The sequence below is a fragment of the Cannabis sativa genome, chromosome 9 (assembly GCF_029168945.1).
Source record: "Cannabis sativa cultivar Pink pepper isolate KNU-18-1 chromosome 9, ASM2916894v1, whole genome shotgun sequence".
NCBI classification, from domain to species: Eukaryota; Viridiplantae; Streptophyta; class Magnoliopsida; order Rosales; family Cannabaceae; genus Cannabis; species Cannabis sativa.
The window spans coordinates 15,482,445-15,626,623 of record NC_083609.1 but is presented as its reverse complement, the minus strand read 5'-3'; the positions used below and the strand labels follow the sequence as shown (position 1 = coordinate 15,626,623).

At 33.0% G+C, this 144,179-nt stretch overlaps 7 protein-coding genes, 1 non-coding gene and 1 pseudogene across 10 annotated transcripts; 4 read left to right on the top strand and 5 right to left on the bottom strand.

The window, feature by feature from the left end:
- Nucleotides 1–20,144: 20,144 nt before the first annotated feature.
- On the top strand, nt 20,145–22,934 carry LOC115721971 (uncharacterized). Its single transcript, XM_030651092.2, has 7 exons — nt 20,145–20,608; nt 20,708–20,969; nt 21,316–21,477; nt 21,567–22,224; nt 22,344–22,447; nt 22,542–22,601; nt 22,693–22,934. Exons 1-7 carry the CDS (start codon nt 20,429–20,431, stop codon nt 22,740–22,742), a joined length of 1,476 nt encoding a protein of 491 aa, XP_030506952.2. The 5' UTR covers nt 20,145–20,428; the 3' UTR covers nt 22,743–22,934.
- Nucleotides 22,935–23,515: 581 nt separating this feature from the next.
- LOC115723330 (fructose-1,6-bisphosphatase, chloroplastic) lies at nt 23,516–26,402 on the bottom strand. The gene is made up of 4 exons (XM_030652762.2): nt 25,837–26,402; nt 24,946–25,170; nt 23,858–24,364; nt 23,516–23,697 (listed from the first exon to the last, which is right to left on the bottom strand). The coding sequence occupies exons 1-4, from the start codon at nt 26,302–26,304 to the stop codon at nt 23,626–23,628; spliced, it is 1,272 nt and encodes a 423-aa protein (XP_030508622.2). The 5' UTR covers nt 26,305–26,402; the 3' UTR covers nt 23,516–23,625.
- Nucleotides 26,403–28,889: 2,487 nt separating this feature from the next.
- On the top strand, nt 28,890–29,534 carry LOC133031264 (PKS-NRPS hybrid synthetase cheA-like). The gene has a single exon (XM_061104728.1). The coding sequence runs from the start codon at nt 28,890–28,892 to the stop codon at nt 29,532–29,534; it is 645 nt and encodes a 214-aa protein (XP_060960711.1).
- A 25,589-nt stretch (nt 29,535–55,123) lies between these two features.
- On the bottom strand, nt 55,124–58,948 carry LOC115722043 (serine/threonine-protein kinase BLUS1). Its single transcript, XM_030651165.2, has 2 exons — nt 58,078–58,948; nt 55,124–56,562 (listed from the first exon to the last, which is right to left on the bottom strand). The coding sequence occupies exons 1-2, from the start codon at nt 58,565–58,567 to the stop codon at nt 55,271–55,273; spliced, it is 1,782 nt and encodes a 593-aa protein (XP_030507025.2). The 5' UTR covers nt 58,568–58,948; the 3' UTR covers nt 55,124–55,270.
- Nucleotides 58,949–62,899: 3,951 nt separating this feature from the next.
- Nucleotides 62,900–64,375, top strand: LOC133030866 (uncharacterized). Its single transcript, XM_061103814.1, has 5 exons — nt 62,900–63,106; nt 63,187–63,375; nt 63,477–63,578; nt 63,658–63,832; nt 63,932–64,375. The coding sequence occupies exons 1-5, from the start codon at nt 62,910–62,912 to the stop codon at nt 64,028–64,030; spliced, it is 762 nt and encodes a 253-aa protein (XP_060959797.1). The 5' UTR covers nt 62,900–62,909; the 3' UTR covers nt 64,031–64,375.
- A 23,364-nt stretch (nt 64,376–87,739) lies between these two features.
- Nucleotides 87,740–92,989, bottom strand: LOC115722548 (cellulose synthase-like protein G2; annotated as a pseudogene).
- On the bottom strand, nt 92,599–111,006 carry LOC115722549 (FHA domain-containing protein At4g14490). Of its 3 annotated transcripts, none has more exons than XM_061104572.1 (2): nt 110,638–111,006; nt 92,599–94,086 (listed from the first exon to the last, which is right to left on the bottom strand). In XM_061104572.1, the coding sequence occupies exon 2, from the start codon at nt 93,876–93,878 to the stop codon at nt 92,859–92,861; it is 1,020 nt and encodes a 339-aa protein (XP_060960555.1). In that variant the 5' UTR covers nt 93,879–94,086; nt 110,638–111,006; the 3' UTR covers nt 92,599–92,858. The 3 variants fall into 3 exon arrangements, with proteins under 3 accessions (XP_060960555.1, XP_060960554.1, XP_060960556.1); XM_061104571.1 differs by having other exon boundaries at nt 92,599–94,070; nt 110,638–111,004; XM_061104573.1 differs by lacking the exon at nt 110,638–111,006 and adding an exon at nt 95,196–95,244 and having other exon boundaries at nt 92,599–94,056.
- LOC133031603 (small nucleolar RNA R71) lies at nt 100,430–100,536 on the bottom strand. Its single transcript, XR_009684706.1, has one exon. It is a non-coding gene; the product is annotated as a small nucleolar RNA R71 (small nucleolar RNA).
- LOC133031263 (uncharacterized) lies at nt 101,455–106,237 on the top strand. Its single transcript, XM_061104727.1, has 3 exons — nt 101,455–101,890; nt 104,802–105,235; nt 105,352–106,237. Exons 1-3 carry the CDS (start codon nt 101,455–101,457, stop codon nt 105,877–105,879), a joined length of 1,398 nt encoding a protein of 465 aa, XP_060960710.1. The 3' UTR covers nt 105,880–106,237.
- Nucleotides 111,007–144,179: the final 33,173 nt, after the last annotated feature.

Below are 144,179 nucleotides of genomic sequence, written 5' to 3'. Positions count from 1 at the left end.
AAGTTTAGTCTCAGCCTCCTTAGCCCTCTTAATAGCTTCTGCCTCAGCTACCTTCTCCTTCTGTTGTCCAAATGGTGCTTCACCTTTCTCTCTAGAGTAGTTTCATTGATGTATTTATCCTGGATAATTTGAGCCTTTCTGTCGTACTCCACAGATAAGGTGGTGATATTTTTGTCTTTCTCCTGAACATCCAGCTTGGCCTGCTTCAAGTTAGCTTCCAAGTCTTTGATTTTGGTAAGAGCGGTGGAGTGCAAGTCCTTGTACATGTCTCCATGATCCCTCTCTATCTTGGTCGCCTTCCTTTCACGGGTCAGGGCCTTGTCCAAAGAGTCAAACACTCTTTGCTTTATAGTAGCTTCCATCTTAGCATATCTAAAGCATTGGCTACTTCCTTTCACCTCAGCTCAGCATTGGCATGCTCCGCCCTCAGCACCTCCAAATCATAGGCCAGTTGAATGACCAAGGAGCAATTCCTTTCTGCCATCAAGCCAACTTGTGAAAGAGGAAACATAAGTGAATTAAAACAATGGAAAAATACGAAGTTTTTATTAAGTTAAACTTATCGTGTTAACTTGGGTCCTCATAGCGTCGAATACGTACATTGGATCCCTACTTTCCATTATGGCAAACCTATCAGCACTAAGCCTACAACTTGTAGTGGCACTTTGTTCCAATAGGTCAACCAAGAATGGCAACAAATTAGCCCAACTCGAGGACAGTGCTTCTCTGTCATCTCAACTCTGTTCACAAGAGGAAGGCATGCTTCTTTCCATTTGTCATAATTAATAAACTCAACATTACATACGGAGGAGATATTGTTGGTCAACTTCTTCATCTCTTCATACTCACTGCCACGCCTCTTCTAATAGAATTGTTCGATGACTTCTAGGCGTGCATTATCTCCTTCCGTCAACAACAAAGGCTTGACAAGAAGAGTGAAAGGTGGCGGAGGCAATGGAGGTAGTTTAATCCTTTCTCTAGAGAGTTGGGTGAAGGTGGATGGAATAACCTTAGGCGCTAGGGGTGGTAGAGGAGGATCTTGATTGTCCTTGGATGTTCTGGTGCTTTGCTTAGGCGGCCTTCTGCCATCAGATGTATCAGATCCCCTTTGGGACTGAGTTTTTGAGCCCTACCTCCTTAAGGCTACCACCTGCAAGACCTTCTCCTTGGCCTCCACCCTCGCCTTCTTGTTGGTGCCACCATTAGATGAACTAGTGCGCTTTTTGTTGATCACGGCTAGCCCATTGTAATTAGAACTATCCCCTCCAGTGTTCTCCATAGGACCTTGCCTCAATGGTTTCACGACTAGGACAGGTTCTGTTAGGTCGATGATGGAAGTGGGCATGGCCTCCATGCATGGAGCCTTAAAAGCAACTTCTAGATTTGAAGCCAGTGGTGCTGGCTGTTGAGATCCGCTTTTGGAAGCCTGGTCCTTCTTTCTTTCATCTCTGCCCCTGGGCGATTTCTCAAACCTCATCAGATCGAGATTTGATGTTGCCCAGGAATCTGTTTAGCAACCCCATTTGTAGAGTGGCTGGTTGATCTACACAAAACAAACAAAATATCCATTAAACAAGACCACAACAAAAGATATGATTTTTACAACACATCATCATGCAAGACATTAAGAGGATCAAAACTATTAATTTTAGTATAATCGACTTTCCCCCTAGTAAAAAGAGCGATGTCTTCTCGACCTAAGTTAGTCTCGTATTAGAAGAAGCATGGGAAGTAAATTTTGCTAAATGCATCCACTCTGACATGATGGTGCACAAGTGGAATGAAGTAGTTGGGACTCTTGATGAGACAATCTACTTTATCTATATACCTACTGCATGAATATCTACGATGGTCTAATCACTACTACAAACCAAGCCTTTAGAGGCACTTTTTTCAGCATATATTAAAGAATCGATGGTATAGGGTTGGGAAGTTTTGGAAGGGATTTTGACGCCACTTATGGCGTCGATTATTTGGAAATAACCGACGCCATAGGGTGTGCACCCTATGGCTTCGGTTATTTCCAAAAAATTGACACCAAAAGGGTTTATAATCCTAGCCCAGCCCATCGTCTTCCTCATTCGACTAGCCAACCCAGAAACCCCCAAACTAGAGAAACCCCAAACCCTCTCCGCAAACCACCACGGAAAATCACCCCCATTTCACCCTTTTTTCACCATTTTAGATCATTTTTGTTTCTAAATCTTCTATTTTTCATACCTAAAACTATGTACCTGAAAAGCTCACATTTTTCTCATTTTTTAGGGTAAACCGAAGGTAGAGGTAGTGGTTGTGGTGGTTATACCTCCGGCCACCGCTTTTAGTGGAGAAAATATTGTATCTCAACATCTATTGAGGTATAAATCTAATTTCTACTAATTTTGTAATGTACATTGCTTTATTTTTTATTTTATAAATTTTTTTAGGATTTTTTTATATTATGAAATATGTATTGTGTTGTATTGAATATGTATTGTGTGTATATATTGTGAATGAGAAATGTATTGTGTGTATATATATTGTGAATGAAAAATGTGATATAGGAGAGTATATATGTATGTATTTTGTGTTGTATTGACTTTGTATTGTGTTTGTATATATATTGTGAATGAGAGATGTGATATGTAGGAGAGTATTTTATATATTGTATATGTATATATTGAGTATTTTAAACTAATAATTTTGTTAAATATTGTGAATGAGAATGAGATAAGAGAGTATTAAATAAAAGTTTAGAAATTATTTTCTAAAAAATTAGTTTAGAAACAAAAGTTTAGAAATTAACTCTATTTTGTATCAATTTTTTTTACTTTCAATTTTATTCATGTGTTTTTATTTTTTAGTAGCTAATAGATAGTTAATTACAACTACTTAGCAAGTTACTAATTTTCATTCTATTCATGTATTTTTATTACTGACTAGCTACTCATTAGTAACTAGTTAGTAATAAATTAACTAGTTAACTAGTTACTCATAAATTATATAACTAGTAAGTAGCTAAATAAAAAAAAAATTGTAATTTTGTAGTATTTCTTTATGTTGTAGGTTGTGAGGACAATTTGCAAGGATCTGACTTATTTGGTATTGATCGGTTTCTAGCTAGCTCAAGGTATACATTCACTAAATTTTATTATAAATTAATTATGAATGCTTAGTAGAGTTTGAATATCTTAGATATTCATCCGTAGTGAAGTAGGTTCTGTAATATATTGTATTGTAACGGATCAATGGGTGGAATAATATGCATGTTAAATGAGTTTGAATATCTTAAATATTCATCCGTAGTGAAGTAGGTTCTGTGAATACATGTACTGCAGTCGAATGGGTAGTAAATTTTTATATTGCTAAATGTTGTTGTGATTATTTTATATTGGTTTGAATTGTGTTTTGTTGTTATTAATAGGTTTGAATTTTTTGGAAACATTCAATTATAGTCGTTATGCTGCCGAAATTTTGGTAGAATGAAGATAATATTTCATTTTTTATTTCTCTTAAACTTGGTTGTTAGAATTTTATCGGAAGTGACTTTATCGGAAGGTAAATACATAATTTTTAGTATAAGGTATGTTTTCTTTAACCTACTTTTATAAGAATATTTTTTATATATATATTAAGATAATCCTTAAATACTTAGAGTAATTTTAGAATAATATTGATGTAATACATAGGATAGATATTGTTGAGTGCTAAGGATAGATTTAGTAAGCTATAAAAAAAATATAAAAAATGGTCTATTGGGATTTGAACTTGTGACCAAAAGGATAAATTAATAAGTCTTTACCAATATACCAAAACACAATGTTTGTATAAATTTGCTACTATAAGTTTTATTTAAATATTAGAAGAGATATAAAAAAGAAATTAGTATTGCAATTTTCATTGTGGTAGAATTAACAAATACATTATAAATATTGATTCTAATACTTAAAATAAGAATTCTAGTTTATTTTAAGTGAAATAGCAAAATAAAACACAAAAAATTAGGTGAAAGGGGTGGATAACATGAATTTAGTATACAAAAAAACATTTTTTTTTTGAAAAATTGGTTGGTTTGGATTGCGTAGAACGCAAAAAAAATACCAAAGTTCAAAAAAAAAAATCGCCTCAAACGGACAACCGGATCAAAAATTATTAATGTTCAAAGTTTTCAAAAAATTTCATGCAAAGTTTAGCCATTTCCTTACAAAAATACAATATACTACAAAAATGATACTAGTATACTAAAAAAAATTATAAAAATGATACTAATACACTACAAAAATACAAACACATAATATAAAATATAAAATATTACTAAAGAGATAGCTAATATACAAACACTTAGAGTAATGTAGATGTGTATTTATTCAACTTTTCAATTTAATTTTTATTTATGGTTATTATATATAATTTATACATAATTTAATTATATTAATAATAAAAATAATATATATAAATTATGCTAAAATACAAAATTGTAAAGCTGAAAAAAACCATAGGAAGACCCTATGGCGTCGGTTATTTCATAATAACCGACTCCATATGTGTCCTATGGTGTCGGTTATATGAAACAACTGACGCCATAGGGGTCCTATGGCGTCGGTTGTTCTTACCCCTACAACGTCACCCGAAACAACATCGGTAGCGAATTTCGCCAAAACCGACACTGAAAGCCCTTAAAAACCGCCTCTAAAGCCCAATTTTGTAGTAGTGAATTTTAGGAAATATGGATCAAATCTACATTGACTGACAGTGTTGAAATCAATTATAGTGGGAGTCCTAATTATAGGGAAGGGTGTCTCACCACTACTGGAGGTCCTTGCTCCTGGAGCACCCTCATTATGCACTACCTCCTTGAATTAGATATTGAGTCCTTTAGCCTCGGGGAATTGTCTCCTCCAATCTACCAGCCATTGCTCATCAGCCTTCACTGTCTTTAGAGCTTCTTTAGCAATAATAACTATGATGGTCCCCTTAACCTTGTTTAGGTCATCTCATAGAGCATCCTGGACCGTATCCTTCAAGGAAAGATGAGTCACGTCCTATAAGACCTACTTTTTGGAGGTTCTCAGTGGTCACAATCTTCTCTACTTCCAACTATTTGGATGAAAAGGATTTGTAGAAAATTATCCTCTCTTCTAACTCCACAGTCAAAGGCAATTGGGGAAGACATTCTAGCAAATATGAAAAATAAGAAATTAGTATATATCAAACAAAATAGCTCCTTATAGGCAAGAAATAAGTATATATAAAACATGAAAATATAGTTGAAACGACGAATTAAAGAAATACAACTCATAGACAAAGAAACAACATACCTGATATTGATAATGGATAAGTTATGTTAATCGTCGCTGGATCAACCTGGGGGAGTTGATCGCACCTTTTGCAAAGATGAGATACTAGAGCAATCAACGAATCAATTTCTACGTCAAAATCTAGGCTCACGATTTCTTCTACTGTAAACGTCCGGATCACTGGAGATGGAAGGTGTGGGAACTCTTGTGCCTTAATCTTCACCAGCAAATGAAGGCAAAAATTTACGGCGTTTTCTAGATTGAAGAAGAAAGCTTTGTTTCGAATTCAATTTGTAGTTCAGGGGATTCCAGAGATATTCGTATGCTTTAAAGGGTTGAAAAAGAAAGAAAATTGGTAAACAAAAGTTACAAGGGGTATTTATACGCAAAAAGGCAATCCACATGAAGAAGAGATAGAAGACCACGATCTTCTCTCCATAAATGTTCCATCCTAAGATCGGGGAGTCCAACAATCTATGTGCATCCTCGCAATTAATACCCTCCAAAACCGAGGTGTAAATCAATGATGAAGACGCTCCTTTATTATTTTTTGGGCCAAAATATGATTGCACCTTGTCACTCACGCGCGACTAACACGTGGACATATCATTATCACAGATGAATCAGCTTCCGCGGTCGAGTGGCATTTAAAATGTCAAAATTTTATTCCTTAATTTCCACATGTCCAAATTAAGAGAGTGATGTAAGCTTTCACCATGCGCATCAATCTAGAAGCTTGAAGGGTAAATATTATCCACATTTTCGGTATTGGACACGTGGACTCTGTTGGGTTTTGTGCCCTAAATAAAACCCATTTCAATATAATCAGATTTACTAATTAATAAAGATCAGAAATAACATTTTTGTTGCATGGTTCACATGATTTATTTCATGATTATATTTAATGTATAAATTCTATTAAGTCCAGAACATATATATATTTGCTCATGATTATAGTGTTGTCAGCACAGTGGAATATAATCATGTTTATATGTTCGAAAGTTTTAATTCCCTGATTTGTCAGTTCACTGGATTTAGACTGGCATGACAATCAACGATAGGTATTCTTACACATTGGATAAGTGTTATGTTCTTTCCAGGGCATTGGCAAAGTTTATCAGTATCGAATGTATCGAGTATACATTGGATGGGACCGATATTGAACTTTGATTAGATATGTTAAATTTACCGTAATGTCTATTCAATTCAATATCACCTAGTTGATCCTAGATCAAATGATCTTAATCCTGACATGATTAGGTTCGATCTCAAGAGTATTATACATGTTCTTTGATTTGTTAGTAAAGCCTACTTTTGGGTCAGGGTGATACGTACATTTTGGGAACATGATAGTATAATTGAGTGGGAGTGCTAATCATAGATATGGAATCTATAGCTTCTATAGGTATTTAGAAGTGAAACGATGATTTCCTTCAAGCTTGCTAAATAGAGATAAATGATTGAGATCTCATTTTAGTGATTATATTATTTCACTAAAATATCATTTATAGGTGGCAAGTGTTTTAAGGATAAAATACATTGAAAGGGTGTAACGGTAATTTTATCCCTATGCAATGTAAATCATCTATAGAGGATCATTGATTATTAGGATTATAACAATGGATAATTTATAGCGTATCTATATCGTGGAGCATATAGAGCGTTCTATATGACTGAGAGTGCAATTCTAGGTTCTATGCGTGGATGCAACAAGGAATTAATAAGTCAGTGGATTTACTTTGTAAATTCTTGATCTGCTTATTGGAAGCTCGGTTATATAGGCCCATGGTCCCCATACTAGTTGAGACCATACTGCTTGTAAGGCTCAGTTAATTGATTTTGATTAATCAATTATAATTCTAAAATTAGACTATATCTAGTTTATGAATTTTCACTAAGCAAGGGCAAAATTGTAAGAAAAGAGCTTCTAGGTTTTATTTATTAATTGAAAGACTTTATTAAGTCTAATTAATAAATTTATTAAATGACAATATTATTTAATAATTAATTTTAGTTATTAAATAATTGGAATTGGCATTTAAGTGGTTAAATTGGAAAATTGACGTTTTTGAGAAAATGGGATAGAAAAATGACAAAATGGTAAAATTGCAAAGTGGGCCCATTATCCACTATCTAGGGCCGGCCACACTTAAAGCAATTTACCATTTATTTTTCCTATTATTTTAATGCCAAATAAATCTAACCTAAACCTAGGTTGTTGTTGGAAATTATTTTACCAGGATCTTAGATCTACTCACAAGTATGTTGATTAACACCGTAAATATGAACTTTCTAAAACGATGAAATAAACACATATAAAGTTTAGTAAACCTTACATTGGGTGCAGCAGAATATAATGACTCCTTCCGTTCAGATATCTAGCCCTTGATTCCTTTCTGTAGCAGAGCATTATCAATATCTGAACCTGGATCTCTTTCTCTCATTCTTTAGTGCTGAAAATCCTTCTTGCTGAAAGTCTTTCTTCACGATCTTCCTCACTATGATTGAGGTATCACTTGCTCTGTGTGAGCACTACTCTAATCACTAAGTGTTTCGAAATCTTAAGGAAGAAGAGAGAGAGAGAGAGAGTGGGCGGCCAAGGTAGAGAGAGAAGGCTCAAGTTTTTCTGAATGAAAAGTGTAGAAATTTTAGTGTAAATTTCCTGAAGCCTTCACTATCTATTTATAGCATTCCACTAGGGTTAGGTTTGAATTATTTGGCATTAAAATAATGAAAATATTAGTTTGAAAATTCATTCCAAGTGGCCAGCCATGTAGTGTAATGGGCCTTAGTTGGATTTTGAAGTTTTCTCTTTTCTGCATCTGATTTTCTCAAAAACGCCAATTTTCTAATTCAACCATTTAAATACCAATTCTAACTATTTAATAACTATAAATAATTATTAAATAATATTGTCATTTATCATATTTATTAATTGAACCATACAAAGTATCATAATTAACAAATATGCCCCTAAAACTCTTTCTTTACAATTTCACCCTTACTTAGTGAAAAAATTCACAAAAAGACATAGTCTAATTTGAGAATTATAATTGATTAATCATAACCAATTATATGAGTCTTACAAGCAATATTATCTCAACTAGTGGGGGGACCATGGGTCTATATAACCGAGCTTCCAATAAGCAGATCAAGAATTTATAACCTAAATTCACTGACTTATTAATTCTTCGTTGAATCCACGCATAGAACTTAGAATTGCACTCTCAGTATATAGAATGCTCTATATGTTCCACCATATAGACACATCATTAGTTATCCATTGTTATAATCCTAATGTGATCAATGATCCTCTATATGAATGATCTACACTGTAAAGGGATTAGATTACCGTAACACCCTACAATGTATTTAATCCTTAAAACACTTAACCCCGTATAAATGATATTTCAGCTTATGTGAAATGAGATCTCCACCATTTATTTTCGTTTGGTCAAGCTCGAAGGAGATCATCCTTTACTTACTATTTGCCAGATAAAAGCTATAGATTCCATGTTTATGTTAGCGCTCCCACTCAATTGCACTACCGTGTTCCCAAAATGTACGTATCACCCTGACCCAAAAGTAGGCTTAACTAACAAATCAAAGAACACGAATAGCCTCTTGAGATTGAGCCTAATCATAACAGGATTAAGATCATTTGATCTAGGATCAACTAGGCGATATTGACTTGAATAGATATTACGGTAAGTTTAATAAATCTAAGTCAAAGTTCAATATCGGTCCCTTCCGATGCATACTCCATGCATCCAACCTGAGCTTTACTTTAACCAATTCTCTGAAAAGAACATAGCATTTCTCCAAATGCAAGTAAACTCTGTTGTAGATTATCATATCAGTAAAACCCTGTGTCTGATAAATCTAGGAAACTTTATTCACATAGTCATGTTTACTTTCCAATGTGTTGACAGCACAATAAACAGGATCAAGTATGTGAAAAGGGTTTCAGATGAATTTATACATTATGTACATATAATCATCAAATAAATTATGTGAACCATGCAACATTAAATGTTATTTCTGATCTATATTAATAAGTAAATTTGATTATATTGAAATGAGTTTTATTTAGGGCATAAAACCCAACAAACTCCCACTTGCACTAATATAAAACAAAAAAGTGCATTTCAAATAATCTCAACACCTTGATATACAAATCATGTGTAGTAGTAGTAAACTCCTCGTAATAGGATCTGAAAGGTTGAATTAAACACAACCTTTTCTCCACCATTACTCTTCCTTAATCACAAAATCATTGATAATGTGAAATTCCTCTCTATATGTCTACTCTTTTGGGATACTGGATTCTATACCTTTGGCAACTACTTTTGGTTAATCAGGAAATTAACATTAGTAGTTAAGGCAATTTGGAATGGTGCCAAAGTTGTATAGAACTTTCCTTAGACTGAATAAGTACCTTTCCTGAAACTTTAACATTCAGTCCCTTTCTGGTAGACCTAGAGACTTCAGATAGGTTTTTACACTTCTTCAAAATCACTATTCCACCCCCAGAGTAATCACCATCTTATCAAAAAGATTTTCTAGCACAAAGGCAAATTTCGAAATCTGATGTGGTGTAGTCTAAGAGTTTTAAACACACCCTTATAGACTAACATATAGTTCCTCTTCTTTATCTTAAGATTTACTTGATTGTCTTCCAATGTTCTTCTCCTGGATTAATCTGATAGCTACTCATTACTCCCACTCAACAGCAGGTGTCTGGTCTAAGGTATACAAAAGCATATCTAAGACCTCTCACTGTTGATTTAAGAAATTCTTTCATGGCTTTATCTTTTCTAGAATAGTTGAGACTTTTCCTTAGATAAATAAAATCTATGCCTAAGAAGTTGTGAAGCTTCTATAGATTGCCATTAGAAAGAAAATGCTTCAGCATCTTACTAAAGTAAGTTGCTTGCATTAGAGTAAGTAATTACTAGGTATACCACAAGCCATAGGTTTAGATAAACTCAAACCTATAATACTAGGAACAAGAAGTTTTGTTAAGTCCATTGAATAGACTTATAAACGAAAATTTCCTTTTATGTCCTTGTAATAGAAAACTTTAGGTTACTCCATGTGAATGGATTAAACCATAGTTCTATTGGCTTTTCTTCTTAGTTTCTTATCTTGACAATCCATTACTTGTTTAAACTCACAATGGATTTTAATCACTATTGTCTTCCAAGTCATAAGAAGGTGAGTTCCTAGAAACTCTCCCACTACGACAAGGTACCGTGAATTATGTCTAAGAAAACTAAATGGTATTAACCTCTTTGGTTGTGACAAGACAACAGAGGCAGTGGGATCATCATATGTCAAATAAGATGATAGAACACTTTTGGAATCAAGAAATAAATATCTCCTTTATTTGCTACTTTATTTTTCAGACTTAGTCATTATCTTAGAAAAGTAGTATTTGTTTGAACAAACACATTCTTATCTATTGACTATGAGATGGTCCACCCCTAATCACTTAGAATAGCTAACAAACCATGGTTAGAATACCTAATTCGAAATGAATAAGCTAAGAGGAATTAGGATAATTTCGTTGTTTAAATAAGAATCCAACGATGCTTCGATTAGCGAAAGTCAAAGTAATCTTATTTATACAATCTTCTTGTTTCATATTGTAAAAATACTAGTCTAAGGTGTCATCAATTGATGAACAACTAGATGTTGCATATACAATATTTATCTTTCGAGATCTAACACTATTATGTATGTCTAATGGTGAAAATCCACTAGGGATTTATCTCATTAGATAAACGAACCAAGTTAGACCAACAATGAAGATTCAAAATTAAACTACAACTTAATAACAGAAAATAACATGGTTCAATATAAATTCATACACAATTCAGAAATTATTAAACATATAGCAAGTAGGAATGACAAGTGAAAATACGAAAAACATACAATCCTAAATAATTTTCAAGGTTTTGAACAAACTGATATCAGTGTCCCGTTTAGGCGAGAGTCAAAGCTACCATCCATTGAATAGAGTTGTCAGCTCATCTAAAATGTTAAACATTCTAGCAACCTTTTATTCGATCAAGATTGGAATTCAGCGTTATCCCGTTTAGGCGAGAGTCAAGGCAATTTTATCTTATGAGCTTCCACCATTGTTTCATAATTTGCAAGTCAAATATGGTCGCCACCATTAGGGTGATCCATACCATATAAAACACTTACAAACTACTTATCTTTCGAGATTAAACGGTGCGAAATTGCTAATGAACGTTCCTCCATTAGGGAGGATTACTCACTAAAACAAACGCGATGTAAAACCAACAATGGAGATCGAATATCTTAATAATAATAAAGCTCATTATTTAAAGAGAGTTGTATTTTCTTTGATTCTCATTATTTAATCTATTTATTTAAAATATATATTTATTTAATTAAAATTTCCAATTTAGAATGAAAAATTCTAAATATAAATTTTAATTTAATATTTATAAATTTTACTTAGATGGATATGAAAATAACATGAATTATTTCCATCTTAGTAATAATTTCCAATAAATATTTAGAAAAATATTCAATTTAAGTTGTTACAAAATTAATTTAAATTAATTTACAACTCAAATTTAATTTTCTATAAATATATATTGTATTTCGAAAAATTAAAGTATTTAAGAATACAATTTTCGAAAATGCATGTTAAAATAAAAAATAAATCCTGGAAAAATTATTCTAATTTAATGTTGGCCCAAAATTAATTAATAAAATTAATTTACAACAAAAAATATAATTTTCCTATTTAATTAAATATATAAGAAAAATTTCAAATATTTAAGTATGATGATGAAAATCAACTTAAATATTAATTTTCTATTTGATTAAATACACTAGAAAAATACTTCAAGCAAAAACAGATAATATCTATCTAGATTTTCATGGACTAATTAATTCAATTTCTAATAATATACTTTAATTCATTTATTTTAAATTAATCAATAAATGAAAAAATCACTGATTTAAGTTGGTCCAAGAATTAATTAAAATAAATAATTAATTTACAACTTAATCTATTTTTCAAGATAAATTCAAAATCATCTTGCATTATGAAATGCAATTTCGAAAATTGATTAATAAAATAAAGAAAAAATATATTTTGAAAATTATTTAAATTTAGTTGAAAAAATAAATTTCAACTAAAAATAATTTTCTATTTAATTAAGTGTCATGAAAAAGAAATATTTAAGTATCATGATGAAAATCAACTTAGATATTTAATTTTCAATTTAATTAAATGTATTAAATTCAAGAAATAAATAATTAAGTGTAGAGAAGGCTTTAATTATTAATCTCTAGTTTAATACTAGGAAAAAATATACTTAAAATAAATTGTACCAAAATTAATTATTTAAATAATTAATTTCACAATGTATAATATTTTCCTATTTAATATTAGAAATAATAAGTAGTCTAGAAATAACTATCTAGAAAATATCTTATTTGACTAAGTATCTTTTCCACAAAATTTGAAAAAATATCTAATTTAAGTTGTATTAGAAAAAAAAATCTAGAACTTCAATATTTTCAAATTTAAATTTAATTAAATATCAAAAATTAAGTTGTAACCACTTAATTTGAAAATATTCCATTTTAAGTTGATATTCGAAAAGATATCAACTTAAAAAAATATCTAAAGAATCTTAATAACTAATTCTTAAAATTCCTCAACTTAATTTTGAAATTTTAAATCCAAAAGATATTCAGATTTAAGTTGATTAGTTATAGATAACTAAATATCAACTTAAATAGGAATATTTAATGAAAAATTTAAATTAAGCTATAAAAAGAATCTAGATGGTTATACTTCTATATTTAATTAAATACAAGAAAATACATATAGTTTAGCTTAGAATAAAAAAAATCTTTAAACTATGGTTTTCTTAAATTAATTTCAAAATAAATGAAATTAATTATGTTGCTAATCAATTTTATTAGGTTAAACTAATTTAATTAACCTAGTACAGTTATTCAAATCAGGCAAATGGGCCTTTACAATTGGGGTGGTTCGTGTGAGGGGGTGCTGGGTTCAGTATGTCGTACCCACTACTATGGCTTCCAACTCTCACACAAGGACCAAAAGAGAGGAATTTAACCTTAAAATGAACAACCGTTATTAATTGAATAGGCCCAAAAACTAAATGGGCCTAAATAAAATCTATCAAGAACTATGATATTTTATTTAGCAACAACAACCTATATGCATCTATAATAAAATTAAACACATAGGCTCACACATGCACACAATTTGGATGGATCCTATCATGTTGCTAGGTCATACACAGATGAAAGAAGATTGTAAATATACCTGTTACAAATTATTTACTTGACCAAGGGAGCCATGAGTTAAAATCAGATCATTGGATCTGTCAACAAGTTAACCATGGCTATTTGCAATCAAGCAATAATAGGTTTTAAAAACTTATAAACAAGCTAAAACACATACTCCTGCAACAAGGTTAGCTGGATAGTTGGATGTAGGATTTATTTAATTTTAAATAATTAAATTTCGAAAAAAATAATTAAATAAAAAAAAATATTTAATTTTTCGAAAATATTTAAAAAATATATATATTTCGAAATTAATTAATAAATAATATTTAAAATTAAACCAACAATTTTGAAAAATTAGGTTTCAACTAACCTAAATATCATTTCAAAATTTGCTAACTACTTTTGAAAATTTAATGTTATTTTATAAATAAAAATTAAATAAAAATTTAAAAAGATAAATAAATATCTTTTTCAGATTTTATGATTTAATTTAAATAAATAAAATAACAAAATTTAAAAGTTAGTAAAATATCTTACATCTATTTAAAATTACATGATTATAGTTATCTTATTTTAAATTTAAATAATGTCAAATTATTTTAAAAAAAATTTAATTTAAAAAATTTAAAATCTGACCTTAAATTTAAAAATAAGATAAGATATAATCAAATTTAAAAATAAGATAGATAATTAAGCAAAAAAGATAGATATTTACTATTTTCAAATTCAAAATACACTAATATCATGAATTAAATATAAAAAATATATTAATTAATTTAATTATGATAATTAGAATTGAATTAGGAATAGTAAATGTATAAATACAGAACTACACAAAAAATTGGAAGTTAAATCCGTGAAAAAGCATGAAAAATCGAAGAAAAACGAAAAAAAAAATGCGAGTTGTACGGACGGTATGCTGTGCATACTCGTCCGCGCGCGCATGAGGGGTGCTGGGCCGAGAAATCACGGCGCAGGAGAAAATCTGCATGATTTCCGCACGCGTAAGGGGCTTTAGACACGGTTTCCGCGCGTGCAGGGCGTGATTCAGACAACAAGCTCGGTCGTTGCTTGTCTGAATTCGTGATGTCCGCGCGCGTGGGTGAGTGCAGCATCCCTGATTTTTTTCGAATCTTCAAAAAATCATAACTAATTCAAATTAAATCGAAATTGAGTTCTGTAAAAAAAGGTAATTTGCTTAATTTTTTCCATACTATCCAATAAAAATAATTCCAGAAACAGATATTCAATTATTTTTTACGAAAATTCACAAACATCAATCAATCATCATATAACACTCAATACAACATGATACCATCCAAAACATCAAACAATCGTTTTAAAGTCCAAATTTCTTGCAAGCAAATCAATTACCATGGCTCTGACGCCCGTTGTTGGAAATTATTTTACCAGGATCTTAGATCTACTCACAAGTATGTTGATTAACACCCTAAATATGAACTTTCTAAAACGATGAAATAAACACATATAAAGTTTAGTAAACCTTACATTGGGTGCAGCGGAATATAATGACTCCTTCCGTTCAGATATCTAGCCCTTGATTCCTTTCTGTAGCAGAGCATTATCAATATCTGAACCTGGATCTCTTTCTCTTCTTCTTTAGTGCTGAAAATCCTTCTTGCTGCAAGTCTTTCTTCACGATCTTCCTCACTATGATTGAGGTATCACTTTCTCTGTGTGGGCACTACTCTAATCACTAAGTGTTTCAAAATCTTAAGGAAGAAGAGAGAGAGAGAGAGTGGGCGGCCAAGGTAGAGAGAGAAGGCTCAGGTTTTTCTGAATGAAAAGTGTAGAAATTTTAGTGTAAATTTCCTGAAGCCTTCACTATCTATTTATAGCATTCCACTAGGGTTAGGTTTGAATTATTTGGCATTAAAATAATGAAAATATTAGTTTGAAAAATCATTCCAAGTGGCCAGCCATGTAGTGTAATGGACCTTACTTGGATTTTGCAGTTTTCTCTTTTCTGCATCTAATTTTCTCAAAAACGCCAATTTTCTAATTCAACCATTTAAATGCCAATTCTAACTATTTAATAACTATAAATAATTATTAAATAATATTGTCATTTATCATATTTATTAATTGAACCATCCAAAGTATCATAATTAACAAATATGCCCCTAAAACTCTTTCTTTACAATTTCGCCCTTACTTAGTGAAAAATTCACAAATAGACATAGTCTAATTTGAGAATTATAATTGATTAATAAAAACCAATTATATGAGTCTTACAAGCAATATTATCTCAACTAGTGGGGGGACCATGGGTCTATATAACTGAGCTTCCAATAAGCAGATCAAGAATTTATAACCTAAATTCACTGACTTATTAATTCTTCGTTGAATCCACGCATAGAACTTAGAATTGCACTCTCAGTATATAGAATGCTCTATATGTTCCACCATATAGACACATCATTAGTTATCCATTGTTATAATCCTAATTTGATCAATGATCCTCTATATGAATGATGTTTACCTTTGTAAAGGGATTAGATTACCGTAACACCCTACAATGTATTTAATCCTTAAAACACTTAACCCTGTATAAATGATATTTCAGCTTATGTGAAATGAGATCTCCACCATTTATTTTCGTTTGGTCAAGCTCCAAGGAGATCATCCTTTACTTACTATTTGCCAGATAGAAGCTATAGATTCCATGTTTATGTTAGCGCTCCCACTCAATTGCACTACCGTGTTCCCAAAATGTACGTATCACCCTGACCCAAAAGTAGGCTTAACTAACAAATCAAAGAACACGAATAGCCTCTTGAGATTGAGCCTAATCATAACAGGATTAAGATCATTTGATCTAGGATCAACTAGGCGATATTGACTTGAATAGATATTACGGTAAGTTTAATAAATCTAAGTCAAAGTTCAATATCGGTCCCTTCCGATGCATACTCCATGCATCCAACCTGAGCTTTACTTTAACCAATGCTCTGGAAAGAACATAGCATTTCTCCAAATACAAGTAAACTCTGTTGTAGATTATCATATCAGTAAAACCCCGTGTCTGATAAATCTAGGAAACTTTATTCACATAGTCATGTTTACTTTCCAATGTGTTGACAGCACAATAAATAGGATCCAGTATGTGAAAAGGGTTTCAGATGAATTTATACATTATGTACATATAATCATGAAATAAATCATGTGAATCATGCAACATTAAATGTTATTTCTGATCTATATTAATAAGTAAATCTGATTATATTGAAATGAGTTTTATTTGGGGCATAAAACCCAACAGTTGTTACCTATAAATAGATAGTGATGGCTCACATTCACACTTAACTCTGTCAGATGAAAAATGAGCCTCTTTCTATTCACTATAGCTGAAACCAATTCTCTCTTTTATTCTTCAATAATTTCGAACCTTGAGTGATAGAGTGAGTGCCCACACACATCAAGTGGTACCTCAATCATAGTGTGTAAGACTGTGAAGAATCCAATCAACAAGAAGGAGAATCAGCATCAAGGAAGGAGAGAAAGAGATCCAGGTTCAGATCTTGATAATGCTCTGCTACAGAAAGAAATCAAGGGCTAGAGATCTGAACGGAAGGAGTCATTATATTCCGCTGCACCCAATGTAAGGTTTTCTAACTTTAAATGTGTTTATTTCATTGTTTTAGAAATTCATATTAGGATGTTAATGAAACATACTTGTTAGTAAATCTAGATCCTGGTAAAATATTTCTAGCAGACTCCATATTAGCATTCAAGACCCATCAGTGGGACCTTCAGTATAGGTAAAAGTGTGAGCCAAGCCCATCTGGATGTTACCTTCCAAGAACGTGTTATGGTTCCGCCCTCGAAAAGCCTTTCGCCTTCAGCAAACCATGCCCGAAAGACTTGTTTGGTACCACGAGATCAGAGAGACAAGAGAACACATTCCTAGAAGACCCTTCCGGTTTCCCTTTTTATTCTTGCACACAAATAAAGAAACTCCAGTTGTCAGATCACGACAGAGTATCGTATTAAGATTAAAGGGGAAACTTCTTATAACAAATGTTATACAAATAATTCAGATTAATTGCCCACAATCAATGTACGCAGTGTTGAATAGATCAATCCAAATCCGATCTGCCTAGTCAGCAGATCGTCTTCTCTATGACCTAGACTTCATGAGAAAGCACAAGTGTATTATTTATTGTAAACTCCCCAATAGAGGGAAATGAGTAACCTAATGAAATTTTTAAATTAATATAAATACCTCACTAATTTTATGGATTAAGGATTGGACTCTCTTGTAAACTTTACTCTTGCAAACTTTGCTTATGCAAACTTGAGAACATACAATTTTGTGTATTTCTTAAGACATTTACAAGCAAAAGACTTATTGAATAATATTAATTCGTGGACTAAGACTTAACGCCCCAACTACATTAAAAAATGTTTGTCTCATTTTATACTTTATTTTTTGATTATTTATTCTTCAGTTCTCATTATTTTTATTCAATTTCTAAAAATTTTGGTAAACAAGTACTGATTAGTTACCTTTCTAAAAAAATATTATTTTAGTTATTAGTTGACTCAAATTTATGTTTATGTTATGTATATTAAATAGAATTATACTGTATATGCAAACTATTTATAGTATATGACAATTCATGAATTTTTAATATAAACTTGAAAGTTACTAAAATGTATCTTAAACATAAACTATACAGTGACACTTAATAAAATAAACTATATGAATAACTGAAAAAAATCTATTAATATGTTATATACTTAATAGTAACCTTTTTAACTTTTCATATTTAAATTATTAATTTTTTTTTTTAGAAAAATTATTCCTAAATAATTTATTTTATTATTTTTTTTTTCTAACAAAAATATATATTTTAATATATTAGATTATGTATATATAAGTAATCAATATACATATTTATTTAAAACTAACTTTTTTATATAAAAAAATAATTAATTAGTATATTATTACTATTATTAATAACTAAAAGGTTTACTGTAAAATAATACTTAGAAAAAAAATATTAGAAATTATTTTTTTTTTTTAATTTTTTCTTGTATAATTAAGTATATATGCTTATGTGACACGATATTTTTTAATATTTATTTTTTTTGAAACATTTTTATAATTATTTTAAATTTAATGTATATTTATTTAAAATTCCCTTTTTAAAATACATGTCGTGCCTACCGGATCAAACCGGCCATTACAGCTTAGCTATCTGGAATGAAAAAAAAAATAATAATAAAAAAAGAAAGAATAACCTTATTGTTATAGGCATAAATTTACCCTCCCCGCAAAAAAGACTTGTCTATAGAAAACTCGCTGTATTGAAGGTGGCTCGTAATATTATAATACTCGCAGTACCGAAAGAAATGATCTCACAATATTAACTTAAAGAGACCTCACTATATTAAGAAAGACATACATCGCATATTTGGTGAACTCGCAGTATCAATAGGAAAAGGCTCAAATACATACACCAATCAACGGAAGTCAACAGTCAAACATTCAAGGAGCATTCATGACAAACGTTACACATGTTTATAACCGTTGTAATTAAATTGATTAATAAGCCTCTTATTGTTATTATTTTGTAACGGCCTCATTATGGCCATTATTTGTAACCGATGCCTACTACCTATAAGTAGTGGCTTCCCTCTCCATTCAAAGGGGGTTGGGCTGAATAAAGAAACAGAGCGAGAGTACTCTTTTCAACAGTGGATTAGGCAGGCCGAGCCCGAAGCTCTTGTTGAACCACTATATTTTTCTGTGTCCATTTTATACTATTTACAATACTCGCATATATTATACACTATCTTCTTTGAGTACTCGCTATTCTAACTGAGTACTCGCATATTTATTTTTTGGTATTCAAGCAATCCTTGAATACTCGCACAAATCTGGTGTTGTCTAAATTCCTCCGACAACACTTTTTTAATTTAAAAACAATATGTTACAACAAATCCATCTCAAGCTTCTTCTCCACGGTCATTGATGCAGCATATGGACTGGTTAAGCCTCCTTACAGGATGTCTGAAGTTAAACACATATGCATTTGTGTGCTCATTAACTAACAAGTCTAGTTTTGGAGTTGTCCTTCGTAATAGTTTAAAGAGAAATCGTAGCTGCTATGGTTATATCTTTTCAAGGTTGCTTTAAACCAGAAGTGAAGCAAGTATTGGCCCTTATGCACAGTTTGCAATGGATTAAAGACCTTCAAATACTAGTGCACTATATTGAATTCGATTCGCTGTTGGTAGTCAAAGCATTGCATTCTACTAAATCACATATTTCAGATTTTTATTGCTTGTTAAACAACATTTTTCTTGTAGCATTCAATTTTTTTAAAGTTCAGATCTCTCATATTTAAGCCAAATTTAGTCTTAATTGTTCATGGTGTGAGGAAATTCCTCTTTCTATTTTGCCTATTGTATTTTAATTGCATTTGGTTTTAATATAATAGCATTTTCAAAAAAAAAAAAAAATACACCGGAAAAGTCGAGCCTAAATTGGAGGGAAAGTCCACTCTAGATAACCGCTAAAATAAATAATAAAGAAAGTAGTAAAAGAGAGCTCTTTCCTCAAAAATTTGAAAAGCTCCCGCGTTTTTTAACTCTTCCGACTCATCTCCCTCCCTCCCTTTCACTCTTTTCCCTCTTTTTTTCTCTTCCATTCTCCGCCTATTTCCTTCCTCATTTCAGATCCAAACTCAAACCTATTTTCTTCTTCTTCTTCTTCTTCTTCTTCTTCTTCTTCTTCTTCTTCTTCTCTCTCTCTCCTACTTTTTCCTTCTCAGATCAAACAACCCGTTTCTCCCCCTTCTTCGTCAACAATGAGCAGACAACCCAGAGTCAAGAAGAAGTCATCTACCGACATTGGTACCGGAGACGTAACTCCAAAGCAAATTGCTTTCATCGTCGATCGATATCTATTCGACAATAATTTTTCTCAAACTCGCTCTCTTTTTCGTACTGAAGCCGCCTCCCTCATTGCTCAGTCTCCCAGTCAAGAGGTACCTTTCTTTCTTTCTTTTATTTTTTCTTAGAAACTTATGATTTGGGGTTTCGATTATTTGCGGTTTTATTTAATGGATCTTTGTTGATTTTCTCAGGCGACTAAGGGAATACTGGGTCTTGGTCAGATAATTAACGAATATATAAGTTTGAAAGCACAAAAATTAATGGTAGATCAAGAAAGGGCTCGACTTGAGCAGGACAAGTTCCGGGTTCAGACGCTGTTGCAGAGTATGCAAAACGCAATGACTGTTTATAGTGCTACTGGAAGCTCGTCTACGCCGGCGGCGATTGTTTCTGCAGCTCACAAGCCAGCGGTTATGGCTTCTCGGCTGCAGTCGGTTAGTGGGTCTCAAGCAGGTATATCATATTTACATTCCAATCATTTTTTCTTAATTTATGTACAAATTGTACTGAAAACAAAAGCTCTTGAATCTTTGATTTAAGGGTAGTCATGTTGGTTTATGCATTTATCTTACTAGTGTACTGATGTTAATTCGACTGGCACTAGTTGAAAAGTTGATTTCTTTATTCTTAGATGTGAATTCTGATTCTGGAAATGTTTATGGAATTGGGTTGCTGTCCTTTTCTTTACAAAGTTGTAATCTGAGTCTTTATTATTATGAAGTTTTCTTGATGAATTTCGATGGTTGGTGTCTTTGGTGGTAACCTTTTGTTCTTACTTTTTTTCCCCCTTTCAAATTAGGGTTTCCTTTGCACAATAATCCAACTGTTCAATCAATGTCCATGCCTTCCAACACAAATGCTCAACCTACAAATAATAAGAGAAAAAACGCCAAGGTTGTTTCGAATGTCCCTCCCCCAGCTGGGAAGAGATCTCGCAGCAAATTCTCAGCTCCAGAGAAAGGTAGGATTGTTCGTATTTTTGTTACTTCATGCCAGTTTTTTTACTTCAAAAACTTAATTTCATTTAACTTTCTCCTAATGCAAAAGCAGTTCCACAACATGGTAGTGCTGTTAATAGTCAAGAAAATACTCAGGCTCCCTCTTCAGCAGTTGAAACATCTCCAAATATCTGTGTGGCTAGTGGGTCAAATGTAGTTAAATGTTTGTTTAACCAGCCTTCATTCTCCATTCCGACGAATACTTCTGTTCCCAAGACGCCTCCACGAGCAAATTCCTCTCAAAGTGACAAATCAACATCTCCGCTTGATGTTTCTAAATGTAGCAATGCTAGCACTCCTGCAGATTTGACCCCAACAAGATGCACTGTAATATCATCATCCAAAAGGGTAACACTGAGTCCATGTAAACAAATGGCTTTCTACATGGAGAAAAACCAGTGCATTTCTACTTCCTCGCCCGCCAAGACAAACTCAAAGAGGCAGACCACAAGCAATAATCCAAGAAGACTCGATTTTAGTGATTCTGATCCATTGGTGAATTTGGGATCAGATGAACCAATTGTTGAGCAGGCTTCTACATCTGAGTCTGAAAAGGAAATTGACCTTTTTGACATTGATCTGCCTAATTTTGATGTCATGGGAGATGATTTCTCATTTACTGAAATGTTGGGTGCTTTTGATTTTGATTGTGGAGAAATGGATTACTCTTGCCAACCACCGATAGGAGCTTCTATGGATACCATTTCAGGGTATTGCCCTGCTTCAATTTGCTACTTTTATCATAATAATCTTTTATCTTTCCATTTTATCTATAAGTTTTAATTCTAATCATGCCTGATTTCTTCTTTCCATCCATATCATTGCACAGCTCATCACCTGAATCAATGTGTGGCTATATGGGGTCCAACCAAGTTATATCGGAATTCTCTTCTGTGACAGAAGTATTATCACAACAAGATATGAGTATGCAAGGTGAACAAACTGGCCTTCTTAAAGTTGTATAGTTTTCATTTCATTTCATTTATTCATTCATCAGAAACTAAGTCAACAAGTTTCAATGTTGCAGGGCCGGATTCTACGACAGCTCTAAAATCTGTGACAAGATGCATCAAAATTATAAGTCCTGGTATATAATCATTCAAACTGTCTTAATACATGCTTCAATTTGCTATTGTTAGATCTAAGCTGATTTATTGAAATAATTATTGAATTTGCAGTAAAATCTCGTGGGAGTTCTATGGATCAGAATTGTACGTCAACAAACTGAATGGGAGATTAGGCATCACTTTTTATGATAATGATATAACCCCACTTAACATAGTTGTATAAAACTAAGCTGTTAGTCTGTTAACATATTCTTAGGATGCAAGGACATAACCTATGATAATGATTTGTAACCCTTCTATTGACTTAATATAATGAAAAATACAAAAAAAAAAAAAGCAGAGATTTTCTATAATCTATATCATCAGAGTTGCCAGACCTTGATACGTATGCAGAAAGGTAACACAAAGGAGATACAGACTTACTATTCTCTTCCGCTACTTCTCTGCCTAGTATAATTTTAAATTAGCAATTAACTTTAAATTTTGTATGATTCATGTTTGAAATTCCTTATTGTCTATATAGAATGGAAAGTATATGATGAATTAATAAGTTACCTAATTAGATTTTTAACATGGTAAGAAGAAATGTATAATATATGGAGCTTAGACTGTCTATTTATTCAAAATCAACATATGGTGCTGCTGGTGAATGACGAAGGCTTGTAATTTTGATGCATCACCAGCAAATTCCATAGCCATCAATGATTTGGGAGCATAAATTTGAAACACTGATAAATTATTCATTTAACAATGAACAAATGAGAGCTACAAAGATCACTTAACTTGATTATCCCCATCAAAGTTATTATTGTCATTTCTAATGACTTTGTTGTTGTAACTTGTAAGTCTCAAGAAACATAATTGGTGTACTTTTCTTTGTTTGAGGCATTTTATTAATTGAATAAGGTCTGTCTAATCTCATGCGAGGTTATAATTGAATTTGAAATCATGTCTTAATAATAGGATTAAAAGATGTTATATAAATACTTGCAAAAGAATCAACTACAATCAATCTACAATAATTTGAAAAACACTAAAAAAGTCTCAAGCCAAATACTTTTCTAATTTCTCCACTTCCTCTGCGCTTCCAATGAAAATTGGCGTGCGCTGGTGCACCTGTCCCAAAAAATTAAAGATCGGTCTTTTAATAGCTAGAAATAAAATTAGGCTCGCAAAGTCTTTGTTATGTTACCTAGTCTCATAAGTCTTGTTTTATCTAGTCTCATAAAGTCTTTGTTGTGTTATCTAATCTCATAAAGTAAGATTAAGGCATTACCTCAGATGGTGTGATATCAAGAATTCTTTGGCGACCATCAGTAGCTTTCCCACCTGCTTGTTCTACAAGGTAGCTCATCGGTGCACATTCATACAGTAGCCGTAAGTTTCCATTTTTGCTGTACTTGTTATCGGGGTTCCCGTAGATTCCACCACGAAGCAACATTCTATGAATTTCACCAACCAGGCAACCTATATAACGGCCAGAATATGACTTGCCACTGGGGCCAGGCTGCCTAAGGTGGTCAAGATAGTTCTTTAGCTTTTCATCCCAAAGGTCATAATTTCCTTCATTGAATGAATAAGTTTTCCCAGTTTTGGGAATCTGAATATTTTCATGTGTCAATACAAATTCACCATAAGTAGGATCCAAGGTGAATGCAAATACTCCTTTCCCTATAGAAAGAGTGAAAACAACTGAGCTTGAATACAGGCAATATCCAGCTGCTAACAAGTTGCTACCCGGCTGGCAAACACTGATGATGCACCTCTCTTTGGCTTCATCTAGCTATGTTGAGATGAGAATCAAAATGACTTCATTGTAATGATATACATATTATATAACTATAAATTAAATAGAACAGATTAAGCACGCTGAGAGAGATGTTGCTCGGAGCAATACATCAGCCTCAAAAGGATGAGAAGCTGCTCAGCCTCTGCTCCTGACAGGAACATGAACATTCTCTATCTCTCTTCAGAGATATTCAAACGCTTACAAGATGTTTTTGTCATTGTTTTAAAATATTAGGATTTTGAAACTACACAAGTAACACAACATAAGATCAAGTCAGCATTGGCTCTAAAAGGGTGGTTGTAGCTGTAAGTTTGATATCATTTGTTTTCAGGCTAAGAGATTTATTTTTGGAGCTCTTCAGCAGTTTCGAAACAAATCCTAATTGAGAAGCTGTAGCCTGTGGTCCTGATAGGAACACTTGAAAATGAGGTTTTTCTCTTAGTTTCAAATCAGCAGGCTTTGAAGACTACAAAGCATAAGATCAACTTTGGCTCTACTAAAAGGGTTGCTTTTGTTTTAAGTTTTTTTTTTCTTTTTTATCTTTATATTGAAATTCAAGATAAGATGAAAATTACCGGGGAATCATCATCAAGATCAACAAGGCATTGCTTGTCTGGGCCGTATATGCCAAAGATAGAGCCAGTAGTTAAGGCAGTATCAATATTGGCAGAGCCATCAATGGGGTCAAACACAACAATGTAGTTTCCTGAGTAAGTTTCTTCTACTGCAACAGGCACATCTTCCTCCTCTGAAGCTATTATCCCAGTCCGGCCACTAGACCTTAAACAACTGCAAAATAGCTGCCAAAAATTCAAGAAAATTTTCAATATTGAAATTCAGCAGACACTTGATTTTTGCATACAGTAATTTTTATTCAAATTTAGCTATAAACAAAACCGAGAAATATTCAAATTAGGAATACAATAATGAGTAATCCCTACCCTACATCCAGTTATTGGGTTTTACCTCTAAAATCAACTATGGAAAGAGTTACATGGATACTAGTAGCTTCACACAAAATCCTTCTACATTCAACACAGATTTATCAATGGCAACTCTGGTAAGTTTATCTCACAAGCTCTCTGTATGCGATGACCTCTATCTTCCTTGGATAAGCAATAAAGAAAATATTTTCACTGAGCTCAAATTCACATTTAGTCACTGATTAGAATCATATTATTCCATCACAAAAACTAATTAGCGATAAGAGGACTAACTCATTAATATGTCTATGTCATACTCTAATACAGATTTTTTTGCATATTGTAATATTGTTCATAACACTTTTAGCACCGTAGATTAGGAGAAATTCAAACTATTGAGCTCAAATTCACAGATTGAATTTAAATTTGAATTTCAGCTCAAATTCAAAGATTATTCAATGAGTTGAAATTCAAAGACTATTCACATAAGTTTGCATATACTAAAAAATAAAATTAGGAGTAAAAATAATGACAAGTGCGTACCTCATTAGAGATAACATCGAGCTTCTTCTGATCTTCGCCTTGGATGTTAATGGTTCCCTGAGCACCGGTGAGGTTAGTAATGCTAGACCTCTGAAGCAGCGAAGCGATCTGTTTGCAAGCCAAGGAGATGCTGGATAGAACGATGGTGAGCTCGGCGTCGATGTCACCGCTTTGTTCGTGCTTCAAAAGCCACGTCGTAAGATGTTCGATAGGGTAGAACTCACGTTTTTCGCTCCTTTTGCTTCCAACATCAGTCGTCTCTGTCGTCGGCGGAGTCACCACCGCCGCAGGCCTCGGCGTCGTTCGGTATCGGAAAGAGGCGGCGGAGGTTGGGGCCGTACTGTGGGTTGGGTTCCCCCAGGCAAGAAGAGGATAGTGGCGCCGTTGAGAAATGGAAGAGAAGAGAATATGTGAAGAAGACGAAGCTGGAATCGTTCCAGTTCCAGTGGCAGCCATGAATGATCTCATGTCCGTACAATCACACACACACTCTCTCTCTTCTGTTTGCTTTTGCTAATCTTTCCAGTTCAGTTTTGACAGTTGTATGGTTGTTATTTGTTATGTGGCCAATTATGAGTAACACGTCATGTTGTATGAGATGATGATGATGTGACTTTTTTATTTACAGTTTTTCTTTTTTGTTTTTATTATTAAGGAAAATGGCTTTATAATTCCCCCCAAAACATATGTTTCATGCATATAAGTTTCAAATTTTAAAAATTAGCCATAATAATCTTAAGATTTTGTAAGTATATTAATGTGAAAAAAGAGGAAAATATAAAAAAGGGAAAAAAATTATAAAATTCCTATGGGCCGGCCCATTCAATATTTATAGAGCCTAGAATCAAAAAATTACAAAAATACCACCTAGTCTATACCTTAAGCCGCATGGAATGAACGAAGAAGATGAACATACCTCCATCGTTCAAATCTCCAACACAACCAGAATGAAACTAAAGCGAGGGTAATACAACCATCAATTCCGGCAAGAATTAATTGGAAAAGAAGAACTGCAATGATCTAAACAGAAAATTACGAAAAAAAAATCCAAAAAAATTGGGAAGAAATTGAAATTAAACATTTGATTTCGATTTTAATCGTTCAAAATAACTCCCTCTAAAATTGAAAAATCCAGATTCATGCAATGTAGATCTGTATTAAACAGATTTAGAGCTCCCCCCGAATCCAAAACAAGGTATGATATGAAATTTTTTTAAATACTAAATCTACGTGATATACTGTTGCATTCTGGTTGATTCCTGGTTTACAATGGGCAATTCAGCTTTTTAAAACACAATAACAAGATCTAATTCTAATTAAGGAACGACATGTTACGTTTAAGTCCGTTTTTTATTTTTTGTGGTTACCTTATAGTTGCATTATCGTTTTATAATAGTTTACAAATTATGGAAGAATTTCAGTTGACTGGTACCAACAAATAGCAATTATACAAGGTAAGATTTATGTAAATAGTTACAAATTAGTTTTATAATAGTTGGAAATTGGTCAGATTCAAATAAAACTGATGAAAAGCACAAGGATCACCACTATGTTAATTTGAGTTAAGTAACATGTTTTTTCAAGTTGATTTACAGTTACATCATCATTTCATAATAGTTTAATTTAATTTTTTGCAAGAATTTATTTTGGACAGAAGAAAAAAGAGAAAATACTTGGAGAAATGGTTAGTTTCTGAAATAAATTTAAACGTTTCTTAATAGTTTAATTTTAGTTTTATTATAGTTTAATAACAGCAATAAAACAAAAAAAAATGACAAAAACAGGGTTCAGAACTGAAAATATAAGACTTGAACAAAGGAAAGGAAATAGAAGTAAGTTTCTATTCTATTTCATAAATATAATTTATTTTTATTTTATAAAAATTAGAGTCAAAAATGTTAGTCTACAATACTAACATAATCAATAATAGAATCAAAATAGTTTCAAAATCGTTGCCTTGCGCTAATAACAATTTCAAAATCACAGGAAAAAAAAGACATTCCATTCCTAGTCTTCGGCAAAGGACAATTTGATGATCGAATGAATTATGAAAATTATGAAGCTAGTGGACATTACATTTCAGTCAATTGTAAGTATGAAGAATTACAACTGAAGCTGAAAGAGGTCCTGGAATGCAACCAAGAAAATACTGTTTTGCAACTGAAATATCAAGTCAAAGAAGGATACCAACCATTGAGGATAAAGAATGATCAAAGCCTGCATTTCTACATACAACTAAAACTGAAGGAACCAGACTTCACAACATACCTATTGTGTGTGAATGTCATCAACAACCCACCAACAACCATCAATCCATCGTTCTTGAAAAATAGTAATGCATTAATTGCACATACAAACGCATTTAAAACGATGAAATACAATGCAGCAACAACAGAAGACTCAACAAATCAACAACATACAATTGAAGCTACAATAGTAGAAGATGGGGGGGAAATTTTGACTTCATGGACTATGCAATACTTGTGGCAGAGGAAATGGTTGAGCAACTGGAAAACAACAAAAACAGGGAGCCAGAAGTCATAGATTATGACAAACTACTAATCACAGATCCGCAACATCCTGAAATAGAAGAAGCACAAATATGCAAAGACAAAGAAACATTCCAGAGTGTGCTTGATTTCTATGAAATTAGAAACAACTTCCAATTCAGAGTGAAAAAATCATGTGCAAGAACATACAAAATTTGTTGCTTGGATCCAAAATACAAATGGGCACTAACGACATCCAGAAACGGACCAACGAAGTCATTCATAATTCGAAAGTATGATAGAAAGGTGATACACATTTGTGATCTAAACATAAGATTTGCCGACAAAAGATAAGCTACAACGAAGTTGATTGGAAACTACATCAAGCCACGATTTACCAACATAAAAACAACTCAAACGCCACAAGACATCAGAGGAGAAATGAAACACAAGTATGGGGTGAGAATGGACTACATGAAAGCATGGGGAAGCAAAGAGCACGCGCAAGAAAAATTACAAGGAAAAGCCAACGAATCATACAAGTTGCTGCCAAGTTTTTAACACATGCTGCAGAAAACTAATCCTGGAACTATCGTGCACATGCAAACAGAGGAAGACAACAGGTTCAAGTACTTGTTTGTGGCACTAGATGCTTCAATAAAAGGATGGAAGAAGTGCAAACATATAATAGTTGTTGACGAAACTTTCCTTAAATCAACATATGGAGGTACATTGCTCTCTTCTTGTACACAAGATGGAAATGGGCACATTTTTCCGCTAGCTTTTTCTGTTGTGGATTCAGAAAACAACAACTCATGGCAATGGTTTTTCACAAAACTAAGAGAAACATATGGGATCAGAGAGGAACAGTGCTTGATCTCAGACAGATATGAGAGCATAATTAAGGCAGTTGCTCAAGTATTTCCAGAAATAACGCATGGCTATTGTGTATACCACCTGTTAAGCAACCTGAAAGCAACCTTCAAGAAGAATGCAAGCAAGCTCGATAAACCATTCTTCGCTGCAGCAAGAGCATACATAGAGAGAAAATTTGAATACCATATAAGCGAGCTGGACAGCTTGGAAATTCGTGTCAGACCATATTTACAACAAGTTGGATACCATAAATGGTCAAGATACCACAACAAACACAACATGTATTCAACTATGACTTCAAACATTGCTGAATCTCTAAAACTTAGCAGCTAGAGAACTACCAATCACAACACTGATTGAGTCATTGAGAGCTTTGATACAACAATGGACATACACAAACAGGAAAAAGGCACAGAAAACAACAACATTTTTAACACCTACAGCAGAGAAGAAGCTAGTTAACAACTTTGTGGACTCATTGACAGAAAATGTAAAATCTCTTTAAACTTTAAGTTGCATTATAGTTTTTTTATAGTTTCTTTTCAGTTTCCTGTACAAAATGACAATTGATAAAATTGACCTAATTTGCAGGTAAAGCCAATAAACGAGAGCATGTTCGAAGTGGTAGAACTAACAAGATCATGGATAATCAATCTAAAGGAGAAAACATGTAGTTGCAACCGATTCTAACTTAACGAATTACCGCGTGCTCATGTGCTTGCTGTGATAAAAGAGATGAACTTGAATGTTTACAACTACTGTAAGGTTATTACACGACAAGAACATGGCTTGAAACATATAGCGGCTTAACATATCCGATACACAATCACACAACATGGGATGTACCACAGAACATAAAAGATATCATTGTTCTGCCACCAAACCAGAAAATAAGATCTGGAAGACCAAGGAAAAGAAGATTTATAACTGATTGGGATACAAAAAAATAGAACAGGTGCAGCAAATGTGGTCAACACGGACATAACCGAAAGACATGCAACAATCAAGCAATAAAATAGATACAACTAAATTATTTAAATTGTTTAATTCTCTATGAGAATTCACACAGGATGATATGTTATATTTGATAGACTGATATTATTTGGCAAATTTTAAATAGTTTGCTAATAGTTGCATAATAGTTTCATGACAGTTTTGACACTTGTTAATGTTTAACTACGAAAAGAATTTCATTATTAAAATTTTTAAAAAGTCATATATGAATTTATAAAAGATGATTAATAAGGATAATAAAGAAGTTACAAAATAGCAAAAAATACATTGTTACACAATTAAAATTACAAGTATGCTGAACATTGCAATTTGTTTGTATACAATTGCATAATAGTTTCTATATAGTTGTACGACTTTATAAAAAAACTTAAAAAATTGGAAAAACATAAAACTGATGCTGATACAAAACATAAAAAAAAACATATTATAATGATTAATGTCAAATATCCTAAAAGTTTAAAACCAGATCTAGAATATAAAACAAATATAATACTTAGAAACATAAAATAACTAACAATTGTCTGATAATAAAATCAACAAATAACAATAAATTGTCACTAAACTAAAAGACCATACTTTTTCAATTTAGAAGCCTTGGAAGACTTGCTTTGCTTCTCATCCTCGCTATCAATACTTTCATCAATTTTCCTTTGCCCGTATGAGAAGAAAAGGGCAGCAAGTCGAGTACAATAAACTTCAATGTCAAAATCAGCAGGAACATCTTTTCCACGGATGAAGAACTCGGCAAATGCAGCCACAAATTCTCCTCAATCACTAGTAACCAAAAAAGGAAAAAAATAGTTAAACAACTAAAAACAACATAAAATAAACTTAAATATAGCAACTCACTTTTTCTGCTGAGATGGAAGACCAGCAATCTCCACAACTCTTAGAGGAGCTTTAGGGTCAGAACCTAAATCAGGAACGTGGGACCTATTCTTCCAAAATCCAAGGAGATCAAAAAACAAAGGCAGTAAAACAGAATAAGCCTTCATTGCATTCGTAGCTGCAGAATTTATTTTGGCAGTCCTCAAGGAATTATAAAGAAATAAAATCCCCTCATTCAAGTCAAAACGACCAAAAACCCAATGACTTTCCTTCTTAAGATTTATGATGAATAAGACATGATAGGCTTCATACCAAGGCTTAGAACACGGAATTCGCAAACCTCGTATGTAATTCACTATTGGGTGAGCAGCATGTATGTGCGACATCTTTGTTTTTATTGCCTTGGCTTTGTTGAACTTGTGGTATAACGCTTGAATGGAATCATCGAAAAGGCAATCAGTTGTAGCAAAATTCAGTGTAACAGCAGAAGAATATTTACCTTTTTTCCTAAGGTAATAGAATATAGTGTTCATATGCTGAAATAAAACAATACAGAAACACAAAATAGAAAGTTAAAAACTAATTAAAAAACTTAAATACAACAACTAAACTAAAAAACAATGATAAAACAACTGAAAAACAACTATCATAAATTTTAAAAGAAAACAGAAACTTATCGAGTCATTGATAAACATGTCACAGGTAGCCAAATGATAAAACCAGGTTTTATCTTCAACATAATCAACACCTAATCTAAACCCTGGGGAAAATTTCTTAGCACCATCAACATAACAATTGAAATGCCTAAAACAACAAACAAACAACAAAAAAACAATATTGAAATCAAATATTTGCAAAAATAAAAATAAAATTCAAACAAAAAACAAAAAACAGAATACAAAAATAGAAACAATAAAATAGTCACCTAGGATGTTTTAGTAAACCTTCACCAACCGAAACATCAAACTTTGCCTTAATTTCAGGAGAGACGGGATCAGCAAATGAATCGTTAAGAGCGTAAAGGCCCTTCACATAAGTAACCATCTTAAAATCCCTCTCATCTCCTCCTGATTGAGAACCTGATGACATTACCTCCATTGGAGTGCTCCTCACATCAGCCGACCCAAAATCAACAAAAGGCGATTTTAATGCCGGTGCACGCTTTCTCTTATCCATAAGAGGAGTATCAGAAACAATGTCCTCATCTTCTTCATCAGAAGGAATGCCAACTGTCTTTTCAATAGCAAGACTTGGATTTGGTTCTGGGACCTGAAAAAAACAAATTGAAAAACAAGAAAAGGAACAGTTGCAAAACAAACATAAAACTGTCAAGCAATTAAAATAAAACATATTTTACTTGCAAACAAATTAAGCTACACTTACATTGATTTTACGAATAGCCTCTAAACCAGCCAACACAACTTGGTCATCATCAATTTCAAGTTGGTTTAAACCATCGAAAAAATCATCCCCCTTTAAACTAGACTCTTTGGCCTTAACGTTCTCAACATCCTTAGCCCTCTCATCACTGCCTGCAACAGTCTCAGATTGATTCACATCAGCAGCAAGAATATCACTAACAACCTTATCATCTCCAGTAGCATCACCACTGTAATGACCGCTTTAGTAATTTGGATTAGTAAAGGCAATTAGCACTAATTTTTATTATTTTATTATTATTTGTAAATTTCTTTAATTATGGATCCCAATATTTAGAAATAAATATTAGAGTTATAATTTCTCAATTCCGGAGATTTTATTAAACTCTAGGGGAATTATTTAGCTTATATGTGAAATATGTTATTTTTGTAATTTTTGCTCGGCGACAACGGAAAATGCGATGGATGGCTAGTTTGATCACATGGGTAAGTTTAGAACCTTATTTCTCAGTGGGAAATATGTTAGAGGAAATAAATTATCGGGTTTGAGCGGGGTTATAAAATTTGACTATTTTACCCCTAGCTTTAGAAATACCTAAGTTATAACTTAAAGGGCATTTTAGTCTTTTCCTTGATGAGGATAGGTGGCTGCCCTAGGTGATTGACACCTAGCCAAGTGATTTATTCAGCATGAATTAATTTGGGGAAAAGTCCTTTTTCATTTAAGGAAAGAAAGAAAATTAGAAATTTAGACTTTTCTTGAAACTCTCTCTCTCTTTCTTTCGGCTGGGACAAGCAAGGGCAAGGATCAATCCTCTCTTCCATTTTTCTGAGTTTTCAGCAAGTAATCCAAGGGGGTGATCAACCTAAGGTAAGTTCTAATGAAACCCTTTTTAGTTTTCAAGCTTTTGAGTTAGGTTGAATATGTAATTCTTGGTTTTAGGAGCTGTTTGAGTTTAATATTGGTTTGGTTCGAATTCTAGGGTTAGGTTGAGTTGAATTTAGCCCATAGCAGCTGGTTTTGAGGTTATTGATTGGTTTTATGCAACTTTGAATAGTGAGTTCAAAGCTTTGAGCTTTAATGGCAAATTGATTTTGAATGGTTTGTTCTGTGAAATACTGCCTGGATTTTGTTGCTTATGCCCTAATTAGGTACTCTGGAAGGTTTCATGGCATTTGGTGGAAGATTGAGCATTGAATGAAATGCTTTGGGGAAACTGGTGCAAACCGGCTAGCCGGTTTGCAGGGCCACAAAAACCGGCTAGCCGGTTTTGGCAGGGTTCGCCGGGCCTTTCATTTTCTCAATTTTTGCCATTTCGGTGCCTCGGATGGGTGTTTCCCCATTTCCAGAGTTAGAATAACCCATTAAGAGCATAGCAGAACCTAGGGTTTTGGTTTTGGATTTCCCGGGATTAGGGTTTTGAATCATGTAACTTACCCGGTTTTAAAATGTGATTAGGGCATCCATCTAGCACGAGATTTCCGTTCAGGGCAGCCAGCACGTTTGAATTCGGAAAACAGGTAAGAACTGAATATAACGTGTGATATAAATATCTGGGTGTATGTATATGTATGATATATATATATATGCATGCTGTGTGTATCCTTGTATATGTTTGGGTGATATCATAGTGACACAACCATTGTGTCGGTTCAGCAGTACAGGCATCGTACTGGTTAAGAGTGTTATTCACCCTGAAAAGTATGTTTTGGTACTATCATAGCGACACAACCATTGTGTCGGTTCAGCAGTACAGGCATCGTACTGGTTAAGAGTGATATCATGGCCAATCATACTTTTGGATGCTATTGATGCTATCATAGCGGCACGAACATAGTGCCGGTCCTACAACACGATTATAGTGCTGGTAGGAGTGATATCATGGTCAGTAGCACAAGCAGTTAGAACGTTCTTGCTCATCTGTTAAGCCCTGTAGATAGGTGTATGGGCGCCTATTTACAGGTCGGAATTTATGTGATATGTTATATGCATTTCTTACTGAGTCTGTCGACTCACAGTTTCTACTTTCATGTGTAGGTAAAGGAAAGGCGAAGGCTGAACAGGAGTGAACTTGAGCTCGGGTGAGATTGTACATGTCAAAGCAGCGCGACCTGGAGTGTTCGGTCTCGGGACATCTAGGGATTTGTATTTTGGTAGTCGCTGTGCGACCTGTAATAAATGTATATTTTGAAAAGTTAATTTTACAAAGTTTGAAAACGGGATCCCGATATATGTAAATATTTTATTATATTATAAAGTTTAATAATTAATATAAAAGTTTTAAATTGACACGTTTTTCGAGAAAATTCTTTGATTAGTAAAGATTGCACAATAATTAAAAAAGAACTGTAGCGTGCCTTAGCATTAGGGCGTTACAACCACCATCTTTAACCAACTCATCACCATCATTAGAGTCAGAATCAACATTTTCAGGATTAGGCAATTCCTTGTCATCATCATCATCATCAGAATCTTGTGTTACTAACTCATCAGATGATTTACCCTAAATCAAACAACAGTAATGCAACTAAAAAATCAGGAAAAAAACTAGAAATAAAGAAGCTAAAAATAGAAACAATAAAGTATAATTAAATACCTCATCAGAAGGTCGACGATGAATGACATTAATTTTTTCTTGAATATCCTTAATTACAGTTATTACAGACTTGAAATTAAGGTCAACAAAACACCTCAAGGAAATGAAGTCTTCGGCCAAGGATTCTTGATTCGAAATGACCAGCTCCAACTTAGATTTCAACAAATCAATGTCCTCTGAATCAGACTTCTTAGAAGATGAACCACTCTCAAATGTTTGCTTAGATATACCACGGTCATCAATAGATTCATCTAGAAATAAACCTTCCAATTGAAACTTCTGCCTCTCCTCATCAGTAGGACAAATATTTTTAATCTTTAACTGAAAATCATAATCAAAACAACAAAATATGAAACAAAAATAATCAAATAACCATATATTAATAAAACAACACAAAACAATAAAAAAACAGTAAAGAAACTGAAAATCACCTTGTTCAACGGCAAATCAAAAATCTTGCCCTTCAAGTCTCTAAGAGTTGGATTTATAGTCACAATGGTATTGCTCCAATTCAGAATTCTTGGAATCCTGGATGAACCTCTTTTGCAGAAAGTGTTTACCATGGCAGGACAACATTCATAAAACAAACCAAGAGACTCGTCCAGACCCCACCTACTCCCCAAAAAAGCATCCTCAATAGCTTTATGATCAATGGTTTTTACACCACGGAAACAAACCTCAATCAACTGGTTTGATTCCTAGGAAAACAACAATTTGTTGCAATCACCAAAACAATAAATACCATGTTGGGTTTTATGCCCTAAATAAAACTCATTTCAATATAATCAGATTTACTTATTAATATAGATCAGAAATAACATTTAATGTTGCATGGTTCACATGATTTATTTCATGATTATATGTATATAATGTATGAATTCATCTGAAACCCTTTTCACATACTTGATCCTGTTTATTGTGCTGTCAAAAAATTGGAAAGTAAACATGACTATGTGAATAAAGTTTCCTAGATTTATCAGACATAGGGTTTTACTGATATGATAATCTACAACAGAGTTTACTTGCATTTGGAGAAGTGCTATGTTCTTTCCAGAGCATTGGTTAAGTAAAGCTCAGGTTGGATGCATGGAGTATGCATCGGAAGGGACCGATATTGAACTTTCACTTAGATTTATTAAACTTACCGTAATATCTATTCAAGTCAATATCGCCTAGTTGATCCTAGATCAAATGATCTTAATCCTGATATGATTAGGCTCAATCTCGAGAGGCTATTCGTGTTCTTTGATTTGTTAGTTAAGCCTACTTTTAGGTCAGGGTGATACGTACATTTTGGGAACACGGTAGTGCAATTGAGTGGGAGCGCTATCATAAACATGGAATCTATAGCTTCTATCTGGCGAATAGTAAGCAAAGGATGATCTCCTTCGAGCTTGACCAAACGAACATAAATGGTGGAGTACTCATTTCACATAAGCTGAAATATCATTTATACGGGGTCAAGTGTTTTAAGGAATAAATACATTGTAGGGTGTAACGGTAATTTAATCCCTTTACAGTGTAGATCATTCATATAGAGGATCATTGATCACATTAGGATTATAACAATGGATAACTAATGATGCGTCTATATGGTGGAACATATAGAGCATTCTATATACTGAGAGTGAAATTCTAAGTTCTATGCGTGGATTCAACGAAGAATTAATAAGTTAGTGAATTTTAGTGCTAAATTCTTGATCTACTTATTGGAAGCTCAGTTATATAGACCCATGGTCCCCGCACTAGTTGAGATAATATTTCTTGTAAGACTCATATAATTGGTTTTGATTAATCAATTATAATTCTCAAATTAGACTATGTCTATTTGTGAAATTTTCACTAAGTAAGGGCGAAATTGTAAAGAAAGAGTTTTTAGGGGCATATTTGTTAATTATGATACTTTGTATGGTTCAATTAATAAATATGATAAATGACAATATTATTTAATAATTATTTATAGTTATTAAATAGTTAGAATTGGCATTTAAATGGTTGAATTAGAAAATTGGCGTTTTTGAGAAAATCAGATGTAGAAAAGATAAAACTGCAAAATTGCAAAAAGTGAGTCCCAAATCCACTAAGCATGGCTGGCCACTTTTGTAGGCAATTTAAACTGATATTTTCATTATTTTAATGCCAAATAATTCAAACCTAACCCTAGGTGAATGCTATAAATAGATAGTGAAGGCTTCAGGAAAATTACACTTTTCTTCTGACACTTCTGATTCAGAAAAAACTGAGCCTCTCTCTCTCCCTATCTTTGGCCGAACCCACTCTCTCTTTCTTCTTCCTCAAATTTCGAAATACTTAGTGTATGAGTAGTGCCCACACACAGCAAGTGATACCTCAATCATAGTGAGGAAGATCGTGAAGAAAGACTTTCAGCAAAAGGAGTTTCAGCATCAAAGATTCAGAGAAAGAGATCCAGGTTCAGATATTGATAATGCTCTGCTACAGAAAGGAATCAAGGGCTAGATATCTGAACGGAATGAGTCATATTATTCCGCTGCACCCAATGTAAGGTTTCCTAAACTTTATATGTGTTTATTTCATCGTTTTAGAAAGTTCATATTTAGGGTGTTAATCAACATACTTGTGAGTAGATCTAAGATCCTGGTAAAATAAATTTCCAACAACTGGCCTCAGAGCCATGGTAATTGATTTACTTGCAAGAAATTTGGACTTTAAAACGATTGTTTGTTTGTTTTTGGATGGTATCATGTTGTATTGAGTGTTATTTGATGATTGATTGATGTTTGTAAATTTTCGTGAAAAATAATTGCGATTCTGTTTCTAGAATTATTTTTATTGGATAGTATGGAAAAAATTAAGCAAGTTACTTTTTTACAGAACTCAATTTCGATTTAATTTGAATTAGTTATAATTTTTTGAAGATTCGAAAAAATCGGAGCTGTGCTGAAATTTTCCTGCGATCGCGAAAATTGTCCGTACAGCTCACAATTTTTTCGTTTTTCTTCGTTTTTTCATGCTTTTTCATGTAATTAACTTCCGACTTTTTGTGGAGTTCTGTATTTATACTATTACTATTCCTAATTCAATTCTAATTATCATTTTGAATTAATTTAATATTTTTTAAATTTAATTCAAGATATTAGTGTAATTTGAATTTGAAAATAGTTAGTATCTATCTTTTTTTGCTTAATAATCTATCTTATTTTTAAATTTGATTATATCTTATCTTATTTTTAATTTAAGGTCAGATTTTAAATTTTTTAAATTAAATCTTTTTTTAAATAATTTGACCTTATTTAAATTTAAAATAAGATAACTATAATCATGTAATTTTAAATAGATATAAGATATTTTGCTAACTTTTAAATTTTGTTATTTTATTTATTTAAATTACATTTAAAATCTGAAAAAGATATTCATTTATCTTTTCTAATTTTTTATTTAATTTTTATTTATAAAATAACATTTAAATTTTAAAAGTAGTTAGCAAATTTTGAAATGATATTTAGGTTGGTTGAAACCTAATTTTTCAAAATTCTAGGTTTAATTTTAAATTTAACTTTTAATTTAATTTTGATTTTTTTTTATTTCAATTTTTTTTTAAATTTTTCGAATTTTTTTTTAAATTAATTATTTAATTTCGAAATTAATTATTTAATTTAAAATTAAATAAATCCTACATCCAACTATCCAGCTAACCTTGTTGCAGGAGTATGTGTTTTAGCTTGTTTGTAAGTTTTCAAAACTTATTATTACTTGATTGCAAATAGCTATGGTTACTTTTTGCCAGATCTAATGATCTGATGGCTCCCTTGGTCAAGTTAATAATTTGTAACAGGTATATTTACAATCTTCTTTCATCTGTGTATGACCTAGCAACATGATAGGACCCATTCAAAGTGTGTCTGTGTGAGCCTATGTGTTTAATTTTATTATAGATGCATATAGGTTGCTGTTGCTAAAATAAATTATCATAGTTCTTGATAGAATTTATTTAGGCCCATTTAGTTTTTGGGCCTATTCAATTAATAACAGTTGTTCTTATTAAGGTTAAATTCCTCTCTTTTGGGCCTTGTGTGAGAGTTGGGAGCCATAGTAGTGGGTACGACATACTGAACCCAGCACCCCCTCACATGAACTACCCCAATTGTGAAGGCCCATTTGACTGATTTGAATAACTGTACTAAGTTAATTAAACTAGTTTAACCTAATAAAATTGATTAGCAACATAATTAATTTTATTTATTTTGAAATTAATTTAAGAAAATTATAGTTTAAAGAATTTTTTATTCTAAGCTAAACTATATGTATTTTCTTGTATTTAATTAAATATAGAATTATAACCATCTAGATTCTTTCTGAAACTTAATCTAAATTTTTCATTAAATATTCCTATTTAAGTTGATATTTAGTTATCTACAACTAACCAACTTAAATCTGAATATCTTTTGGATTTAAAATTTTAAAATTAAGTTGAGGAATTTTAGGCATTGGTTATTAAGATTCTTTGGATATTTTTTTTTAAGTTAATATCTTTTCGAATATTAACTTAAAATGGAATATTTTAGATATTTTTTAGGTTAATATCTTTTCGAATATTAACTTAAAATGGAATATTTTTGAATTAAGTGGTTACAACTTAATTTTTGATATTTAATTAAATTTAAATTTGAAAATATTTAAGTTCTAGATTTTTTCTAATACAACTTAAATTAGATATTTTTTTTTCAAATTTTGTAGAAAAGATACTTAGTCAAATAAAATATTTTCTAGATACTTATTTTTAGACTACTTATTATTTCTAATATTAAATAGGAAAATATTATACATTGTGAAATTAATTATTTAAATAATTAATTTTGATACAATTTACTTTTTCCTAGTATTAAACTAGAGATTAATAATTAAGCCTTCTCTACACTTAATTATTTATTTCTTGAATTTAATACATTTAATTAATTTGAAAATTAAATATCTAAGTTGATTTTTATCATGATACTTAAATATTTCTCTTTCATGACACTTAATTAAATAGAAAATTATTTTTAGTTGAAATTTATTTTTTCAACTAAATTTAAATAATTTTCAAAATATATATTTTTTTTTATTTTATTAATCAAATTTCGAAATTGCATTTCTTAAATGCTGGAATTTCAAATTTTATTTGAAAAATAGATTAAAGTTGTAAATTATTTATTTTAATTTTGGACCAACTTAAATCAATGATTTTTTCATTTATTGATTAATTTAAAATAAATTGAATTAAAGTATATTATTAGAAATTGAATTAATTAGTCAAAGAAAAATCTAGATAGATGATATTTTTGCTTGAAGTATTTTTCTAGTGTATTTAATTAAATAGAAAATTAATATTTAAGTTGATTTTCATCATCATACTTAAATATTTGAAATTTTTATTATATATTTAATTAAATAGGAAAATTATATTTTTTGTTGTAAATTAATTTTATTAATTAATTTTGGGCCAACATTAAATTAGAATAATTTTTCCAGGATTAATTTTTTATTTTGACATGCATTTTCGAAAATTGTATCCTTGAATACTTTAATTTTTCGAAATGCAATATATATTTATAGAAAATTAAATTTGAGTTGTAAATTAATTTATATTAATTTTGTAACAACTTAAATTGAATATTTTTCTAAATATTTATTGGAAATTATTACTAAGATGGAAATAATTCATGTTATTTTCTTAACCATCTAAGTAAAATTTATAAATATTAAATTAAAATTTATATTTAGAATTTTTCATTCTAAATTGAAAATTTTAAATAAATATATATTTAAAATAAATAAATTAAATAAAGAGAATCAAAGAAAATACAACTCACTTTAAATAATGAGCTTGATTATTATTAAGATATTCGATCTCCATTGTTGGTCTTACAAAAGTTAAATGTTTTCAATATAACCTCGAGGCAATTTAGACTTCGTCCCCCTATGGATGGTTATTCGTTGAACGCATTTAACACCGTAAGATTTCATTTGATAAGTGTTTTGTGAGTTTTCGTCTCTATTTAGACTCTCCCCTACGGTGACTACTTAGAGATAAACTCATAAAACATGAAACAATGGTGGAAGCTCATAAAATAAGAATAACCTTGACTCTCGCCTACCGGGACAACGTTGGATTCTTATTTTGATCGAATAAAAGGTTGCTAGAATAATTCTATTTTAGATGAGCTGACAACTCTATTCAATAAATGATACATTGACTCTCGCCTACCGGGACACTGTATCAGTTTGTTGAAAACCTTGGAAATTATTTAGGATTGTATGTTTTGGTATTTTCACTAGTCATTCCTACTTGCTATATGTTTATAATTTCTGAATTGTGTATGAATTTATATTGAACCATGTTATTTCTGTTATTAAGTTGTATTTTAATTTCGAATCTTCATTGTTGGTCTAACATATTTGTTTTTCTAATGAGATAAATCCCTAATGGATTTTCACCATTAGACATACATAATAGTGTAAGATCTCGAAAGATAAATATTGTATATGCAACATCTAGCTGTTCATCAATTGATGACACCTTAGACTAGTATTTTTACAATATGAAACAAGAAGATTACATAAATAAGATTACTTTGTCTTTCGCTAATCGAAGCATCGTTGGATTCTTATTTATAAACGAAATTATCCTAATTCCTCTTAGCTTATTCATTTCGAATTAGCTCAATAATATATCATTGGATGAATGGTCTATAAATCATTTCATGTCATTATATTTTTTCTTAAGAAATTAAATGACGCATATGATTATAATCCCGAAATTCTATTCTCAATTGATATAAATCCTCAATCTTAGAAATCTCTTACTTGTATGGGCAAATCTGACTTAGAGTTTGTATTAGTAGTGCTGGTCCAAGATAGAATTACTCATTATATTTGGTATAAATTTAAGTCTTTGACTTTAATTTTAGATTCCAAATAGAAATTTTCTTATATTTCTAATTCCAGAATACAATACAGTTACACTTTCTCAAGTGTTTAATATCCTTCTTCTATTAATGGATTAAAACTGTATGGAATATGAGTTAGGTATTCTGTGACCAGGATCCACTTGCAGTATTCTAAGAACTCTTTGATGTAACTAAACCTATGTCATCAATAGACACTACCACATTTTTTTTAATCTATGGCATTTGTATCTTGTTCATAGTGGATTTGACAAGATCAATCTCTGCAAAGAGTTAATATGCCTATATCCACTGAAAGTAGTTCATCTCATTCGCAGATGGGTGTACATTCAGGGGTGGATATGAGTTTTTCGTTGTATTCTTAAAACGATTACTCTAGATTATACCTTTTAGCAAAGAAATTTGAAATGTTTGAAAAATTTCATTAATTTCTAGCAATGGTTAAACCATTAAGGTAAGTGGTTAAAGATCTTGCGAACTGATAGGGGTGGAGAAATAGTTAGTAGATATGCAGTTGAAAGATCATTAAATTGATTTTTGAATTATATCCAAACTTACCTCCCCAGAAATTTTGAGTTGCATATTGATGATTAGTTACTAGTCGTTGCCTAATTCCTTCTATGGTAATACAATTTTAGAATGATATAATGGTTGTATACTTAATGTAAATCATTACTAGATTCATGGATGACCTAATCAAAATCTTAAGAAAAGCTAGAACTGTTAACCATGGTTTGTTAGCTATTCTAAGTGATTAGGGGTGGACCATCCCATTGTCAATAGATAAGAAAGTGTTTGTTCAAACAAATACTACTTTTCTAAGATAATGACTAAGTCTGAAAACAAGTAGCAAATAAAGGAGATATTTAATTCTTGATTCCAAAAGTGTTCTATCATCTTATTTGATATATGATGATCCCACTGCCTCTGTTGTCTTGTCACAACTGAAGAGATCAATACCATTTAGTTTTCTTCGACATAATTCACGGTACCTTGTCGTAGTGGGAGAGTTTCTAGGAACTCACCTTCTTATGACTTGGGAGACACTAGTGATTAAAATCCATTGTGAGTTTAAACAAGTAATGGATTGTCAAGATAAGAAACTAAGAAGAAAGCCAATAGAACTATGGTTTAATCCATTCACATGGAATAACCTAAAGTTTTCTATTACAAGGAAAAGGAAATTTTCGTTTATAAGTCTATTCAATGGACTTAACAAACTTCCTGTTCCTAGTATTATAGGTTTGAGTTTATCTAAACCTATGGCTTGTGGTATACCTGGTAATTACTTACTCTAATGCAAGCGACTTACTTTAGTAAGATGCTGAAGCATTTTCTTTCTAATGGCAATCTATAGAAGCTTCACAACTTTTTAGACATAAATTTTATTTATCTAAGGAAAAGTCTCAACTATTCCAGAAAAGATAAAGTCATGAAAGAATTTCTTAAATCAACAGTGAGAAGTCTTAGATATGCTTTTGTATGCCTTAGACCAGACACCTGCTGTTGAGTGGGAGTAATGAGTAGGTATCAGATTAATCCAGGAGAAGAACATTGGAAGACAATCAAGTAAATCCTAAGATTAAGAAGAGGAACTATATGTTAGTCTATAAGGGTGTGTTTAAAACTCTTAGACTACACCATATTAGATTTCAAAATTTGCCTTTGTGCTAGAAAATCTTTCTGATAAGATGGTGGTTACTCTGGGGGTGGAATAGTGATTTTGGAGAAGTGTAAAAACCTATCTGAAGTCTCTAGGTCTACCAGAGAGGGACTGAATGTTAAGGTTGCAGGAAAGGTACTTATTCAGTCTAAGGAAAGTTCTATACATCTTTGGCACCATTCCAAATTGCCTTAAACTACTAGTGTTAATTTCCTGATTAACCAAAAGTAGTTGCCAAAGGTATAGAATCCAGTATCCCAAGAGAGTAGACATATAGAGAGGAATTTCACATTATCAATGATTTTGTGATTAAGGAAGAGTAATAGTGGAGAAAAGGTTGTGTTTAATTCAACCTTTCAGATCCTATTACGAGGAGTTTACTACCACTACACTTGATTTGTATATCAAGGTGTTGAGATTATTTGAAACGCACTTTTTGTTTTATATTAGCGCAAGTAGGAGTTTGTTGGGTTTTATGCCCTAAATAAAACTCATTTCAATATAATCAGATTTACTTATTAATATATATCAAAAATAACATTTAATGTTGCATGGTTCACATGATTTATTTCATGATTATATGTATATAATGTATGAATTCATATGAAACCCTTTTCACATACTTGATCCTGTTTATTGTACTGTCAACACATTGGAAAGTAAACATGACTATGTGAATAAAGTTTCCTAGATTTATCAGACATAGGGTTTTACTGATATGATAATCTACAACAGAGTTTACTTGCATTTGGAGAAGTGCTATGTTCTTTCCAGAGCATTGGTTAAAGTAAAGCTCAGGTTGGATGCATGGAGTATGCATCGGAAGGGACCGATATTGAACTTTCACTTAGATTTATTAAACTTACCGTAATATCTATTCAAGTCAATATCGCCTAGTTGATCCTAGATCAAATGATCTTAATCCTGATATGATTAGGCTCAATCTCGAGAGGCTATTCGTGTTCTTTGATTTGTTAGTTAAGCCTACTTTTAGGTCAGGGTGATACGTACATTTTGGGAACACGGTAGTGCAATTGAGTGGGAGCGCTATCATAAACATGGAATCTATAGCTTCTATCTGGCGAATAGTAAGCAAAGGATGATCTCCTTCGAGCTTGACCAAACGAACATAAATGGTGGAGTACTCATTTCACATAAGCTGAAATATCATTTATACGGGGTCAAGTGTTTTAAGGAATAAATACATTGTAGGGTGTAACGGTAATTTTATCCCTTTACAGTGTAGATCATTCATATAGAGGATCATGATCACATTAGGATTATAACAATGGATAACTAATGATGCGTCTATATGGTGGAACATATAGAGCATTTTATATACTGAGAGTGCAATGCTAAGTTGTATGCGTGGATTCAACGAAGAATTAATAAGTTAGTGAATTTTAGTGCTAAATTCTTGATCTACTTATTGGAAGCTTGGTTATATAGACCCATGGTCCCCGCACTAGTTGAGATAATATTGCTTGTAAGACTCATATAATTGGTTTTGATTAATCAATTATAATTCTCAAATTAGACTATGTCTATTTGTGAAATTTTCACTAAGTAAGGGCGAAATTGTAAAGAAAGAGTTTTTAGGGGCATATTTGTTAATTATGATACTTTGTATGGTTCAATTAATAAATATGATAAATGACAATATTATTTAATAATTATTTATAGTTATTAAATAGTTAGAATTGGCATTTAAATGGTTGAATTAGAAAATTGGCATTTTTGAGAAAATCAGATGCAGAAAAGATAAAACTGCAAAATTGCAAAAAGTGAGGCCCAAATCCACTAAGCATGGCTGGCCACTTTTGTAGGCAATTTAAACTGATATTTTCATTATTTTAATGCCAAATAATTCAAACCTAACCCTAGTGGAATGCTATAAATAGATAGTGAAGGCTTCAGGAAAATTACACTTTTCTTCTGACACTTCTGATTCAGAAAAAACTGAGCCTCTCTCTCTCCCTATCTTTGGCTGAACCCACTCTCTCTTTCTTCTTCCTCAAATTTCGAAATACTTAGTGTATGAGTAGTGCCCACACACAGCAAGTGATACCTCAATCATAGTGAGGAAGATCGTGAAGAAAGACTTTCAGCAAAAGGAGTTTCAGCATCAAAGTTTCAGAGAAAGAGATCCAGGTTCAGATATTGATAATGCTCTGCTACCGAAAGGAATCAAGGGCTAGATATCTGAACGGAAGGAGTCATATTATTCCGCTGCACCCAATGTAAGGTTTCCTAAACTTTATATGTGTTTATTTCATCGTTTTAGAAAGTTCATATTTAGGGTGTTAATCAACATACTTGTGAGTAGATCTAAGATCCTGGTAAAATAAATTTCCAACATACCAGTGATCAAATAAAACTCCTCGGCACTGAACTGTATACAACGGCGAGCAACCTTAGCCCAAAATTCTTCAGGATTAGGCTGGTACACTTCCCTCAATAGTAGGCTATGGACAATTTAAGGGTGAAAAACAAAATTAGGTATATCAAGAAAATGACCAAATTGAGTGTCACGGAACATAGACAACAAATTCACAGATAAAGTATTCTTTATATTATCAATAACAGAAAAGTTGCTAGTACAAACACATTTGGATCTGTAAAAATCAGAGGGACTAAATTTTTAATCCCAGACCTGCAATTTAACAAACATGGCAAATATAAATAAAATGGCAATAAATAAGTATACAAACTATAATACAACTATAAAAAAACTGAAAAATAAACTGACAAACATAAATAACTCTTCGAACATAAACTACAAAGATCTAAAATCAAATTGTTACCTAAAAATGAACAACAAACAACTATACCTACTAATATTCCCAAAAGACAACATACATAAACGAATTAAACTATTTAAAAACCATTAAAAAAAACTAAAACACACTGAGAAGAGACATTAAAACGAAACTGAAGTTTAAAAATATTTAAAAAATTTGGAAAACACAAACAGAACAAAAAAGACAACAAAATGAAACAAAAGTAAGAATAAACAAATTAAAATGCAAAACCCACAAAAGAACAAATAAAATTGATCAACAAAAAATAAAGCCCTAAAAATCCAAACAAAACCAAACGAAATTTTAAAATGGAAAACCTAGAATATCACAAATCAGAAACACAAAATCGATAAATGAAAAATACAAGAATAACTATAAAAAAGGGGGAAACGAAAAAGAAACTGCAAATAAACCTCAGTTCGAATAACACCACCAACATTATCATTTTTCTAGCAACATCTTCAGTCATTTGCTCTTGGACACCGACCTTTGATTTCTTCTTAGGAGGAGCTCGCCCACGCTTCGTTAATGGAGGGGCAAAATCAGAGTCTTCCTCCTCAATAATAGGTCGTTTTCCCTTGGCTTTATTAGCTAATGATTTCAAACCCATTTTGGAGCTTTTTTTTTGAACTGGGGAAGGAGATGATGAAGAACGGGTCACAACCATTTTATATACAGATTGAGAAACAAAAAGAAAGAGGGAAAACGGTTATGGGATTGGGTTAGTGAGAGTTGAAAAAATTTTGAAGAACAAAAATGAGAGGGAAAATGGATGAGGGATCGTGGGGAGGTAAGGTTCAGCAATGGAGGTTACTAATTTTAAATAAAAAAAAACTGAAAAAGAAATGGAAAATAAAAGGAAAAAGAAGAAAAAAAAGAGAGGGAAATGATGATTGGTTGATTGATAGGGGTCATAGGTCACGCACGTGTACTCATGCATGGAATGAGTGTGCATGTTGTAAAATAGTAATAAAATATAAAAGAAGAGTAAAAAAGTTGATATAGCCGTGTAGTGATAATTGTGTAATAAAAATTGTATTTTGTATTTTTTATGTAAAAATTTCTATATTAATCCCATTTCTTTAATCGATCTGTTTACTAAGTTAAAATGTCACGTGTTGATAAATTATTAGTCCAAATAATAATTTTGATTTTTCTTAAATAAACTATGTTATACCCGATTTTTGAAAAATCGAAAAAAGTCAATCTTGTGACTTTGACCAAGACTCATAAATGTCAAATAAATCAACACATCCTTCTTGAGGGTCCCATGACACTTCTAGAAGGCTTGAAAACTTCAACCAACCATTTTGCACCGGGACTCACACACCCAAGTGTGCCCAAAGTATGGTTCATGGGCCCGCGTGAGCATTTTCACCCAAGAGACCTCAATCCGCCAAGAAAACCAATAAGGACTTGACTTGTTTCGGCATGAAAATGACTTGGGTTTATGTATTAAGTCAAAATAGCACTAAAATCACAAGAAAAGAGAAATAAGTGACCGCTGCCACAAGGAAATGACAATGCTCTCCAGTTTTGGAGACCTGTGCCATAAGAGAATGGCACAAGTCACTCCTCGTGAACCATGGAAGGAAATGTGTTCGAACGGGTTCCTTCGACATCAAAGAGCAAGGGACAAGTGAGAAAAGTCAATTTCGACCTAGGAGTCACCTTAGGTGACCTTTGTCATAAGGAAATGGGAGTGCTCTCCAATTTTGGAAACCTCTGCCATGGTAGAATGGCACAGGTCACTCCTTGCGAACCATGGAGGTAAATGTGTTTGAATGGGTTCCCTCGACATCAAGGAGTAAGGAACAATTGAGAAAAGTCATTTCCGGCCTAGGATTCGCCTTAGGTGACCAGTGCCATAAGAGAAGGGCATAGGTCACTCCTCGCAAACTATGGGAGGAAAATTATCCAAACGGGTTCCCTCAACATCAAGGAGTAAGGGAAAATTGAGAAAAGTCACTTTCGGCCTAAGAGTCACCTTAGGTGACCTGTGCCATAAGAGAATGGCAGTGCTTTCCAAAATTGGAGACCACTGCCATAGTGAAGTGGCACAAGTCGGTTACTACACCAAAAAGAGGAATTTATTGACCAAATTATATTTTCAACATCCATGTACCAAATACAAGTAAGAGACACCACCCATGGTTTCCCACAAGCCATGGGTGACATGTGCCATTATCCGGGCCCAACTAGTGGCAGTAGTCACCTTTTAGGGTTTCGGACATTGAAATGAGGTTTTTGGGTCCCGAGACCTCCAAAATATGACTCACCATAAAAAAAAGTAAGTCAAAACACACCCCGAGGGGTCCGAGAACATGCATAGCCGACCTCTGCCATTTGGCCATGGCAATGCTCACAACTAGTACAAGACAACATAAAGTGCCTTCAGTAAAATTGGCATAACTCTCTCAATTTTTATCCAAATGACCTGGTTCAACTTGCATTGGAAAGATAATTTTGAAACGATTAAAGTGTGTGTCAGAGCCATGACTCAATTCTGAAGCTATCGGGTCCAAAATTAGCTTACAAGGAAAGTTGGTGCATTTTACTCGAGAATTGAGAAATGCGGCTAAGCGAGGGTTGGTGGAGCACACCGCCACAACCTATGTAGCATTGTGCGCGAGCATCGGCAGTCTGAAATGAATGTGTCCAGCGCTCTATTTCAAATTTGTGCATCCTCAACCAAAAATAACTAATTTTCCAATATTGGTGGGATATTTGCCTAGATACAAGGCGATTGTTATTGATATTTATTTATTTGTAATATTTTATTCATAAAAAAGAGAAGTATACAGGATTTGTTAATGAGATATCTCGATGTATGAGGGATCACTAACAAACCCTCTAGTCTATATATACATCAAGTGGAGGTTGAGAAAGGGATCTCTTCCTTTGGACTTCTTCTTTTTGAGACCTTTTTTTTTGGATCTTTTACTCTGAAACCTTCTCCTAGAAAATTACTAAAAGGAAACTAAGAACACCACATTGATTCCTTCATCTTGAAAATTGAGTCCACCATACTCAGGCGACGCCAGACTTCAAAACACCATTGATATACACCTTTTTTCAAAAATTATTGGTTTATTGTTCCCAAGAACTTTACAACCTTTAATTTAGATCAAATTTATGAATATCAAGCCTCCCACGAGCCTCATATTCATAAATCTTGATTAAGATTTCACCTAGAAATCCTTTGTTGTAATTTTATCCACACACTCTTGAGAACATAACTAATGTGTCAGATCTAATCAATAAAACTACAAGTAGACGTAGCCCCATTACCATCGCGACATGAGGGATGAACTACTATAAATCCTTATTGTCTATTTAATTTTTTCGGTTTTATTAGTCAGATTAATTCACTGTGGTCCTCTTTAATTTTACGATCTTCTTAGATCAGTTGACGAAAAATCGCATCAACAGTTTGGTACTTTCATTGAGAGCGTCGTGGTGAAAATCTAAATGGTTTTCCCCTTGGAGAACTCATCAATTTACTTTTTCTCTACAACAATGGTGTTTGGTACAAGAAGGACCAATTATGAGGAGGATACTGAAGTCCCAAGAGAAATTAATCAACCTCAAAGTGAAGGAACCTTTGTCCCTCCACAACCACATGGAGAGGGAACTTCTAGGCACCAGGAAAAGCATCCCATGCCACCTATACCAGAAGATGAGGGACAAGTCTAAGATTGTGAGAGTTCCTCATTTCCATCTAGGGAGCGCCCACCGGTCAGGTCCATACCTGTCCATGAAGTGTTCCAAGAAAATGACACTTTGCGTGCCTGATTGGCAGAGAGTCTGCGCCACAACAGAGAGCTCCAAGAGCAAGCCTAAAGGCATGGATACCAACCCCATGTACCAATAAATCCTTCTCCACCCAGGAGAAGAAGGGGGCGCCCAAGGAGAGACGATGTCCCTTTGAATAATCTAACAAGGAGGGGGGACCACCAACCTTTACCAAATATTGAAGCCCATGCAAGACATGCACAAAAAACCCACGTACCATTACATGGAGATGGTTATGAAACTCATGGGACCCAAACTGTTCATCCTAACTATGAGAATAATAACATGGGTGGAGAGGAAAGGAGAGCCAATCCTTCTCCAATTCGAGCACTACTGTCACCTATCAAGTATCCCGATCCATCAATTGGTACCACTTCGCAAGAGCCAAGGCGGTCCACCTCCCGTGGTAATGCGCCACATGCTCAACCACCTAAGAGGCATAGAGGACATGCCACGGCTTGCGAAGATCGCGCTCGTTAGAGGCTGACACATCATGGGCAAAAGCAAAGGACACCCCAAGGTGCCAACCTGCCCAAGAAAATAGCTACGTGTCCAAATCAGACACTACTTTGATGCCATACTCCAAGCAGCCCCCACACTCTCCTAATCATCCACAAAAACAAAGGACAGTGAGCTTTGTTGAGGATAGTGGTTGATCTGACTCTAAAAGTCGCTCCATTAGTGTTCATAATAATGCACCCCGCAATTATGAACGTTGCTACAACAACCATTCCCCAAAGGATGCAAGAAGGCCTGATTTGCGAGAACACCTCAATCAAAGACAACCTGATTTGAGGGAACATTTGAATAAAAGACATAACCAAATTCCACCAGTGGTGAATAATAACCATAATATTAAGGGGGGACATCAAATTAACATCCCCCACGTTGAAGGATAAGTTAATAATCATAGGCTCAATGCTTTGGAACAAATGATACAACAATTAATGGTGACCAACAACTAAAATTCCACTGGGTATGATTCGGATGAGGAGCCCGAGCCTTACTCTCCTAGAATATTGGCCTTACCATATCTGCAAGGGTTTAAGATGCCAACAACAACCAAGTATGATGGGAGTACAGATCCTGGGGTACACATAAGTGACTTCAACACACTTATGCGTGCCCACCAAGTAGTTGACGACTTGAGATGTGTGTTATTTCCTGTGACAGTTACGGGAGTGGCCAAGACTTGGTTCAAAAAATTTAAAAGGCATTCCATTACCTCTTGGGACCAACTCTCACGCGACTTCAAGAAAGAATTTTGTGCCGCCAAGGCCAGAAATTTAGAATGTTCCTCCCTTGCCAATGTGAAGCAACAACCAGGCAAGAGCTTAAGAGCCTATATCAATCATTTTAATCCTGAAGCTGCCAAGGTTAGAGACGTTGATGATAATGGAAGACTTATGGCGCTGGGGGCAGGAATTACTAATGGGTCCCAATTTTGGGATAGTTTGCAATGAAAGGGAGCATGCACCATAGATGAGTTCATGAAAAGAGTTCAAAAATACATTAATAGGGAAGAGGCAAGGTTGACCAATAACCTCCCTCTTTCATTTGGAGCAATAGAAGCTACTCCCACTTCAACAAACAACAACCCCTCCAATGCAAATACTTATTGCAAAAGGAAAAATGACCATGGTGGGGACCACAACAATTCTAAGAAAGGGAGGACTAACCACCCTCTTTACACTGTCTTCACAAAATTGACGAAAAAGCCAGAAACAATCTTCCTCACCAATGAGAAAACTGTGAGTTTCTTGGTGTTGATATTGGTAATATTGAGAGGCTTAACTTGCTTAAGTTTATTCCTGGTGGTCACCTCGGAAGGCTCATGATCAAGATCAAGTAGTTTTTCAAGAAGTCTACTCACCATATACGCATCCTTCGATGAGTTTCTCGAGGAGGGGTCTCTATATGAACCTGCTCGATCATAGAAACCTATGGCCAAGTCAAAGGCAGTTGTTATCTTTTACTTTAAATATGGGCGGTTATGTATACTTCTCGCCTACGAATCAGAGCATGACACAAAAATATTTGGGCTTGAAGGATGTGTCAGGCCTACCATAAATTTTCGGCACGACGTAGCATGATCCCATATTCTTTTATAGTTCGGTTTAGCACGACCCGTATATATTACATTATTTTTAATATATATATTTTTTAACAAACAACAGTACATTAGTGGCTCCATTGAAATGCTCGTTAAAAATAGCTATTTTTTTTTTGAATAAAAGTAAGACTTTTGTTAAAATGAAGCTTCATCCATTAAAATAGCACGTAATGTAGGAGGCAAATCATACTCCTGAAAAACACGACCTGTGAAAAAACAAGAGTTGCATGCCAAACAGTGAGCAGCTTTGTTTGCAGATCGTTTAACAAACTGAATATTGACATTACTCAAAGAAAATAAAATAGCATTGTAATCATCAACTAAGATTCTGAACTCAGAAGGCATATGTAACTTGCTTTGGAGAGCCTGAACACAAACCAAGTTATCAGTCTCCAAAATCACATTTGACCATAAATGTTGTTGGATCCAACTCAGAGCCTCCTTAATTCCTATTATTTCTGCAATTTCTGGGGAGACTACACTCGTTCGACTTGCTAGAAAGGCTTCCGAAACTCGTCCATGATGAGTTCGGGCCAAACAGCCAAATTCAAATCTTTTAGCATCTACAAATAATGCTCCGTCAACATTTACCTTGATCTAATTACAAGTCGTTGTAGTCCAACGCACAAGATGTTTTGAACCAACAGAAATAAAGGACAGAGAGGAACTCGTCTGTGATTGTGTAAATATAAATTGATCAAGGAGAGAACAAGCTGACTAAACGATGAATGTCGATGTACAAGACTTATTTTGCCAAACTGCTTCATTTTGTGCATTCCAGATCGCCCACAAAACCATGACACCATTTTCTAAAACTTGCTGATTAGTCACAACAGACTGTGACATAAACCAGCAGTCGAAATCCATTTCAGACTAGTTGGAAATATTAGCCATGGACTGATTCCAACAAGCTCTTGCAAAAGAACATCCAACCAGGGTGTGAAAGATTGATTCATTGTGACCATTACAAATAAGACAACATGAGGAGACAGGAACATGCCATTTAAGAAGCTGAACACAACTAGGCAAAATACGAGAAATTGCTCGCCAAAGAAAATTACTAACCTTTGGTGGGATATTTAACTTCCAGTTTTTTCTCCAAAAACCAGTATAGTTGTCCTCAGACCAAGCACCTTTAAGGTCTTCTAGAAAATGATAGGCACTTTTAACACTGTAGAATCCATTCTTTTCAAACTTCCAAGACCAATAGTCAAAATTATGTGAAGAGCTTAATTGTATTGAAGTGATGAGGTCACGATCACGAGCTATAAAAAATTATTAAGAATCTCTAAATCCCAAGCTTTAGCATCTAACCGAAGTAGACTATTGACATGTTGGTGTGACAAAGCAGGATGATATGAAGAAACATATGAGTTGTCCTTACAAGGCAACCACGGGTCATGGAGAATTGAGATTGTTGAACCGTCACCAACAGTTTTACGAGCACCAACATGAACTAGGAATTGGGCTTTAAACACACTTTGCCAAACAAAACTCGGATTCCTTCCTAATTCTGCATTTAAAAATGAACCAGATGGAAAGTAGCGTGCCTTAAAAACTTGACCAACCAAAGATGATTCATGTGTGAGAAGGCGCTAACCTTACTTACCCAACAGAGCTAAATTTAGATCCCTCGGGCATCTAAAACCTAAACCCCCAGCATGTTTGTGTTTACACATCCGAGACCAGCTCATCCAATTAGTATGTCTTATAGTTGATGAACCAGTTTTCCACCAGTACTTAGCCATAAGGCTCTCAAGCTCCTTACAGGTTTCCAAGGGAAGCAGGAAAACACTCATTGCATAGCTTGGAATAGCTTGAGCAACAGTCTTCAATAATACCTCATTTCTTGCTTCTCGAGAGTAAACAACCTTCCCACCCTTGAATACACTTCTGTAATTTATCTTTGAGAAAACCCAAGATAGTTGTTTTCTTACGACCCATGATATTAGGGAGCCCAAGGTAAGTGGTATTGTTGTCAGCTTCATAGATGCCCATATGACCACATATCATGTCTCTTGTAGTAGGTTTAGTATTGGAACTAAAGAAAATAGAAGATTTCTCAAAATTAACTCTCTGACCTGAAGCTCTCTCAAACTGGTGAAGCATGTCCATAACATAATCAACTTCCTAGTTAGTAGCACGGCAAAGGATGTAGCTATCATCCTCAAATAGCATATGTGAGACAACTGGAACCCCTCTAGCAACTTTACAACTGTGGATCTTACTATCCGGTTCATACTTCTTCAATAAAGTAGAAAATCCCTCAGCACAAAGGATAAAAAGATAAGGGGATATAGGATCACCTTGGCAAATTCTGCGAGGAGTGATGGGACTCATTGGTCTTCCACCATGGACAAATATAGGTAACAGTCTCAACACAATGCATAATTAAATTAACTCTGCGCCCATCAAATCCCATACAAAGTAAGACCCCTCTGAGATAGTCCCACTCCATTCTATCATACGCCTTACTCATATCAAGTTTTGAAGCCATATGCCCCATTCGACCCTGAGTTTTCCTCTTCAAGGGGTGCATTATTTTGAAAGAAATCATAATGCTATTAGAAATAAGTCTACCCTGAAGAAAAGTACTCTGCGTGTCAAAGATTATAGACGGAAGAACAACCTTGAGCCTATTTGCCAAGACTTTAGTGATAATTTTCAGGATTACATTAAAACTAGCTATTGATTATTATATTTGTTATAAAATAAACTAGTAAATATTATTATTGATAAGTGATAACATAATTAATCACTTTTACAGTCTAATCCATAAGCAATAAGAATGAAGAATTCATATTATGTGATCATCAACTTTTCGTAGTGACGCCCATAATTATATGATATATTATTATAATATATTTTAATATTATCTAATGTATAACTCATTATTAAGTTACATTACTAACTTTTCCCTAATTTTCTAAATATTAATATATATATATATTTATTATGTATAGTCATGATTACGTGAGATAGAAGAAATTTGATGGTTGAGAAACTCGATCTCCATTTCCAAATCCAAGCTCTTCTTCTTCTCCATTTCCAGTTCACATCTCAACTTCTCAATGGTCTGTGCCAAGTACTCCTCTCTGCTAATTACCGTAGTATTATGATGATGATCGCCACTATCATAATTCTCAACTAATCCCAACACCTTCAAAACCTCCATTAATACACGCCTCTCTTCCTCCACACTCCTTTTGATAAGTTGAATACTTTCCAACATTTTTTCCCTATCAACACCACCAACTGTAGAACTAATCTCACTAGGCCTTGACTCGCTCACTAACTCACCAGCACTGCAACTTAATAAACTACTCATTGGTGATGATGACTCGCCCATTAACTCACTAACACAACCACTATCTTGTGACTCACTAAACTCGTCAACAAATAATCTATCAACATTGTTTATGATATTGATATTCTTTTCTTTGTTAGTACTATTACTATCAGCTTTATTCATAACGGTTTCACCACCAAAACTAACCTGTTTTGCAACAGAATTGTCTTCTACTACTTCTTCATTAACCGACTGAGTTGGGAATACCGGGTCAAGTTTGAACCCGTCTTCATTAAAGTTCCACCCACTAATCCTTCTTTGTTTCTCTCTTATAATGCAAGATCCATCGCCATCATCATCGCCATCATCATCATCATCGTGGCGATGTTGAAGAGTAGTAGTAGTAGTAGTAGTAGTAATATTGGTGGTGATCAACTTGTTGAACCTATCTTCAACACTAGATAAGCCATGCAAAATATTTTTGACAAGAAAATCAGGACCTTTGGTACAATTCTTAAAGAAAGGATGCTTGAGAAGCTTCTCAGCAGTAGGCCTCTTGGTGGGGTCTTGGTCCAAACATAAGCCAACCATGTCCTTGAAACTCTTGGAGAATCTCTGCTTGTTTTTGTTGTTTTTGGTGTTTTCATAGTCAGAGAATCGAAACCGCTTCGTTATCTTCATGAGGAGAGACTTGGATAGAGGGAGGTGAGATAATGGAGGACAACCGTGAGCTAATTCCAAAGCTGTAATCCCAAAAGACCAAATGTCAGCTTTGAATCCATAGCCGTTGTGTGAGTGAATCACTTCTGGTGCCATCCAGTACGGAGTTCCAGTCACGTCTGTTAAGGATGACAATGACGTTGACAATCCACGGTTTGAGTTTGACTCATATATAGATGCCGACACACCGAAATCTGCTAGCTTAACACATCCATTTGCATCCATCATAATATTACCTGATCAATGGAACATCCACAATAATTAATTGTAAATCTACTATGTGTTTGAAATGAAAAAAAAAATTGTTATTAAGACAACAAAATTGTTACAAGCCTTGTGCCTTTTTCATATTATTTATTAAGTCAAATATATGAAATCTATATTAAAATACGCCAATTATGAAGTGTCACCCATTTTGTATACTTGGTACCCTTATCATTTTCCTATTTTTTTTATTAAGAGCATGTCCCATACAATACAATGATATAAAGATAATGTATATGTATTTTTTAATCATTTTCATAAAATTAAACTCCAATAATAATAATAATAGATAATAAATGATTATGGTATAATTTTATATCATAATATATATTATTTTTTTTATTTACTCTTTTACCATTCATTGATGCTTTTAATAACTTTTAACGTTTTATTTAGGATTATTAGCAGCAAAATTCGCTTATGTTAATTAGTTCATAAAATTAACTTCAATAATGAAGTATAATGAAAAATTATGGTGTATTTTTAATAAATACTACTTTTTTATTTATTCTTTTGTCATTCATTATACCTTTAATAACTTTTAATATTTTATTTAGGATTATTAGCAATAAAATTGTATTATGTTTTGATTTTATACAATTAACAGTCCTTTTTTTTTTAGCAAAATCCACTTATGTTTACTTTTCTTTGCAAATTTGAAACGTTAGTTAGACATCATCATTATATACTAACTGGATTACCACTATATTGGTTTCGAGGTTTTACCTTCACATATATATAGGTGTATACAGTGATCATTCAATATTAGTTTTTAACAGTAATATTTATCTGGCACTTAAAATTTGTAAAGAAAAATAAATTTATTGGAGTTTCGCCAAAAAAAATTAAAGAAATTAAGTATAGAAAAATTAAAACATAAAGGAGTTTTGTTGCTAATTGACTATTTGTTTATGTATTTAATATAACTTTTATACACTTTCTAATCAAAATTTATTGTATTTATTGATTTTTTTATACATTTCTATTAGAGATAAGTTAATTTACATAAACTCTAATTATAAAATTTGAGTTAAATATAAGATATATATTAACTTATTTTTGAGCCGTACAGATTTCACATTATCTATTAGAAATGTCTAGTAATAATAGGTGAAATTTTATATATGTGAATAGTTTGTCAAAGTGTTAGCAGTACTAACTTTGGGCGAAGCTAAGTAATTATGGTTAGCAATATTTTATTATAATTGTGAGAGCGTTGATATTGGACACTGCTTAGTACCTCTAGATATATTGTTTTATAATTAACTAATGATACTCTCTAAAAATTATTATATTAAATTATATAAAATTTGATATTTATTTGAACCAATACGATATTGATACATAGAAAGGTATAATTACCACTAATGATTTTCAGTATTTCTCTAATTGTTAAATTTAATTAAGTGGGACTCAATATTTAATAACTCTAATTAAAAAGCCACCTCCTCTCATAACTGACCATATATAAATTAATCATTAATTACCTGCCTTAATGTCACGGTGGAGCTGGCCTTGATCATGGAGATAGGACAATGCGTTTAGTATCTCCTTAAGAACGACAGCTATACTGGGCTCCGACAAGCCATTGGGGAAAGAAGAAGCGATAATGGACTGTAGTGAGCCAGCGGACATGAAGGGCATGACCACCCAAAGACGACGGTCCACCATGAAAGAGCAGTGAGCGTTGAGTATGTTGGGATGAGAAAGGAGTGACATCATCTTCGTTTCGCGTCGGACATTATCGAAATCTGTACGAGACTTGATGTCCAGATCTATGGATTTGATGGCCACCACGGCTGAGTTCTTGGGCAAACAAATGGCTTTGTAGACCACTGCACTCACTCCGGCTCCGATCTCGTGGAGGATTTTGTATGAGTTTGAGTCTAATGGGTATTGTGATGATGATCTTATTCCTAGGTTTGTTGTTGATATCTCATCATTGTTATGATTTTCTGGTTCTGAATCTTTAGCCATATGAAGGGCCCCTTAATTAAGTGTATATTATTATTATTGAAGTGAAAGAAGAAGAAAAGTAACGAATTTGTTGGAGAGTATGTATTGATCATTATATATGTTATATGTTTATTTATTTATATAATTATCGTGAGAGAAGAGAAGACAAGAGTAAAGGTAGGGTTGAGCAATATAAATCTTGTGAAGGTTTTTCTTTTTTCTTTTTATTTTTTTATAGCAAAATCTTGTGAAGGTTGATGGGAGTGGGCAATTATTTGGGGGTTCGTTGGTTAAAGCTTTTGGGAGAATGCATGTGACTTGCTATTAACAAGTTACAACCACAACTGTCACTTTTCAATATGAGCAATTACTTAGAATAAGAACACAATCAAAGTATACCGTATAGAGAAAAATTGTTAAAAAGTACCAAGTGTTATATCACTAATAACTATGCTAATAATAGATATCTATATATAAGTTCATTTTGAATAGGAGATTAAAAAATTTTGCTATATTTAATTGACAGTAATTTTATAATGTATTTGTATTAATTTTTAACATTCAACTTCAATCACTACTACAATGTTAGCCTTTAGAGGCAGTTTTTTCAACCCCATTTATAAAAAGGGAAGCTAAAGGGTGTGAAAATACCCGCTATGTTCGAAATTGACATTTAGAGGCGGTTTTTTGATAAAAACCGTAGGTATAAAATTGCATTATACCATTTAGAGGCGGTTGGAAATTAATTTTTTTTTTTTTTTCTGAAATACCCTATGCCGTCGGTTCCTTCATAGGAACCGACGGCATAGGGTACACGAAAACCTGACACGTGTACCCTATGCCGTCGGTTCCTATGAAGGAACCGACGCCATAGGGTCGATCAGAGTATATCCCTTTTGCTCGACCTTCCTTCTTCCTCCCCACTTCACTCAGCAACCCAGAAAAACCAGAGACCCATTTCTCTCAGCCAAAACCCTCGCCTCCACCACCTTCTCCCCACCCTATCTCCCTCATTTCTCAACCATTTCAGCCCATTTTTTTTTTTAAATCCTCCATTTTCGATACTTAATAACATACACCTAAAAAGTTCTGATTTTTTAGCCTCTAAAAGTGTCATCCGAACCCAAATAGTAAATTTTGGGTGTGAAATCCGGCCACCCATTTTTGTTGAGAAATTGTTCAATCTCAACCTCGTTTAAGGTATAAATATTGCTTCTATTCTTATTGTATTATGTATATTGTTTTATTTTTTGTTTTTATAAATTATTATTTGAGTTTTTTTATTTTATTAGTAATATTATTGTGTTTTATGTGTATAGTGTCGGGATTTTTTACGGTGGTCGTCGGATTGCGGTTATTAGGTAATAATTTATACCTAGTATATATATGTATTTGTATATTTTATTGAATATTTGTATATAATGTGTGTATATATTGTGTGTGTGTATATAGGGTGTGTATATTTTTTATGAAAATAAATTTTGTAATTGTATTTTATATATTTTTTGCAATATATATTTATTGTGAATAAAATGACATTGGAGGGATTTCATTAGTTTAGAAATAAAAATTTTAAAATGGAATTAGTGTGTGATATAATTTTATTTTTTTGAGATAATAGTGTGAGATATAATTGATTATATATATGTATGTATAATTTAGTAACTAAGTAACTTGTTACAATTTTTTATAACTAATTATAAGTTATGAAATAATTAATTTTGTAATTTCGTTGTATTTCTTTATATTATAGGGGTTCGGCATAATTTTGTGTGTAGCGTATTTGGGCTTGCAATTATAGGTATATACTTTTACTAACTTTTTCTTAATATATAATTAATTATCAATGCATGTTAGTTGAGTTTGAATATCTTAAATATTCATCCGTAGTGAAGTAGGTTCTGCGAATACATGTACTGCGGTCGGATGGGTGGATTAATTTTGTATTGTTTATCTGTTTTGTTTGTTATTTTAGGCACTTGTAAAATTTTTGGGAACGTCCAATTACAGCTGTTATGCTGCCGAAATTTCGGTAGAATTAGGATAAATCTTACTAAAACCATTCATAATATAGTTAATTATAACATAGTAATAAGAAGTTAGGTCACATAAAAAATAATAATATTCACATTTATGAAAACTTTTAAATTTTACCAACATTATAATCAACTAAACAACCTAATAACATGAACTAATGTAAAACGAAAATTTGAGTAATTTTTAGATTAATATGAATAAATTGTGTGAGAGACTTAGTTAGTTACATTGTGTAATTAGTAACTAGATATAATTAGTTACTAAATAAATTAACAAAATAAACATATAAAATCCTTCTTTTTTTATTTTTTTTTTCTTTCATTTGAGAGGTTCAATGTGGATTTTTATTTTTCAAAGAAAATAAAGAGCAAAAGTTAATTAAAAGGGGAAAATATTAGTTAATACCTTTATTGCTTTACCAAAAAATTTTCCCCTCAATTTTATTTATTAAAAATATTTAACATTTTAATAACATTCTAATCAACAAAACAACCTAATAATATGAACTAATCTAAAACGAGAATTTAAGTAATTTATAAATTAATATGAATAAATTGTGAGAAACTTAGTTAGTTACATTGTGTAATTAGTAACTAGCTATAAGTAGTTACTAAATACTGAATTTTCGGATAGGATTTTTGTTATGGATAAATCATGGATGCGTGAGGAGAGAGACACACTGCGATTTCAAGTAGGGTTCGATGCATTTTTAGAGTTTGCCTTAAAGAATTCTACAAATCACGATCGTATTCATTGTCCGTGTGTAGATTGTTGTAATGTATCTAAAGGGAATATTACAATGATTAAGGACCATGTGTATTTACGAGGTTTCAATAGAAGTTATACTAATTGGTATTACCATGGCGAACATTTACCTAATGATCCATATCCATTAGGAAAGCGGGGGTAGATGATATCGAGGGTAATGATTTCGATGATTATCCATTGGACTTGCTTAACGAAGCACAGGAGGAATTTCTTAATGATCCTGAGAAATTCGATAATTTTCTTAGTGATGCTGATAAACCTCTGTTCGATGGTTGTAAAAAACTAAGATTACCAACAATGGTAAAGTTTTACAACATAAAAGCAGAAAATGGAGTGAGCGATAAATGTTTTACTCAATTTTTAGCTGCTTTTAAAGATATCTTACCATTTGCCAACTGCTTTCCGGAATCTACTTATGAAGTGAAAAAAACGTTAAATTCTATAGGATTGAAGTATGAAAAAATTCATGCATGTCCGAACGATTGCATTTTATATCGTAAGGAATATGCAGACATGAATTATTGCCCGACTTGCGGTTTATCCCGCCATAAAGTAAACAAGAGTAAGGAGAATAGGAAACTTATCCCCCAAAAAGTGATGTGGTACATGCCTTTGATTCCGCGACTGAAACGATTATATCGTAGTGCAGAACATTCTGAAAATTTGATTTGGCATGAGACCAAGAGAGTGAAAGATGGAAAACTTAGACATCCTGCAGATTCCCAAGCTTGGAAAAAAGTGAACTACATAAACCCTGAATTCAAATCTGAACCAAGACACATTCGTCTCGGTCTGTCTGCGGATGGAGTAAATCCACATAGATCTCTAAGTAGTCGTCATAGTTCATGGCCTGTCTTCCTAGTTATGTACAATCTTCCTCCCTGGTTAGTGATGAAGAGGAAATTTAACATGCTTTCTTTAATGATATCAGGCCCGCAACAACCTGGACATAATATCGATGTATATTTGGAACCATTGATTGACGATTTAATAGAATTGTATGAGAACGGGGTTCAGGTCTATGATGGTTTTAAAAAAGAATTTTTTAATCTGAAAGCTGTGTTGTTGTGGACTGTCAGTGATTTCCCTGCTTATAGTAATTTATCAGGCTTAAGCACAAAAGGTTACGAAGGTTGTCCGATTTGTTGCACTAACACATCGGCTCGTCGCTTGGCAAATGGACACAAGATGTGTTATATGGGTCACAGACGGTACTTGCCTGCAAATCATCCTGATAGACGGAAGAAGAAAGCATTCGATGGTACTGAAGAGGGTGATATGGCTCCTTTGCCACTGTCTGGGGAACAAATTCTCCAACAAGTTCAACTTGTAGATTTTAAGTATGGAAAGACGCAAAAAAATAAAAAAACTAATGGTTGTTTTCAAAGAAAGTCAATCTTCTTTCGTCTTCCATATTGGAAAAGTCTACTAGTTCGACATTGTTTGGATGTCATGCATATTGAAAAAAATGTGTGTGAGAGTATTATTGGTACCTTACTTGATATTCCCGGCAAAACTAAGGACGGTCTAAATAGTCGTTTAGATCACGGAAGAGAAGATGGCGTTGATCCCTAATTCGCTAAAATGGATGATTCATGAATTCCTAAGGCTCAAAGATAAACGTGATATAATCACAATTCCTGTCCCCCGAGGATTCATTGCACCGCGTACCCAGATCACGTTATCTGGAGAGGATTTGCAGCAGGTTGCTACGTGTGACTACATCGGCAACCAGGGAATGCTGTTTGGAATGATGTATACTCTTCTTTAATCTAATTAACCTTATCTCAAATTATAGTTAAATTATTATAAGACACTAACACTTTTTTTGGCAGGCACATATGGGAGAGCATCAACGGTCTGAGAAAAATTTTCAAGTTTTACGACCCAGAGCTTCTCACAGTGCATGGGATCAGCGATGAAGAACAGAGTCAGTCTTTTGACGATGCGGCAAGACGATTGGCTAATTGGTTATCATTAATGAACAGCAACCACCAAATGTTCTTTATTCCTTGGAATATCGGGTAAACTTTATTAAATTCTTTAGTGCTAATTGTTCATTTCTATATTATGTCTTCAGATTATTTTTATACTATCTTACTTATATTCCAATATAATTTTCTAGGATGCATTGGACGCTAGTGGTGGTTGCGCCAAGGAAAATTATCCATTTAAACCCTGTAAAAGGCCGCCCAATTCCCGAAGAAATAGAACAAATGATCGGAAGGTAATTATTTAATGACTTCTTATGTAACGAATTTAAATTAACTAACGAATTGAAATGCTAATATAATTTTCCCAAACAGGGCATTCATGTATATAGGGGACGCACATCAGTATCTTGGCCCGTGGCAAGGAATTTCACAAGCAAACTGTCCAAGACAACCTAAAAGCCAAGAATGCGGTTTTTATGTTTTGAAATATATCACTGACATCGTCGCACGTGCCAACCCCAACCGTTACATAGAAGATCAAAAAGCTGTAAGTTTTAATTATTGATCATAGTATATAAATTTTATAATAACAAATATATAATATACATATACATAAACTAATATAAATTTTTAATTTTTTTAACAGTTTGGGGGTAAGAAGCAATACGATCCAAAAACAGAATTGTTACCACTACAGCGAAAGTGGATCGAACAATTGATGGCGGTGATTCACGGTGACGATTGAGGTTCAAAGGTCGAAGAATTTTTCTTCATTATGTAATTTTTATAGATTAACTTGTAATTAGATTTATTAACTTATTAATATTTTTAACTAATTTTACATGTTTGTGTAATATTTAATTATTTTTATGAAATCAAATTATATTTTTACCCAAATTTAATTACTATTTAATTTAAAATGTAATTAATATATAATTAAATTAAATAAATATGTAATTTAAATTAAATATAATAATATATAAATTAATAAATATAAAATTAAAATTATATAATTAAATTAAAAAAAATGAAAAAAACTGAAATCTGCTCACTTTTGGCGTCGGTTCCTACAACCCCTATGGCGTCGGTTATTGGCTAGGAACTGACGCCATATATACCCCTATGGCGTCGGTTCCTAGCTAATAACCGACGCCATAGGGGTATATATGGCGTCGGTTCATATAAACCCTTTAGCGTCGCCCTGATAGGCGTCGGTAGCGAATTTCGCGAAAACCGACGCCTAAAGGGCTAAAAAACCGCCTCTAAAGGGTATTTTTGTAGTAGTGAATGTGCACAACTATTAAACTTAATACAATCTCTAAAATAAAAGACTTAATACATAATTTAATATTTAATTAGTATATTTATTAAAAATATAAATAATAATAATAAATTTATCATTAATTTTATTATATAAAATAAAATAATTGTAAAAGGTTTATAATTTAGCGCAATAACTAAATTTAATAATAAAATATTAAAACTAATACAAAAGTAGTGTATTTATGTGATGCAAATTTTGTATCATGCTATATTGTAATTTAAATTTGGATCAAACTTTTATGATAAATTTCGATCAACTTTTAACCTATCATATTGATCAACTTTTGACACACCATATTGCAGCAAACTTTTTATAAAATGAGATATATTTTAACAATAGATTACCAATATACATCTCCATTAGAAATACTTTAATGTTTAGAAGTTTCATTACTAAGCAGTGACTTTTTATCTCTTTATTATTATTATTATTATTATATTTTGATCAAGAATAGAGATTTTCATTAATCAACCAACAAATACAAACAAAATAAAACAATACAATTAAAGGCTGCTAACCACGCCTCACACCAGAACTCTTTATATCATTAATTTTATTATATAAATTAAAATAATTGTAAAAGGTTTATAATTTAATTCAATAACTAAATTTAATAATAAAATATTAAAAATAATACAAAATAGTATATTTATGTGATATAAATTTTACATCATTCTATATTGTAATTTAAATTTAGCGTTTAGTATAATAAATTTGGATCAACTTTTGAGACACCATATTAGAGCAAACTTTTTATAAAATGAGATACATTTTAACAATAAATACCAACTGTTCATCTCCATTAATGATGCTATAATATTTAGAAGTTTCATTACTAAGCACTGACTTTATCTCTTTATTATTATTATTATTATTATTATTATTTTCATTAATCAACCAACAAATACAAACAAAACAATACAATTAAGGGCTGCTAACCACGCCCCACCAGAACTCCTAATCACTACAAATTTTGTAGGAGAAATCTCTCATATGTATTCTTCCTATAAGAGCCACTACACAATCTACATTTTATTATAATTTTTATATCTCTTACTATGTATAAAACTGAAAAGAAATGACATGTTCCCGTTGTTCTGTAGGCTACTGCTTCAATCGAGAACCATTTATCTAATTTTGTCACTGAAAAAGGTTTAGAGGCCAAGCTTTAAAACCTAGTTAACTAATCATAAAGTTTCACCACTTTGTCAAATGTGCAACATTCAAAAAATAAATGTACATGGCTTTCATTCAACAAGCTACAAACGGGACAGAGAAAACTATCAATAGGAATGCAGAATCGAAAGAGGGTCCTGATTAGAAAATGAGAATTAAGCACCTACCAAAGAATAAATTGGTGCTACGGTAAACTTAACCGATACCACACTATTTTTTGATAATAAACCTACATCTACTGAAGCATACTATTGTCGAGAATGGCAGCTTTAAACTTGTCATTCTTACTAGCAGCCTGGATATTGCTCCTGCCAAAAGTTTGTCTTAAATGACACAACTTTTCTCTAATACCAACTGGTATCATGCCTCAACTCACAATCCCAGAAATTAGTACCTTTAAGATAAATTTCACTAATCCATTTGACCCAAAACAGATCATGTTTCTCAATTAATAGCCAAACATGCTTTACGATATAGATTTATTCCACTTAGGACCTTCTTTAAATTTAAGACCACCATAATTTTTAGGAGGACAAACTTTTTCTCAAGAGGCTATGTGAATTTTACTTCTGTTATTTTTTTGCGCCCACGAAAATTCTCGGCATATTTTTTCCACTTCTTTGATAACACTTTGAGGCAATACAAAGATGCTCATCCAATATTTCCTTAGCCCCAACAATCTATTAAACTCGGTTAGCAAATAATAAGTGCCTTGTTGCCCATGTATGAAGTTTAAGCTTAATCTTTGCAAGTATTACACCGCAATCTTCCATTCTCCACTTAGTAGGTCTTATTGGAACCCCTAAGTATTTAAGAGTATTATCCGTGTTTCTGACAGGGTGACACATGTACTTCTAAGATTCGTCTCATTTTGAGAAGGCACATTCTCGGGCCCAAATGGGTAGATCAGCCCAGAAGGGAGTCAGTTTGTGACAACGTGTTCAGTAATATATTAAACTCATCCATTACAAGACCGGACCGTCCGAGTTCGGGGGCCAAAAGAAAGAAGGCCCAATATGTCATATATGAATACCCTAATGGGGTATTCTCAAAAGGACTGTCTAAAAGACGGGGAGCAAAAGCTTCTATAGAGATACCTCTGATATAGGATCCCACTAAATTAGGGATTCACCTAGCGTCATATCCTCTAACATTTATTGTATAAATTTGGCAGAGTATAACAATTGTCATCATTAAATGGTCCCCGCAAATTTGGATGATCGCTATCTTACAAATTGGGTCTTTCCTAATTGGCCTAAAGTTAATATTAAATGTATTTACCCTATCGGTGGGTCTAGCTTCATAAGAAAACCCTAACAGTCTAAACCCTAGCCTATAAATAGGAGATTATATCTTCATGCAAAGTGTTGGAAAATCATTATTAAGACACTAAGAATGAAATTATGGTTCTTAAGTTCGGACAAGAACATTATCCTTGTGTAATACAACGAAGCTTTTTAAGCTAATGATATTGCCTTGTATACTAAGGCTCATTAATGTCCTAACCACGCGAAAATCTTGATATTCTTCTTCTTTATTTTGTTTATTTCTTAAGCTCTATTTATTTTATAATCGGTTTCTTCAAAAAAATCGGTAAAAATTTTGGTGCTTTCATTGAGATCTTGAAGAAAGATTTTTCACCAAAGTTATCATTTACAATAATGGTGGCTAATAAAAAACCACCAGGAAATCAACTGCTTGCGAGGATGAAGAAGACTCTGGAATGGATGATGTTCAAGTACACACTCATGCGGGTACTATAGGAGACAAAGAAACATCTCAGAAGTCAATGGTCGACACGCTAGAAAAGATCCACAATATGCAAAACATTTTGATGAAGAACCCATCGATGAAGATAATCAAGAAAATCATGATGAAGACCCTCAAGATGACTGCCACAAAAACCTTAACCAGGAGTATGAAGAAGATCGAGTACTACGAGCAAGATCCTAAAGTAATACGACTTTAGCAAAAGCTCACATATACCCAAAGCAAGAAGGTTAATCCTGAAGCCTCCCAACAGATGTAAGAAACTCTAGCACGACTACAAGCTCAGGCTAACCACCTCGATGAAAACCCTCATGTTAAGAATTTAACCATCCTAGAGTTCGACCCTCTACCCCAACAATTATAAAAGGAAGGGTGTAATGGGTACCCTTTTGCAAAAACCCACGAACAATGCTCCACGGAACAACAGAAACACAATTGACCCACCCAGCGAAAAGAATTAAAGGGATGATCGAGCCCTAGGGCTAGGCCAACCAATCAATCTGCATGGTAGAGTCGTGCAGAACAATAGGTTGGGTATTTAGGTACAAAGGCCCAATGTTTAGGGATGGAAAAACTACCCCAACAATTCTGTTAACCAGAGCATACCTGTGGAAGATCTAGACCCAAAAGACAGAATGTTAACGACGGGCCTAAGGGACCGTCTAAATGCGAAATAAGGAAAAAGCAAGAGGTGAAAAGGCTAGACCTCATGGAGAAGATCTCTAGAACAATATCAACGACAGAATCCATGGACGTGAGCTCCCAGATGATCATATTAGGTGGCTAAAAGATCACATAGTTGCATTAACAAAACTCACAGACCATTTGGCCTGGAAGAAATGTGGAGTCGTATCTGACTCAGAAGATGAGGCTCCAGAACTATGTGTGAAGAGAATCATTGAGGCATAACTGCCAAAAAATTTCTGAATATCATAAATGGAGTCGTACGGAGGCAAAATGGACCCCAGGGCCCACCTTTCCAAGTACAATCAGCTGATGCAAGTGGCACAAGTCAGTGAAGATGGGAAATGTCTGTATTTTTCATTGACATTGTCCAAATTTGTCGAGGACTGGTGGAAAAGATTATCGTCTGGCTCTATCCAAAACTGAAATGATATGCAGTACATGTTCCAAAAGCAGTTTGTAGCCGTAAAGGACTTTGATGGTAATGTATACTCAGAATTCAGACTGACCTACTAATGATCATCATTGTGATATGAATAAATCTTTCATGGTAAACAATACGTTAATAAAAGATGTTATTACATATCAGACCAATCATGCATAATCAAATTATACACAACATATTTACTACATGTCTATCCATATATGTGATCTGAATCATAATCATACACACTATAGTATATTGTATAGTAAACTGTACTTAGTAGTTCCATATTAAATATTCTTTTTTATTTTAATACATTACTGACTAGTTTTATTCATATCGTATAATCTTAATTCTCTTGTGCATCCTTACAAGATTATACCTTCTCCATACAAATAAGAAATGTTTAGATATTTATTAATTATACTTTTATAATTAATGTATTCATTTATCTTATAATTGTATTTCATATATAATATATTATCAATTAATTACTTACTTTTAGGGCATAAATCCCAATAAATACATGTATTAATAGAATTTACTTCACTATGGATGAATATTTAAGATATCCAAACTCCTCTAACATGCATATATAATCTACACATCTGACTGCAGTATATTTATTCACAGAACCTACTTCACTACGAATGAGTATTTAAGATATTCAAACTCATCCAACATGCCTATTCATAATTAATTAATAAATTAAAAGTTAGAAAAATTATACCTCTAGCTAGCTAGCAAACCAATCAAAACTTGCAAATAATCGTCTCCTCCTCCAATTAAGATCCTTGATGCTTAACTTTAAAACTTACAAACGAATCCAATTATTAAAAAAGTTAAAGAAATAAAATTGTACTAGTTACTAAATTCATGTAACTAGTAATTAGGAGGAATTTAATAAATAGTTACTAGTTACAAAATTTATGTAGCTAGTTAGTTAATACACAAAATATATATATAGATATATATTTTTTTTTTATCAAAATGCACAAATAAATTTTTGAATAAAGACTTATTTGAATTTTAAATAACTTTTTTACTTTCTTCTTCTTAATACATCTCTAATAGTAAATATGCAATAACTAAGAAATATAATTATAAGTTGTAATTATATAGTCTAATCATTACACTATAACTTTTACATTACAACATATAATCTAGTAATTACACTATAATTTTTACATTACATGGTCTAATAATTACATAGTCAAATATAAACTAATAAAAACTAGAGAGATATAACATTGAAAATCCTCTAAAAGTGCCACACAACTTTTCATTTTTTTTTCTTCAACTAAACTAATCTATCTTGGAATGTGAATAATAATGGATCCCCAGAACATAGTTTTAGTGTCATTATGATATCCATTTTTAGTGTTTTATTTTAGTGAAATTTTTTAATATTATCACATATTTTAATAATTAATTATTTTATTAGTACGAAACTAGTTCATTAAATCACAAATGTGGCGTCCCTATAGAATAGGGTGTTACAACTTGGTATCAAAGCAACCACAGTTTTAAAGGTCTTGAAGACTGGTCGAATATGTACATTTGCTACGAAGATAGGTCGACTCATGGTATAGTAAGTGTTAATATTATTTGCTATTAGATTACTTGCCTAGACTATTATAAAGTATGTTAGGAAAAGTAGCATAGTGATAATTATGATAAGAATACGTTTAAGAGTATAAAATAAGTTTTAGAGTGGTTAACTAAGTATGAAGATAACGATGATTTCAAGGGAGTAATGGTAGCGTATGAATCAGAAAGTAAAACCTTAGTGGTAATGACGGGAAAGGAATGTGAGAGTCTTAGATGTTGATAAATCGACACCATTAATGGGAGACTAACTATAAGTTGGTATGGTAGTTCATACCAAGGGATTGTCAATAGAACAGAGAATATACTTGAGGTATGTATATTTCTGGATGATTTTGAAAAGATTTTTAAGATTTCTACCAAAGACAGAAACGAAACTTTGAGATCAAGGAATGATCTTTGATTAATTGTATCTGTTGAGAATTCAGGAAATGAGTATATCAGTTTAGTTATGGGTACCCGAAAGCAGAAATGTTACCTCTACCGTAAAGGTTGAATTAATTCAATTTATAACGGTGGTTAACCGTAAATTATTGGGAAATTTAAAAGTTGTGTCAGACCAAGAGAAATTGATACAAGTTAAAATAAGTGGAGATGAACAAGATTCAAGTTGACAATGAGATGGAAATTTTGTTGGGTTTTGTGCCCTAAATAAAACTCATTTCAATATAATCAGATTTACTTATTGATAAAGATCAGAAATAACATTTTATGTTGCATGGTTCACATGATTTATTTCATGATTATATATATAATGTATAAATTCTATTTAAGTCTAGAGCATATGAATTTGTTAATGATTATAGTGTTATCAGCACAGTGAAATATAATCTTAATTATATGTTCGAAAGTTTATTCCCTGATTTGTCAGTTCACTGGATTTAGACTAACATGATAATCACCGATAGGCATTCTTACACCTTGGATAAGTGGTATGTCCTTTCCAGCGTATTGTCAAAGTTTACCAGTATCGGATGTATGGAGTATACATCGGAAGGGACCGATATTGAACTTTGATTAGATATATTAAAATTTACCGTAATATTTATTCAATTCAATATCACCCATTGATCCTAGATCAAATGATCTTAATCCTGATATGGTTAGGTTCGATCTCAAGAGTATTATACATGTTCTTTGATTTGTTAGTTAAGCCTACTTTTGGGTCAGGGTGATAAGTACATTTTGGGAACATGATAGTATAATTGAGTGGGAGCGCTAACATTATTTTACCAGGATCTTAGATCTACTTACAAGTATGTTGATTAACACCCTAAATATGAACTTTCTAAAACGATGAAATAAACACATATAAAGTTTAGTAAACCTTACATTGGGTGTAGCGAAATATAATGACTCCTTCCGTTCAGATATCTAGCCCTTGATTCCTTTCTGTAGCAGAGCATTATCAATATCTGAACCTGGATCTCTTTCTCTAATTCTTTAGTGCTGAAACTCCTTCTTGCTGAAAGTCTTTCTTCACGATCTTCCTCACTATGATTGAGGTATCACGTGTTGTGTGTGGGCACTACTCTCACACTAAGAATTTCGAAATTCAAGGAAGAAGAGAGAGAGGGAGTGGTCGGCCAAAGATAGGGAGAGAGAAGGCTCAGTTTTTTTTTTTTGAATCAGAAGTCAGAAGAAAGTGTAATTTTCCTGAAGCCTTCACTGTCTATTTATAGCATTCCACTAGGGTTAGGTTTGAATTATTCGGCATTAAAATAATGAAAATATCAGTTTAAATTCCCTACAAAAGTGGCCGGCCCTATACAAGTGGATTTGGGCCTCACTTTTTGCAATTTTGCAGTTTTATCTTTTCTGCATCTGATTTTCTCAAAAACGCCAATTTTCAAATTCAACCATTTAAATGCCAATTCTAACTATTTAATAACTATAAATAATTATTAAACAATATTGTCATTTATCATATTTATTAATTGAACCATACATAGTATCATAATTAACAAATATGCCCCTAAAACTCTTTCTTTACAATTTCGCCCTTACTTAGTGAAAATTTCACAAATAGACATAGTCTAATTTGAGAATTATAATTGATTAATCAAAACCAATTATATGAGTCTTACAAGAAATATTATCTCAACTAGTGCGGGGACCATGGGTCTATATAACCGAGCTTCCAATAAGCAGATCAAGAATTTATAACCTAAATTCACTGACTTATTAATTCTTCGTTGAATCCACGCATAGAAATTAGAATTGCACTCTCAGTATATAGAATGCTCTATATGTTCCACCATATAGACACATCATTAGTTATCCATTGTTATAATCCTAATATGATCAATGATCCTCCATATGAATGATCTACACTGTAAAGGGATTAGATTACCATTACACCTTACAATGTATTTAATCCTTAAAACACTTGACCCCGTATAAATGATATTTCAGCTTATGTGAAATGAGATCTCCACCATTTATTTTCGTTTGGTCAAGCTCGAAGGAGATCATCCTTTACTTACTATTCGCCAGATAGAAGCTATAGATTCCATGTTTATGTTAGCGCTCCCACTCAATGCACTACCGTGTTCCCAAAATGTACGTATCACCCTGACCTAAAAGTAGGCTTAACTAACAAATCAAAGAACACGAATAGCCTCTCGAGATTGAGCCTAATCATAATAGGATTAAGATCATTTGATCTAGGATCAACTAGGCGATATTGACTTGAATAGATATTACGGTAAGTTTAATAAATCTAAGTCAAAGTTCAATATCGATCCCTTCCGATGCATTCTTCATGCATCCAACCTGAGCTTTACTTTAACCAATGCTCTGGAAAGAACATAGCATTTCTCCAAATGCAAGTAAACTCTGTTGTAGATTATCATATCAGTAAAACCCTATGTCTGATAAATCTAGGAAACTTTATTCACATAGTCATGTTTACTTTCCAATGTGTTGACAGCACAATAAACAGGATCAAGTATGTGAAAAGGGTTTCAGATGAATTCATACATTATGTACATATAATCATGAAATAAATCATGTGAACCATGCAACATTAAATGTTATTTCTGATCTATATTAATAAGTAAATCTGATTATATTGAAATGAGTTTTATTTAGGGCATAAAACCCAACAAACTCCCACTTTCACTAATATAAAACAAAATGTGCATTTCAAATAATCTCAACACCTTGATATACAAATCAAGTGTAGTAGTAGTAAACTCCTCGTAATAGGATCTGAAAGGTTGAATTAAACACAACCTTTTCTCCACTATTACTCTTCCTTAATCATTGATAATGTGAAATTCCTCTCTATATGTCTACTCTCTTGGGATACTGGATTTTATACCTTTTAGCAACTACTTTTTGTTAATCAGGAAATTAACACTAGTAGTTAAGGCAATTTAGAATGGTGCCAAAAAATGTATAGAACTTTCCTTAGACTGAATAAGTACCTTTCCGGCAACTTTAACATTCAGTCTCTCTCTGGTAGACCTAGAGACTTCAGATAGGTTTTTACACTTCTCCAAAATCACTATTCCACCCCCAGAGTAATCACCATCTTATCAGAAAGATTTTCTAGCACAAAGGCAAATTTTGAAATCTTATATGGTGTAGTCTAAGAGTTTTAAACACACCCTTGTAGACTAACATATAGTTCCTCTTCTTAATCTTAAGATTTACTTGATTGTCTTCCAATGTTCTTCTCCTGGATTAATCTGATACCTACTCATTACTCCCACTCAATAGCAGGTGTCTGGTCTAAGACATACAAAAGCATATCTAAGACCTCTCACGGTTAATTTAAGGAATTCTTTCATGGCTTTATCTTTTCTGGAATAGTTGAGACTTTTCCTTAGATAAATAAAATCTATGCCTAAGAAGTTGTGAAGCTTCTATAGATTGCCATTAGAAAGAAAATGCTTCAGCATCTTACTAAAGTAAGTTGCTTGCATTAGAGTAAGTAATTACCAGGTATACCACAAGCCATAAGTTTAGATAAACTCAAACCTATAATACTAGGAACAGGAAGTTTGTTAAGTCCATAGAATAGACTTATTAACTAAAATTTCCTTTTATGTCCTTGTAATAGAAAACTTTAGGTTATTCCATGTGAATGGATTAAACCATAGTTCTATTGGCTTTTCTTCTTAGTTTCTTATCTCGACAATCCATTACTTGTTTAAACTCACAATGGATTTTAATCACTAGTGTCTCCCAAGTCATAAGAAGGTGAGTTCCTAGAAACTCTCTCACTACGACAAGGTACCGTGAATTATGTCTAAGAAAACTAAATGGTATTGACCTCTTCGGTTGTGACAAGACAACAGAGGCAGTGGGATCATCATATGTCAAATAAGATGATAGAACACTTTTGGAATCAAGAAAAAATATCTCCTTTATTTGCTACTTTATTTTCAGACTTAGTCATTTTCTTAGAAAAGTAGTATTTGTTTGAACAAACACTTTCTTATCTATTGACAATGGGATGGTCCACCCCTAATCACTTAGAATAGCTAACAAACCATGGTTAACAGTTCTAGCTTTTCTTAAGATTTTGATTAGGTCATCCATGAATCTAGTAATGATTTACATTAAGTATACAACCATTACATCATTCTGAAATTGTATTACCATAGAAGGATTTAGGCAACGACTAGTAACTAATCATCAATATGCAACTCGAAATTTCTGGGGAGGTAAGTTTGGATATAATTCAAAAATCAAATTAGTGATCTTTGAACTGCATATCTACTAACTATTTCTCCACCCCTATCAGTTCGCAAGATCTTTAACCATTTACCTTAATGGTTTTAACCATTGCTAGAAATTAATGAAATTTTTCAAACATTTCAAATTTCTTTGCATAAGGTATAATCTAGAGTTACGTTTTAAGAATACAACGAAAAACTCATATCCACCCCTGAATGTACATCCATCTACGAATGAGATGAACAACTTTTAGTGGATATAGGCATATTAACTCTTTGCAGAGATTGATCTTGTCAAAACCACTATGAACAAGATACAAATGCCATAGATTAATAAAAATGTGGTTGTGTCTTTTTGATGACTTAGGTTTAGTTACTTCAATGAGTTCATAGAATAGTGCAAGTGGATCCTGGTCACAGAATATTAAACTCATATTCCATACAGTTTGAAACCAATGATAGAAAATGGTATTAAACACTTGTGAAAATGTAACTGTATAGTATCCTGGAATTAGAAATATAAGAAAATTTCTGTTTAGAATCTAAAATTAAAGTCAAAGACTTAAATTTATACCAAATATAATGAGTAATTCTTTCTTGGACCACCACTACTAATTTAAACTCTAAGTCAGATTTGCCCATACAAGTAGGAGATTTTTAAGATTGAGGATTTATATCAATTGGGAATAGAATTTCGGGATAATAATCATATGCGTCATTTAATTTCTTAAGAGAAAATATAATGACATTAAATGATATATAGACCATTCATCCAATGATATGTTATTGAGCTAATTTGAAATGAATAATCTAAGAGGAATTAGGATAATTTCGTTGTTTAAATAAGAATCCAACGATGCTTCGATTAGCGAAAGTCAAAGTAATCTTATTTATATAATCTTCTTGTTTCATATCAAAAAAATACTAGTCTAAGGTGTCATCAATTGATGAACAGCTAGATGTCGCATATACAATATTTATCTTTCGAGATCTAACACTATTATGAATGTCTAATGGTGAAAATCCATTAGGGATTTATCTCATTAGATAAACAAACCAAGTTAGACCAACAATGAAGATTCGAAATTAAACTACAATTTAATAACAGAAAATAACATGGTTCAATATAAATTCATACACAATTCAGAAATTATTAAACATATAGCAAGTAGGAATGATGAGTGAAAATACTAAAACATACAATCCTAAATAATTTCCAAGGTTTCCAACAAACTGAAACAGTGTCCCGGTAGGCGAGAGTCAAAGTATCATTCATTGAATAGAGTTGTCAGCTCATCTAAAATAGAAACCATTCTAGCAACCTTTTATTCGATCAAAATAAGAATCCAACGTTGTCCCGGTAGGCGAGAGTCAAGGTTATTCTCATTTTATGAGCTTCCACCATTGTTTCATGTTTTATAAGTTTATCTCTAAGTACTCACCGTAGGGGAGAGTCTAATAGAGACGAAAACTTACAAAACACTTATCAAATGAGATCTTACGGTGTTAAATGCGTTCAACGAATAACCATCCATAGGGGGACGAAGTCTAGCGTCTCGAGGTTATATTGAAAACATTTAACTATTGTAAGACCAACAATGGAGATCGAATGTCTTAATAATAATAAAGCTCATTATTTAATAAGAGTTGTATTTTCATTGATACTTATTATTTAATCTATTTATTTTAAATATATATTTATTTAATTAAAATTTCTAATTTAGAATGAAAAATTCTAAATATAAATTTTAATTTAATATTTATAAATTTACTTAGATTGATATGAAAATAACATGAATTATTTCCATCTTAGTAATAATTTCCAATAAATATTTAGAAAAATATTCAATTTAAGTTGTTACAAAATTAATTTAAATTAATTTACAACTCAAATTTAATTTTCTATAAATATATATTGCATTTTGAAAAATTAAAGTATTTAAGGATACAATTTTCGAAAATGCATGTTAAAATAAATCCTGGAAAAATTATTCTAATTTAATGTTGGCCCAAAATTAATTAGTAAAATTAATTTACGACAAAAAATATAATTTTCCTATTTAATTAAATATATAAGAAAAATTTCAAATATTTAAGTATGATGATGAAAATCAACTTAAATATTAATTTTCTATTTTATTAAATGCACTAGAAAAATACTTCAAGCAAACATATCACCTATCTAGATTTTCCTTTGACTAATTAATTAAATTTCTAATAATATACTTTAATTCAATTTATTTTATATTAATCAATAAATGAAAAAATCATTTATTTAAGTTGATCGAAGAATTAATTAAAATAAATAATTAATTTACAACTTCATCTATTTTTCAAGTAAAATTCGAAATTCCAGCATTTAAGAAATGCAATTTCGAAATTTGATTAATAAAATAAAAAAAAAATATTTTGAAAATTATTTAAATTTAGTTGAAAAAATAAATTTCAACTAAAAATAATTTTCTATTTAATTAAGTGTCATGAAAAAGAAATATTTAAGTATCATGATGAAAATCAACTTAGATATATAATTTTCAAATTAATTAAATGTATTAAATTCAAGAAATAAATAATTAAGTGTAGAGAAGGCTTAATTATTAATCTCTAGTTTAATACTAGGAAAAAATGTGTTTAAAATAAATTGTACCAAAATTAATTATTTAAATAATTAATTTCACAATGTATAATATTTTCCTTTTAATATTAGAAATAATAAGTAGTCTAGAAATAACTATCTAGAAAATATCTTATTTGACTAAGTATCTTTTCCACAAAATTTGAAAAAAATATCTAATTTAAGTTATATTAGAAAAAATCTAGAACTTAAATATTTTCAAATTTAAATTTAATTAAATATCAAAAATTAAGTTGTAACCACTTAATTTGAAATATTCCATTTTAAGTTAATATTCGAAAAGATATTAACTTAAAAAATATCTAAAATATTCCATTTTAAGTTAATATTCGAAAAGATATTAACTTAAAAAATATCTAAAGAATCTTAATAACCAATTCTTAAAATTTCTCAACTTAATTTTGAAATTTTAAATCCAAAAGATATTCAGATTTAAGTTGATTAGTTAGAGATAACTAAATATCAACTTAAATAGGAATATTTAATGAAAAATTTAAATTAAGCTTCAGAAAGAATCTAGATGGTTATAATTCTATATTTAATTAAATACAAGAAAATACATATAGTTTAGCTTAGAATAAAATTCTTTAAACTATGATTTTCTTAAATTAATTTCAAAATAAATGAAATTAATTATGTTGCTAATCAATTTTATTAGGTTAAACTAGTTTAATTAACCTAGTACAGTTATTCAAATCAGGCAAATGGGCCTTCACAATTGGGGTAGTTCATGTGAGGGGGTGTTGGGTTCAGTATGTCGTACCCACTACTATGGCTCCCAACTCTCACACAAGGCCCAAAAGAGAGGAATTTAACCTTAAAATGAACAACTGTTATTAATTGAATAGGCCCAAAAACTAAATGAGCCTAAATAAAATCTATCAAGAACTATGATATTTTATTTAGCAACAACAACCTATATGCATCTATAATGAAATTAAACACATAGGCACACACATGCACACTTTGGATGGGTCCTATCATGTTGCTAGGTCATACACAGATGAAAGAAGATTGTAAATATACCTGTTACAAATTATTTACTTGACCAAGGGAGCCATGAGTTAAAATCAGATCATTGGATCTGTCAACAAGTTAACCATGGCTATTTGCAATCAAGCAATAATAGGTTTTGAAAACTTACAAACAAGCTAAAACACATACTCATGCAACAAGGTTAGCTGGATAGTTGGATGTAGGATTTATTTAATTTTAAATAAATAATTTCGAAAAATAATTAATTAAAAAAAATTTCGAAAAATTTAAAAAATTTAAAAAAAAAAATTCGAAATTAAAATATATAAAATATTTAAAATTAAACCTACAATTTTGAAAAATTAGGATTCAATCAACCTAAATATCATTTCAAAATTTGCTAACTACTTTTAAAAATTTAATGTTATTTTATAAATAAAAATTAAATAAAAAATTAAAAAAGATAAATGAATATCTTTTTCAGATTTTAAATGTAATTTAAATAAATAAAATAACAAAATTTAAAAGTTAGCAAAATATCTTACATCTATTTAAAATTACATGATTATAGTTATCTTATTTTAAATTTAAATAAGGTCAAATTATTTAAAAAAAAAAGATTTAATTTAAAAATTTAAAATCTGACCATAAATTTAAAAATAAGATAAGATATAATCAAATTTAAAAATAAGATAGATAATTAAGCAAAAAAGATAGATATTGACTATTTCAAATTCAAATTACACTAATATCATGAATTAAATTTAAAAAAATATTAAATAAATTAATTATGATAATTAGAATTGAATTAGGAATAGTAAATGTATTAATACAGAACTACACAAAAAATCAGAAGTTAATTCCATGAAAAAGCATGAAAAAACGAAGAAAAACGAAAAAATTGCAAGATGTACGGACAGTATGCATTGCATACTGTCCGCACGCGCAACAAGGGGTGCATGGGCGAGAGAACTCGGCGCAGGAGCCTGCCAGCAGCCTCTCCGCGCGCGGAGCCCAGGATTTCAGACAAAATTCTTGTCTGCGCGCGTGCTGTCCGAGGGACAAGCCTCGTGCGCGCGCGCGTGTAGTTGCACGACTCCTATATTTTTCGAAACTTCAAAAAATCATAACTAATTCAAATTAAATCGAAATTGAGTTCTGTAAAAAAAAGTAACTTGCTTAATTTTTTCCATACTATCCAATAAAAATAATTCTAGAAACAGATATTCAATTATTTTTCACGAAAATTCACAAACATCAATCAATCATCAAATAACACTCAATACAACATGATACCATCCAAAACATCAAACAATCGTTTTAAAGTCCAAATTTCTTGTAAGCAAATCAATTACCATGGCTCTGAGGCCAGTTGTTGGAAATTATTTTACCAGGATCTTAGATCTACTTACAAGTATGTTGATTAACACCCTAAATATGAACTTTCTAAAACGATGAAATAAACACATATAAAGTTTAGTAAACCTTACATTGGGTGTAGCAGAATATAATGACTCCTTCCGTTCAGATATCTAGTCCTTGATTCCTTTATGTAGCAGAGCATTATCAATATCTGAACCTGAATCTATTTCTCTGATTCTTTAGTGTTGAAACTCCTTCTTGCTGAAAGTCTTTCTTCACGATCTTCCTCACTATGATTGAGGTATCACTTGCTGTGTGTGGGCACTACTCTCACACTAAGAATTTCGAAATTCAAGGAAGAAGAGAGAGAGGGAGTGGTCGGCCAAAGATAGGGAGAGAGAAGGCTCAGTTTTTTTTTTTTGAATTAGAAGTCAGAAGAAAGTGTAATTTTCCTGAAGCCTTCACTGTCTATTTATAGCATTCCACTAGGCTTAGGTTTGAATTATTTGGCATTAAAATAATGAAAATATTAGTTTAAGTTCCCTACAAAAGTGGTCGGCCCTATACAAGTGGATTTGGGCCTCACTTTTTGCAATTTTGCAGTTTTATCTTTTCTACATCTGATTTTCTCAAAAACGCCAATTTTCAAATTCAACCATTTAAATGCCAATTCTAACTATTTAATAACTATAAATAATTATTAAATAATATTGTCATTTATCATATTTATTAATTCAACCATACATAGTATCCTAATTAACAAATACGCCCCTAAAACTCTTTCTTTACAATTTCGCCCTTACTTAGTGAAAATTTCACAAATAGACATAGTCTAATTTGAGAATTATAATTGATTAATCAAAACCAATTATATGAGTCTTACAAGCAATATTATCTCAACTAGTGCGGGGACCATGGGTCTATATAACCGAGCTTCCAATAAGTAGATCAAGAATTTATAACCTAAATTCACTGACTTATTAATTCTTCGTTAAATCCACGCATAGAACTTAGAATTTCACTCTTAGTATATAGAATGTTCTATATGTTCCACCATATAGACACATAATTAGTTATCCATTGTTATAATCCTAATATGATCAATGATCCTCCATATGAATGATCTACACTGTAAAGGGATTAGATTACCCTTACACCCTACAATGTATTTAATCCTTAAAACACTTGACCCCGTATAAATGATATTTCAGCTTATGTGAAATGAGATCTCCACCATTTATTTTCGTTTGGTCAAGCTCGAAGGAGATCATCCTTTACTTACTATTCGCCAGATAGAAGCTATAGATTCCATGTTTATGTTAGCGCTCCCACTCAATTGCACTACCGTGTTCCCAAAATGTACGTATCACCATGACCTAAAAGTAGGCTTAACTAACAAATCAAAGAACACGAATAGCCTCTCGAGATTGAGCCTAATCATAACAGGATTAAGATCATTTGATCTAGGATCAACTAGGCGATGTTGACTTGAATAGATATTACGGTAAGTTTAATAAATCTAAGTCAAAGTTCAATATCGGTCCCTTATGATGCATACTCCATGCATCCAACCTGAGCATTACTTTAACCAATGCTCTGGAAAGAACATAGCATTTCTCCAAATGCAAGTAAACTCTGTTGTAGATTATCATGTCAGTAAAACGCTATGTCTGATAAATCTAGGAAACTTTATTCACATAGTCATGTTTACTTTCCAATGTGTTGACAGCACAATAAACAGGATCAAGTATGTGAAAAGGGTTTCAGATGAATTCATATATTATGTACATATAATTATGAAATAAATCATGTGAAACATGCAACATTAAATGTTATTTCTGATCTATATTAATAAGTAAATCTGATTATATTGAAATGAGTTTTATTTAGGGCATAAAACCCAACAAATATGGAGTCTATAACTTTTATAGGAATTTAGAAGTGAAACGATGATATCCTTCGAGCTTGGCTAAACAGAGATAAATGGTTGAGATCTCATTTCACTTTGCTGAAATATCATTCATACGGAGCTAAGTGTTTTAAGGATAAAATACATTGAAGGTGTAACGGTAATTTAGTTCCTATTCAATGTAGATCATCTATTAGAGGGTCATTGATCAAATTAGGATTATAACAATGGATAATTAATAGCGTACCTATATCGTGGAACATATAGAGCGTTCTATATGACTGAGAGTGCAATTCCAAGTTCTAAGTGTGGATTCAATAAGGAATTAATAAGTTAGGGAATTTACTTGGTAAATTCGATTCGGGTTATTGGAAGCTCTGTTATGTGGGCTCATGGTCCCCATACTAGTTGAGACCATACTACTTGTAAGACTCAGTTAATTAATTTTGATTAATCAATTATAATTCTAAAATTAGACTATGTCTACTTTATGAATTTTCACTAAGCAAGGGCAAAATTGTAAGAAAAGAGATTCTAGGTTCTATTTATTAATTAAGAGACTTTATATGTCTAATTAATAAAAAATATATATTGACAATATTATTTAATAATTAATTTATAGTTATTAAATAATTAGAATTTGCATTTAAATGGTTGAATTGGAAAATTGGCGTTTTTGAGAAAATGAGATGCAGAAATGATAAAACAGCAAAATTGCATAAGTGAGGCCCAATATCCAAAGCGCATGGCCGGCCACACTTAAAGGCTTTTATCATTTATTTTTCTATTATTTTAATGCCAAATAATTCTGACCTAAACCTAGGTGGTTACCTATAAATAGATAGTGATGGCTCACATTCACACTTAACTTTGTCAGATGAAAGTTGAGCCTTCTATTTTATACATAGCCGCCACCCTCTTCTTCTCTTTTCTTCTCTTCAATTTCGAACCTTGAGTGAATGAGTGAGTGCCCACACACATCAAGTGGTATCTCAATCATAGTGTGGACGATTGTGAAGAATCCAATCAGCAAGAAGGAGAACCAGCATCAAAGGAAGGAGAGAGAGAGATCCAGGTTCAAATCTTGGTGATGCTCTGCTACAGAAAGGAATCAAGGGCTAGAGATCTGAACGGAAGGAGTCATTATATTCCGCTGCACCCAATGTAAGGTTTCCTAAACTTTATATGTGTTTATTTCATTGTTTTAGATTTCATATTAGGATGTTAATGAAACATACATGTTTGTAAATCTAGATCCTGGTAAAATATTTCCAACAAATTCCTCAAGTTTAAGTGAACAAAATTGATGAGGAATCGTAAGATGCTAATGAAGGGAGTGATAGAAAATATATTTAATTAACGAAAGAATGAAAGCAAGAAATACAATTAGGAACGACAAAGAAGCATCTACTTTCTGATAACCCACTATGAGCTTACGATGGAGTTAAGCATACTTAACTTGGGGTAATCTCAAGATGGGAAATCTTCCGGGGAGTCATCTCAAAAAGCGTACGAATAAGGACAAAGTACGCTACAAAAATTCATATTAGGATGTAGAATTAGCAATTGTTTCAAAAATTATTAAGAGGAAGGGATGTGTTAATAAGTAGATATTTATAAGGCATTGAGATGAGTATATAATAGTGGGTGGAAATAAGAAATGCTATAATTAAATATCCATCCAAAACAAATATTTATCTTATTAATAAGCTAAATCAATACATCAACTTAAGAGATCCCATAGGAGGAACAGAACACATAATTATGAATTATGTGTTGTGGGATCTTATGATTTTGACCGAGTAGTAACGGTTGGACATACCAAGTTAATATGTTGTCTATTAGTGCAGACGATTTATACAATAAATGAGGGTATGGAGTTCCTACAAAGGAATAGTCTAATCTTGTGAAATCCCAAAGTTGATATCTTTGGCTATGATGTCAAGAGTTAAAGAAGGTTATTGAGCACCATGGAAATTTAAGCAAAAGTAGTATGATGTTTTATTCTTGAAAGATGGGTAACCTGTGAGAATTAATGTAATATTAAAAACATGTTGCAGACATATTTGATAAAGGTTAAAATATCTTGGAATAATCTCTTCCACTAATGGAGTGTTTATCTAAAAGTGATAATTAAATGTACCATTAGTTAAGTACTTTAATAAGTGTGGTACGAGAAAAATGTTGGACACCTATTAACTAGAGTAACACAAGTCATAAAAGAACACGATGGACCAAAAATTTCCAAGAAATTTATAAAACCGTAGAATGAATTCGAGTTGTATGCTTGCTTCATTGAGTACACAGAAAAGTTGCGCTAATTTAAAGCATAGGATTATCGAGTTCCAAATAGGAGATTTTATTTTCCTCTGAGTATTGCCTATAAATGGAATACGTAGATAGAGAAGTTAAATCTTAAATTCATTATACCTTTTGATATTGGAGTAAATAGGACATGTAGCCTATCAGCTAGCCTTGACTCTGGAGTGTATAATGTGTTTCATATCCCCATGAGAAAATATGTATCAGACTCAACCCATATTCTGAGCTTTGATGATTTTGAGCTTCAGACATATTTATTATATGGGAAAAACATCTTGTCCAGAATTTGAACTGGAAAGAGAAAGTAATATGGAATAAGATAATTCTACTAATTAAGAAAGTGTTGTAGAGAAAGAGCAAAGTGGAAGAAGTAACTTAAGAGTTAGAACCGTGGATATGGGAGTAGTATCCCGGATTGTTCAGGTAAATTTTAAGGACAAAATTTCTGTAAGGAGGGGATGGTTGTAATATCCCGAAAATCTAATTATGAATAATTAAGATTTATTGATTAATTTGATAGTAATGAGTAGGATTATGATCCTGCTGCTGACCTAATTTAGCATAAATTATAAATTTTGCTATAAGTGGACAAATAAGTGTAAATTATTAATTACGAAAATTTATTTAAAATCTGTGGATATAATGTAAGTTATTTGTGAAATAAAAATATTTTCAGGTTTGACGACCCTGGAGACCCCATAGGAGGCTAACAATGTCACAACAGTTTTACTTTGAAATATTGATGAGATTATTGAGAGAAGCTGATTTTAAAAATACTGGAGTATTTTAGGGTACTCAGAATTGACCATATACCTTAAAATTAAAAAAAAATTAGTGGTTAAGAAATAATAAAATAACTATTAATAATAAAAATTTTACAAATATTATTAATATTATATTATTATTATAATATCAATAATAATAAACGTATCAGTTTAATATATATTATATTATGTTTTAAGAAACATAAATAGAAGAACGACGGAATCCTCTTCTTCGGTGCGATGAAACCCTCAACCCCACTATTTAATTTTTTTTTATTTTCAATCCAAAATTTAGTAATTCGAGCTCCGGTAGTAGCGGGATAGTAAATCATCAAAGAGGGAGAGCTTAAGGGCCGAGATCATCGGGAAACTTTCTCCCCTTGGGTTGGCCGACATGCATGAATCTGGATCAAAAGTAAGAAAAGTATAATGTATCACATGGCATGACAGGTTTTGTAATTATCGATTTTCTGATTAGGTAGTGATAATGCAAATGCGATATACAATCTCACCTGATTAGGTGATGTGATATATGGATTCCAAATTACGGTATGGGATTGCCTGATTAGGCAACGTGATATAAAAGTGCACCTGATTAGGTGGTGATATATAGATGTCAGATTATGGCATGAGCTTACCTGATTAGGCAATGCAATATATATGAATGCCTGACTATGGCATGAAATTGCTTGAGTAGGCAATGTGATATGTGGATACTGATATTCAGGTTGTGCCTATAAAGTCATGACTATAAATTGAAACCATTGTTATGTTTCTTCCTGTCGGTGATCCTAATTAGGCATGGGGACAGTGACATGTGAGTGCTAGGCTATGGCACAGACCGAAACCATTGTTAGGTTTCTTCCTGTCGACGATCCATATTGGGAACGGGTGTGACATATAGGTGCCCGGATACAGTACGAGCTCGGCCAGTTTGGGGATGTGATATATTGGTGCCAGGTTGTGGCACAGGCTCGTCTAGTTAGACAAAGTGATACATTGGTGCCAGATGTAGCACAGACTCATCTGATTAGTTGATGCGTCGACATCATATATGATGCCAGATTATGATATGGAATTGCCTGATTAGGCAATGCAATATATGATTGTTTTTATTTCCATGTGTATGACTGGTTATATTATCCACTTTTGAATGTTATTATTTAATCATTCTATAATAGTGAAATGAATAATTAGTTACTGTATTATCTTTTATTACTTTTCTTGTTGAGTCCTTGTAACTCACGGGTGCTATGTGGTGCAGGTAAAGGCAAGAAAAAGCTAGAGCAGCCATGAGGTGACAGTCTTCTCCAGCAATGTACATATTGACCATACCGGCCTGTTTGCTGAGTTACCATGAGTTTTTTTTGAGTAGTACATGTTATATATTTTGATATAGTATTTTGACTTGTTATCAAATTTCGCCTTTTTGTAAAACTTTTACCCATAACACAGTTCTAGTGCTGTTATGATGTTTATTTTTAGTATTTTATTTTAGTGAAGTTTTTAATATTATCTCATATTTTAATTATTAATTATTTTATTAGTACTAAACTAGTTCATAAAATTACACACGTGGTGTCCCTATAGGATAGGGCATTACACTTATCATCTTTCATGCAGTCTGCCATTCCATGGCCATAACCATCGCAAGCTTTACATTTTATAGGAAGCCAGTCATAATCCACACCCTGATCAACCAATTGCCCATTCTCATTGAGAAATTGAATGATTCGAGGTGGAGAATCGACAAACTCCATTTCCACTAATACTCTTGGAAATCTCACCATTGATCTCTCTTTTGTAACTTTATCCACCATTATCGGCTTCCTAATTGTGCTAACTACAACACTCTAGTTCTTGTTCTCTCAATATTACAACCATGGATCATGTTGATCCACAAAGGAACTGATCTTACCAATCTAACAGCATCCAGATCAGTTGACCAAGGCCCAACAATCACTTGCTTACGATCAAATTGAATAACTCCTTCCTCAAGTACAAGATCCCTAGTCACATCATCATAGAATTTCACAATCATGAATCTAGTATTCATCCTAACAATTTGAGTTATTCCCACTTTCCCCCAAACTCTTTTAATGAAGCCTGGGGATTCGCCCCAAGCACCATACAAACAACAACAGAACTCCAGTTAGTTGTTTGAATCTTAACTTCCTCAACATCGGCTTTTGGAATTTTCTTCCAATCCTGTAGTTTAGGCTCCATAAATGCTAGTTTAGGTTCATCATACAAGATCTTACCACCAGTAAATTTCTTCCACTGTTGTTGAGAATTGGCCTGAAAATCCTCTTGTTCGACCTCCTCAGCCTAGGTCTTAGAGTTCTTCGCAAAACCGCTTCCCTCATAATCGAGTGTTGTTTCATGTTTCTTGTAGACGATATCCCCTGATTTATCGCTTCAGCTGTAAGATCAAGTTCTTTAGCAAATCGATCTTCATCACAGTCACTACCATGGATTGAAGGGAGTTTTGATCGATTAACTGGCTTTCGAACAGTTTGCTTCTTCACTGTAGAAGAGAGAGAAAAAAGTCATGCACACATTTTTTAGTTCTCTCTTCATTATTTTATTATTGCTAAAATGTATGGTATATATTGTAGTTCTTTCTCTCCTTCATTATCCTATTATCCTACAAGAGCTTGTAGATGTATAGTAAAGTCACTCATTCATATGTGCATTTTTTTTTTTCATTATTTGTTTTTCCTTCATCGCAATTTCTTTTAAATGTCTTTTGTTTGTTTAGTTATTGGTTTAAATGTGTCAAACAGACATGAAAATGACAATGAGCAAAGAACTAACATCAATGGCTTTCCTTTTTAGACAACTAAATACATAAAACAGTGTCAGCCAAAAGTAGCTCTCCTACTGAGCTAGGAAAAGCTTTTATTAAAACCGAAAAATAAAGATACTAATACACGAGAAAACCAAGTCCAATTAGGAAAACTATTATCATAGAATATGCAGCAGATGATATTGTGATCGATGTTGGAATTCGTCCCTTATCCTTCCTTATTACCATCCCTTCTATTATGGGGTAGCTTATAGCCAAGATATAGATAGACAATAAAACTTGTAGAAACATCTTGTCCAAATTTCCAACAAGGATAGCTCTAGTGATTCCCACAATAAGAGAAACTGTGTTTAAGATAACAATAACAACCAACGGAACAAGAAACATAGCTGATGTTCTGAAATCGAATTTTCCATTTCGGTATAGTTCAACTGTTTCATCATCATCAACTTTGTTTGTGGGCAAGAAACTGGCTTCTCTCATACCAATTCTCTTCATGAAAGCATCCAAGCTCCCATAGAGATGAGATGTGATTGATTTTATCATCCATAACCTTAGCTCGTTTATCACTGACCGAAGTGAGCCACCAGTAATGAAGACCTCATAAGAAAGTTGAACGAATGAGGAGGCAAAGATGAAAAGAAATACGATGAAAAATGAGTTTGAAGCCTGTTAGAGAAGAGTGGATTCATTGTTAGGGAAATTCTGTAGTGATTTAGATATTACTATTTCGAAAATGATTGGTGTATTTGATATTACCTCAGGGTACATAGGAATGCCACTTAGCAAGCAGAGTTGAGGAACAGTAGCAAAGCACCACAAAGGTAAGAAGTAGAGTGGGAATAATGAGAGATATCCATAGCTCATTTTCTCAAGAAAGGACATTTTTGAGGGACCATAAACAAAAGGGCAAAACTTTGAGATACCGACTTCGACCAACCCTGAACTCCATCTTATCCCTTGAGTCAACAGATCATTCAAATTTGTTACACCAGAGCCCAAAAACTGTGGTGTTGATGAGCTCAAGTAGACTGAAGTCCAGCCTTTGGATTGTAAAGTGAAGCCGGTCAAGTAATCTTCTGCTACTGAATAATGCAGAAACCCAATCTGTGGATCCCATTGCAAAGAGAAGAAATAAATAAGTTGTAAATTTTTTTGATGGAATAAGTTGTTGTAAATTATTATGAATAAGAAGATTTAAAAATGAAATGAACCAAGGTTAGCTTACATCTTGACCCCATTTTGTTTCACTTCCATAGGTGCAAGAAGCCAAGAATTTGGACTCTTATAGCAATGTATTAGAAGAGTCTCTAATCTTGGCTGTATTAGGCTTCTTTTGATTAAAAAGAGATTTAATGAACTCATTGGACGACCCAAAATACCTTTTCAGTTCCATTGGATCAGCACCTGTTTATTAAAACACACAACAAGTTTACGATACTATTTTTTGGTAAGACATACATATGTTGCTAGATAACAAATGGTAATGTTGTCATATAATAAAGAAGTAATTTATCAACGCCTTACCTTCTTGCACATAATTTCCATATAAGGACACCCTTTTTATGAAAAAACCTGTACCAGACAATACAGGTCCATCCAATCCATCCATACCTTGCCATCGCAACTAAAAAATGCCAAAGGGAATTAGGGCCAATTAACAATAATTGAGCTAGCTAATACGATAACATGTTTTTTCTTTGCTTACCGAATATGTCAATCTTAACTGACTGTCATAGATATCATTCCTAGAAATGTTGTGGAATCTCTGAGGGAACTGAACAAAAGCTAGGGAAGAAGATATTTTTGGATCAAGGTGAAAACACATTGCTTGTCTTGCTGATGTTGGATCATTGCAATACATGTCACAGTCAAGAGCAAGTATGTACGGGGAATTGCTAATCACACCGGAGACTCGAAGCTGTGGAAAAGGATAAAAACACAAATTGTGATACAGAATATGATCATTCATTTAACAGGAAAAGGATAAAAGAAAACGTACAAGAACATTGAACGCTCCAGCCTTAAAATGGTGAGGATGAGAAGGCCTTTTCTCTCTAGAAACATAAGCAAGTTGAGGCAACATAGCTATTTCTTCTTGTTCTGTGTTGTCAATGGGATTTCCTTGGATAACCTGATCATAAAAGATATTAGTAAGAACAAATTTGTCTAATCCCTTCCAAAAGTGATATGACTTATGAAGATAACGTCACATTATTTCGTTAAAAGAAAAAAACCAATATCGTTCATTGTTTTTTTTCTAAAGAAAATATGGTTACTAAGCAAGTTCCAAAACTAGTAGTAAGAGGAAAGTACGTACCTCAATGACAGATTGGTGATCTTTGCCAGTGAAGCTACTAGTATCAACAAAGGTCTCTTTTATTCCTTTAATGCTTTCCTTAAACACTTGGTATCTTTCCTGTAACAAAATGTTGCTTAATACCAGCATAGCCATTTTCTATTTTTCATAGTAAAATTTAATCAAAGAAATAAAAAAGCTTACTTTAAGCTTCTCTTGTTCTCTCGTGAACTCATCAAAACTTCCTGAATGGCTATCATCATCCGCTAATGACGAGAAATAAGCATTTGGACATCTGTTCTGGATTTTAAACCTCCTGCAAAATGGAATCCACCACTTTGCAAACTTCCAAGCCTCTCTCATTCCTTTCAATGTTACCGCGGAACCACCATCATCAGAAAGATACACATGAAGCTTGTCAGGAGGGTAGTCCAGTGCCATGGCAGATATAACAGTGTTCATCACCTGCAAAGTTGGCTCTCTCTCTGGATCAGCTGTGAAAACAAAGACATCTATAGCTGGAAGTTTATCATCTTCTGGCAATCTCTCTGGAAATACAGAACGAGAAACGGGACGCCACCTTAAGGCTTGGTCTAGAAGCCATATAAGGAAGAGAAACAGCTCAGAGAGAAAGAGAAGAAACCATGGAAGAGATGATGTAATTCCTCTGGTCTCAGTGTCATTTTTGAGGAAGAAAGAAGCCCTGTAATAGAACAAGAATAATACTGCTAATATATGAAGGAAAGATTGTAATCTGCTAAAGATGATAGAAGATTTATGGACATGGCAGACGTGAAGAGGTTGATCAGAGTCCTCCATTAATGGGAGTCTAGGTATGTTCTGTGATTATGTACTGATCAATTATGTTTATATAAACACTAGATATTTGTCCTTTTCAAAAAAAAAAAAAAACACTAGATATTTGTGCATGAAGTGATTGACTTGTCTTCCTTATAAGTCAATGAAGAAGGTTTCGTTTTGTCCGTATATGGAAACATTAGTCAAACAAAGTTGGTCCTACAATTCCAAAGCATAGCCTTGCCTCCCAAGTTCTCTTGAAAAAAAGAAAAATTGTTGATATTAATATGTTTAGACATTTATTTCGAGTATAAAATTAAGACAATATTGCAATAATTCTATTGTCACAGAATTAATAATATATAAGACAATTTTTTTATATATATAATATCTTACAGTTTATACACAAGTTATCAACAAAACTATGTTTAACTAATCTACAAACATTTAGAGAGAATATACTATATCATCTACAAAATTAAAATATTATCGGTAAGGATTTTTCACCTCAAAGAAACCCAATTATTCATTATATTATTTTTCTTTTTAATTGGGTTACCGTCATTTCCATTTTGACCCTTGTCAGTCAAGTAAACAAAAAACCTATTTTCTCACGTTTTTCTCCAGCAAAATCTACGCAAAGTCGATTGAATTTGAACAAGAAAAATCAGCTATTTTGAACCACTTTCGAAAACACACACCAAGCTCTTGTTTCATATGAATTGAAATCAACATCAGTGAAAACTTAATTATCTCTGGTTCAAAGATTGTACAGACGTAGACCAACTATGGGTTTCATGTACATCAAGCGTTCAAAAGATTAAACAAAAATCAATTGCCAACAGTAATTGAATTACATTAAGCTAGGATAGGAACATCCTCAAAGCTGGGTCTTGGCAGACTTGGCACACAGAATGTTCTCAATGAGACTGACATTACAGCTACTGTCAGGACTCAGAGCATTTGCTATGAAACTTAATTTAAAGCCCCTAATCTAACTTGATGGAAACAAATTATAAGCCTAAAACTGATAAAATATAATACATTTTATAATCTAATTATTCATTTCTCTACACCACACATAGTTCATTTGCAACAGCATATATATATTTGCCATTTTATATGCATCAATATTCATACAGAATAGGCAATAAAATTTCAAACAGAGCTACAAGTTCACCTTCAGCAGCAAGGTCGCATATGTAACCAACCCGGACGCCCCATATGCTATAAATCATGTCAGTGCCACGCCTACATTGTAAGGCATTTGACAGTTGACACCCACAATGAAGGCCTGATGAAAAAAGAAGCCAGTTGAGGAGAAGCTAATCCTTTTAAACATTTCTTGAAGCTAATTATACTACATATAGCTTCAGTCAAGACAAATTTCAGTAAAACTGCAAAAACAAGCACAATAGATTAAACATATTAAAAATGTACAAGGCTACAATTTCTTGAAAGAAACAACAAATCACAATTTTTTTTTCTTTATAAAAGTAGATTCTGTAATCACAAGGAAACCAAAATGGAAGTATAGCAAGAAAACTTATGATTAAAAGTGAAAATAAATGATAATATCATCTTCATTCTTTCACAAGAGCTTTCATTCTAGTGCAAGTGTATTCCTCATAAATTTCAAATTTCAATCCTTAATATGGCTCATATAAAACAGAATTTTGTTGGGTTGTTATCTCTGAAAAAATAATCAAAAAATCCCCATTGAACAGAACATAATGTAGCCTTAAAACAATTATGGGTCTCTAAGATAAGCTGGTGAAACCAATGAAGTACTGAATGAATACATTTAATCAGCAACAGCCATAAATGAAAAACAAAGACCTTCAATATAAGTCCAACCAGCATTAAATTAGTAACAAGTTCCACTGTAAATATAGTTGATAACAAACTAATAATTTCCTAAGAAAGATGAAAAATGAAAGATACATATAATATCTATATTTACAGCACAAACTAAATGAAGAACTCTAAGCTAAATGTGGAAAAAGCCTAGCATCTTACACAATAGCTACTCCTGACTCTTGCCTACAAGCACTTTGGCCTTTTCATTCTTCTGCTCTACCATGTAATTGTGAACCCTTTCAGCTTTGAGTCTCATACCCTTGATCATCTCCTCACTTGATTCAATTATCTGTTTTGGAAGAGCAATCTCCAAATAATCAAACCACTCTTCAAGAGTCATATTCTCCAAATCTGACTCCTTTCCAGATTCAACCAACTTCTCTATAGAATCAGAACTACTTCCCCTTTTTGACATAAGATCAATCACTTCCGCACATTCTGGCAATTTCTCCGGTGAATTCTTCTTTCTCCTTGTGCCGCCGGCCGCACGTGTAGCCTTCTTATTTACTACCTTGACTTGCCCACCTTCTACTTCAGAATTCTCTGGAATTTTCTCAAGTACTGAACAAGAGACTGCAATATTCTCATTCTTAGAGCTCTGAGTTTGCCTAGTTCTCATTTTCCGCAGCTGCCCCATTTTCTCTTCCTTATCTTGCTCCTCTTTCACCTTCTCCTCCTCAACCACGCTCTTCAAAACCCTAGGTTTCCTCCCCCGCCTTGGTTTCTCAACCACATCCACCGCATCTGCATTCTCCACTCCCGAACCACATTCCTCTTCCTTCTCCTTCGCAACCTTACCTCTCCTACCCTGATTTGCCCCACCAGGCTTCTCCTGAAGGCCACGCCTAGTGTTTCGCCTCAAGCAGCTCCCATCGTCAACTTCAATCTTGACGGAGATGGAAGTAGATTCTCCAATCTTGATGCAGTCTCCGTCGCTGAGATCGACAGGAACGTCGGGGTCGATCAATTCGTCGTTGAGAAAAGAGCCGTTGGAGGAGCCGAGGTCTTGAAGTAGCCATTTTCCAAATTCTGATTGGATGGAGAGGTGCTTGGTGGAGATGCCTGAGTCTTTGATGGTGAGGTTGTTACCCCGAACAACACGACCGACTCGAATGGTTAATCCGGGACGGTATTCTAAGGTTTCTCCGGCTCGAGGACCTTTGGTTATTTCAAGTTTGAGAGCCATAAAGAAGAAGAAGAAGAAGAAAAACTAAAATCAGAGGGAAACCGTTTCCAACCTCCAATTCGAATCGGTTTTTGAATTTTGAGCCAACACAAAGAGAGTTCTCTGTTTATTTTCTTATTTTTTAATTTTTTTTATTAAAAAGAATCACAACTTTATTAATTAAGGGAAATTTGAAATTCTATGCTTAAAATGCTATTTTATTTTTTCCCTAAATGTATAGTTATTAAAATTGTTCCTATATACCAACTTTTCTAATTTTCCTAAACTACCCCTCACATTTCAAACAATCATCCTCTCTCTTCCTCTCTCTTCATCTCTCTCAGCCGAACCCCCTCTCTCAAAAACACAGCCAGCCGAACTATCACTCAACGAACCAACCCTCAACCCCAAGCCCGAGCCCGAGCATTCCTTCGTTGAACTAAACCCCGGCCGAACGCTCAACCCCGACTCCTCTGAAATCTGAAGAAGAAGAAAAAAAAAAACCCACAGCCGATGGTCGGACCTTGGGGTCCGATGGGGTCCGACCAATCGGACCCATCGGACCCCAAGGTCCGACCATCGGGCCTCTATCTTCCTCTCTCTGAAATCCGAAGAAAAAAAAAAAAAAAAAAAAAAAAAACCCACACGGTAGATGGTCGGACCTTTGGGTCCGATGGGGTCCGACCAATCGGACCCATCGGACCCCAAGGTCCGACCATCGGGCCTCTCTCTGAAATCGAAGAAAAAAAAAAAAAAAAAACCCCCACAGCCCATGGTCGGACCTTGGGGTCTGATGGGTCCGATGGTCGGACCCCAAGGTCCGACCATCGGGCCTCTCTCTTCCTCCCTCTGAAATCTGAAGAAAAAAAAAAAAACCCACAGCAGATATTGGTCGGACATTTTTGCAACAAAGTTTCACAAACAAAAAACACATCTAAATCAATCTTTTAACACTTAAAAAAAAAAAAAAAAAACAAAAGAAGAAAACCGAACACACCTTCGACATTTTTGCTTCGGGTTCGCCTGAGATTGGTCGCCGTGCTTGGTCGGGGTTGAGCTTCGACGGCGGTGGGTAGGTCGGGTTGAGCGTCGACGGAGATGGGTGGTTGTGAGAGGGATGGGTTGAACAATTTTTGGCTGTGATAGATGGGTATCGTGGGGGAGGGGGTTCGGCTGAGAGAGATGAAGAGAGAGGCTGATTCAAATGAGGGGGGTAGTTTAGGAAAATGAAAAAAGTTGGCATATAGGAACAATTTTAATAACTATACATTTAGGAAAAAAATAAAATGGCATTTTAAGCATAGAATTTCAAATTTCCCTTAATTAATTATCTTCAACTATAACAATTTTTTTTAGAAAGTAATGAATAAATTCATCAAAAATATAAGGGAAATTTGAATTTATATGCATAAAATACCATATTATTTTTCCCCTAAATCCAAACTTATTAAAATTGGTAATATATGACCAATTTACCAAATTTCCAAATCTAACCCTCTCATTTGAAACCATCAACCTCTCTCTCTTCCTCACTCTTCTCTCAGCCGCACTAAAAAACGGGATCCCCTAAAAAACCCAAAACCCCAACTCAGCCACAGCCGTCGAACCACAACCCCAATCACTCCGGCGTGGAACCTGAACCCGACCAACCGAGCAACTCGCAACCCGACCCCCACTCCGAAAATGTCAAAGGTAAGTGGTTTTTTTTTTTTGTTTTTTTTCTTAGAACTGGTTTATAGATTTATTTAGTTTGAGTTTTGAAATATTATTGGTAAGATTTAAGAAATTTATTGTGAAAATGGGATTCGGATCCGTAAAAATTGGATTTTGACTGTAAAAAATGGTGAATATGCGTTCGGATTTGGGGGGGAAGAAGGTGGCCCGATGGGGAAGAAGGTGGCCCGATGGTCTATTTGGTATGGGCCCGATGGTCCAATAAAGTGGGTCCGATGGTCCTATTTGGTATGGGCCCGATGGTCCAATAAAGTGGGTCCCATGGTCCGATAGGGTGCCAATCGGCCCATCGGTCCAATTGGACCCAATTTTTTTTTTTCGTTTTTTTAAATATTAATGGGGCCGATGCTTAGTAATTATTTTGTATGGGTCCGATGGCTACCAATCGGACCTCACAGTGGGTCCGATTTGTAGCCATCGGACCCGTGGGTTGATTTTTTTTTTTTTGGTTTTATTAATTAGTAATTATTATTTATTGAATATTGTTTTTTTTATTAATTATTGTTTTAGTATTAATTATTGTTTTAGTATTAATAATTGTTTTATTATTAATTATTGATTATTGTTTTTCTATTAATAATAATTTTATATTATTTACTAGGTATTGTTTTATATTAATAGTTGTTTTATATTAATTATTAATTATTTTTTATTATTAATTATTAATAATTATTTTACATTAATTATGAATAATTGTTATATTAATAAATTGTTTATTAATAATTGTTTTATATTAATGATTGATAATTATTTTATTAATAATTTTTTTATTATTAATGATTAATTATTGTTTTGTTATTAATTATGAATTAGTGTTTTTTTTCTATTAATAATTATTCTATTAATAATTTTTTTTATTATTAATGATTAATTATTTTTTGTTAATTATTAATTAATGTTTATTATTAATTATTAACTATTGTATTAATTTGTATTGTTTTATTAATTATTATTTTTTTACTAATTATTAATTATTAATTTGTATTATTTATTAATTATTTTTTTATTATTAATTATTAATTTTTGTATTAATTTTTATTGTCTTATTAATTTTTTATTATTTATTGATTATTGTTTTATTATTAATGATTAATTATTGTATTATTTTTTATTGTTTTATTATTTATTAATTTTTTACTAATTATTAGTTATTAATTATTAATTTTTGTTAATTATTAATTAAGGTTTATTATTAATTATTATTTTTTTACTAATTATTAATTATTAATTTGTATTATTTATTAATTATTGTTTATTATTAATTATTATTTTTTGTATTAATTTTTATTGTCTTATTAATTTTTTATTATTTATTGATTACTGTTTTATTATTAATGATTAATTGTTGTTTATTTATAGGTTTAGGGTGTAATATAATTTTTTTTTTCAGTCTTCCAAAGTTCCACGACTTTTACTGCCAGTGTCTGAACATTACACTGGTCGTGTTACTTGGCGGGGCGGTAGTTACTATTACCCCAAAGTAAAAGCCAAGTTTGTACAAATGCAAGCTTGTTGGAAATGGTGAAGGAGGAATCCCCTTTCAACAATTTTTTTGAGAGAGAGCCATTAGCGTTTTCAGGTGCTCTTATCCATCAGCTCTTCATGCATAAGATAAAATCAGAAAAAGATGATGAGGTGCATTTTTATATTGCAAAGAAGAGATGCCGATTCGGCCGAACTGAGTTTGCCTTGGTGACTGGGCTTAATTTGTTACGTGGACCGACTGAGGCTGAGGTTTCGGAGAGGGCGACGTCAGACCGTTTGATAGTAGAATATTTTAATGGGGATCCATCTATCAGCATTGGTCGTCTGCGCAGCGTCTTTGAGAGTTGCACTGAGAAGGATGATTGTTACAAGTTGGGTTTGGTGCTGTTCGTGATGGGTGTTCTGACTGGGAAAGAAGAGAAGACCCTGGTTCCCCCATTTATCATTAGAATGGTTGAGGACCTCCCTTTTTTCTACAATTACCCGTGGGGGAAAATTTCTTTCAACTTGTTGAAAGATACTTGGAGTAAGGACTTCGTACAAAAGAAAAAGCATATGGATGAGAAGATTGTGAAGGGAACGACTCAGAAGGAGTCAAAGTATTCGGCCTATGGATATGCTGTAGCATTGCAGTATTGGGCTTATGAGTCCATCCTCGAGCTTGCTGAGAAATTTGCAATCAGAAGATCGCATCGCTTTCCCCGAATGGTGAACTGGGAGAGTAAGGATGCCCCACTCGGGAAAGAGGAAGTCATCAAATTATTTGCAAAGAAAGTGAGTTTGTTAATTCATTGCATTTGCTTACGTTTATTTATTTATTTTATTTTAATTTAAGTCTAATAATCAATTTGTTATAATTTGCAGTTGACAGTGTACTCCGTTTTATGTCCGCGGAGTAATGAGGCCGAGTTTTTGAGCCACGTCACTGGAGGTGAGGCGCCTCTATTTGTGGATATGGAAGAATTGGTTATTGGCGATGATGGCCAGCCTACTCAGGATAGTTTGCGCAGCCAAGCTTCAAAGCTTGCACTCACGCTAGAACAGCGAGCGGAGGAAGCTGGAATCTTCAGAGATGATACACCACCACATTCTCCACCATCAGGGGCCCGTTCTGTTCCACCGTCTGCCTCAATGCCCGATTCTGCATCTATGCCGCAGTCAGCATCTATTCCCAGCACCTCACAGCCTCAGGTGCCAATATCTTCTGCCATATTGGCAAGATTGGAGCGTGTTGAAAAGGAACAACTTGCTTTGAAGCAAGGCCAGACTGATATTTTGAAAGGGCAGAATGAGATAATGGGTTACTTGAAGACCCTATTGGCTCTTATGGGAGATCAGAGAAGGCCCAGCGCAGAGGCAGAGCCACAGCCTGTTAGGCTAAAATTAGTCTAAGATTCGGGTCATATTTCGGTTAGTTTTCACTCTTTGTTTCTAGTTTTAGGGCTATATTACGCTTGATTCTTTTGTTTCAGGTCCTCGGGCATTAAAAGAAAGTATGTACAAGAATTGAGGCGAAATGGCGAAAGAATCGAGAAGAAAATCCAATCTTTGTGTTGCTGCCAGTCCCAGTCGCGACTAGGAATTTGCCAGTCGCGACGGGACTTGGCAGAGACATCTCCAAGAATTCGAACTGCACCCCAGTCGCGACTGGAGCTTTGCCAGTCGCGACTGGAACAGGCAGAGAGAATCTCAAGACTAAACTGCCTAAGCGCCGCGATCGGGGCTTTGCTGGGCCGCGACGGGCACCCAAAGGACGGATTTTTGGGCAGTTTCGTAATTTCACGAATTTTAAAGATGAGAATTGGTTTAAATAGCAAGGTTTCGTGAAATTTAGGGAGGATTGAGAATTGGAACCCTAGAAACAAAGAAGGAGGCTAGAAGAGAGGCTTGTGGCGACTCGGATCGATTGCTTCAACTAGTTCTTTCTCTTCTCTTTAATTTTTCTATGTTCTTTTCTATTTCAATGTTAATTATGGATTTGATTATGATGTTTTGAACTAAACTCCTATTTAGGGAGAATGATGAATGTTGTTTAAGTTTTTCCTAGTTAATGAATAATTGCCATTCCTCCATCTTGATTGTGAACACTATTCATATTTGTGTTTAATTTCCATGTGCAAGATTGATCACCTTTTACATGTTTTATGATCTCAATTCAAAATCTGAAAAGTGAGAATTGAGAATGCTAAAATTGGATAGTCTAGGTTTTGATGTGAAACGAAAGTATTTACATAGCCTTTGTGACATTTAGATTATTGCTTAATGCTGATTTCATGTTAGTTTAATTAAGAGATTAATTAGAGAGCATGGGATTTAGAACCTAGAAGATCTGAAAAGAGCTAGGTTAATTCATAATCTGTCATTCACTTCAAGAGAAGGATAGCATTTAAACATTAACATTGGTAACTTAACAACAGGATTCGTCTCCCTATTTTCTTATCTTGATTAATCTTCCTTTGTTATTTTTAATTTTCTGAATTGTCTTATTTAATTCATAATAGTATTCTTTTACCAGATAGAATCAATAGTATAATTTAGTAGTAATTAGTCCAATTCCCTGTGGTTCGACCTCACCTGTGTGAGTTTACTACTTGATTGCGTATACTTGCGTAGTGTTTATAAATTTAGCAACAAGTTTTTGGCGCCGTTGCCGGGGAATTGTATAAAGATTAATATTACACAAAATTATACTAACTTCTACTTTGGTTTATTTTTCTTGCTAATTACTAATCTTTTTCTTGCAATATTTTCTTTATCTACTTCAGGAATCCTAAGTGTATGCGCCGTCAAGGACAAGCAGTCATATTACCAGTTGATCCTGAAATCGAGAAAACTTGCAGGAGGAATCGAAAGAACAAGAGGCAAGAAAGAGTTTCAGCAACTGCTGAAACATCAGAAATCATGGCTGCCAATGTGAACAATAATGCTGGAAACAATGGGGGTAATAACGGTAATAATGGAGGCGCCGTGGAAGACCAAGCTAATGGCCGTAGCTTGAGAGATTACATTCTCCCTACTCTGACGGGAGTGCAGTCATGTATCAGGCCACCGGCAGTGGATGCGAATAACTTTGAGATCAAACCTGCCATACTTCAAATGGTGCGATCTTCGCCCCGCTTGGTGGCCTCCCTTCTGAAGATCCTAATCTGCATCTCTCGAACTTCATGGAACTTTGTGAGACTTTTAAAGTCAATGGAGTTAGTGATGATGCCATTCGTTTAAGACTGTTTCCATTCTCACTTAGAGAAAGAGCCAAGAGTTGGTTAATCTCCTTGCCACCAAATTCCATAGCAACATGGATAGACTTAGCAACTAAATTTTTGTCTAAGTTCTTTCCCCCAGCAAAGTCTGCTAAGCTGCGAGGAGAGATCAACAATTTCTGTCAACAAGAGAATGAGTCTCTCTATGAGTCTTGGGAGAGGTTCAAGGACTTAATCAGAAAGTGTCCTCATCATGGTATTGAGAAGTGGATGCTGGTTCATAATTTCTATAACGGGTTGGTTGGTAACACTAGAACCCTGATAGATGCAGCAGCTGGTGGAGCCTTTATGAGAAAGAGTGCTAATGAGGCTTATGATCTATTGGAGGAGATGGCTCTAAACAATCAGCAGTGGCCAACTGAAAGGAGTCAAACTAAGAAGGTAGCTGGTGTGCTAGAGGTGGATGCCATTACAAAGCTGACAGCTCAGGTTGAGGCCCTAACAAAGATGATCGCAGTGCAAGCCAAACAAGCTCAAGTGGTTTGTGAGATATGTGGAGGTCCCCATCACTTTTCTGAGTGTCAGGCAGATGTGGATGATTTGCCAATGGATCAAGCAAAAGCCATTGGAAACTATTCCCAAAACAATAATTATGGGCACAACCAACAAGGGTTCTACCAGCAGAGAAACCAGCCCCAACAAAACCAACAACAGCTGCAACAACAAAGTTTTAGTGGAGGCTCCACTATCCAAGCTGATTTATTGCTCCAATTCATGATGGAAACTAGAGCCTCTATTAAAACTCTAGAAACTCAAATGGAACAATTGGCTACTCAAGTGGAAAAACAAGCTCAAGGAAATTCGCTTAGCACTAATGATGCAAAAGGAAAAGAGCAATGTAAAGCAATTTCCTTAAGGAGTGGAAAGAAATATGATGGGCCTGAGATGATACAACCAGTGGATGAAGAGATTAAAGATCAAACAACACCAACAACAGAGAAGGCTACTGATAGCCCAGCACAACCACAACAGTCTCCACCAATTAGCATTGATCACCATGTGAAAATACCCTATCCCCAGAGACTTAGAAAGTCAAGTCTAGACAAGCGATTCACCAAATTCTTAGAAGTCTTTAAAAGACTACACATCAACATTCCTTTTGTCAAGCTTTGGAACAAATGCCCCGTTATGTGAAGTTCATGAAGGAGATATTGTCTAAGAAGAGAAAATTGGAGGACTATGAAACAGTGGCATTAACTGAGGAGTGTAGCGCCATTTTGCAAAAGAAACTACCACCCAAGCTTAAAGATCCGGGTAGTTTCAATATTCCATGCTCTATAGGGGGTTCGGTGGAAACTAAAGCTCTATGTGATCTGGGAGCAAGCATTAATCTAATGCCATTGTCTGTCTTCAAAAGGCTAGGATTGGGAAAAGCAAAGCCTACAACAGTGACTTTGCAACTGGCAGATCGTTCTTTGACTCATCCTCGTGGGATAATTGAAGATGTACTGGTGAAGGTTGGTAAGTTTATCTTCCCTGCTGATTTCCTAATTCTTGATATGGAGGAAGATTCAACTATTCCCATTATTTTGGGAAGACCATTCTTAGCCACGGGCCGAGCATTAATAGACGTTCAAAAGGGGGAGTTAAAGTTGAGAGTGCAAGATGAAGAGGTCAATTTTAATGTTTTTTCCCCAACCGACATTCCTACCTGTTGCAAGATTGAGATGGTGAAGGGTTCTTTTGTTAAAGCTGATAAGAAGAAAGCAAAACCTAAAGAGCGACTTCGAACGATTCGGCGGCGTTGGAAAAGATTGATGTGTGGTAATTCTGAAGGTAAACTTCCTCTTGTGCAAAACTCTGAAATTAGCAACATTGGAGGTCAATTTTCTTCATTTGGTACAAGGACCCTATTGGATGCAAGAGGTGGACTTGATCCAATTTGAAGTAGTATTGAGGCCAAACCCCTTCTGATGGGGGTTCAGGTAAGTCCTTCTCACCTTGAGTATAATAACACATTGGGGACAATGTCATATTTAGTTTGGGGGGAGAGACTTAAAATTTTTACTTAAAATTTTTAAATTCTGCACTTTAATTTCTGCATTTTAATTATCTGTTTTAGTTTTTTTGTTTTAGTTAAGGAATGGCAATAAGCTTGACGATAATTGTGTGCTGCTGATTAGTGTGATGTGATCTGAAATTGTAAAATAACTGTGTGCTTGATTCTGTTAACTCTTTGGATTAGTTTGGATGCTTAGAAACCTGTGTTTATCTGCAAATACTCAATCTGTGAAAATTGTTATAATTGTTTTACTATGGTTTGTGGTAAGATTGACAGGATAGCTTAGAACTTGCATGTTTATTCTTTTGAGACGAAATCCTTGATAGTGTTCAATTGGAATATGATTTAGGCATTTGTTGGATAGTTTGAGCCTTTCAAGCCTACCGTAATAAGATGTATCCCTAGTTAACCTTTTGAGCCTAAACCTGTTATGTTTTTCACCCATCGATCGAAAAAATTTGTAACCACACTATTAAATTTTTCTTCACCATGTTATCCATGATATCATAAGTTACATAATTAGTTTGGGGGAGGAGAAACATTTAGTGTGAGGAAATAGTGAGAGTGAGAAAAACTTGTAAGATTGAGAAGAAAAAAATTGTGTAATTCAATGTCACTGAAAAAAAAAATGAAATATGAAAAAAAAAACACAATAAAAAGTAAAAATATGTGTGAAAAAAAAAGGAAGAAAAAAATTTCAGTGATGTTGAAAAATAATAGAGACGTCTTCTATCAATCTTGGTAAATCTGGGAATATTATGGGATCTTAGAAAAAGAAAAGTAAGAAGCTTGTGGGTTCTGTTTGTGTGCTTATGATATCTTGAGCCAAAATTGTCTTTTGCCTATCCCTGAATATCTGAGCCATACTACCTAAAGCCTTGAAAAGACCTAATGATTCCAAAGAATACTGTCAATATTAGTGGAGAAAGGTAAGCATGCAAGCTTATGAGTTATCGGGTTGTGGAACTGTTGGAAAGAGTAAAACTTTTATAACAATGTTTCACATTTGAATAAATTTTTGCAGTTGTACATAGGGTTATAAACTGAGCATTTAAATTAATTGTTAGAGTTGGTAGAATTGAAATTCTAGTTTGCGCAATAGAAGAGAACAACACATGAAGCAATAGTGTTGTGATTATCTGATAGCGTAGTTAGTAGTTAGTAGTTAGTAGCATTTATCTTACTCGAGGGCGAGTAAGAATCTAGTTTGGGGGAATTTGTTAGGCTAAAATTAGTCTAAGATTCGGGTCATATTTCGGTTAGTTTTCACTCTTTGTTTCTAGTTTTAGGGCTATATTACGCTTGATTCTTTTGTTTCAGGTCCTCGGGCATTAAAAGAAAGTATGTACAAGAATTGAGGCGAAATGGCGAAAAAATCGAGAAGAAAATCCAATCTTTGTGTTGCTGCCAGTCCCAGTCGCGACTAGGAATTTGCCAGTCGCGACGGGACTTGGCAGAGACATCTCCAAGAATTCGAACTGCACCCCAGTCGCGACTGGAGCTTTGCCAGTCGCGACTGGAACAGGCAGAGAGAATCTCAAGACTAAACTGCCTAAGCCAGTCGCGACTGGGGCTTTGCCAGTCGCGACGGGCACCCAGTGACGGGATTTTTGGGCAGTTTCGTAATTTCACGAATTTTAAAGATGAGAATTGGTTTAAATAGCAAGGTTTCGTGAAATTTAGGGAGGATTGAGAATTGGAACCCTAGAAACAAAGAAGGAGGCTAGAAGAGAGGCTTGTGGCGACTCGGATCGATTGCTTCAACTAGTTCTTTCTCTTCTCTTTAATTTTTCTATGTTCTTTTCTATTTCAATGTTAATTATGGATTTGATTATGGATGTTTTGAACTAAACTCCTATTTAGGGAGAATGATGAATGTTGTTTAAGTTTTTCCTAGTTAATGAATAATTGCCATTCCTCCATCTTGATTGTGAACACTATTCATATTTGTGTTTAATTTCCATGTGCAAGATTGATCACCTTTTACATGTTTTATGATCTCAATTCAAAATCTGAAAAGTGAGAATTGAGAATGCTAAAATTGGATAGTCTAGGTTTTGATGTGAAACGAAAGTATTTACATAGCCTTTGTGACATTTAGATTATTGCTTAATGCTGATTTCATGTTAGTTTAATTAAGAGATTAATTAGAGAGCATGGGATTTAGAACCTAGAAGATCTGAAAAGAGCTAGGTTAATTCATAATCTGTCATTCACTTCAAGAGAAGGATAGCATTTAAACATTAACATTGGTAACTTAACAACAGGATTCGTCTCCCTATTTTCTTATCTTGATTAATCTTCCTTTGTTATTTTTAATTTTCTGAATTGTCTTATTTAATTCATAATAGTATTCTTTTACCAGATAGAATCAATAGTATAATTTAGTAGTAATTAGTCCAATTCCCTGTGGTTCGACCTCACCTGTGTGAGTTTACTACTTGATTGCGTATACTTGCGTAGTGTTTATAAATTTAGCAACACAGCCAGACGCCGTGTCTCCAGGAGATGAGTTCATTCTTCCGAATGATTACAGACCTAATGATGTGGAAGATGTACTCCAGACACCTCAGAACATGTCGGTCACGTCCATTAGAGATACCCAAGATTCAGAGGTTCAGGTTTTAGAGACCGTTCCAACACCGGTGGAGAAGAGAACGAAGAAAAGGCCAAGGTGGTTTGACGAGTACACCGAAATGAAGAAGAAGATGAAGCCATCAACAACCAATGTGAATGTTGACCCACTTCGGCCCGTTGATGAGAAGCTACTACATAGTTTTCGAAATTGGTTAGTGGGAACCATCGGAAACAAGTATCCGAGGGACGTCTTCACCGGGCTGTGTGGCGTGGCTTGGTTCTCGACCCTAAATACAGACAAACTATGGCTTTCTGATGACGTAAGTTTATTAACTAAGTATTATATGTTGTTATTTACTGCTTTTTACCGTTGTTATTTGTTTTTTTTTTAATGTTGTAATGTGGTTGTGCTGACTTATTTATATGTGCTGTGCAGCATTTGGATGCTGCTTTCCATATGATGAGGAGGAGGCAACACTTCTTCCCGGAGTTGTACCCACGTAAGTGTACTGTGATGCCATCTTGGTTTACCTCATCGTTGAGGGGTCGGTGGGATGCTTGGAAGAGCAATACTGACCATGATGGTTTTGTTTGGGATGAGTCCATCTTGGAACTCCTTCGTGGGGATCCAAACCAATTTTTGCCTTCTTGGAAGGGTATGGAGTGCATATACATGGCCATGTTCTTGAACGGACCGAAACATTGGATCGCTATGGAGGTCAATCTTGAGTTGTGGAAGATATTCCTCTTCGATTCGAGTCTTGGATCTCTAACGAAAGACGAACTGAATTCGCTTATGGATGTGTGGTGCCCTTTACTAGCCAAATTGGTGGACCAGTGTGGTGTATGTGACACTCATTACATGGTGATGGTCCCTCAAATGACAGCCTCCGAAAGTCAGGTCAGACCCTTCGACTGGGAAATGATGGACAATAAAGTTGTACCTCAGACAAAATCGAGGTAATTTAAATGCATTTTTTTTATAGTATGTTTATTAATTAACAAAAAAATTTTATAATATTCTCTATGGTTTATTAAATTTTGCGTTTACCTACTATTGCAGTGGCGATTGTGGAATGTACGTCATAGAGCATATTGAGCATAAGTTATTGGATCTACCATTCGATGGAGTACATGATCAGCATATGTCGCTCTTTCGCCAGAGATGGGCAGTAGATTTATTCTACCAGAACTTGGCATGAACTTTAGATGTTTAATTTTTTATATTTGTTGAACAATGTTTACTTTTACACTTTTCAATTTGAACAAACTACTTTCACTAAAATTATTTTATTTTATCAGTAGAACTTGTTTTTGGCTCAGATTTTTAACAAAGTTTAGAAATAATGCAATGCGAAATACGTAACAGTACAACACATGTTCATGCCACAAATTAAAAATATTTTACACCATAAATATAAATAACATAATAGTCCAGCGCATCACAATACTAATAAACTAAAAATTTATGTTAAACCTCGGTAGGTGCAAGTGCTTCTGTTGTGTCCCGTGGCACCGCACTTGCTACATTTTCGTGATTTGATAATCCTTTCACCATTACAAGCAGTTCGGTTGTTCTTAATTCTTCCAACCTTTTGCTTCTTGGGTCGCCCTACTGGTTGCTTCTCAACAGGCACTCCAACTGTCATGTTCTTTATGTCATCAGGTAATTCCCAATCATCCTCGTCACCAACTGGCATAATTGTTCCTTCGTATGTTCTCCTCCAATATTCGGTTGTGTAATATGGCGAGCATAGTGTGTACACGCTAATACTTCGCTCCTGAGATGCAGCACATGCATGAGGACAAGGAAACTTCATGCACTGGAACAAGCCGCAAGTGCAACTCTTTTCCTGCAAGTCCACTACGCCACCGGTGAGAACTGTTCTTCCAGGGTGAACCTGCAACGTGTAAGGCCCGCATGAGTCAACGTTCAAAAACCGACCTTTTTCAAAATGCAATGCCAAGTCCTCCTCCATTTCTGGTGCTAGGGGTTTCGTCCACTTGTCAGCTTTTTCTTTTCGTGAAGCAAACCACTTCTGGACTTTGGACCTCAGGAATGCTACAGCAGCAGTGATCGGGAAGCCTCTTGCATCCTTAGTTGTGTTGTTGAAGCTCTCAGCCCAGTTGCTCGTCATTACATTGTAACGTACCCCTGGAAAGTACGACCGAACCCATTTTTCAAATCCGATTTCCTCAAGATATTTTGCAACCGCTGGATTCATGGCCCGAATGTTCTCAAATTCTCTGTGAAACTCTGATCTTGAATACGTGTACGCACACGTGTAAATGTGATTCGTGAAGACGTCAGTCTTGAACTTGTGGTTGACGTTCATAATAATGTGGTGGTAGCATGCACCGTGGTGTGCATCAGGGAACACGATATCCAAAGCACGAACAATACTTTGATGCCTATCCGAAACAAAAGCTAAGTTCTCAACATCACCAATCGTTTCTTTCAATTTTCTCATAAAATAGGTCCAGGAATTGTGGTTTTCACTGTCAACTATAGCAAAAGCTATCAGAAAGATATGACTCCCTGCATCCAAAGCCACTGCACACAACATTTGCTCACCATACCTAGTCTTCAAGAAAGACCCATCAACGCATATAACAGGTCGACAAAACTTAAACCCCCGAATAGAAGGACCCAGAGAGAAGAAACAATACTTGAAGCGACCATCTTCTACCACAAAATCCGTGATGGTACCTGGATTCCGCAACTGTAGCATGTGCAAGTAACTAGGTAATAAAGAGTACGAATCTTCAGGTGTACCCCGAGTCAGGTGTATTGCCTTCTCTCTGCACCTCCATGCCTTTTCGTAACTCATTTGGATCCCGTAATCCTTGTGCATACTTTTTCTTATATCAGAGGGCAACTGATCCGAGCCGTCAGTTGTGAACTTATCCTTAATTAGATGGGCAACTATTACAGGTGATGCTTGACGGTTATCTTTTCCTCGAAGATCAAGGGAACATGTATGTACATTATGAAATGTACTCACCTCAAACATGTTAGAAAGTACGTTTTTCTTCGCTCTTAATCTCCACCCACAATCTGTATCCTTACATGTGACGTACCAAATATCAGTACCGGACTTCCTAACGTAGTAGTCAAACCCTTTCTTCATTGCATACAGGCCAACAACCATCTTTAAATGCTCTTTGTCTCTAAAAAACTTTCCCACATGTAACTCCCCGCCTGGTGTGCCACCCGTAGATATATAATGACTATGATCCTCGATGTCTTCTCTTGTATACATTTTCTCCTTGAATTTACCGTAACTTGTCGAAGAAGAAAATGGATCGCTCCATCCAGTCACATTGGTACCTCGAGCATCAGTAGGACCACTAACATCATTGGTCTCTCTACCATTATTAGGACCTGTACTGTCAGTAGTTCCTCTAGCATGACTGGTTTCGCCTGGACGACTACTACTAGTACCAGGTGTTTGGCAATTTTCTCTACGGGGCATTCTTTTATGTGTCGGTGGCCTCGGTGGCCTCGGTGGTATTTGGTACGATAGTGGAGTCAAGTTCAAAGGTACAGCAACAGGGGCCTCTGTACCTTCGTCGTCTCTTACGCCATCATTGCCCTCAACATAATATTCAGGGTCTGGACCATCACAAAAACCATCAATGAAGGGCATTTGTGCTACAATATCAGCACTCGGCATCATAGTGTTTAATTCAGGTAATACATCCGCAACCAACACCTCTGGATTTGTTTCTGGAACAAAACTCCCAACCTCGCTACGATTATCCTTAACAGAACTTGGTGTGGGACTAGGATCAACCCAAACATTCTTCTTTAACAAAGTCACAAACAAAGGAATAAATTCATCTGGCTTCTTCGCAAGTGTAGATAAAAAGTACCTTGCACGCTTATCATTTCGAATAACTTCAGGAGGATACTCATAGCCTTTCCTGTACTTGTAATTTACTTCCAATTTCAAGTCATACTCCGCTTTGTCAACATCCAGTTCTTCGTACAAAACATCAACCAAACTCCGAGTAGCTTAGGTTCGGATCAATGTCAATTGTCAAAGCGCACTCCCTTTATAAATCCAATCCGTACCATCAAGCTCCCAAACACCATTATACATAACACACGCATTAACGATTGAATGTTTGTCACAAACATTTAAAAAAACACAGTTATAATTTACAACAAAAATCTCACCGAAAAAAAATCTTAATTAATCATTAATAACAAAACAATAATAATTAATTGATAATAAAATAATAATTAATAATTAATAAATAATAATAAAATAATTATTAATAAAAAATGAAAAATAAAACTATAATTAATAATTCATAATAAAACAATAATTAATAATAAAAAATTAAAAAAAATTAATAATAAAATATAATTAATAATTATTACTAAAACCATAAAAAATATAACAATAATTAATAAAACAATAATTAATAATAATTCATAATATAAAACAATTATTATTTAAAAAAAATAAAACAATAATTAATAATTCATAACAAAACAATAATTAATAAAAAAATAATAATTAATAATAAAAAATAATTATTAATTGATAATAAAATAATAATTATTAATAAAAGAAAAATTAATAACACAAATATTAATAAATCACTACAAAATAAATTAAGCATACAATAATAAACAATAAATAATCATAATTAATTAAATAAAATAATAAAAAAAAAACTTGCAGTAGGGTCCGATTGGTCCGACTATCGGACCCCATGGAGGTGCATCGGACCATCCTTTAAAAAAATAAAAAAAATTCAAAAAAAATCCAAAAACCACTCGGGTCCGATGGGGTCCGATTGGTCCGACCATCGGACCCATATGGAGAGCATCGCCTGTGGTCCAAAAAAAATTAAAAAATCAAATTTCCCATAAAAAATTAAAAATTAAAAAAATACACAGGGTCCGACCATCGGACCCACATGGTCCGACCATCGGACCCATCGGACCCACATAGCAAGCATCGGACTCAGGTCCAAAAAATAAAAAAATAAAAAAAAAAAATAAAAACAAAACGGGTCGGACCATCGGACCCACATGGTCCGACCATCGGACCCATCGGGCCCACATAGAGAGCATCGGACCCAGGTCCAAAAAATAAAAAAAAATTAAAAAAAATACAGAACGGGTCAGACCATCGGACCCACATGGTCCGACCATCGGACCCATCGGGCCGTCTTCCCTGCCATCAAATTTTTCAGCTCATCGGACCCCCATCGGGCCAGCATCGGGCCCGACGAAAAAAATGCAGAAAACCAGAACAAATCCAGATTTCACAGGCAGCAAACTTTTTATCAGAAAAAACAGCCAAATAACAGCAACAATCTACAGATCAAGCATCAAAATAACATTCTAAACTAAATATAACAACAACAAACAAGATTGTTCAAACAAAAAAAAAATTACCCATAAGTTAGTGTATGATGCTCGTCCAAAAATGAGAGAAATTATGTGGTGAGCCTTGTGGTGAGCCTTGTGCAGTGTGGTGCTAGTGTAGTGAGGATGAGAATAGAGGAGCAAAATTTGACCTTCCCTCTGTGTAGCTTCGGGCAGGTTAGAGAAAAGAAGAGAGAGGGAAAGAGAGAAGAAGTGATAGGGGGTGAAGGAAAAAACAGAGGGTATTTTGGGCATAATAGAAAAATTGTCATATATTTTAAATATAGGGTATTATGAGTTTTGAGGATAAATTTTAATTAAATGCAAGCATACAAATTCAAATTTCCCAAATATAATAACGTTATACAAGCTAGTTATGATCGTGTTCATCAAATAAATACAAAACATGTCATGATTGTCACGATACTTCTATACATCCAACAAAAATCTAAAATATCATATCTAGCCAAACAAGTTATTCATTCATCCAAAGAGCATACACAACTAATCCATAAGCAACACAGATTAGGGACAATCTTGGAAATCTGGATGACAAATTTATAAAAACTTCTAATAATGATCTTAAAATCATTAGAGTAGAAAAACTTCATTGAAAAATAAATCACAGTTGTAAAATCTTGGTAACAGATTGCAATCCAATGTCATTAGTGTCTCGCAATTTGTTTTAAAAACTTGTTACCTTTCTCTAAAAGCTTGAAGAGACATTAGTATTTTAACTGCACATAAACAAACTATACATTAGTGAGATGAAACATAAAATAATAAACAAATAAATATTATTATAAATTTATTCTTTTAAATAACCAAAACATGCATTAATAGATAAAAATTATAAAAATTACAAACAATAGTTACCATAAATAAAACAAAAAAGAAAATGTGAAAAGAACTTATCTTGTGAATTACAATTAGTGTCTGTAGTAGATCCACGAGTATTCAGTCCATCATTTAAATAATTATTATAACTCCAATAACATCAATAATTTTATAAGTCAAATAACTTAATAACTTAAAATTGTAATTAATAATAAAAGTAATAAAATAATAGCTAGCTAACTCATGTAACAAAATACAAAACATACTTTGATTAAGTAATTTAAAATAAATTTCATGTTACATATTAAACAAATAAAGATTAAAATAATACCTTAAAGATTAATTAATTGACACAAATGTAAGCAATAATAATTGTGATGTTGACTGCAAATGACATATACAGTAATCAATATCAATCAATCTATATATATAAAAGAAGGTTTGAAGGAGTTGAGGTGGCAATCTATATGATCTTTTTTTCTAATCTTAGCTCTCTCAATTTTTCATATTATTTCATTAGTTTTTATTATATTTTTCTCCTTTAATGTGCTTTAATTTTTTATTTTGACATAATTATTGTGAAAATTATTTTGACAATTAATCCATAAAACTCTTACACTTCCATAACTTAATCATTATATTTTTTTGACAATTAATCCATAAAACTCTTACACTTCCATAACTTAATCATTATATTTTTTTTAACAATTATAATAACTTAAAGATTTTATATAACAGAGTTTGAATTTGACATTTAATTCTTAAGACTCTTACATTCTATTTAACGTTCTAGCATAGTATATGTGTTAGGATGAGTTTGGTAGTTTTATACCTATAAGATTTGTGACTAAAATATAATTATTTTCACTTTATATTTGTATCTATATTTATTTATTTATATTTATCTATCTATATATTCGTATCTATCTATATATCTATATAATTCTAATTCTAATGTTAAATAAGGTGATATGGCATTATAAAATTTTGTTTTTATCTTTTTTTCTTATTATTCTAAATTTTTATACTTATAAAAATACTTATACTTATAGGGCTCGTTTGGTACGCAGGACTAGATTGGATTAGACAGGCTAATTTGTCCAATCCAGTGTTTGGGCATGTTACAAGTCTGGATAACTAATCCAGTTAACCTCATCTGTCTGGGATTATTTATCCCATCTAGCAGGGTGGGATAAATAATCCCATGCAGGTGAGATTTTTTTTTATCGTTTTTTTAATTTAAATTTTATTAATATATTTTAAATTTAATAAGAATTTAAAGGAAATAATTATCACACATTTATTTATACATTTTTTTATCAAAAACTTATTCATTAAAATTAGTGAAAATGTATAATTTTGAATTATTATACATAAGTTTTTAAAATTTAGAATATTATTAATTAAATAATAGTTACTTAAATTGATTCTAAGAAAAAAATATGACAATAAAATTATATATTATTTTTAAATTACTAAAAAATTTATATAAATATTTTAAAAAATTAATATTTATATTAAATTAGTGTTTAAGATAAACAATTTTATATTATTCAAGTATTTTTATTTTACTATTCTAATTATTTATTAAATAAAAAATATGACAAAATATTTTATTATATATTTATGATATATTCTTAATTATATATGATATATTATTTTTTTGCTACGAATTATTTATATTTATTTATTATTATATATTTTAATTTTAATTTATTATTATATATTTTTATTTAATTTAAGTTTTTTTTCTAAAGGAAAATAAATAAAATAGTCCAGTCCATTCTTAAACCAAACACAGGATTACTTTCAGCATTATCCAATCTTGTCCAGTCCAGTCCAATCCTTTTCAGTCCAATCCAGTCCAATCCTGCGTACCAAACGGGCCCATAGTTTATAATAAGAACAGTCAAACCAAAAGTCATCAAAATTAATTTTCATTTAAGAATAAAAAAAGATTAATTATATATTTATTTTAACTCAAACATAGCTAAATTAATACCAACTTAAAAGAGGAAAAATTTTATAACCTATTGACCTATAAATGTAATCGCCATAGCCACACCATGATACGTTTCATAGTTTACTAAAAGGGCATACATTTATTAATTTTTTTTTTAAATAAAGCTCATAACTAAAGAGATTTATATGTGTTTAAATAGATAATAATGATTTAATAACAATCTTAAAGGCTCATACGTTTGGATTTGCACCCATCCAAAAATCCAATTATATATAGTTCTTTTTGGATATCAAGTTGTCATATGTCCCCTTCTCTACATTCTCAATATAGCAACAATTTTTTTTTTCTTTTGTTATAATTTTCTATTTTCTTTCATTTATGTTTGTATGCATATGAGATTTCTTTTTATTATTATTATTTTCCTTCAAGTTTTATAGAAGTTCATGATTTACTCAGAGAATGGTTGGACAGCAAAGGTTTGTTTATTTATTTATTTTTTTCAATATTTTGTGTTTAGATCGAGATTATTATTCTCTAATAGTTTTATCAGTGTTTTCTATATAAAGGAGATCATACAAGAGATCAAGCTTCATCAGTCCATTCTTTGATTATAGGAAGTTGAGGATTTTAATAATCATACAATATGGTATTTTATGTTTTATATGAAGCAAAGTACAAAGGAAAAAGAAGATGGGTGTTAGTCTATAAATATTTTCCAACTATTTTTATTATTTTATAGTCATATTTTTTTTAAAAAAAAGAATCATTTACATGAATAAGCAAAAATATATATATGTATGTATATATATATATATAAAGAAATGAATATTCATGTTACATAACTAAATTAGGAACATATTTAAAAAACATTTACATCAATTAGGAAGAAATAAGAAATAAAATTAGGATCATATTTACATTTTTTCTGTTAAATAGAAAGTTTAACAATCAATAACTTCTCTCAAAAAGCAAATATATAATAAGTAATTTTGACATGCAAATATATAATAAGCAAATAGAATAGTAATTGATCATATTACATGTGAGATATTTTCATAAGTAATTTTGATTTTATTTTTCTCTTTAAAAAATTAAGAAAAAAGAAGATAAATTAAAGATATATTGATGTGTTGATAATGATCAATTATTACCATATTATAAAATTTAGAAATTTTATACTATCACAATTATATATATTGGTAATAACAGGTTATAAATATAGAATAATAAAATATGTCACTAAATTCATTTTAAAATTCATCATAATTCTTTTTTTAAGTAATTCTTAACATTTACTTAACTTTAAATATGAATATTTTTTATTTAAATATTAAATAGATATAAATTTAAATGAATAATAAAATACAATTAAAAAAATATTACAACCGAATTTTTTGTGAAGAATTATTATTATTATTGTTTTGACTTTTTAAAGGGATTATTATATCATTGTTTGGCTTATGTTTTTTTTATTTACTTTTGGTACAAAAAGTAATTCTAATATCAATCAAAAATGTAACATGCATAAGAATATTAATTATATTTTTATTTGTTCATTTAATACAAATATAAATGTAATAAGTTTTGTACTTTATAATCTTTCTATTAGTACAAACTATTTTGAATGACTTTTGGTTTTCAATATAATACTTATTAATATTAATTGATACTTATAGACACATAATTTCTCCCTCTTACAAACTTGATTAAGTTATTATTGTTATTATTACTAACTTATTGATTATAAATTATTATGATGTAATTGAATGAAAAAGTAATTTAAAAATTAAATAAATATGAAAAATGGAGATAAGTAAGAATCGGAAAGAAACTTCATATAAGATGCCACCTAGAATGCTTTGTGTGCATTCCTTTATATTAATATGTAAATATTTTTGTTAATTATTTATCATGAGAAAATTTTGAAATTTTTGTTAACATTATTTAAAACTTAAGAATTTAAAAGTAATAATATTTTTTAGGTGATCATTTTATTATTAAAATATAAATATAAATATAATATACATTGGGGAAGTTCTATTTGCACCTGATAAAATGATAAGTATACTCTATTATTAAAAAAAATAAACTTAAATAATTTTTAAATATTACTCTTAATATTTTTTTAAAACAAATTTCCTCATATTATTTTATGTTAATTTCAATACTTACTTTGATTTTATTTTTATTTTATTTTTTCTAAATCATATATTTTTTTTTATTTTTTTTCTAAGAAAATTTCATATCATTTTTTATTTATTTTTTTCGTAATATTTAAAATATAATTTATTTTTTTAATAGGTATATTTTTTAAGAATATAAATTGGAAGGAAAAAAAAAACTTAGTACAATTAAAGATATAAATTTTATATAAAATAAAAATTATTAAAATGGGGTGTAATTTAAAAGTGTTTGGGGTGTAAACAAAATTTCTCTATAGGGATGTGATTTTGTCCCGTGATATACTTTCACAGAATGTATTATGTGGTACATTAGATGGGTCTTAGGGTACATTAAATGAATGTCAGGGTACGTTTCTACATTTTAAACCTAATTACCCCTAGATCAATCTCAGCCGTCAGATCAAATAACTTCCTCATCTGACGGTTGCCGTACATCACGGATTACAATCCGTGAAAGTACAATAACGAGACAAAATCATATCCCAATATTTTTATACAGTATAATATATAGATAAACAAATTACAATATATTTATATCATAATATAAATTGTGGTTGTTATATAATAATAATGAACTTAAAAATATTTATATATTATATTTAATATATTTAATTCAATTTTTAAAATTGATATATGGATTATATATTAAAGATAAACTTAGTTGAATTGTATTAGATATCGTTTTTTTAAGTTTTTATTTGTTTATATATTAATTTATAATTCAAATATTTTTTATGATTATTTTATAATATTAGCCAATTAATTTGTAGTATTGCATTTGTTTAGCTGATATAAAACATGCTAGAATATATATATATATATTTTATTATGAAAATAAAATAAAATAGGTTTTCTTATAAATGAATATTACAAAAAAGTGATGATTTAGATCTTTATTTATAATATATAGAATAAAATATTATATTTTAAATTATATTATTTAATTAATAAAAAAATATTACAAAAGTAAGATCAAACCCGCGCGAAGCGCGGCATAATTCCCTAGTTCACTATATAAAAGAAAAAAAGTGTATTTATAATAAAATAATGCATACATTATAATATCTACAGAAAAATTGATAAAATAAATTAAATATTAATTTCTAAAAAATGAATAAAGAATTTCAAGATGTGGAGATTAATTTTTACTAAAAGTGTCAAATAACTGTCATCATAATAACTATTTATTTAGTATTTCAAAATAATAATAATAATAATAATAATAATAATAATAATAATAATAATAGATAAAACAAGGTCTTGCGGCTGCAATAGTCGGTGCCATGGCTAAAACAAGGTCGAAGAACCATGGAAGATCTAAGTCTGCTACTAAGATTCTGAAGAAGAAAGCTGGGAAGAAAGTCGCTGATACGGACCAATTTAAGATGCTGGAACAAGTTACTGAGATTGAGCTGCTGATTGTTTCGGAGGAGGACGATCTTGTGCTCAAAGATGTCTTTCAATCTCCTCTTTCCCCTAAATCCTCTCTTGAGGCGATACAGAGACAAGTTGATGTTCGGACTGATTTTGTGCAATTCCTTAAAGCGAATGATCAATGTAACAGTAACCTTCAACAAGGTATGAACTCGATTCCCCCTATCTTGAGATCTAACTATGTTATTCGAAATCTAGATAATTCCTTTAGAAATTCAGAACAAACTAACAGGAAGGTGAAAATCACTTTGGATGATATTGAGGAGGAGATCATGTTCTGGAAGCCCTCGATTGTGTGCTATGTCTTGGAGTGAATCCTGTTGGAAATTTATTTTACCAGGATCTTAGATCTACTCACAAGTATATTGTTTAAACACCCTAAATATGAACTTTCTAAAACGATAAATTAAACACATATAAAGTTAAGAAAACCTTACATTGATGCAGCGGAATTAATGTCTCCTTCCACTCAGATCTCTAACCCTTGTATCCTTTCTGTAGCAGAGTATAATCAAGATCTGAGCCCGAATGTCCTTCTTCTTCAAGTTTGATCCTTCACAGTCTTCCAATCTATGATTGAGTTACTGCTTGCTGTGTGTGGGCACTTACTCTCTCACTAGGGTTCGAAATTGATGAAGGAGAAAAGAGAATAGGGATTTCGGCCAGGTATAGAAAGTGGGGAAGGCTCAGTTTTTCTGAAGAGAAAAATTTCTGTCAGAAAGCTAATGAAAGCATGTGAAAGCATGTGTTGTGACTGAGCCATCACTTTCTATTTATAGGCAACTACTAGGTTTAGGTTAGGAATTATTTGGCATTAAAATAATGAAAATATTAATTTGAAAAACCCTTAATTAGTGGCCGGCCATGGTGTTGTATTGGGCCCCACTTGATTTTGCAGTTTTATCAAATTTTATCTCTATTTTCTCAAAAATGCCAATTTTCCAATTCTAACCTTTTAAATGCCAAAACTAATTATTTAATAACTAAAATACATTATTAAATAATATTGTCATTTATTTTTATTATTAATTAGACATATAAAGTCCATTAATAAATAAATAAACCTAGAAACTCTTTTCTTTACAATTTCACCCCTGCTTAGTGAAAATTCATAAAATTAGACATAGTCTAACTTTAGAATTATAATTGATCAATCACGAATCAATTAATGAGTCTTACAAGCAGAATGTTCTCAACTAGAATGGGGACCATGGATCTATATGCTGAGCTTCCAATAAGTGAACCAAATTTACCAAGTAAATTCCTACTTATTAATTCTTCGTTGAATCCACTCTTAGAACTTAGAATTGCACTCTCAGACTTATATAGAGCATATTGTATGTTCCACGATATTAATATGCTATCTCATTTAACCATTGTTATAATCTTATTGTGATTTAAAGATCCTCTATATAGATGATCTACATCGAGATGGGATTTCTTTACCGTTCTCACCCCTCAATGTATTTTGCCCCTTAAAACACTTAGCTACCTGTAAATGGTGTTTAGTGATCTAATAATTAGTCAGTTAAACAAGAGCTCATCCATTTACTTCTATTTGCTAAGCTCGAAGGGAATCATCACTTGACTTCTATGCACCAGTAGAAGCTATAGATTCCATATTTATGTTCAGCACTCCCACTCAATCATACTATCATGTTCATAAAATATACGTATCACCCTAACCCAAAAGTAGGCTTAACTAATAAATCTAAGAACATGAATAGCACTCCTGAGTTGAGCCTAAGCATATCAGGATTTAGATTCTTTTTAATCTTAAGATCAACTACTGATATTGACTTGGAAAGATATGTATAACGGTAAGTTTGTAATATCTTAACTTAGTTGCAATATCGGTCCAGTCCAATGTATACTCCATACATTCGAAACTAGTATACTTTACTAATGTCCTGGAAAGAACATAACACTTACTCCAAGTGTAAGTACACATCATCGCTGATTATCACATTAGTGTAAATCCAATAACACTGATGAAACAGGGACCAATACTTTTGATTCATATGATCACAATCACATTCCACTGTGTTGACGATACTGTAATTGTGAATAAACATATGATCTGGATTTAACTGGTTTTGTGTATAATAGTAATAAACATATTAAACCATTAGCATGTAGAATTCATGCAAACATCAATCACTTCAAATTTCTTATATTGATAACTAATCAGATTGTAAAGAGTTTTATTTAGGGCATAAAACCCAACAAACTCCCACTTGCACTAATATAAAACAAACTGTGCAAATAGGTCAATCTGATGTCTTGATCTTCAGATCAAGTGTAGTATATTTGAATCCACCCAAACTCCTGGAAATTAGTTCATAAAAACTCTTTTGAAACATCTTTTACTATATGCTTTACTCATCAAGGGATACTGAAATCTTTACTGTTTTAAAAGTACATTTGAATTAACAGAAGACATATCTCTCATATTTTAAAATATGTAATTGAGATAATACAGTGTAGACTTTTCTTCAGCAATATAACTTTCTTGGATTTCGAATACACAAAGTTATAATTCTTCTCTGGTAGAGCTTGAATTATTATACAATAATTCCTCCACCCCATAAGTAAGCACCATCTCATAAAAATCGAAATGAGTTGGTGAGATACTAGGACAACTGATACACAGTTCCTTAATATCTAACATATAGATCACTTTCATAAATCTTTCTTGAATATCTTCTAATGTTCCCTATTTGATTACATCTCAGATAGCTCCCACTCAACAGCAGATGTCTGATTAAATAATACTTTTAACCTCTGATTATTTGGAGAGTTACCTAGTTGTGACTTTTGTATTAGTCTAAAACTTTAAGTTAAGACTAAGTCATCAACATACCATACTAGTATTTGAAGTGAAAAATACATGCCAGAGACAAAGTAATCAAAAATTAAGATACCATCAAATTTTATGAGGATTTAGAATTCTAGGTTCAAGTCATTCGAATGGACTGAACTAGAGTTCTTTATCTTATTCTCATAATTCTGATAAGCAATTCCTATCCATGTGAATAGTTAGATTTGCTTTTCAGTAGTGTTCTTAAGTACCTATCACAAGTATCAACCTAATGAAGATGGGTATAGAATTTTAAAATTCTCCCACTCAATTAAGGTAGTGTGAAACTTTAACAAAGAACTTTCAAAGGTATCAAACTTTTACTTACAACAGTAAGAAACGAAATGGAACATACAATCAAGATCAAGAATTTATATTGACAATAGCTGACTCATTATATTACTTCCATGTTTAAAAAAAATATGTGTCACATAGGGAATTGTGGAATAGACTCCACCCCTAAGTATATACATATAGGGTACTATGGATAACCTCCTCCCCTAAGTATATAGAGATTATGATCCACCCCTAAAGGTTGTAAGGATCATGATTCTTTTAGTGTGATAGAGTTTATGTGGAGTTGAGTACTATCCAGAGTTCACTAGATATAAAAGATCGTTGAAATGCATAGTTTTCTTAACTTTTCTCCACCCCTATCAGATCATAAGATCCTTTTATTAAACAAATTCTTAATAATTGTATTAGAATTAACAATTATTAATAAACATAGAAATAATTTCTAGTGTTTATTTAATATAACTCGATGAAGAGTTGTAAATATAATAGAATTTGCATCAATAATAAAAACACTTACACATACAAACATAAAATATAATGTGGTAATAATTGATGAAGATAAATTAAATGAAGCTCAATCTCATAATTTGCAATGGTGATTTCGAAAATAAAGAATACTTTATTAATAATAAAATAAAAATGTATTGCAACAATATGAGAGAAACAGGGATAAATATCCCTAACTAAAATTTGAAATCCAAATTGTCTTAAACTAAAACAATTAATTCAAAAATAAATTGAAGAGCTTCATCTTCATCTGGACGATTTCACCCTTGGTCCAGCTTTCTGATCCAACTCAATTGAGTTCAAGTAGCTTGGCCTATAAGAAGAAGAAAAAAAATAAACAAAGTTAGTCCAGAATCATAAATCCAATTGGATAATAATTCACTAAAACTCTTAAAGTTTATAAAGGGAAATACCTTGTTTCTTTGCAAGAAGTTTAGGACATTGGGGTTTCCAATGACCTTTCTCATTGCAGTAGAAACACTTTCCTTTAAGTGTTGCATCACCAGAAGTAGCAGCCTTTTTATTCTTCATGGCTTTTGTTCGCTTCTTGGTGTTGTTCCACTTCTTCTTCGATTTGGGCTTCGAAGCAGAGGCAACATTTGCTTCAGGTTTCATCGTCCCATTACCATTCCCAGGATTATGAGGTTTGTTCCCTTTCTTCTTGGGTCCTCCAATCAAATTTTTATAAGTTTGAAGGTCATTGACTAATTCATGAAAGTCAATTTCCTTCTTATTCATGACATAATTTGAAGTGTATGGTAGAAATGCTGGAGTTAGGCTATTCAAGATAAGACTTACTTGAGTAGCACTATCCATTTCAGCACCATGATCCTTGGCTTCTTGGAAATAACTTGACATGAGGAGAACATGGTCACACACGTTTTGATGAGGTTCCATCCGTGCATTAATGTACTTTTTAGTCGCGTCAAAGCGTGAATGAAGTGATGCCTTACCGAATAGCTCATTTAACTTCGTCATAACTTCAGCAGCCTTCTCAGTTTTAGAAAACCGAGTTTTGAGGGTGTCAACCATGCTAGAAAGCATAAAGTATAGAGCTTTGTCATTTGCTTTCTGCCAACGCTCATACTTTTCTTTCACAGCTTTGGAAGCATTGTCCCCAGGCACTTCAGGTGACGGCTCAGTTAAAACAAACAAGGCACTTTCTCCTATAAGAGCAATATTAATGTTCTCATTCCACTTATTAAAGTTAGATCCATTCAGCTTGTTTTCAGTCAACAGTGATAACATGGGATTCATTTTGATAATACAGGATACTACAAAATAATAGAAATCAACAAATAGAAATAAATAATGGTTTAACACAAAATCAATTCAGAAATTATAAGCACATAGCAAGTAGGAATGATATGAGAAAATACTTAAAAAATTCAATCCTAAATAATTTTCAAGGTTTTTCAACAAACTGATATCAGTGTCCCGTTTAGGCGAGAGTCAAAGCTACCATCCATTGAATAGAGTTGTCAGCTCATCTAAAATGTTAAACATTCTAGCAACATTTTATTCGATCAAGATTGGAATCCAGCGTTGTCCCGTTTAGGCGAGAGTCAAGGCTATTCTATCTCATGAGCTTCTACCATTGTTTCGCAATTTGCAAGTCAAATATGGTCGCCACCATTAGGGTGAACTATACCATATTAAACACTTACAAACCACTTACCATGCGAGATTAAACGGTGCGAAATTGCTAATGAACGTTCCTCCATTAGGGAGGATTACTCACTAAAACAAACACGGTGTAAAACCCACAATGGAGATCGAATATCTTAATAATAATAAAGCTCATTCTTTAAAATGTATTTTTTTTATTATTCTAATAAATAAATTCTCATTAAATTCGAATTTAGAATTGAAATTCTAAAGGAAGAATTTAATATAATATTTATAAAATTACACTTAGATGGTGATTGAAATAAAATTAATTATTTCCATCTTAGTAATAATCTTAAATATAAATATTAAGAAAATTAATTTAAGTTGAATTAACTTAAATAATTAGCAACTTAAAAATTTCCTTTGAGAATATATTTATTGAGTTCGAAAATTTAGTATAAAAACTATACAATTTTCGAAAATAATAATAAAAATTAGAAAAGAAATACTTCAAGCAAAAATATCACCTATCTAGATTTTCTTTTGACTAATCAATTCAATTTCTAATAATATATATATATTTTAAATTTCTTTTATTTTAAATTAATCAATATTTGAAAAAATCATTGATTTAAGTTGGCCCAAGAATTAATTAAAATAAATAATTAATTTACAACTCAATCTATTTTTCAAAATAAAAAATTCAAAAATATTGCATAAATAAAATGCTATTTTTCGAAATTGATTAATAAAATAAAGGAAAAATATATATTGAAAATTATTTAAATTTAAGTTGAAAAATTAAACTTCAACCTAAAAATAATTTTCTATTTAATTAAGTGTCATGAAAAATCAATAAATATTCAAGTATCATGATTAAAATCAACTTAGATATTTAGATTTTTCAAGTTAATTAAATGTATTAAATTCAAGAAATAATAATTAAGTGTAGGGAAGGCTTAATTATTAATTTCTATTTAATACTAGGAAAAATGTACTTAATAATATTGTACCAAAATTAATTATTTAAATAATTAATTTCACAAAGTATATTATTTTCCTATTTGAATATTAGAAATAATAAGTAGTCTAGAAATTACTATCTAGAAAATATCTTATTTGACTAAGTATCTTTTCAAAAAATTTGAAAAATATCTAATTTAAGTTATATAGAAAAAAATCTAAAACTTAAATAATTTCAAATTTAGATTTAATTAAATATCAAAAATTAAGTTATAACCACTTAATTTTAAGATATCTTTTTAAGTTAATATTCGAAAAGATATTAACCTAAAAAATATCTAAAACATTCCATTTGAAGTTAATATTCGAAAAGATATTAACTTAAAAAATATCTTAAGAATCTTTAATAACTAATGCCTAGGATTCCTCAACTTGATTTAAAATTTAAATCAAATATTCAAATTTAAGTTAGATAAGAAAAATCAGTTGATACAACTAATTTATAACTTAAATAGGAATATTTAATTAAATAAGCTCCAGAAAGAATCTAGTTAGTTAAAATTCTATATTTAATTAAATACAAGAAAAATACAAATAGTTTGTCTAGAAATAATATCTAAAACTAAAAGTGTTTTTCTTAAAATTAACTTTAAAATATTAAAATGAAAATAAATTTCATATATTTTAAAAGTTAATTATGTTGCTAATTCAATTTTATTAGGTCAAACTAATATAATTAACCCAGTACAGTTATTCAAATCAGGCAAATGGGCCTTCACAATTGGGGTAGTTCATGTGAGGGGGTGCTGGGTTCAGTATGTCGTACCCACTTCTATGGCTCCCAACTCTCACACAAGGTCCAAAAGAGAGGAATTTAACCTTAAAGTAAATAACTGTTATTAATTGAATAGGTCCAAGAACTAAATGGACCTAAATAAAATCTATCATGGTGTGACATTTTATTTAGCAACAACCTATATGCATCTATATTAAAACAAAATAAATATATAGGCTCACACAGGCACACTTTGGATAGATCCTATCATGTTGCTAGGTCATACACAGATGAAAGAAGATTGTAAAATTTACCTGTTACAAATTATTAACTTGACCAAGGGAGCCATCAGATCATTAGATCTGGCAAAAAGTAACCATGGCTATTTGCAATCAAGTAATAATAGGTTTTGAAAACTTACAAACAAGCTAAAAAAAACATACTCCTGCAACAAGGTTAGCTGGATAGTTGGAAGTAGGATTTATTTAATTTTAAATAAATAATTTCGAAAAATAAATAATTAAATAAATAAATAAAAATAAAATTTAAAAAAATATTTTTTTTTTATAAATTTCGAAAATAAAAAAAAATTATAAATTTAAATTTCAAAATTATTTATACATTTAAAATTAAACCTACTATTTTGAAAAATTAGGTTTCAACCAACCTAAATATCATTCAAAAATTTGCTAACTACTTTTAAAAAATTAAATGTTATTTTAAAAAATAAAAATTAAATAAAAATTAGAAAAGATAAATGAAATATCTTTTCAGATTTTAAATTTAATTTAAATAAATAAAATAACAAAATTTAAAAGTTAGCAAAATATCTTACATCTATTTAAAATTACATGATTATAGTTATCTTATTTTAAATTTAAATAAGGTCAAATTATTTAAAAAGATTTAATTTAAAAAATAGTTAAAATCTGACCTTAAATTTAAAATAAGATAAGATATAATCAAATTTAAAAATAAGATAGATAATTAAGCAATAAGATAGATATTTACTATTTTAAAATTCAAATTACACTAATATCTTGAATTAAATTTAAAAAATATTAAATTAATTCATAATGATAATTAGAATTGAATTAGGAATATTAAATCTATAAATACAAAACTACACAGAAAAATCAGAAGTTAATTCCATGAAAAAACATGAAAAAACGAAGAAAAACAAAAAAATTGTGAGTTGTACGGACAGTTTTTGCGATCGCAGGAAAATTTCAGCACAACTCCGATTTTTTCGAGTCTTCAAAAAATCATAACTAATTCAAATTAAATCGAAATTGAGTTCTGTAAAAAGGTAACTTGCTTAATTTTTTCCATACTATCCAATAAAAATAATTCCAGAAACAGAATCGCAATTATTTTTCACGAAAATTCACAAACATCAATCAATCATCAAATAACACTCAATACAACATGATACCATCCAAAAACAAACAAACAATCGTTTTAAAGTCCAAATTTCTTGCAAGTAAATCAATTACCATGGCTCTGATACCAGTTGTTGGAAATTTATTTTACCAGGATCTTAGATCTTCTCACAAGTATGTTGTTTAAACACCCTAAATATGAACTTTCTAAAACGATAAATTAAACACATATAAAGTTAAGAAAACCTTACATTGATGCAGCGGAATTAATGTCTCCTTCCACTCAGATCTCTAACCCTTGTATCCTTTCTGTAGCAGAGTATAATCAAGATCTGAGCCCGAATGTCCTTCTTCTTCAAGTTTGATCCTTCACAGTCTTCCAATCTATGATTGAGTTACTGCTTGCTGTGTGTGGGCACTTACTCTCTCACTAGGGTTCGAAATTGATGAAGGAGAAAAGAGAATAGGGATTTCGGCCAGGTATAGAAAGTGGGGAAGGCTCAGTTTTTCTGAAGAGAAAAATTTCTGTCAGAAAGCTAATGAAAGCATGTGAAAGCATGTGTTGTGACTGAGCCATCACTTTCTATTTATAGGCAACTACTAGGTTTAGGTTAGGAATTATTTGGCATTAAAATAATGAAAATATTAATTTGAAAAACCCTTAATTAGTGGCCGGCCATGGTGTTGTATTGGGCCCCACTTGATTTTGCAGTTTTATCAAATTTTATCTCTATTTTCTCAAAAATGCCAATTTTCCAATTCTAACCTTTTAAATGCCAAAACTAATTATTTAATAACTAAAATACATTATTAAATAATATTGTCATTTATTTTTATTATTAATTAGACATATAAAGTCCATTAATAAATAAATAAACCTAGAAACTCTTTTCTTTACAATTTCACCCCTGCTTAGTGAAAATTCATAAAATTAGACATAGTCTAACTTTAGAATTATAATTGATCAATCACGAATCAATTAATGAGTCTTACAAGCAGAATGTTCTCAACTAGAATGGGGACCATGGATCTATATGCTGAGCTTCCAATAAGTGAACCAAATTTACCAAGTAAATTCCTACTTATTAATTCTTCGTTGAATCCACTCTTAGAACTTAGAATTGCACTCTCAGACTTATATAGAGCATATTGTATGTTCCACGATATTAATATGCTATCTCATTTAACCATTGTTATAATCTTATTGTGATTTAAAGATCCTCTATATAGATGATCTACATCGAGATGGGATTTCTTTACCGTTCTCACCCCTCAATGTATTTTGCCCCTTAAAACACTTAGCTACCTGTAAATGGTGTTTAGTGATCTAATAATTAGTCAGTTAAACAAGAGCTCATCCATTTACTTCTATTTGCTAAGCTCGAAGGGAATCATCACTTGACTTCTATGCACCAGTAGAAGCTATAGATTCCATATTTATGTTCAGCACTCCCACTCAATCATACTATCATGTTCCCAAAATATACGTATCACCCTGACCCAAAAGTAGGCTTAACTAATAAATCTAAGAACATGAATAGCACTCCTGAGTTGAGCCTAAGCATATAAGGATTTAGATTCTTTTTAATCTTAAGATCAACTACTGATATTGACTTGGAAAGATATGTATAACGGTAAGTTTGTAATATCTTAACTTAGTTGCAATATCGGTCCAGTCCAATGTATACTCCATACATTCGAAACTAGTATACTTTACTAATGTCCTGGAAAGAACATAACACTTACTCCAAGTGTAAGTACACATCATCGCTGATTATCACATTAGTGTAAATCCAATAACACTGATGAAACAGGGACCAATACTTTTGATTCATATGATCACAATCACATTCCACTGTGTTGACGATACTGTAATTGTGAATAAACATATGATCTGGATTTAACTGATTTTGTGTATAATAGTAATAAACATATTAAACATATTAAACCATTAGCATGTAGAATTCATGCAAACATCAATCACTTCAAATTTCTTATATTGATAACTAATCAGATTGTAAAGAGTTTTATTTAGGGCATAAAATCCAACAAATCCTCCATTGCACATACTTGAGGGGTTTGTCAATCGTATATGGAAGGATAAAGTGGACTGTGTGAAAATGTTATCTTATGGCATTTTTCTCATAAGGTTCAATTTACTAGAATATAGGGATCAAATCCTGAATGGGGGATACATTTTCTTCAATCGTAGGCCTGTCATTATGAAACCATGGGATCCCAATGTCAATTTCAGAAGAGAGGATGTGAAAAGTGTGCCAATATGGGTTCAACTTGAGGAATTGGAACTGAAATACTGGGGCCAAAGATCGTTGTTTAAGATCGTAGGTCAGCTTGGGAAGCCTCTAATGGTGGATTCGATTACTAAGGAGAGGGAGAGGCTGAGTTATGCTAGAGTGCTAGTTGAGGTTATTATGGATCAGGAACTGCCTGATATGCTTGAATTCGAGAATGAATATGGTTCGAACACATCAGTTGGAATTAGATATGAGTGGAAACCAATTACTTGTTCACACTGTTCGGGTATTGGTCATGCTGTAACTGACTGCAAGAAACACACAAGTGGTAAGCAGCAGTGGGTTATTAAAAAAGATAGTAGGAAGACTATAGTGACAGATGAGGAGGGCTTCACCAAGGTGTCTAATGGCAAGAAAGCAGGAAAGAAAGAGGCAAATACATCACTACTGCAACACCAATACAGAACACGTTTCAAGCCTTAAGCATGGAGAATACAGAGGGTTTTTCTACTGAAATTGCAGACTGTGAAGACCAAATAAAGATGGATTCTGTGATCAATACAGGAGGGGGGGTTCCCTCTCTTTCCAATGGATAAACTATTGTGTTGGAATGTCTGAGGAGCCAATAGCCAATCCAAACAACAATTAATAAAGCAATTTATTAATACACAAAAGATTGACTTTGTTGGCCTCCTTGAGACTAGAGTAAAGGCTCCAAAGCTTGGAGCCTTGTACTTGAATATCTTTGATGGTTGGTGTTTCTCGTCCAATATAGCGTGGCATGCAGGTGGGAAGATAGTTATTGCTTGGAACCCTTGTAGGTTCACTGTAGGTATTCTCAAATGCAGGTTAAAAGTGTTAAACAAGGATGGTTTTTTAGAGCTACAAAGCCAGGTTTTAGTTTCCAGGAAGGATCTAGAAACCATTCAAAGTAAGTTGCAGTTACAACCACTTGATCCATCTCTACACCAGCAGGAAAAAGAAGCCAGAGGAAGGATGGTTAAAGTGCAACAAGACTATAAATCTTTCTTACAGCAAAAAGCCAAAGCAGCTTAGTTACAAAATGGAGACACTAATTCAGCCCTTTTCCATGCTTGGATTAAGTAAAGTGTAATGACCGCTTTAGTAATTTGGATTAGTAAAGGCAATTAACACTAATTTTTATTGTTTTATTATTATTTATGAATTTATTTAATTGTGGACTCCAATATTTGTAAATAAATATTAGAGTTATAATTTCTCAATTCCGAAGATTTTATTAAATTTTAGGGGTATTATTTAGCTTATATGTGAAATATGCAATTTTTGTAATTTTTGCTTGGCGACAACGGAAAATGCGATGGATGGCTAGTTTGATCACATGGGTAAATTTAGAACCTTATTTCTTAGTGGGAAATATTTTAGAGAAAATAAATTATCGGGTTTGAGCGGGGTTATAGGATTTGACCATTTTACCCCTAGTTTGGTGGAGCACCTAAGTTTTAAGTTCGAGGGCATTTTAGTCATTTCCTTTAGTGAAGGATAGGTGGATTCCCTAAGAAAGTGACACCTAGCAATTTATTTCAGCAAAGAATTAAGCTTAGTCAAGCTCATTTATCTTATTTTGGGAAATTAAGGAAAACATCAAAAAATTGAAGAAACTCTTTCCTTTTCTCTCTCTCTTTTCAAACCAGCAAGGTTAAGGGGGATTTGTTGCTGAATGTTTGTATTCTCAGCAAGGGATTCAAGAGAAATCAAGGCAAGGTAACCCTAGCTTCTTTTCCCCTTAAGTTCTTGAAGTTGTATTTTAGTTTCAACATGTGATTCTTGGTTTTGGGGACTGTGAGGTTTAGAAATGTTTAGGGTTCAATTTTTATGCTCAATATAGGTTGATTAGAGGTTCTGGTAGTTGATTTTGGTGCATGGAGTTAGTTTTAAGCAAGCTTGAGTTTTGAAACTCAAGCTTTGAGCTTTAATGGAAACTTGAGTTTTATTGGTTTTGTTCTGTGAAATACTGGCTAGAATTTATTGTGTATGCCCTTATTAGGTACTCTGGAAGGTTTCATTGCATTTGGTGGAGAATTGAGCAACAAATGAAAGACTTTCGCAAACCTAGTGCAAACCGGCTAGCCGGTTTTGGCAGGGTTCCTTGGGCCTTTCATTTTTTCAATTTTCGTCTTTACGGTGCCTCGGTTGGGTGTTTCCCCATTTCCAGAGCTAGAATAACCCATTGAGAGTATAACAGAACCTAGGGTTTCCCAGGATTAGGGTTTTAATCATGTAACTTACCCGGTTTCAAAATGTGATTAGGGCATCCATCTAGCACAAGATTTCCGTTCAGGTCGGCCAGCACACTTGAATTTGGAAATCAGGTAAGAACTGAATATAATGTGTGATATGATTATCTGAATATATGTATATGTTCTGTGTATATGCATGCTTAGATTGTTATTTTCACTACCAACACTTGTATGGTTATGGTACAGAGTGCATTGGTATAGTGAGTGTTGTTTGTGAGTACAATACAGTGATACCAACACGAGTACGGGAAAGTGCTGAGGTGTGTGGTATATCACCCAGTGGTACTCAGGGTACGAAACAAACCCTACCAACACTCGTACAGTGAGGTACGTTGTGTATGTGGTATAGTGGTTGTACCCTAGTATTGAACGTTCATGCTCATCTGTTAAGCCTTGTGAATAGGTGTATGGGCACCTAATTACAGGTCGGAAATTATATGATATGTTATATGCATTTCTTACTGAGTCTGTCGACTCATAGTTCTGCTTCCATGTGTAGGTAAAGGAAAGGCGAAAGCTGAACAGGAGTGAACCTGAGCTCGGATGAGATTGTACATGTCCAAGCAGCGCAACCTGGAGTGTTCGATCTCGAGACATCTAGGGATTGTATTTTGGTAGTCGCTGTGCGACCTGTAATATGTGTATTTTGGAATATTAACTTTTAAAAGTTCGAAAACGGGATCCCGACACTTGTAAATATTTTATTATATTATAGTTTATTATTTAATATAAAAGTTTTAATTTGACACGTTTTTCGAGAAAAATTCTTTGATTAGCAAAGATTGCACTGTAATTGAAAAGCACTGTAGCATGCCTTAGTATTAGGGCGTTACACAAAGATTGAGACAAAATCGAATTCTTTCTATAGAAAGACAAGATGGCAGCAGAGTTCATGAACCAAACCTTATTACTGAAGCTTTTCTAGACTTCTATAGGGGTTTACTTGGTACTAGACTTGAGCATAGGAGGCAGGTGGAGAGTTGTATAGTAAACACAGGTTCCAAGGTGTCCCCAAGACAAGCAGAAGGCCTCTTAGAGAACTTTTCCAAAGAAGAGATCAAGCAGGCTGTCTTCAGTATTCCTGTGAACAAATCCCCTGGCCCTGATGGTTTCTCGAGCAACTTTTTCCAAGATAATTGGGTGATGATTGGAGATGATATATGTGGAGCAGTTCTCTCTTTCTTGGAGTCAGGTAACATACTTAAAGAGATAAATTCTACTATAATTACCTTGGTGCCTAAGGTCAAATGTCCTAATTCTATTAGAGATTTTAGGCCAATAGCTTGTTGTAATGTAATTTACAAGATTGCAACCAAGCTATTGAGTTCTAGAATAAATAACATCCTTCCTGAGATAATTTCACAGTCTCAAGGTGGCTTTATCAAAGGAAGGTTTATAGGGCATAATATTTTGATTTATCAGGATTTGGTAAGGCATTATACTAGAAAGGCTAATAAACCTAGATGCATGATCAAACTAGATCTTCAAAAGGCCTATGACACAATTGAATGGGGTTTCCTGGAAGAGATGCTAACAAGGCTAAACTTTCCTAAGAAGTTCATCCAACTGGTAATGAATTGTGTTACTACTCCCAAATTTTCTTTGATGTTTAATGGATCCTTACATGGCTTCTTTGAAGCTAAGAGGGGAATTAGACAAGGGGATCCTATGTCTCCCCTCTTGTTTGTATTGGGCATGGAGTATCTGTCTAGACTCATGAGGAAGGTTGGAGAAAGAGAGCATTTCAAATTTTATGATAGGTGTCAAGATCTTAAACTTAATCACCTAGCCTTTGCTGATGATGTGCTTTTGTTTTGCCATGGAGATTTCAGGAGTATTCTTTACATGTTGCAGGAACTTAAAACATTCTCCCTTGCATCTTGTTTATATCCAAATGCATCTAGAACAACAATTTATTACAGTAACATGCAGCAGGTGGTGGTAAATCGTATTATACATCTCTCGAGCTTCACCAAACAAGATCTACCTTTCACTTACTTGGGGATTCCCATTTGTGGGAAAAAGATATCTGGGAAAGAATGTGAATTACTAGAAGAAAGAATGACATCCAGAATTAAAACCTCAAGTTCCAGGAATCTCTCGTTTGTTGGAAGAATCACACTAATTAATTCTGTGCTAATTTCTATTCAGGCCTACTGGAGCCAAATGATGATCTTACCGAAGAAGGTCTTGAGATCCACAGAAGCCATTTGTAGGGCTTTTATTTGGAAAAGGCAGGCGGTTTTTCATGGAGCGGGGTCCATTGCTTGGAGCAATATATGTCAACCTAAAACTTCAGGAGGTTTGGGAATAAAAAACTTGGAGCATTGGAACAAAGCGGCCATGTGCAAGTACATATGGGCTATCTCAAATAAGCAAGAGAGTTTATGGCTAAGGTGGGTTCATAGTGTGTATATCAGGGAATAAGAGTGGTGGAGATGCTCAGCTTCAATACATTCTAGTTGGTATTGGAAAAAAATAATAGCCCTCAAAGATCAAATTCGAATTATAACCGATACTGAAACTTTTCAGAGGCAGAAATATACCATAGCTGCAATATACAAGTTCTCAACTCCAACCAAAAGGGTGAAGTGGAGTAGTGAAGTCTGGGCTAGACTAAACACCCGCAAACACAGTGTAATAACCTGGTTGGCCATGCTTAATAGACTCAAAACACACGACAGGTTGCTCAGGTTTGGTATTCAGGTAAGTGGCATCTGCTGCCTGTGTGAGCAGCTACTTGAAACCTGCCAGCACCTCTTTTTTGTATGTAAGTTTGCAGGTTTATGCGTACAGGAGGTGAAGGATTGGCTGAATGTCCATGCCCAAACTTGTGACCTGCAAAAGCTAGTTAGATGGATCGGGAAGAGCAAGTTTTCGAAATTCTGAAAGCAAGTGATGGCTGCTGCAATTGCAGCCTTGGTTTACCACTTGTGGAAGGCTAGAAATGCTGTGATATGGCAAAAAGCATTGGTTGAGTCTGGCAGAATCATTGAAGCAGTAAACTGGACAACTAAAACCCGAGTGTCTATGTTCATGCCTAGGAAAGTTAAGAGCATTGATAGAGATTGGTTCCTTACTTTGTAATGAAATATAGTTGTTATATATAGATTTAGTCGAATACATACTGAATGTATATAGATTTTTGGCCCTTATTGGGGTGCTTATAGGTTGTAAAAAGTTTGTTGGTGCAATATAATTCATCTGATTTATTAAAATAATAATAATAATAATAATAATAATAATAATAATAATAATAATAATAATAATAATAATAATAATAATAACTGCTTCACTAACCGTTTTGCATGAGATTCCAAACAATTGAAAAGCACAACAATAATATCGTTTCAAATTTTCATGGCCATGCCCAAAAGACCTTCCGAGTAAAACCACAAGAAACCCAAACAGTACTGGGCGTGAACACCCTGGAATAAAATTAAAAATCTTCCATCGACCCCCAATCCGAAATGATAAACGGCTTTCAAATGACGAGATCCATGATGATCTTTAAACCTCATCTACCTCTCACAATTGATCAAAAATATTGGGATAAGGATTAATGAAAAACACCAATAATGATCATGGACAACATAAACGACTTTAATTTATAATCTTTCAATACACAAAAAAAATAAAGAATGACTCAACGACAAAAGCAAAATTGATACTGATCCCAACCAAAGAATTTCTCAAAATATATATGGTAGACACAAACTTGTTAGTACATGACTTTTAATTACAAATATATTTATAACAAACTAAGATATTTACACATATATCTATTTTTCAAATATATATGTGTGTTGATCATTTATAAAAGGACAATATTTATAAAAGGACAATCATCTTCAACTATAACAATTTGATTAGATAAAATAGTGTGATTTTATAATGCACTCCCTTAAAAGGGATGTACTGATGGCATCCAAAAGAATTTTTTAGTCTAATTTTTTTTCATATTCATCTACGTTATAGATATTTAAGATATTCTATAAAGTTTTAAGAAGTTTTGAATAATTTACAATATAGAAAACAATGTTCAAACAGTCTATTTTATACGCGTATAAAATAAAATAATTACGCGTGCAACACACTATTTGAACGCAATTTTTGATGTGTTAAAATTTTCTACAAAATTTACAAGATGTCTTAAATAACTATAATTTACATGACCATGAGAAAAAATTTGACTAAAAAATTATTTCGGATATTAAAACACATGGATGTATTGGTACATCCTCTTAAGGGAGTGCATTATAAAATTTTCCGATAAAATATATCGGGAGTAAAACTCTCATTAAAAATACAATTTGAATAGAAATGAGAGTCGTGAGCAACACAGTAAACAGCCTTGTTTTGTTTAAGGAACGCAAAAATTAAGTCATTTACAACCAAACAAACCGAAAAACAAGGGAGCTTAAACATCAACCCCAACACCCAACACTTAGAGACCCTTAAACAAACTACAAACAAATCTTTTCTTTTGTATACTATTATAGCTATGATTTACGTTGTAAATTTTATACTAAAGAATTCTCTTGATTTCCTGTTGGACATACAAGGCAGTTGAAGAAAAAATATCATAAATACATTTATTTTAATTCAACCAGATATGATAAATTGTAGCAGCTGCAGTAGAATCAATAATGGCAACTCTTATTCTTGTTCTTTTAGTGCCTAACCAAGCCTTCCAGCCCCCAAAGGCCAAGCCGAAAAGCCAAGCCATTCAAAAATTAAACTAACAACTTTCCTCAAGAGGCACAACCAAAAAACAAATAGAAATAATTTTCATTCACTAAACTTCAAACTGGACAAAGAAATGAAACAATAGGAATATGGAATCTAGGGAGCAAATCTCTTATTAAAAGTGAAGAGTTCACGACCTGTCAATTGATAAATTTGTGCTTGGGTAGACTTAGCCTACACCAAATTTCCTCCGTATAATGTGTTGGAATTTATTTTACCAGGATCTTAGATCTACTCACAAGTATGTTGTTTAACACCCTAAATATGAACTTTCTAAAACGATAAAATAAACACATATAAAGTTAAGAAAACCTTACATTGATGCAGCGGAATTAATGTCTCCTTCCACTCAGATCTCTAACCCTTGTATCCTTTCTGTCGCAGAGTATTATCAAGATCTGAGCCCGAATGTCCTTCTCTTTGTGTATGATCCTTCACAGTCTTCCAATCTATGATTGAGTTAGCACTTGCTGTGTGTGGGCACTTACTCTATCACTAAAGTTTGAAATTTAGAATAAGAAAAGAGAGAGAGAGGTTCGGCCAAGGAATAGAAAAGGGAAGGCTCAGTTTTTCTGAAGAGAAAATTTTCTAACATAAAAGGTTATTAAAAGTTATGATTTTGACTCAGCCATCACTTTCTATTTATAGGCAACTACTAGGTTTAGGTTGGGAATTATTTCGCATTAAAATAATAAAAATATAAATTTAAAAATCCACATTAAGTGGCCGGCCATGGTGTGTGTAATGGGCCCCACTTGGTTTTGCAGTTTTCACAAATTTCATTTTTATTTTCTCAAAAATGCTAAATTTCCAATTCTTACCATTTAAATGCAAAAACTAATTATTTAATAACTAAAATAGATTATTAAATAATATTGTCATTTAATTTAATTATTAATTAGACATATAAAGTCTATTAATAAATAAATAAACCTAGAATCTCTTTTCTTTACAATTTCGCCCCTGCTTAGTGAAAATTCACAAATTAGACATAGTCTAACTTTAGAATTATAATTGATTAATCACAAATCAATTATTGAGTCTTACAAGCAGTATGTTCTCAACTAGAATGGGGACCATGGATCTATATGCTGAGCTTCCAATAAGTGAACCGAATTTACTAAGTAAATTCCTACTTATTAATTCTTCGTTGAATCCACTCTTAGAACTTAGAATTGCACTCTCAGACTTATATATGTTCCACGATATAGATATGCTATCTCATTTAACCATTGTTATAATCTTATTGTAATCAAAGATCCTCTATATAGATGATTTACATCGAGATGGGATAATTTTACCATTCTCACCCCTCAATGTATTTTGTCCCTTAAAACACTTAGCTACCTGTAAATGATGTTTAGTGATCTAAGAATTAGTCACTTAAACAAGAGCTCATCCATTTACTTCTATTTGCTAAGCTCGAAGGGAATCATCACTTGACTTCTATACACCAGTAGAAGCTATAGATTCCATATTTATGTTCAGCACTCCCACTCAATCATACTATCATGTTCCCAAAATATACGTATCACCCTGACCCAAAAGTAGGCTTAACTAATAAATCAAAGAACATGAATAGTACTCCTGAGTTGAGCCTAAGCATATCAGGATTTAGATTCTTTTAATCTTAAGATCAACTACTGATATTGACTTGGAAAGATATAACGGTAAGTTTGTAATATCTTAACTAAGTTGCAATATCGGTCCAGTCCAATGTATACTCCATACATTCGAAACTAGTATACTTTACTAATGTTCTGGAAAGAACATAACACTTACTCTAAGTGTTAGTACACATCATCGCTGATTATCACATTAGTGTAAATCCAAAACACTAATGAAATAGGGACTTAGTCTTTTGATTCATATGATCACAATCACATTCCACTGTGTTGACGATACTGTAATTGTGAATAAACATATGATCTGGATTTAACTGATTTTGTGTGTAAATGTAATAAACATATTAAACCATTAGCATGTAAAATTCATGCAAACATAAATCACTTCATATTTCTTATATTGATTACTAATCAGATTGTAAAGAGTTTTATTTAGGGCATAAAACCCAACATAATCAACAGGAGCAGCCGGCATAAATTTATTATACAAAACTGCAACTTTGAACTTTCCATTCTTTCTAGCAACTACAATTTTATTCTTGTCAAAAGTATTTCTCAAATTGCAAAGCTTTCGCCAGTGCCAGCTAGAATCTGAGTGAAGGCTATAATTCCACGCATCTGACACCTTGAGATAAATGGCATTAACTCATTTCGCACACAAGTCATCATGTTTTTCTAAAAACATTTGGCAGTAATTATTTTATTCCACTTCGAGCCATCCCGAAAACCAGTACCACCATAAACATTGGTAAACAGACCTTTTTCCAAGAAGCAGTATGTATTTTGCTTCGGTTACCAGTTTGGCCTCAAAGAAATTTACGACAAAAACCTTTCAACCTTCTTAACAAGACTTTATCGGAGCACAATATTACTCATCAAATAATTTCAGAGACAAAGAAGAACTGAATGAATCAATTGAGGACGACCAACAAAGGATTATGCTAGCCCAAGTTTGAATTCGCAACTTGATCTTCTTCATGAGAACATCACACTTTTCTTTTCTCCACTTGCTAGGCCTCATAGGCACTCCCAAGTAGGGTTGAACATTGGGTGGATTTGTTGGGTTTTGGGTTGCGGGTTTCGGGTTCAAAAAATTGTACCTGGACCCAGCCCGTGAAGTGGTCGGGTTAGCCAGGTTCGCAGGTTCACGGGTTGTAGGTTGCGGGTTGACCGGGTCAATGGGTTGATTCGGTCAACTCTTCTAAAATAAATTAAAATTATAAATTCTGTAAAAAAAATAAATTAAAGTTAATATATTGTAATAAACTATAAACAAATCATAATATGTCTCATAAAATCGAAGATCATAATAAAATCACAATCAAAAATCATAAACAAACTCAAAACTATATAATTATATATTACACTTTAAATAAAAAATAAACTAAAATTAATTATCTATCAAAAAAACATAATAAAAAAAATATGCTCTCACGATTTACTGCATGTTACCTCAATTATGTCAGTGTACTGTGGTGGTGTTGGCTTAGGCTCGAGTCGACAACGAGAGGACGAAAGGGAGGGAGGGATGACAAATGATGAAGGTGAAGAGAGGAGAAGAGGTGTGTGGTTAGTTGCGTGTGACTGGGACTAGGAGGTCGGACGGGGACTCAGGGGGATGTCGACAGCAGTTTGGGACTCCGACGAGTGCGATGGTGGTCTGTGAGTGGGATAGGGAGTTGAGACTTTGAGAATTTGTGTCTCTCTTCTCTAGATTTTGTGTGCATCTGAGGGGAAAAAAGAAAGAGGTGGGTTAGGTTTTAGTTTTTAGGATTTTATTATGTAATACTAATAATAATAATAATAAAATTGTATAATAATGTTTGAGTGATCGGGTTGGCGGGCAGGTGCGGATCCAACCTGAAACTCGGTGACCATTAAAACTCAACCCTAGAACCCGTCCAATGGTATACCAGGTTGTCCCGACCCGCTCGAATATAATGAGTTTTTAAAAATTTTCAGGTTGAGCGGGTCAGGTCCGGGCGGGTTGGCCGTGTTCGGGTCAAACTCGGTCAAAATGTTCAGTCCTACTCCCAAGTACTTAAGAGGAAATCTCCCTTCCTCAAACTAAATATTTTCTAAGATGATAACCTTTAACTCAAGAGAAACCCCTCCAAGAAAGACTTCAGTTTTATCTTGATTAGTAATAAGGCATGTAGTTTCACTAAAATCAATCAGGGCCTTCTTTAGAATACCACCAGCTTTGACTCATACCTTTACAAAATAAAATGAGGTCGTCTGCAAAACACAAACTAGTAAGACCCAACCTCTTACACAAAGGATGGAACTTGAAGTCTTTCTCTTTCGCAAAAAGTTGGAGCCTTCTAGTGAGATATTCCATAATGAGAATAAAAAAGCAAAGAGAATATTGGATTCCCTTTCCTAAGCCCCTTCTCGCCTTTAAAACTCCTTTGAATACGACCACTTAGCATCAAAACATAGGTAGTTTCCCTAAGACAAGCCATAATCCACTCAATGAACTGGGAGGGAAAACAAAGCTCCTTCAACAGATTTTGAAGAAATTTCCAATTAACTGTGTTGTAAGCTTTACTCAAATCTATCTTGATTGCATACCTTAGAGAAGTATTTTTCTGTCCATAATTCCCTATAAGATCTTGGAAAATGAGGATATTGTGTGCTATGGATCTTCCTTGAATAAAAGCCCCTTGATTTTGTTGAACAAGAGAAGGAAGAACAACTGCCAACCGGGTGCACATCAACTTGGAAATGCATTTATGAGTCATTTAAGACTTCTATCCTGTGAGCTCCCACAACTTTAGCCAATTTCAACCCTGCCAGCATGGCTTCATACTTAACTTTATTGTTAGAGGCTGGTAATTTGAATCTCAAGGCAGCTTGAAGCCTCAACCCTTCTAGAGATATCATTGCTATCCCTGCTCCTGATCCATTCTCATTTGATGCACCTCCCACATATACCTTCCATGTAGGAATAACCGAGTTTGGTAAGTCAGCTTTTGCCTCCATTTCATTGCACTCAACCATGAAGTCTTCCAAGGCTTTCCCTTTAATCAAAATGCGGGGGACATAATGTATGTCAAACTGATTAAGTTCCATCACCCACTTAAGGAGTCTTCTAGAGGCTTCTGGTTTCTGAAGGAATTGTTGGATCGGGTGGTTGGTGAATACTTTAATTGCGTGTACCTGAAAGTATGGTCGCAACTTCCTTGATGCAATTAGGAGGCAGAAAGCTAATTTCTCAATCAAAGGGTATTGAACTTCAGCCCTTATCATTCATTTGCTAATGTAATATACAAGGTACTGGATTTTTCATTCCTCTCATACTAGAGCAGCACTAACTGTGTTCTCATAGACAACCAAATATAAGTATAAGTCTTCCCTGAGTATTGATTTGGATAAGACATGTGGCTTGGCCATGTGTTCTTTCAATTTTTGAATGTTTCTTTGAACCCTTCAATCCATTGAAACTTCTTACTTTTCTTCAGAATGTTGAAGAACAGGAAACACTTGTCGGTAGATTTGGAGATGAATCGGCTCAAAGTAGCTATTTTTCCCGTTAAGCTCTACACATCCTTATGCTTTTTGGGGGAGAGCATGTCTAGCAAGGCCTGTATTTTCTCTGGATTCGCTTCTATCCCTCCCTGACTTACTATGGATCCTAGAAATTTCCCAAATTTGACATCGAAAGTGCACTTTTTGGGATTGAGCTTCATCTTGTATTTCCTTACTACTTCAAAACATTCTTTGTGGTCATTCAAGTGATCTTTGCTAGTTTTAGACTTAATCAGCATGTCATCCACATATACCTCATATTTCTTCCCAATAAACTTTTGAACATCTGATTTACAATACATTGATATGTGGCTCCGTATTTTTTAGCCTAAAAGGCATGACTAGGTAGCAATATACCCCTTTATTGGTCCAGAAGTTGGTACACTCCTGGTCTGCCACATGCATTTTGATATGGTTATACCCGGAGTACGCATCCATGAAGGACAGCAGTTCAAGCCCAGATGTGGCATCCATCATTAATTTGATCTATTCTAAGTAATGAGAAGCAGTCCTTTGAGAAAGCCTTGTTTAGATCCGTAAAGTCAATGCATATTCGCCATGTCCCATTTGGTTTAGGCACGAGAACTGGGTTGGCTAGCAATTCTGGGTAGTACACGTCTCTGATGAAGGTGTTTGATAGCATTTTATCCACCTCCTACTCCAAGGCTTATGACTTTACTGGATCGAGAGGACACCTTTTTTGTTGTACCGGAGGCATGTCCTTGTTAACATTTAGGACATGAGTAACTACATGTGGGCGAATTCTAGTCATATCTCCATGACACCATGCATATATATCAGTTGATTATTTGATGGTGCTTATGATTTTGTTTCTTTCGCTAGGACCCATGCCTTTCCCTATGTGAATAACTTTAGTTGGGTCTTGATCATAAATTCTTACTTTTTTGCTTTTTTCCTTAGGTTCCAAAACGGTCTCGGACCTGATGCGAGGATCCAACTCGTCTTGACCTTTTAGTAAGTTGGTGTCTCTGGTTCCTCGAACCATATAAATGGCTTGCTAGGTGGCCACATTATAACACTTCCTCGCCTCCCCTTGATTTTCGCGAAAAGTTCCTATTCATGTTGAATGAGTAGGGAATTTGAGGCACAAGTGCCTGATTGAGGTAATGGCTCTAAAATCCACCAAGGTCGGCTGTCTAGGATTGCATTGTAGGTCGTGGGACGGTCTACTACGACGAAGGTGCAATATTCAAACATGCTTTATGGGGTGTCTGGGCATAAGGGTACAGGGAGTCTCACTTTCCCCATGGGGACGAGTGTAGTCCAACTGAACTTAGTGACCTGAGAACCACTCGGAGAGAGATCTTGATCTGTGAGACCTATAGTAAGGAAATCATCTTTGAACAAAAGATTTACTGAACTTTCGTTGTCTACCAAAATTCTGGCAACAAATTTGCTAGCGATGGGAGTTTTGATCACCAATGGATCGTGATGAGGAAAATGCACCGTCCGGACGTCTTCTTCTATAAATGTGATAGGTTTGTCCATGAGATGAGGCATTTGTGTTGGGAGTTGGTTAACTTCCCACACATCTCTGTCATGATCCAGGGCTTTAGCATAACATTTCAATTCATTATGTGTTGTTCCTCCAATATGCGGTTCGCTCGAGATCATGGCTACTATTCAATTTGGTCTAGGCAGCTGCCCAGGAGCTGGGTGGTTTTGGGAAGGGCTCCTGGAGGAGTTTGTGCATCTGGGGCTTGTGCTCTAAGAGGCACTGGTGCTCTAGCTTGTCTCCCATTCATGTGTGGAAATATGTATTTTATCCATTCGTACGAATGGCCTAGCCATATCAGGTTCTCAATCACATCCTTCAAATTTTTGCATTCATTGGTAGTATGTCCAATATCGTTGTGATACTCACACCTTTTATTGGGATCCCTCTGCAAACTATCCCAGTATAGAGGAGGCGGTCTTCGTAGTGGACGTTTTTCCTTGTGGCCAAGTACACACGTTCTTGGGTGTCCACCAAATCATTATACTAAGTATATTGGGAGTTGTAGCCTCTCGTTTGCCTCTTATTTTCAGTCCACGTGCTCCTTTTTGACGATCTCTTACTTTGGGAGGTCTGAGGAGCTTATGTCGCACTTGTTGCTTGCAGTGCGGATTGAGCGGTATACTATAAACTCACTCTCGAAGCCAAGTTACCTCCTAGTGTCCCAAAACTAGACTGAGTCGAAGAAAGAGTGAGGTTATGTGAATATTCTGGTGTAGCTAAAAATTGTACACTGGGTGCTCCACTTGTCTGTGGTGTGATAGGAAGGGTGATTCTTGGAAACTATGCTTTGGGAGCATATCCAGGGCCGCCCGTGTGGTAATATCCTTCGAAAGTAGTTATCTGAGCTTCCTCTAAGTTGATATATTTTTTACTTCTTTTTTGGAAGTCTTGAAGGCTAGCAGCTCCCTCTTGCTGAAGTTCATTCCAAAAGGGAGTTCCCATCCAGATACCAGCTTGTAACAATGCCAACTATTGTCCATCATCCACTTTTTTGGTTTTGGAATCTTCTTCCTGAAACCTTTTTATGACATTTTTCAACGTTACAACTGGTAGTTATTTAATGTTGGTTAGAGCGCTAACTTCAAGATTAATCTTTCTGGCTGCTACGAACTGTCTTCTGAAACTAGTTTGTAACTTATTCCAACAGTCAACAAATCTGGGCTTCAATTTTTTAAACCATTCCTCAGCGGACCCCATAACGTCAGCGAGAAACACAAGCATTTTGCATCGTTGTTGACTCTCATGACTGTCATTATGCGGTTCAATCTTGACAAGTAATCACTAGGATATGTGTCTCTGGCGTACAAGGTCATTTCGGGCATTTTGAAATTCTTTGGGAGCTCCGCTTCAAGTATGTTTATGGCACAAGGTTCCCAGTCCTCGCAGTCAGACTCCGAATCATCTACCCTTTGTCTTCGAGAAACTTTAGCTATATCCTTCCAAAGAATAGCGAGTTCGGCCAAGACTTCTTCATTCAAGGTGTTATTTGAGACTGGTGCGGTTTTCTTCTTTCGCTCTAAGTGATCTCTGAGGTCACCGTGCTTGGCATTGAGCTTTTGTCTTAAGTCAAACAGAGGATCCTTTTGGCTTTTTCCCTTTCTCTCCACCGTCTCTTGATGCATAGATGCGCTTTTCCGGTCTCCTAAGTCCTAAGGACCATCCTTTCCCTTAGGAAATCTACCCCTCTAGGGACCTTTCCCTTTAGGGAGATCGAATCGAACCTTACATGGATCTTGAGCATTTCTATTCCTTTCCAAAATTGTTGTAGGGTTTGCCTTTGGGGGACTCCCAGAAAGGTATCGGATAGGACTTGGCTCCCGATTCTTGTGCCTCTGATTTTGCGATGGTTGCGGAGACTCCTCTCTCGTCTTGTCTTGTCCAATAGGTCACGCATGCATGTGAATGCCTGTGATTTCCATCGCTCTTTGCATGGCGATCATTATCTCATGCATCCTTCTGTTTGCTCCCTTTGCTCCACAAACTTAGTTTCATGGTCAACAACTTTTTGTCTTAATACCATCAGTTCAGTATAGCTACTATCATCATTCACCTCATACTCTTCTTGGTTTTCCTCATACTCGAGATCTTCAGTTTCATCTTGCTCTTCCACATCTACTCGTGAAGCCACTTCTTCTTCACCTGGACCCACAAGACCTTAAGGTGGATGTGGTCGATGTGTGTGGTTTTTGGTCAACACCATCACACTAAGAATCTATTTATGATATTCCTTCTATGGAATAATTCCTACAACTCTAAATGAAAGCACTAAAAGGTCAACCAAGATTTTTGGAAACTATTAATTAGAGTTGTTTTAATGATTAAAAGAGATTTAATGCAAAGAATTTTTACGTGGTTTGGGCGTTAATGAACCGTAGTCCACAAATCACAACTATATATATATATATTAGTTCTTTACAGAGGGTGTTTACACTATTTTTTTTCGACCCATTTCTCAGAATATAGCTGGAGTGTTTATAACCCCATAAAAATGGTGAAAAGGTTACCATTGTCGTGAGTGTATGAGCATTACTTGCACAAGTTCCCAAATTTGGATAACAGGACAGTGCATAATCACATAATAATGGGTTTAAAGCCTTTGACACGTGTTTTCAAGATCACTCGCAAATGTTTTCTCCAAGTCACATTTAATGCATCCACTGTGACTTAGGTCCAGGGTCTAGCAACCGAACCTATGTATTTTATCCAACTCCTCGAGGTGGGTCGATTCCCTAGACTGGCAAGTGTGACTTGAGCTCTTGGAAGGGCTTCCCGGACATGACCAATAAGTCTCTGAGGATTATCTCAAGAGGTTTACCATAATTACTCCTGGTGCTTAGGTTTTCTTGCCATACGGCTTATCGTGACTTACCACAAGTGTTGGGATAAATTAAGGGCAACACTAAAATATTAACAAAAATGTTTATTTTGAATAATAGATTGAAAGCTCAATTCATATTAAAATATTAATAAAAATGATTTAAGTACGCTATACAATAATTAAAGGTAATCCCTAGGTACACTGCACACTAATTATTAAAGTGTAATTCATATTGTTTGATATAATTAAATACATGATTGCACATACTTTAAATCTAATGAAAAAGA

Coding starts and splice junctions, on each gene's coding strand:
- LOC133031263 (XM_061104727.1), top strand. CDS start 101,455: ATGCCCCGTTATGTGAAGTTCATGAAGGAGATATTGTCTAAGAAGAGA. Junction 101,891..104,801: donor AAGACCATTCTTAGCCACGG/GCCGAGCATTAA, acceptor ATACTTGCGTAG/TGTTTATAAATTTAGCAACA. Junction 105,236..105,351: donor AACTATGGCTTTCTGATGAC/GTAAGTTTATTA, acceptor TGTGCTGTGCAG/CATTTGGATGCTGCTTTCCA.
- LOC115723330 (XM_030652762.2), bottom strand. CDS start 26,304: ATGAGATCATTCATGGCTGCCACTGGAACTGGAACGATTCCAGCTTCG. Junction 24,365..24,945: donor ATCTTGATGATGATTCCCCG/GTAATTTTCATC, acceptor ATCTCAACATAG/CTAGATGAAGCCAAAGAGAG. Junction 23,698..23,857: donor TTGATATCACACCATCTGAG/GTAATGCCTTAA, acceptor TTTTTGGGACAG/GTGCACCAGCGCACGCCAAT.
- LOC115722549 (XM_061104572.1), bottom strand. CDS start 93,878: ATGGCTCTCAAACTTGAAATAACCAAAGGTCCTCGAGCCGGAGAAACC.
- LOC133030866 (XM_061103814.1), top strand. CDS start 62,910: ATGGCGTTGATCCCTAATTCGCTAAAATGGATGATTCATGAATTCCTA. Junction 63,376..63,476: donor TTTATTCCTTGGAATATCGG/GTAAACTTTATT, acceptor ATAATTTTCTAG/GATGCATTGGACGCTAGTGG. Junction 63,579..63,657: donor ATAGAACAAATGATCGGAAG/GTAATTATTTAA, acceptor TTTCCCAAACAG/GGCATTCATGTATATAGGGG.
- LOC115721971 (XM_030651092.2), top strand. CDS start 20,429: ATGAGCAGACAACCCAGAGTCAAGAAGAAGTCATCTACCGACATTGGT. Junction 21,478..21,566: donor ATTCTCAGCTCCAGAGAAAG/GTAGGATTGTTC, acceptor ATGCAAAAGCAG/TTCCACAACATGGTAGTGCT. Junction 22,602..22,692: donor CATCAAAATTATAAGTCCTG/GTATATAATCAT, acceptor TTGAATTTGCAG/TAAAATCTCGTGGGAGTTCT.
- LOC115722043 (XM_030651165.2), bottom strand. CDS start 58,567: ATGGCTAAAGATTCAGAACCAGAAAATCATAACAATGATGAGATATCA. Junction 56,563..58,077: donor CCACCGTGACATTAAGGCAG/GTAATTAATGAT, acceptor TCCATTGATCAG/GTAATATTATGATGGATGCA.
- LOC133031264 (XM_061104728.1), top strand. CDS start 28,890: ATGCTGCAGAAAACTAATCCTGGAACTATCGTGCACATGCAAACAGAG.